At 39.3% G+C, this 144,179-nt stretch overlaps 2 protein-coding genes and 3 long non-coding RNA genes across 13 annotated transcripts in view; all 5 read right to left on the bottom strand.

Moving 5' to 3' along the window:
* Window positions 1-22,196, bottom strand: part of ptpn12 (protein tyrosine phosphatase non-receptor type 12) — a 48,240-nt gene extending 26,044 nt beyond the window's left edge. For 4 of the 7 annotated variants that reach the window (XM_062065740.1, XM_062065741.1, XM_062065738.1 and 1 more), the window contains exons 1-5: window positions 21,632-22,195; window positions 6,329-6,437; window positions 6,090-6,166; window positions 5,915-6,010; window positions 7-45 (exon numbers count right to left, since the gene is read on the bottom strand). In XM_062065740.1, coding sequence (XP_061921724.1) covers window positions 7-45; window positions 5,915-6,010; window positions 6,090-6,166; window positions 6,329-6,437; window positions 21,632-21,733 — 423 coding nt within the window. In that variant the 5' untranslated portion in view covers window positions 21,734-22,195. Of the gene's footprint in view, window positions 1-6; window positions 46-5,914; window positions 6,011-6,089; window positions 6,167-6,328; window positions 6,438-21,631 lie in introns of all 7 variants that reach the window. The other 3 variants (XR_009828058.1, XM_062065737.1, XM_062065742.1) reach the window with 2 other exon arrangements.
* Window positions 22,197-23,819: 1,623 nt separating this feature from the next.
* zgc:113263 (uncharacterized protein LOC503753 homolog) lies at window positions 23,820-37,833 on the bottom strand. 3 transcript variants are annotated; one of them, XM_062065734.1, is made up of 24 exons: window positions 37,513-37,833; window positions 35,689-35,891; window positions 35,509-35,613; window positions 35,351-35,446; window positions 35,173-35,283; window positions 34,979-35,102; window positions 34,543-34,915; window positions 34,345-34,412; window positions 34,034-34,277; window positions 33,496-33,671; window positions 33,212-33,434; window positions 32,996-33,135; window positions 31,574-31,665; window positions 31,345-31,502; window positions 28,343-28,488; window positions 28,035-28,272; window positions 27,861-27,967; window positions 27,564-27,795; window positions 25,650-25,786; window positions 25,333-25,582; window positions 25,150-25,259; window positions 24,820-25,081; window positions 24,643-24,746; window positions 23,820-24,405 (listed from the first exon to the last, which is right to left on the bottom strand). In XM_062065734.1, exons 1-24 carry the CDS (start codon window positions 37,550-37,552, stop codon window positions 24,398-24,400), a joined length of 3,747 nt encoding a protein of 1,248 aa, XP_061921718.1. In that variant the 5' UTR covers window positions 37,553-37,833; the 3' UTR covers window positions 23,820-24,397. The 3 variants fall into 3 exon arrangements, with proteins under 3 accessions (XP_061921718.1, XP_061921720.1, XP_061921719.1); XM_062065736.1 differs by having other exon boundaries at window positions 25,695-25,786; XM_062065735.1 differs by lacking the exon at window positions 37,513-37,833 and adding an exon at window positions 37,164-37,269.
* An 11,965-nt stretch (window positions 37,834-49,798) lies between these two features.
* Window positions 49,799-50,327, bottom strand: LOC133662814 (uncharacterized). The gene is made up of 2 exons (XR_009828170.1): window positions 50,159-50,327; window positions 49,799-50,057 (listed from the first exon to the last, which is right to left on the bottom strand). It is a non-coding gene; the product is annotated as an uncharacterized LOC133662814 (long non-coding RNA).
* A 16,641-nt stretch (window positions 50,328-66,968) lies between these two features.
* Window positions 66,969-126,050, bottom strand: LOC133662812 (uncharacterized). Its single transcript, XR_009828168.1, has 4 exons — window positions 126,000-126,050; window positions 96,405-96,460; window positions 71,520-71,592; window positions 66,969-67,397 (listed from the first exon to the last, which is right to left on the bottom strand). It is a non-coding gene; the product is annotated as an uncharacterized LOC133662812 (long non-coding RNA).
* An 88-nt stretch (window positions 126,051-126,138) lies between these two features.
* On the bottom strand, window positions 126,139-130,884 carry LOC133662813 (uncharacterized). The gene is made up of 3 exons (XR_009828169.1): window positions 130,802-130,884; window positions 127,638-127,695; window positions 126,139-126,183 (listed from the first exon to the last, which is right to left on the bottom strand). It is a non-coding gene; the product is annotated as an uncharacterized LOC133662813 (long non-coding RNA).
* Window positions 130,885-144,179: the final 13,295 nt, after the last annotated feature.

Below are 144,179 nucleotides of genomic sequence, written 5' to 3'. Positions count from 1 at the left end.
ACTCACCCTTCCCATTTCAAACTCTCGACAGGCCATCACAATAACCTGCAGAGACAGAAGCAAAGAAGGCTTACAGAGAAGTTGATGGATTTTTTGACACAGTTTGATGCTACAGCAGCAGGAATCACATCTGCAAGCTTTGCAGCGTCGCATGCTCGCCGAGCCTAATAACCACTCCCGCACGGCATGGGCTCATCTGCTCCAACCCATATACCTCCCTATTAAATATTTTTTCATGCATGATTAGGGTGGTGCCCATCAGATATTGATGCGATATTGGCAAAAAAACAAAACAAGTACCGCATTTTTCGGAGTATAAGTTGCTCCGGAGTATAAGTCGCACCGGCCGAAAATGCATAATAAAGAAGGGAAAAAACATATATAAGTCGCACTGGAGTATAAGTCGCATTTTTGGGGGAAATTTATTTAATAAAACCCTACACCAAGAATAGACATTTGAAGGGCAATTTAAAATAAATAAAGAATAGTGAACAACAGGCTGAATAATTGTACGTTATATGACGCATAAATAACCAACTGAGAACGTGCCTGGTATGTTAACGTAACATATTATGGTAAGGGTGTCCGCCCTGAGATCGGTAGGTTGGAGTTCAAATCCCAGCCGAGTCATACCAAAGACTATAAAAATGGGACCCATTACCTCCCTGCTTGGCACTCAGCATCAAGGGTTGGAATTGGGGGTTAAATCACCAAAATGATTCCCGGGCACGGCGCCGCTGCTGCCCACTGCTCCCCAAGGGGATGGGTCAAATGCAGAGGACAAATTTCACCACACCTAGTGTGTGTGTGACAATCATTGGTACTTTAACTTTAACTTAACTTTAAGAGTCATTCAAATAACTGTAACATATAGAACATGCTATACGTTTACCAAACAATCTGTCACTCCTAATCGCTAAATCCGATTAAATCTTATACGTCTAGTCTCTTACGTGAATGAGCTAAATAATATTATTTGATATTTTACGGTAATGTGTTAGTAATTTCACACATAAGTCGCTCCTGATTATAAGTCGGCCAAAATATGAAAAAAACTGCGACTTATAGTCCGAAAAATACGGTATGTGATATGCGCTTGCATGTAAAATATGACGTCAGATACAAGCAGACCTGCAGCGTGTTTTATTGTGCAAAACTCAACAGCCAGTTAATATCTAAATGTAAGTCAATAAGCATACAAGGTTGGTCTTTTCTTATATTTTAGTCAAGTCGTTTACAAAAGGTAAACATAATAGGCTAAAGGTTCCTAGGAGCTGGCAGCTACACAACAACTAAGCACACAATTGCACTCAAACTCAAAATCCGTAATAACAATTGAACAATATTGCAGTCTAACACAGCACATCAAATAATTATACAAACGTAGTTGCATATTACTAAACATACTTTCTAATGTACAAGGTCTCTTAGAGACCTTGTACATTAGAAAGTATCCAAAACAATTAACAGTCCATTTTATTTTAAAGACAGCATAAGTCTATTCCAAACGGTTAACAATAAATAGGTTAATGTGTAATTTCCAAGTTTTCTGTTCACTTGATCAAACCTTTTATAATATTCCACACTACAAAATAACGCATGATTAGTAGATGATCTGTCTGAGGCTGAATCCATTTTTGATTGACACAAAGTGAGCGAATCAGCGATTTTGAAATATAAACCGCTGCCAGAGCATTTTTCAACTTTAATTCCATTATTCCGCATTGATATGGAACATTTTACAATCATGTAAGTGACATTTTTCTTCCTAAAATCTAGCATCTTTATACCTCATCTGTTATTGGAGACTGTACTCATGTTTAGAGAGAAGCAGAAGATGAGCTTCCCCTACAAGAAAGACTAGCAGCCGCCACTGGTATACAGCCTGTTACATTATACAATAAGCAGCAACAATAGAAAAATAGAGCAAAACGATATAAGAAAAAAAGATGTATTAATATTAATTAGTAATAACATTTGTTTTTAAATGTATTCACCAGATTTTTTTTTGCCTTTTTAAAGAAAATGTATGCATCGTCATCAATTATGCAAATGTATATCCATCCATCCATTTTCTACCGCTTATTCCCTTCGGGGTCGCGGGGGGCGCTGGAGCCTATCTCAGCTACAATCGGCCTGGACAAGTCACCACCTCAATGACGTCATATTAAACAGACCCCAACTGCCACAATTATATTGGCAAGCAGGGGGAAACCCTTTATTTCCGTGTTTATTTGTTCACAACATTTTACACAGGACTGTTAGATCAACATACGCCAGTACAAAGTTGGATTAGTCTTTAATTGTTACATGGTTTGAGGAACAACAAGAGAAAGTAAGATCAAATATAATGTTCATATCATCGTGGAATGCATGCAATAACACCAACGTTTGTAAAGCTGTGTATTTTGATGCAGCATTGAGCGCCACACGAGGTGTATCTAATGTTGTCACCGCTGAATCTATACACTGTTTCTATCCATCCATTTTCTACCACTTGTGCCTCTCGTGTTGCAAGGGAGCTGGAGCCTATCCCAGCAGCACTCCGGTGAAAGCCAGGGTACACCCAGGACAAGTCGTCACCTCAACCCAGGGCCAACACAGCTAGATAGACAACCATTCACAGTCACATTCACACACTAGGGACAATTTAATGTTGCCAACAAGCCTATCCCCAGGTGCATGTCTTTAAAGGTATTTACTAAGTTTGTCAGAAAAAAATAGCGGTGATGTTGATCTGAAGATATATTTTTAAAAGTGAACATTATCAAAAGATAATTTGATACATTTGGAGAGAACAGGCATGGTGTCATTTGCAATCTAAAGGGAACACTTCCACACACCAACCTTTGCAGACATACGTACATAGTAGGTTGTAAATGTGACTAAGAAACAACATACACCAAAACATATTCAATATCTATTATAGGGACGGCGTGGCGAAGTTGGTAGAGTGGCTGTGCCAGCAATCGGAGTGTTGCTGGTTACTGGGGTTCAATTCCCACCTTCTACCTTCCTAGTCACGTCCGTTGTATCCTTGGGCAAGACACTTCACCCTTTGCCTCTGATGGCTGCTGGTTAACGCCTTGCATGGCAGCTCCCGCCATCAGTGTGCGAATGTGTGTGTGAATGGGTAAATGTGGAAATACTGTCAAAGCGCTTTGAGTACCTTGAAGGTAGAAAAGCGCTATACAAGTATAACCCATTTATCATTTATTTATCTAGAACAGTGGTCCCCAACCATCGGTCTGGGGACCGGTACCTGTCTGTGACGCATTTTCTCCGACTTAACTTTCGCCTGTCCCACTAGACCAGGGGTCGGCAACCTTTACCACTCAAAGAGCCATTTTGGCAAGTTTCACACATTAAAGAAAGTAATGGGAGCCACAAAAATGTTTTTAAAATTTAAAATGAAAAACACCGCATACAAAGCTTACATGCTTTGTGCTATGTTAACCAGGGGTCTCAGACACACGCACCGGCACGCACTTTAATGTGGGAATTGGATGTTAGTGCAGCCCGCGAGTTTTGGATGAATGTCGCTTGCGTCACACTTGCCGACCTTCTCATTTTTCCCGGGAGACTCCCGAATATCAGAGCGTGATGACACTGCATTTGGCGCCCTCTACAGTCTGCCCAATCAGTGTACCTGCTCGGCCACAAGTGGAATGCAGCTCTAGCTTGCTCACGTATGAGACAGCAAGGCTACTAACTCAGCAGCCACACATCTTACACTGACGGTACCAATACCCAGAATCCCATGCAGCCCTAACTCTTCCGCTCAACCAACCACGAAGAGGGGGGGGGGGGTTGATGTGTGGGGGGATTTGGTGGTAGCGGGGTGTATAATGTAGACCGGAAGAGTTAGGACTGCATGGGATTCTGGGTAATGGTTGTGTTGTGTTTATGTTGTGTTACAGTGGGATGTTCTCCAGAAATGTGTTTTTCATTCTTTTTTGGTGTGGGTTCACAGTGTGGCGCATATTTGTAACGTAACAATGTTGAAGTTGTTTGATACGGCTACTGTCAGTGTAAGCTGTGTGGCTGATGAGTAACTATGCTTTGCTGTCTCCTGTGTGAGCAAGTAATAACAACATACAACATGTGGCTGGCCTGGCATGCTGTAAGTAAATGCTATAGAGGACAATTACTGCAGTGCAATTAGGGCACGCCCTTTATATAGTAATTAGAGCAGGGGTGGGCAATTAATTTTTACCGGGGGCCGCATGAGCTACCCGAGCACTGCTGGAGGGCCACATCGACAATATTTCAATTAAATTTTGCTCAATATTATTTTTGATATATACCGTAAGATAAATAATAATAATAATAATAATAATGATAGTAATACTTCAACATAGTGTGTGTAACAGCATTCCATTACTAATATATATAAATTAACATTAATAATAAATGACAGTAAAATAAGCACACGTATGACTGAGGAGTCATAGTGTAACTTTGTGTGGTGTTTGAGTTGTCCGACTTTTTGTGTGGCCTTAAGCACCAGTGGTTTAGTGCTATGCGTGTTGGTGACAGATGACAAGTTGGTTTTGGCCTGGTTTGTACGGCAGAAAATGACTAGTTTTTCGAGATAGAATTGTTTTACTCGTGTTTTTGGTGTGGTTCTGTCCGAATATAAACAGTTTTGTTCAATAAAGTGATCGATATAATTCCTGTCCTCGAAGCATCTCGATAGACGTTACAATAATTGAACGGTGTTCAATTGAACGGTGTTGACGAACACCATTAGGGCCGCTTGTTGTCACTGTCACTCAAAGTTGCATTGCAAAATTCCATAGAATAAATATGTTTATTTTGTTTATAATTCAGATGGGATTTGATTTGGTGCGCGGCATATACTTGCTGCGCGCAGCAGACGCTTGAACAGTGCGCAATTGCGCAGGCACGCACCTTAGGTGAGGGGACGTTGCTTTGCAGTTCATGTGTTGTTGAAAACACGGCATTCCTCATCAACTTTTCTCTTTTTGGCGTCTCGGGTGTAAACCGTGCATCACTTGTCGCTGCATGTGCACCTTCACTCGCAGGTTACACACGGACACACGCCCATAAATAATACTTTTCAAAATAAAAGCAGCACAGTTGTATTGCGCGCAGGACATAGATGTTTTTTCAACTTTATTTTGTAATTGCAGTTGTTCACATTCACTCACAATCACGCATACGTCCACACGGAAGTAATACAAATAACGATTTTCAAAACAAAAGCAGCACCGTTGTATTGCACACTCGACATAGATACTTTTTTAAATTTATTTTGTAATTTATAATTGGCCTCACGCGGGCCGGACAGGGACGCACAAAGGGCCGGATGCGGCCCGCGGGCCGCAGAATGCCCAGGTCTGAATTAGAGTGTTAATAGGATTATTTTTCCCTGGGAGTAGTCTATGAGAGACACTGACATCCATAAGTCTCCTGGGAAAATCGAGGGGGTCGGCATGCATGTAGCTGAGCCGCATCAGAGTGGTCAAGGAGCCGCATGCGGCTCCGGAGCCGCGGGTTGCCGACCCCTGCACTAGACACACCAATAAGCTTGTCTATACTGTAGATGTACAATAATACTCCTCATAGGAAGTTGCCATTGGTTATATTTTTTATAACTTTGTGAAATGATACAATGCACATTACGTATAAAATAAAAATATGACTGATTGTAGCCAAAGGCTGATTTCCATCCGCATCTCATTGCAAAGAAAAAAGCCTAATGCTCCCACTAATTCAGCGTTATAGTGAGTTGTATTTTTCATGCACTTATTTTTGCTGTTTTTATCTGGCACAAAAGGAAAGCCGGTCCCTGAAAATAATGCCTACATTAGGAAGTGTGCTAAATGTAGATTCCACTCATCATATGATTGGCACTTATTTGTAGTACAGAAAAAAATGGTCTACTTACAGCTACATTGTACTCCCAGTTCATCCTCCAGAAGTCCACCACTGTGTTGGGCAGCGGGCCCTGAGTTGCAATGTAGGCCTCTGGGCCATCCATACCCTGGAAAAAAAGTTACATATCAAAAGAATGAAGGAAAATAAAGAAAAAAACTAAACATTGTTTTAGTGTTATGTCTTACCTTGATGAAATTGGCATTGATGTAATCTGTATCCTGATTGGTTGTTTTTAACGTCAGCTTCACCCGAGTGTGATCAACTACAGAGAAAAGAAGGAAAGGAGGCAGAATATTCACTGAATGTAAATATGGGAACTTAGATACAGATGAATAGTATGGTCATAGTAAATGTATCTCTGGTGGCCTCCATGAAACATTCATCTACAAAGAAATATTCTATTGCTACCACAGTTTTAACTTACACGGCAGTATGTCCTTATACCGGTTCTTCTTGACATTGTCCTCGCATTCTCCTACATTGGTCGGGTAGATCTTTTCCGTGCGGTACTTTGTGGATAGTCGCCGCAGACGCTGAAAAGAAGCATTGGAGGAGACAAAATTAGCTCTCTTTAGCAAATAAACATGAACATTCCTTCTATTTTTTCAACATTTTACTCCACACAGCTTATAATAATACACTGGACACACTGTGGGCTAATCTCCTTGCAGCTGACATTGAAGAAGACAAATTTAGGGACTGCAAAGTCTGAGAATGTCATCGGGGGCGTAGTTGTCTCATGTGAAAAATGGTCGACTGCAAAGCTTCAAAAAGAGAGGAAAAACTCACTGATGGCACTGAATAAATGCCCACGCTTGTGTGCAGTTTAGATTAAGGGGATGCAGCATATGGAATGGCCTTGTGTCTTTCAGAGCTACAGAAATCTGCTTCTGTGCACACAAGCACCATAGATACAACATCTAACTGGAGGAATACACATTCAAAACACATTTGTGCACTCAACTGGATCCAACTAAATAGCAGCTATAGTGGGATGGTGGTGGCAAAGAGGGAAAAAAAAGGTATATCCACCCACAGTTGTGAGGAAAAAATATTTGCTTCTACTGTATAAGGTTCTGCAGCTTGTCTTTATATTTGCGCCCTTCCACGCCAGGCTCATTAAAAGCCTGAATGAGAAGAAACTGTGTTGAATACAAATAAAACATGGACTCTCATCAAAGTGTGGGGCGCGCCCCACTGGTGGGGAATAGAGACATGACAGGTGGGGCGCGAGGAACGGGAGGAAATTTCACTTTACTTTTTTTTTTTTTTTTAAATTATATTCTTAGATTTTTTTTTTACTATGCTTTCATTTTCTATACACACTGTAAATCACTTTGTGATTCTGTCTGTGGAATCCGCTATATAAATAAATGTAAATTACTTCTTTTTCCTGTAGACTTTAAATTTCTAGGTAGGAGCGCAAGTTTGACAGAGATAGCAACAGTAACTAATGGGGGCGGGGCTAAGCGGAAGCTCTGTGAATGGCGAGTCACTGTGCGAGGATTTGCTGTTTTGCAAATACATAAAAAATAGAGCCACTGCTGATGAGCTGTTCGAGATAATGGACAGTTTCCTCAAAGAACACAACCTTAAATGGGAAAACTGTGTGGGCTTTTGCTCTGATGGCGCACAGACCATGGCAGGGTAAAGAAACGGGCTGCAGGCTCTAATTAAGAGGGTTGCGCCAAATGCGCATTGGACACACTGTGTGTCATTCACCGGGAAGCACTCGCGTCAAGCCAGCTCAGCCCCGAACTCAATGAGGTTTTAACAGTGGCAGTGTCAAGCCTGCAACCCCGATTTGAAAAGCTGTGCAGTGCAAAACAGGCTCATTGCAGCCACTAATGCTGGAGTACTGTAAAACTCATGTTCACTTGCAGGGGCGCCGAAAAGGGGGGGTAAAGGAGACGGATTCTAGGGGCCCATGATGGAGGGGGGCCCAGAGAGGCCCCTAATGATGATGAAATTATAATACAGAAAAAATAATGACACTAAGTTATTTACTAACATATAATCACACATGTTTTATTTTCCATGTCCTGGTAACAATACCTTTATTTGTTTTGGAAGTATCAACACCTGCAGGGCCCTCCCTCCCCCCCCTCTATTTACGTAAAATGGTTCAGTCCGACTGGATAAGCTGCAGGTAGAGCACCACGATTTGTCACAGACAGACAGCCCACAGCGGGCAAAGCGGAGGAGACAGCAGTATGCCTCAAAAATCAGGCAGCCAAAAAAGAAAGGAAAATAAAATAAGAGAGGAGAAGGAGTTGAAGGGTCGACGATATGTCACCCAATATTTCCCAAAAAAAAGTGGGTTTGTTAGTTGTGGTGGAAAGTTATGAATATTAACTTTGTCCCTGTCTGTGGTAATAAGCTAGCTCACTTTTCTCACCATGTTAGCTCAAGAAAACTCTGGATTTTTACATTTTACTGCTATATTAGTTAAATAATCAATCCAGTCAAACATTTATCAAGCTGTTCTTATTCAATAATAGTTGATCTCCCCTCTGTCAAAATGATGCCTCATTCTGAACAGAGTCAAGTGCACCAGCAGCAGCAGCAGCTGTCTGTCAGCCCTCAAGTCCCTCTGCCCCTGAATCAGCCCCAGTGCCCCCACATGAGGAAGGAGGTGAGCAGCTGTGTGTGTTGAAATAATAATAATAATAATATAATACAAAATATAATACATTTTACCACAGTCTCAAGAATCAGTGGTGCAGCAAATAAATGACTCAAAATTAATTCCATTGTATTCAGAATACCATTAAAATGCATAATTGTATGTAAAATAGCATCAAAAAATGTTGCCGCTGTGTTGGGGGCCCTGTAAAGATTCTTTTCATGGGGCCCAAAATCCCTAGCGGCGCCCCTGTTCACTCACCCTGTCTTGCCAAAATGCATAGCTCCTCCTATTTTTTTGCAAAGATTGCAAAGTGGCACTTTTATTTTATTTATTATTATGCATCAAGTTATTTGATTTATTATTGAACTTGAAGCAAGTTATAACACTTTTATTTTATTTATTATTGAACTTGATGCAAGTTATAACACTTTTATTTGATTTATTATTGAACTTGATGCAAGTTATAACAATTTTTTTGATTTATTATTGAACTTGATGCAAGTTATAACACTTTTGATTTATTATTGAACTTGATGCAAGTTATAACACTTTTGTTTTATTTATTATTGAACTTGATGCAAGTTATTTGATTTATTATTGAACTTGATGCAAGTTATAACACTTTTGTTTTATTTATTATTGAACTTGATGCAAGTTATTTGATTTATTATTGAACTTGATGCAAGTTATTTGATTTATTATTGAACCTGATGCAAGTTATACCACAGCTGCACAGTTATTTTATTTATTATTGAACTTGATGTTATTTTATGTTATTGAGTTTGAATGTATACAACTTGATGTTACTTGATGTTCAATAAATTTGAAAATGTTAAGCTTGGCATTAGCGTTCTGTTGGGGCGATGGGGGCAGGTGGGGCTTGAAAACTCCCCCTTGTCCAAAGTGGGGGATGACAAAAAAAGTTTGAGAACCACTGCCTTAGGTCATGCCACATAGCTCTATAAATTCCATAGACTTTTAGTTAGTAATTTATGAATTATGCTGGTAATAAACATAACAGTACAAACTCCATAGCTACTGTCTGTAGAGACCCGGTTTCTAATTACTCAGACTTCCTGTTATGTAAAACACACACATACTGACGCACGCATGCACGCGAGAAAAAAAATTAAGGAAGCCTGTAGGGCGGAAGAGGAAAAATAAAGCACAGGCCGTCTGTGCCTGCTGGACCTTCTTTACTGGGGGAGGCAGAAAGAGTCTCTTTGATTGCTAATGGCTTCTTTGATTCCTGGTTTCCACGTGCTCTTCTTGACACACTTCTGAGTGAAATGGGAGGGGCGGGGGTAACGTGGTACTAGCTGAAGATCTTGGATAACAGAAGAAGAAACTGGTGATGTATTTCCTGCAGCAAACCACAATAACTGAGCTTCCTGTCCACCCCCCCCCCCCCCACACACACACACACAGGGCGTTTCCCACACAATAATGATGCCGCCTTCACAGACCCCTGAGAGGGTGAGTCATTTGGTGTAAAATTAGTGGACGATGCCAGGGGGGTTAGTGTGCAGAGACTGCTGGACATAATAATAGCAATGAATACAATAATGCAGTAGGTAGAATGCTGGGAACTGGATAGACAGAAAGCGCCCACAGAAGTCTGGAGACAATTGTAGTAGTTGTAGTGCTCACAAATTGTCCCTGGCAAAGGTAAAAAGTGGAGAAGAGAGTAACTAGAAAGAGGTAGAATAAGAGTTGGGAATTAGAGCTGCAGCGTTAACCTACTTTCTGTCTCCTGGCTGAATAAGCATTGCTGTAGTTGCTTGGTACGCTGAATAATTCACACACACACAAACACACACTGTCTTCACTTTAGCAGTGAGCGCTGATTGGCAGAGCATGTGTTCTTCCTGCATATGCAGTGTGTGGAGTAAAGGGGGTTTGTGTGTGTGGTCAGGAAGTGGGTGTGTCTGATGGTCACCTTTCATGCACACACACATGCTAAAATAGGTCAGTGTGTACAATGCAGGCAAAGATGCCATCACCACATTGAAGCAATGAAGTGTTCTTGTAAGCAAGTTTGCACAGAAGCTTCACATCCCCAGTTATCTAATATAGGTCAGTGGAGCACGACTTCAGACAAACAAAAGGATGCAAAGGCCACAGAGTACTTTCCTTTAATTAGCTAGGGTTTCCTTCTCTTCCTCTGTCTCTCTCTGTCCATTCAAATGTTTAGTCAGAAGATAGCCTCTTTTGCAATACAAGTCAGCATATGAACGCAAAAGCAAGCCCTGAAGAACTCGTATTTGTTCATTAGAGACCTGCGTTAATTCGCCATGATATGGATGTACTCGTTGAATGGTTGCAGGCCACAATCAGTTGTACAGTAGGTGGAAAAACACATCATAGACCAGGTTACACAAAAACTGAACACCTATGCGGCAAATTATAACAAGCATATGTGGTGTGCCCTTTTTGGCTTTCTTAAGCCTTGTTGTCAGTTCAGTATGCATTTTATTTACAAAATATCCTAACGTACCATCTAACTTAAGTAACGCTTCAATGGGGTGACTGTCAGAGAGGTACACTTTAGTACACCTGTGAGGGTGCAGCTAAAATGTAAGCTATCGTGGGGCGGCGTGGCTCCGATGGTAGAGCGGCCGTCCAGCAAATTGAGGGTTCCTGGTTTAAATTCAGCTTCTACCATCCTAGTCACGGCAGCTGCGTCCTTGGGCAAGACACTTCACTAACACTTGTGTTTGAATATGAATGACTGTTTGGTGGTGGTCAGAGGTGCAGATTGGCAGTCAAGTTTCCATCAGCCTAACCCAGGGCAGCTGTGGCTACAAATGTAGCTTACCACCATCATAGTGGAGTAAATTAATGATTGTTAGAAAAACGCTTATATAAATTTTGTGATTCAATCGTTACTCGTACCTATCGCACAATCATAGTTTTTTAAATGAGTCTATACTTCGCTGCATTAAGCAACGTATTTAATGATTTCAAGCTAACTTTGTTGGATTCAACACAAAAGACAAATGCTGCTTCAAGGCGGGTTGTGTTTTTAAAAATCAGGGTTGATTTGTACTTCTGTGAATCAACAGAAGTGCATTACTCAAAGTCTTTGTTTTGGTATCGAGTACTGCGGGTCTGTAGATCTTTTGAGACTCTCACTTCTCTGCATGCATTTTTTAGCATTTCCAGGGGTACCAAAACATCCAGTTAATCTGTCATTTTAAATTACAGGTGCGCTTCGAGGGTTGATCTGGACACAAATTTCAGATCATGAATTACTTAATCCCAACCGTACTTAAAAGGCCTACTGAAATGAATTTTTTTTATTCAAACGGGGATAGCAGATCCATTCTATGTGTCATATTTGATCATTTCGCGATAGTGCCATATTTTTGCTGAAAGGATTTAGTACGGACATCGACGATAAAGTTCGCAACTTTTGGTCGCTGATAAAAAAAAGCCTTGCCTGTACCGGAAGTAGCGTGATGTCAAAGGTTGAAAGGCTCCTCACATTTCCCCATTGTTTTCAATGCAGCGAGAGCGATTCGGACCGAGAAAGCGACGATTACCCCATTAATTTGAGCGAGGATGAAAGATTCGTGGATGAGGAACGTGAGAGTACTATCTATTGTGGATCACGGATTTGTATTTTAAACCACCTCGGATACTATATCCTCTTGAAAATGAGAGTCGAGAACGCGAAATGGACATTCAGTGACTTTTATCTCCACAACAATACATCGGCGAAACACTTTAGCTACGGAGCTAACGTGATAGCATCGGGCTTAACTGCATATAGAAACAAAAGAAATAAGCCCCTGACTGGAAGGATAGACAGAAAATCAACAATACTATTAAACCATGGACCTGTAAATACACGGTTAATGCTTTCCAGCCTGGCGAAGGTTAACAATGCTGTTGCTAACGACGCCATTGAAGCTAACTTAGCAACGGGACCTCACAGAGCTATGCTAAAAACATTAGCTATCCACCTACGCCAGCCAGCCCTCATCTGATCATCAACACCCATGCTCACCTGCATTTCAGCGATCGACGGTGCGACAAAGGACTTCACCCGATCACCGATGCGGTCGGCGGCTAGCGTTGGATAGCGCGTCTGCTATCCACCTCAAAGTCCTCCTGTTTGTGTTGCTGCAGGCAGCCGCTAATACACCGATCCCACCTACAACTTTCTTCTTTGCAGTCTTCATTGTTCATTAAACAAATTGCAAAAGATTCACCAACACAGATGTCCAGAATACTGTGGAATTTTGAGATGAAAACAGAGCTTTTTGTATTGGATTCAATGGCGTCCGAATACTTCCGTTTCAACGATTGACGTCACGCGCATACGTCATCATACATAGACGTTTTCAACCGTAAGTTTAGCGGGAAATTTAAAATTGCACTTTATAAGTTAACCCGGCTGTATTAGTATGTGTTGCAATGTTAAGATTTCATCATTGATATATAAACTATCAGACTGCGTGGTCGGTAGTAGTGGGTTTCAGTAGGCCTTTAACTAAACTGAACCGTAACGCTTGGCGTAACGGTGGCTTTAGCAAGACACTTCTTATGTTGTCCTTTTACATCATAGACAACCTCTTTAAAATGACACTATAATAGACATAAATTACCTGCATATTTGAAGATTATGGTGTTGAGCTTAGCAAAAAGTGTGTTGTTTTATGCAAAGTCTTCATTCACCATGACCATGCTCTTCCTGGTCTGGTGGTGTACAGTACTTCTTCTGCAGGACAGACACTATGGGTTGCCATATAAATGTTGGCTAAGGCATTCCATTTAGGATCAAGTTTCAGAAATGATTTATCATATCTCAGTGATACTTTGCAAACAAGTGATGTTCGCCAGCAGTCTTCCCCTCTGAATCGGAGCAGGAAACAGATGTGGAAGAACGCCGCATAATCCCAGTCATCCTGGACAAGAGCTGCTGGTGGGTTGGTGTCGCTCGCTAAGATATTCACAGCCCATAAAGCACCAGCCTGCTGACCTCATAATCCTGGTCCTCCTCAACCTCTAACCGGCCACATCTGTCATCAGCCTGCATTGTGTCCCTGCACACAACATTTTACTCTTTTGATATTATTTTTTGTCATTCCATTTGTATCCCTCATGAAGTTAACATAACAATGCTTCAAGTGTGCATGGGTCACCTTAGTCACGCACAGACAAACATAATTTCCTGAGTGTGTGGTCCTGGTTAATGGCGTTGTTTGGCTTTGTCGCTTCTCGCTGAGTTTGTTACCTTTCATCATGTGAAGTTCACTGAGCGGAAACACTGGTTGGCTTCTCTTGTGAGAACAAGGCAGCTTCAGGGCAAAAGGCCTCTTTTTTCAATTAAGAGGAGGCGGCATCTTGACACTGGAGAAATTGTGAGGTGTTTTTACTGTAACATGAAGAAGGAATACACACATTTACAAGACTGGCAGAAGACGCCTGCTTGTTTCTCTTGTGGACATCTGGTAACACAATCTCTGATGTCTTTGAAAGACGGACCGACAGTGATGCGTTTATCTGTAGACCAAAGCTAATGCTCGACCATCCAGTTTTTTGAGTCAGGACAAGACAAAACAAACTGAAACACAGATTCTGCAGCTTCTCAAGATTTCTATGGATAAATGTTGGTCGTTTGGATGCGTGTGGCAGCATGCTGTGGACACTGGCTGCAGCTTTTGTGATGTGGACTAACAATGTTGCAGGCTAAGAGTTTCCTCCAGCTTGCCAATATAGTTCAGGTTAGGCCTGGATGACTATGGCAAAATTAATAATCACGATTATTTCGATTGATATATAATCACGATTAAAAACACGATTATTTATTCATTTGAAAACATGAGTGTTTATTGTATCACCAAAAGTCAACTTTAAACATAGCTAAAAAAACGGATATAAATTAGTAACAAATCAACCACAAGTAAAATAATAATAATAATAATAATAATAATAATAATAATAATAATACATTTAAATAACAATAACAATATAAAAACAATAACATTCTGACGCAGTTTTACATTTCTTTTCGTTTAACTAAATAAGCGTTTATCACTTGCAACTAGGGATGTCCGATAATATCGGACTGCCTATAATATCGGACTGCTGATATTATCGGCCGATAAATGCTTTAAAATGTAATATCGGAAATGATCGGTATCGGTTTCAAAATTATCGGTATCGGTTTCAAAAAGTAAAATGTATGACTTTTTAAAATGCAGATGTGTACACGGACGTAGGGAGAAGTACAGAGCGCCAATAAACCTTAAAGGCACTTCCTTTGCGTGCCGGCCCAGTCACATGATATCTACGGCTTTTCACACATACACACAAGAGAATGCAGGGCATACTTGGTCAACAGCCATACAGGTCACACTGAGGGTTGCCGTATAAACAACTTTAACACTGTTACAAATATGCGCCACACTGTGAACCCATACCAAACAAGAATGACAAACACATTTCGGGAGAACATCCGCACTGTAACACAACATAAACACAACAGAACAAATACCCAGAACCCCTTGCAGCACTAACTCTTCCGGGACGCTACAATATACACCCCCGCTACCCCACCCCCCCCCCAACCCCGCCCACCTCAACCTCCTCATGCTCTCTCAGTGAGAGCATTTCTCAAATTCCAAGCTGCTGTTTTGAGGCATGTTGAAAAAAATTATGCACTTTGTGACTTCAATAATAAATATGGCAGTGCCATTTTGGCATTTTTTTCCATAACTTGAGTTTATTTATTTTGGAAAACCTTGTTACATTGTTTAATGCATCCAGCGGGGCATCACAACAAAATTAGGCATAATAATGTGTTAATTCCACGACTGTATATATCGGTATCGGTTGATATCGGAATCGGTAATTAAGAGTTGGACAATATCGGAATATCGGATATTGGCAAAAAAGCCATTATCCGACATCTCTACTTGCAACTTAAAAAACCCCTGTGCATTTGTAATAAGAAACAGTTAAATTAATTCCCACATATATGAAATCCATGGAAATGTGTGCAAAACTGGAACATAAATGCCCTAAAATAAAAGGAGCTGGTCGGATCTCTGTGAGGTGGCTCGCTGCAGTCAGCCAAATTTTAGAACTGTCTGCATTACTTTATTTACAGTAAATAAATTGATTTTCAATTATTGAGATTTAGTAATTGATTTTATAATTATCCATGTCCGAATTGCGATGCATCTAAAATTCAATTATTTTCCCCCACCTGTAGTAGTGGGTGTATGGATTGTTCTTGCTAGCTTTAGCATCATAGCTTAGTTCAGGACGGGGCGGTTGAGTGTGTTGGGGAAAATAAGTGCTACCGTACACATTACTTTCCCAAACAAATGTTCATCCTCTTTGAAATGACAACATTACACTTACATTTATGTCAATTAACATGATATTTTGCTTTTAACAGCGTGGTGAGATCCCAAACTTCAAGTAGACGTAATTTTTTAAAATTAATTCACTCCTCCTCTGTTCCACCATCACGAGCTCCTGAATTTGCATTCATGTTGTGTGGCCCATTAATCGTTATTTTTCAATTATGGTATTTTCAAAAATGTTTTAATACATACACTTAATTAGTATTAATATGTAGTTCTCCTATATAATATAATTTCCTTTATATATATATATATATATACATACTTTTCTTTATATGTAATTTCTTTTTTGCTCTATTTTTGGGCACGGCATGGCACAGATTGTATAGCGGCTGTGCCAGCAACTTTGAGGGTTCCAGGTTCGAATCCAGCTACCACCATCCGAGTCACGCCCGTTGTGTGTTTGGGCAAGACATTTCACCCTTGCCCCTGATAGGTTGTGGTTAGCGCCTTGCACAGGAGCTTCCGCCATCAATGTGTGAATGGGTATCATTCCAGGTAGGGCTGGGCGATATGGCCTTTTTTTAATATCTCAATATTTTTAGGCCATATCGCGATACACGATATATATCTCGATATTTTGCCTTAGCCTTAAATGCATACTTGATACATATATATTATTCTATGTGTCTACATTAAAACATTCTTGTTCATACTGCATTAATATATGCTCATTTTAAACTTTCATGCAGAGAGGGAAATCACAACTAAGTAAATTGACCAACACTGTATTTATTAAACAGTTATTAAGCAGTGGCACAAACATTCATGTCATTTCCAAAACAGAAAGTGCAAAATTGTCAGTCATTTTAAAACAAGCTGTTAGTGCGCTTTTGTGCATGATGTCTCTAAGATGACAAATCAAAACAACACTAAATTAAAGTGCACTTTTTGTACAGAACGCCACTACAATAGTTTAAAACAAATAAAGTGCACTTTTGTACATGAAGTCACACAAGATATTTCAATAAGTGTCAAATAAAAATTAGCTGCTTAATAGGAAATCAAATTGTGTACGTCCTTCGCTATGTGGTAGGTTCCTGCGGACGTTATCTCTTTTGTTGTTGACTATTTTTTTCATACGGTGTTGATGTGGAAATGTTTGCCTCTGCATTCTGATGGTGTGGGCGTGTGGCACCGAACGGAGATTTTGACATGCGGAGTAAGCACTCTACATTCTCTAGCAGGTGACTTTTGAAATGATGCTACATATTAGCGGTAATGCTACTTTTTGTAGCAATCCTTTTTCCCCACACTTGACAAATTACGGTTGTCTGTTCGACATATTCCCACTTGAAGCCAAACCACCGCCAGACGATGGACCCCCTGCTGTTTTTCTTGGGAATTTATTCTTCCTTCATTTTGTTACCAGATTCGCACCTTCTTTCTCTCGTATTACCACTCACACCACAGCTAACTTTAGCCATGCTGCTACCTCTCTGCTGCGCGAGGGCGTATACGTATGTGACGTATGACGTGACAGTATGTGACGTATGTAAGAAGGTGCGCTCGCTGTCTGTGAGAAGGAGAGACTAGAAAGTGTGAGAAGAGCCTGCAGTGTAATGTCCGCAGCTAAAAGCAACTGCGTGAGAACGTATACACGAATATCACGATATAGTCATTTTCTATATCGCAGAGACAAACCCGCGATATATCGCGTATATCGATATATCGCCCAGCCCTAATTCCAGGTATAGTAAAGCGCTGTATAAATACAGACCATTTATATAAATACATACAATTTACCATATTTTTCAGTTGGTGCTGCTTATTGTAATGTACTGTGTTGAGAATTTTTCAAGAGACACCCTGGATGAAAATCAACGCTTCCAGTTCAACCTGATGGAGCTTGAGAAGTCCTGCAAAGAGGAATGGGCGAAACTGCCCAAAGATAGATGTGCCAAGCTTGTAGAATTGTATTCCAAAAGACTTGAGGCTGTAATTTCTGCCAACCCTCAACAAAGTATATTGAGCTACAGCTGTGAATACTTCAGGGATCCCAGCAAGGTAAAAAAAAGAAAAAATACAGTAACTGAAAAATATCAGCTGGTGTTCAAGGGGGCATCGACCTCCGAAGTTAAATAGATTTGACCATTTTTAAGATGCTTTGGAAAGCATTTTCTATATAGTAATTATGTAAAGATGTAAGAAAACTCACTAATGGGTTCTATAGATGTTATAGCCCCCTGGTTGACCCAATGTGCTGTTCAGGTAATCACTGATAAAGATAAGTATGTGACAATAAATTGAAAATGCTAAATACATTTTCAAAAAGTAATTTTTTATACAGATCGGGAAGGGCTGTTTTGGTCATGTATTTACGACCAGGCAAGGGGCAAAATCCCACATTCTTCACCACTGAGAGCGATTTATCATCCAACATTATGAATGCCATTAGTTTACCGCAAATGCGACCTCCACGTTGCGATTCTCTTGAAAACGTTTCTTTCCGCTGGAATGAATCTGTCAGGGTTAGTTGTTTTTGTCCCGCCTTGTTATATTTAGCTAAAATCCGCTAAATAGAGGACACCTGCTATCCCTGATACTTAAGTACCGGTACATTAGATTTAAAAAAAAATAAAAAATTTGCTAATTAAATTTTTTTTTTTTTCCACATAGTCATTATGGGTTATGTTGAATTTTGAGGACAAAAAATAATGTATTGTATTTTGGAATAAGCCCTGTGAATACTTTCCGGGTGTACTTATTTAGTTCTAATGGAGGGCAGAATGTACAAATGTCGAATCAAAACTTTCATCCATCCAGCCATCCATTTATGTTTGTTTATTGTGTGAATGAAGCAGAAACAAGTTACAACAATTCTGGACAAGCGGTAGAAAATGGATGGATGGATAATAACTATTGTCCAAATGTCACAAACCTGGAATATTACTTCAACCAAGAGTGAAAATGCTCGTAACTCAAAGTAACTGAGGTACCACTGTATTTCTTATGGAAAACATTGCTTCAGTCTTTGTACGAACAAAATCCGAAGTATCACTGTGCTAATTTATAGCTTAATATGCAGTGCCTCGAGAGACACCTCTGCACAAATTGCATGCATATATGATACACAATAGATTATATTTTTCCCTTCAGTCCAGGCTTTTGAACAAAGAACGTTGTCACTTAGCAGCTTTAATGTCTACTTCAGGCTATCTTTCCACCTCTATGTCGTTCTTGCCAGTAAAAAGAGTCACTAAGCCCTCTCTCTCTGAATATATCGGGTGCCGCCACAGCATTTAGCTCAAGCGAGGCAATGTGTTTCATCAAACAAAGCATATAATCTCCGACTCGATGACCTAGCAACGCACTGTAATTATGCGTATAAAACAGGGTCTATATATACATGCAACAATAGGCAGTTAAACTGGGTGTTAAAGCAGTGCTTTCTGGGCCTGGGTGAACGTTGAGGCCCCAAAAATATTGCTTGGGCTCAGAGGGAACAAGTTTCCTTGTCTACAAACTGCTGTCTGATAAATAATTGAAAGGAAGCACCACATGATGTTGCCAGATGAGCACAAAGTCAGCCAGAGGCCTCAGATTAATGAATATTTATTTAGCTTGCAAGCAAGTTAACAGGTTTAAACGGAAGCATTTCCTCCAAATAAAAGCAAATATGACACATGACATTCCATATTGACAAAAAATAATAATGGTCAATTTTACAAAGCGTGTCAGCAATGCTGCAGTTTAAACGGTAAGATACAATGTTATGAAATGGGCCCGAGAAAGAATGTTGCAAGCTCCAGCAAGCCTCCATGAAGTAAGAAAAGGAGTGTGTGCCTCTGAACACCTCATTCCCAATCAATATGTCGAAATTAAACAAACACAAATCACTTCACTGCACACAAGCTGTAGTAAGCACAATTTTAACCTGTAGTGATAACTTTTAAAACTGCTTTTAAATGCAGCGCTGTGTTTTGCGTTCATTACATTCCCTAGAGCAAAAAACCTGCATCACTAATTAGCAGAATCTATGTAATCAGAGCTATTACCATTTTCAATTTAATGACTGAAATAAAGAGAAGAGCCATTTTGCTGCGCTATTTCACAGCCCTGCCACATTTCTTGTTCTGATTTGTTTACATGCTATCCTTGAATCTCAGTAAAACTAAAATAATGCTATTCGGTAACAGCAAAAGAGAAAGTCAAACACAAATACAAATAGACGGAGTAGACATTGAAAGGGTGAAATAAATCACATTTTTGGGTGTAATTATAGATAATAGAATGAATTGTAATCTCATATAAAAATACACAAAAGGTGGCAAGAAATATTTCTATAATACATAAAGCAAAAGATGTTCTAGACCAAAAATCACAACATATTTTTTACTGTTACCATAACACATCTATTGTGTAGAAATATTAACAAATAATTAAAAAAGTAAACATCATTCATTAACTGCGTTTCAAAAGAGGTCAGTTAGAATAAAACATAACGTTGGATATCGGGAACATTCAAACCTTTTAATTAAAAATATAAAAATTCAATGATTTAGTGTGTTTGCAAACAGCTGAAATTAAGCACAAGACAAACTATAACCTACTAGCCAAGAATGTGCAACACCTCTTGTCAACAAAAGAGAAATATAAATTTTGAGAAAAATTTTACTTTAAAAAATGTCATGCATGGACAGTACTTAAAACCTTTAGCATATCAGTATGTGGAATTAAATTATGAAATGGATTATTAAGCAAATACATAAAAAATGCACTAATTTAATGCCGTTTAAGAAACTGTTCAAACATCAATTGTTTACGAAGTACGACGAAAAGTAGTTATGTTAAACGTCTTGAAGTTATTGAAAATAATATATTATTCATGTCACAATGTAAATCATAACTGACTTAACTAGTTATTACTGTAAGAAAACCGTTGTATTTAGAATTCATTGATGTAAACTGTGCTACAAATTGGGAACATGAAGTGTTAGTAATTACTATTAAGTGGAAAGGGGGTATGATTAAATAAGCTTCGCTTCTTCCTACTCATTTTCAGATGTGCTGTAAAGAGGAATTAAAATAAGTGAAATATGTGATACATCATGTTGAATTTGTGTACATGTTCAAAATAAACTTCAACCAACAACAATTCATTGTGGATACATTTTGATATATATTACGAACTGTTTACCCTATTAATAATAATACGTCTGTGCACCATAGTCTTAGCTTGTTTACTGGCAAAATTGAGAATGAAAAATTGTGGAGTTTAGCATATATCAAAAATAAACTAGAAAGCATCTTGTCGTGCATATGTGGACAGTATGCCTAGAAGCCTACGCTAAAGGACGACAACTAAAATAAAGCGATATAGATATGAGCAATTCCAGGTCTTAGACAGTACCAAGCTACTGGATATTTACTGGTTACTCCTATTTCTCATGATCAGGCATGGTGCTTAGAAGCTAGCTTGCAACAACAGGAAGTAAACAACTTTGCTAACGTACTATACTTAAATTAATCTAAATAATGTAATAGCTGCGTAATAGTGCAAAAGTGACGTTTGTCTAGGTATTTGAAAGAAAGTTAGGCCGCCTTGAAAAAAGCCCGCCTGTGAGAGAAAGAAGAATCGGGCAGCCAGGCCGCCCCTGCTTCACCTCCGGTGGGATTCAGCCGGCCAGGACCCGGGGCTAACAGTCCGGGTCCCAGGGAGACACCATGAAGGGTTAAAGAGCTACCAAGCTAACGGCGATCATGTTGGACCTACCATAAAGTCGCTGCCGAAGTTGTCCTCTCCCCTCTCGTCGTCCCCCTCCGTCATGGCTTTCACGCCCTGGATAAACTTTGTCAGGATGTCCGCTTGGGCCATCACGCTCCTTCTGGGAAGATGTCCCGCTAACCGTGAAAACAATGTCCTTAAAGTAGCAGGGAGGTGGGAAAAGGCAAAAAAGACAAAAGGAAGCAGGATGGGGGATAAATAAAAAAATAAATATGCTTCACGGATCCTCCCAAGGACTCATCGTCGGTTCATAAGCCTTCCTTTATTCTTTTTTTAATAATTCCTATTATTTATCGCTCCATCTTGTTTCTTCTCCTTTCTTCTGGCTTCTTTTCGCAAATGCTTATTAGTCCCAAGGGGGGAAGGCAGCGGTCAGTATGTAATCAAGTGTACAACGGTTGCGTATCGTAAAGTATGAAATTTTGGATTGAAACCAAATGAAAATAAAGGATTAAGAGGTAAAAAGAGAGATAAATTGAAGTACCCCTCCCTAGTCTGGCTCCGTGAGTCGGTGTCCACATTCTCTACTGCTGGAGAACATCCGGAATAACCTAAACCAACCCCCACGTTTGCCCACCTCGTCAAGGAGGATACTAGTTTGTGATTGGTGACTGTGAATAAATATTGGGCTCTCATTGGGTGAGAATAAAGTTACTCTTGGAGAGGGGGGACTATGATTGGGTAGTGTTTCAGTCTGTCATTTAGACGCGGCTTGTTACGTCATCACATTCATGTGCGATTACATGAACAGATAATTTAATGTTCCTTATGTTATGCTGCATTGTTTTGAAAATGAATCTATCCATCCTCTACATAGTTTTTTCCCTTTAGTTTACGGGCGAGCCCGGGTCTATCCCAGCGAGGTACACCCTGGCAGACGTTCTAACATCTATTCAAATATATTTGATATCGTGTCCTAATATGGGGAAGCATGGTTTGGAATAAGCAGTTAGTCACTTGGTAATTAGTCTTGAAAATTAAAGCAGAGTAGATCAAGAATACAGAGGGAGCAGGTTAATCTTATGTGATTTTTCAAATGAAGAAATAGCTCTGATAATCCAGTCAGGCAGCCATTACTGAATTGTAATGTGTAAGGATATTACATGAAGGCTAGTAGAATTAAATACCACAGATTGATGAGTCAATGTGTAATCTGGATTACAACAAGAGCAGAAATAGAATGAAAGTTACTGAGTGACATGCATGGAATAGAATTGCATTTTAATCTCTGCTTGCTTCCTCTCTACTGTATTTGACCTGTGACCTCCCAGTGGAGCAGAGGGGCCTCCAGACTTTCACAACTATGACAACGTCCTGCTGACACAGCTTCCAAATCGTCCTTCTTTTATTTTCTCCCTGTCACACACACTTTCTCCCTCTCTTCCAGGAATGTGGTCTTTAGGAGCAGCTGAGAGCAGGAATGCTGCTGATACAAGCCCATACACAACCCAGCGGGAGGGATCATCCTACACACGACACACACACACACACCTGAAACACAACCAAAAGTAACCCCAAAGTGTGATCACATTGAAACTGCACGTTCCGGGACGTTAACCGGCCTGTTGCTGTAACAATGCAGGCTGCAAATGTCTGGCCCCCAGGCACAACATGCCTTGTCTTTTAAGCGCCCAATTAAAAAGGTAGAGCCTGTGTTTTGATTGATTGATTGATTGAAACTTTTATTAGTAGATTGCACAGTACAGTACATATTCCGTACAATTGACCACTAAATGGTAACACCGAATAAGTTTTTCAACTTGTTTAAGTCGGGGTCCACGTTAATCAATGCGTGTAAAATGCATGTTATCTTATCATATAATGGCAAAATTGGGGCCATTTTCACATGCAATTACTATCATTATAGCGCTTCTATTTCCAGCTCTCTATTTATTTTCAAGTGGAGTAAACGTTATTGTCCACTGGCATCACCTAGGGGTCGACAGCTGTGATGCAGCTAATGACGTCATTAGGCATCATATCCTCAGGAGAAACAAGCATCCACTGCAGAGGACACTGGCACTTAGAAGGAATAAATGACAGAACATGACAAATATATTGGGTAAAATGAAGAAAATTGAGTAGATTTACTGTGTATTCCTGTGCAATATATGATAATATGATAATTGTGTATAATTAATGGCACAAACTGAGAAACGGTGAGTAAATGAGGCACTTTACCCCAAAGTGGTTTATTTATTACTATCCCAGTGTACAAAGTGTGAAATCCAACATGACAAATCACAGCAATAAAACCTGAATTAAACATGAATATGATAAAGACATGGATTGTACACATGAACATAATAAAAATAGACCTCAGGGAAAGTAGAGGGAAAAAGACAAAATAAATTAGCTAGAAAACTTTGGCCCACATACAGAAGTGTTTGAAATAAATAAAACGCTGCGTAAGACGTTCAAGAAGTCTTCAGCACTTCAAATTGTATACAACAAACTTTATACAATCAAGTACAAACTGGTAAATGGTGGATCTGAGCAGACCACACCAAAGTGAAATGAAGTAGAAAAAGGTGGGACATGTTTGTTGAAAAACAATATTTTCCAGAGGAAGACGGCGAGTGTCTGTGACTCACCATTGAGGACACACTCATATGTTCATGTGCCTTCTTCACTCAGAGAGGGCTGGACATGCCCAAATATGGCAACAGGAAGGAGCTGCCCAGCACAGACGTTTACTTCACAGTTTCTTCTTTTTCTTCCATAATTTGGCACCGCGATAAAGGACTTTTTTAACTATGACTCTGCATAACGGAGAGCAATTGTTAGACATCACACAATATTTGGAGGGTTTTAACAACTTATTATATTTTTTTGTTGGCAAAATAATTTGTTTTAAAAAATGCTTTCAACTGTGGACTAACATTTGCAGAAAATTCAAATGGTTATTTTACATAAATTATTTCTGACTGATTCTATATTTTATTGCATGTAAAACTAGCGTTAAGTGCGAATAAAAAGCAGATGGTTTAAGGTCTTACCTATGACATCAGCTGAATCATCGGGCTGTGGATCGGAGCCGACATACTTGGTGCCAAATATCTTCACCAGCTGGTCGAAAAACTTGCACTCCTGTTTGTCCCCTCTGGAAAGAAGACATGCTGTCAAAGCTGGTTGTCACAAGACAACATGACTTACTGAGTCTGCGCTGCACTCACGCTTTGCCGTCGAGGAACTGTCGGAATCTGTACTTGAGCTTTCTGATTCGGGTCTGGCACTGCTGGGGCGTGCGCTGATATCCTTGGCTGGTCAAGGTTTCAGAGATCTGCTCGAAGATGTGCTTGTTCTTGGTGCAGCTCTTCAGCGTGTTCTGCACGTCCTCGCTCCCCCACATGCTCAGGAGGATTTGCGTCTCGCCGTCGCTCCACGGGTGCCTGGAGTTGTCGGCCAGCCACTGGATGCCCGGGGCGAGCACCAGATCTGGACGGCGGGGAGAGGCATGGGGGTTATATCAGCTCCAGCAATGCTGAGTAAGATTAAAAGTTTACCTTGGATGGGTTCATACATGTCCTCATCAGGCTCGTCTGGGACTGAAGTGTCGGCTTTTAACTCCCTCCTGAAGATCTCTTCCATCTCTCTGAAGAATTTAAAGTCCATTCTGTGGGGAAATGCAACATAAAATACAATAGAACATTTTGGAAAAAGTAGCAGGTGGTTAAGGTGAAGCTAACTTTTCGTGAAGGAAGCCATATTTAAGGCGCTTGATGCGAGTGTAGCACTGCTCTGTGGTCCTTGTGTATCCACGATTGCCCATCTTCTCAGAGATGAACTCAAATACGTGGCGGTTCTTCAGGCATCCCCTCAACGTGAGCTGGACATTGTCCTCCCCCCAGATCTCCAGCAGGGTGCGGGTCTCATGGTCCGACCACGGCGTCTTCCTGCTCGGGTCGGGCAGCGGGTGGCTGGTGGAGGGCTGCTCATCTAACGAGAAGGATCAGGGCATCATTTGAGACACTTCGTAAAATAAATTTGAGGGGACTGGACCTACAGAGGACTGGGAAAGTGTCTTCGAGAGATTGCATGTGAACTTCACCAGAGGAAGCGTCCACATCGTTGGGCACACAGTTGTCCCCCAGCACCGACGCAATGAGGTTGAAGTAGCGGAAGGGTCCAGATCGCCCATCTCTAAGGAAAAATAATTGTAAAAAACTGTTGTTAGACCAACAGCAGACACCTTTAGGCCTGACTAGTTTGCTGGCTTAAGGGTGGGATGTAGAAATAATCAACTGGAACAAAAAGAGACAGAAGTTTGTTGGAGTTATTTGTGTATTTCAGGGCCAACTAGTTCTGACTTTAAACTGCTAGATGTCACAACTAAAAACAGTGTTTGTGTATTTGTAATAAGTGCAAATGTAATTAAAACAAACGTCCGAATAAGAAGTTAATATCCGTCTCTTACAAAGCACACAACAACATTCCCAGATAAGCCATGCCATTTAAAGGTCTACTGAAACCCACTACTACCGAAAACATAGTCTGATAGTTTATATATCAATGATGAAATCTTAACATTGCTACACATGCCAATACGGCTGGGTTAGATTTGTAAAGTGCAATTTTAAATTTCCCGCGAAATATTCTGCTGAAAACATCTCGGTATGATGACGTTTGCACGTGACGTCACGGATTGTGCGGACATATTGGGACACCATTGTGGCCAGCTATTAAGTCGTCTGTTTTCATCGCAAAATTCCACAGTATTCTGGGCATCTGTGTTGGTGAATCTTTTGCAATTTTTTTAATGAACAATGAAGACAGCAAAGAAGAAAGCTGTAGGTGGGAAGCAGTGTATTAGCGGCCGGCTAGACTCTTACCAGGAGGACTTTGAGTTGGATAGCAGACGCGCTACCGTGATTACCTGCTGCGGCTTCCAAACATTTGATCGCTTGCCCGTACGTGCGTGCCGCTATGTGCATGTCACGTATGTAACTTTGGGGAAATATATGTGCTGTATGAACTTTATGGAGGTGAACGGTACTTTGGGCTGTGGGATTGAGTGTGTTGTGCGGGTGTTTGAGTTGTATTGGTGGGTTATATGGACGGGAGGGGGGAGGTGTTTGTTATGCGGATTAATTTGTGGCACATTAAATATAAGCCTGGTTGTTTTGTGGCTAATAGAGTATATATATGTCCTGTGTTTATTTACTGTTTTAGTCATTCCCAGCTGAATATCAGGTCCCACCCGCCTCTCACAGCATCTTCCCTATCTGAATCGCTTCCACTGCCCTCTAATCCTTCACTCTCACTTTCCTCATCCACAAATCTTTCATCCTCGCTCAAATTAATGGGGTAATCGTCGCTTTCTCGGTCCGAATCGCTCTCGCTGCTGGTGGGAATGATTGTAAACAATGTGCAGATGTGAGGGGCTCCACAACCTGTGACGTCACGCTACTTCCGGTACAGGCAAGGCTTTTTTATCAGCGACCAAAAGTTGCGAACTTTATCGTCGATGTTCTCTACTAAATCCTTTCAGCAAAAATATGGCAATATCGCGAAATGATCAAGTATGACACATAGAATAGACCTGCTATCCCCGTTTAAATAAGAACATTTCATTTCAGTAGGCCTTTAAAGTCATGTTGTCATGATAGAACATTATTCCATCATAGCTAACTTCAGTCGATATCATTAGCTGACAACAAACATAACTAATGCATGTTTGTGGGCGTTTAGAACACTTGGCGCCCTCCAAGCAGCCGTGCAAAAGTTGCAAACATTCCCTTTAGGGGTCTGATGCACAAATGCATAAACAGGAAGAGACCAAAATTGATGGGAGTGAGGCTCCCCAACGTAAACAGAAAGATATCCTCCAACTTTGTTACCTTTGTTAGTTGGAGCTTTCTGTGACAGAATTGGAATGTGAGGAAGTTCAACGCCCTTCTCTTTAAAAACACTTGTGTACCTGCGGCTGTTGCAGTGCCGCTTGTAGGTCTTCTTCAGCGCTTTGATTCGGATCTGGCACTGCTCGGCGCTCCTCGTGTAGCCGACAGCGGCCAGCCTTTCTGCGATGTCTGCATATATATGCCCATTGCGAATGCAGGTCTTCAAGCTGTGCTGCACGTCGTCCGCAGCCCAAATATCCAGCAGGGCCTCGGTCTCCTGCTCGTTCCACTGAGTGTTCAGGTTGTCTGTTCCTGTGGCGATCAAACAGACAGCTGGTGAAAAGGCTACATAGCGTGCGAAGAGATGCATTTCGTACCTGCGTCCTGCTCGTCTTTTTCCTCGTAGTCATCAAGCGACACTACGTCCACCCCGAACACTTGCTGCAGCTGACTGTAGAACTTGTCTTCTACTCTTTGCCCATATCTAAAAGCAAGGACAAGCATGACTTTCTGCATCACACACTTAAAGGCCAACTTATGAACAAACTTACTTCTCGCCCTCATAACACTGAATAAAGTTGTTCTTCAGCAACTTGACTTTTTGGTGGCACTGCTCCGGTGTTTTGCTGTACCCAAGGTCGTGCATCCGCCCGGAAATTTCCGCATAAACGTGCCCGTTGGACACAAAGCCCCTTAGTGACCTCTGCACCTCCGCCTCCCCCCAGATGTCAATCAGCACTGACGTTTCCTCGTCCGACCAGCAGGCGGCCGCAGATCTGCTTTCTCCCTCTGACAGATCAGACACTTTGCATCTTTTTCTGAAAGCAAAGCGGTCATCTGCCAAGTTGAAAAAGTCTACCTGTTTCCATCACAGAGTCGCCATTGGAGTCTTCAGAAATCTCAATGGGGTCTGCGACCGTGGCGGAAGATGTGGACGGCCGCTTGTCCAAGATTTGTTCCATCAAATCAAAGAATTTGAAGTTGACTTGGTCACTACTGGAAGAGCTGCAGAGTACAAGAAAAGTACAGTAGAACTCACGTATGTCAGCAACACATCTTAACATCACATCAAGTCCTGGACCACTTATCTTATTGATATTACTACAAAACCTAAGCCGACGTCCACATTACTTTTGAACGTGTGTTGTGATGTTGTTAACTTCCTCCTTGTCGCTAGGCAGCATACTGTCTAGTGACACGTGCACATGGTGACTTCCTGTTCAGTGCAAAATAAAAGCAAGGCAGTTTTAACCTGGATTCTACAACCATTTATACATTTTCTAAGATTGTTTACCCCTGAAAGAAATAAAAGAAACATTTATTGTCATTGTAGTCCAGACGTACTGTATTAGAAATAAACGCAGCAGCTCTGTTAGATAAGACTAAAAAATACCGACTGTGCACAAATCTGCCTTTTGTTGGCGTTTACAAAACAGCAAGACTCCACACTTTAAACCAGCAAATGCCGTTGGGCAACTATTCTTCTTCTACTTCTGTACAAAGTAAATGTGCAAGTAACAGTTTTAATTCTGATATACATACATAAATATACTGTATATAAAATTCGGTGGTGGCTGCTGGTCTTTCAAGTAGGGGAAGCTGGTTTTCAGCTACTCTCTAAGGTTGAGTGCAGTCTCCAATAAAAATAAAAAGATATATAGAGATGCTAGATTTTACATAGAAAACGTCACTTACAGGATTGTAAATTTCTCTATATCAACATGGAACAACAGAATGAAACTTGAAAAATCTCTGGCAGTGGTTTATATTTCAAGATCTCAGAGTCGCTCTTTTTGCTGCCAATCAAAGAAAGAGGGAGTTAGCCTCTGACTAGGCTGACCATATTCTGAAATCCCAAAAAGAGGACAAATATATGCGTGCCAAGGCCGGGACTAGGTGAACATTTGCCAATGATACTCGAACTTGCTTTATAAATAATATACTTTTTTAAATAAAGCATTTTTTCTCCTCTGTTGACAGCAGTGTTGGCGCTAGGAATTTTCAAAATGGGGTCCCAGGGACCCCATCAAGTCATAAAAATGGGGTCCCACAGTACATTTTTGGGGTCCCACTTTTTTGTAAGCGTTTTGAAAACAAATGACAAATGTATGCATTATCCTGTTATATCTCACATTCTATATTGTGTTTTGGAAAAAGGTTGTCATAAACGTTACTGAATTCATTAAAAATGATAATACAAAAGAAAACAAATGTGTATACATATGTAAATGTATTCAGTTATAAACATTCATTCACTTTCTTCTTTCCTTCATGGATCTAAACTTTACCGCTGCTGGTAGTTTTTTCTATGTTTTTATTTAATAAGTTGTAGGTGTATTTATTTCAGTATAAAAGTGTAAAAAGTGTTTTGCTTGGGTCATGAAATGATGATAATGGTGTGCCAGGGCATACATACATTTTATATTTACCGTAACGCTTAAATCTCTGGAGTCTACATCAACTTTGGATCTATTCCTCATTTCAAAATGTTTTAGTTTTTTTTATGTTGTTTTTTTGTTTGTTTGTTTTCCGCCCTTTTTTGTCAAACAAAACTATGTTTTTTATGGCAAACACACAAAATATGCAAAATCTTCTACCAAAAATATTTTTCAAAGTGGAATATTTGATGTGAAGTAATCGGAACCTTTGATAGGTCAATAATTCATAATAACATTGATTTTGATTCAATATTATGTTTTGAGCAATGACCGTTTGAAAGAAAAAAAAAAGCTTTGTTTTATTAGTCAACATTGCAACTTTTTCTAAATTACATTTCACCTTTAAGCTTTTTTATTTCACTTTTGTTATGTTTTTGTTTATTTTAATAGTATTTTTAGAATGTGCCGTGGGCCTTTAAAACATTAGCTGTGGGCCACAAATGGTAAAAAATAAATAAAAAAACAAACAAAAAGTGCGTTAACGCCAACACTGGTTGACAGTATAACAAAATAAGTCACACTTATATTCTGTAACATTCACAGTTTTGGAAAAAAAAGTGCAGAGGTAGAAATATTCAAAATAACCTCTTGTATATAATCTAAACATAAATAATACCTCAAAACAAGTTAATTAAATTTAAACAAAAAACAGCAGACGAGCTCTCGCCCTGCACAGCTGTTTTGTGCTTTTTAGTGTCGATATGGGCTTGTAGACTTTGGCCCCTTTATTTGCCACAGATACATACGTTGCTGCTTTGCACACAGTGCATTCTGCTTCCCATGTGTCACGGCCAGGATGAAAACACAAATACTTTTCCCGCAAATCATCCGTGAAGTTGCATTTACGTATCGGCATTTCTTGTTCTCATGTCTGTCTCTCCACTCACTAGCTCTCTTGCTCTGTGTCTCCGCCCCTCCTCACGAATGTTGCTAGTGCGCACACCTTCGTTTTTTTTTTTTTAACCCCTTCTTAACTTAACCCTGGACGTACATTGAAAATACACGCAAACCTAATTCAAAATGCCGGACATTTGAGGCATTTAAGAAACCCCGCCCGGACACCCCGGACACCCCCGCAAAAGAGGACATGTCCGGGGAAAAGAGGACGTATGGTCAGCCTACCTCAGACAGTTCATTCAATCATCATGCGGAAGCTGATCGTCCGACTTTCCATATACTTCCAGAGACGCTCATCGTCCGATGGGCGGGACAAAGCCGAGCATTTATCTAATGACTGTCTAGACTGGCTAGAGTGGAACGACCTACTCTATGCTCCCCAATTGAAGTCAATGAATGCTCAGCTTCAACACTGATTAATGCACTGTGACGCTACCACAATCAATTATAGGAAATGAGCACAGTTTTGGCTTAAACTGCTAAGAATATATTGAACATACAGATGTCGAATACATTAAAAACCCACCTAATGCTTTCCCGGCACTGCCAATAGCTGGACTTTAGCCGCTTTATTCTGGTGTGGCACTGGTCGGCGGTGCGGGTGAAGCCATGCACTGCAAGTTTCTCCGATATTTCACTAAAAATGTGAACATTAGGCGGGTAGCCTCTCGTGTTCTGCAGGATCTTAATGGAAGACACATAAAAATAACTCAACCATAACTTGATTAAGTAGATAGGATAGCAACAAAATCTACCTGCGATTCTCCCCAAAGCTCCAGAAGAATGATGGTCTCTTTGTCGGACCACGGCACTTTCTTCCTGTCGTCTTGAAGGCTGACAAGAGACACTGAAGATAGAAAAGAGTAAAAATAAAGGGATGAAAGAAAAATATACTTTTGTCCACACCAATTCGCGTTTCTAAACCAATACTGTCCACACAAAAACTTTTACAGGCTTTCTGCCATGCGCAATTCGTCCAATCAAACGCCACAAAAAGCAGCCACAGCGGACTTAATGGCATGATAACAATCATAAATACAGTGATATATTAACACATATTACTTGTACAATCACGTGTTCATTAGCTTTCAAATCAGCCCACACTTTTTTAATCACTTGTGCGCATTATAAGGCACACACAACAGACGCCACACAAAATAAACACTATTACATAAATACACTAGTACCTCAAGATACATATTGAATTGGTTCTGTGACGCAGTTTATACTTTTAAAAACTTGTATTGTGAATCAGTGTTGCCCATTGATTTTAGATAACATCAATTTACCAGAATCTGTGCTTGGCCCCTAAAACATCAACATTTTTACATTTAACATGCTTTTTAAAAAAAAAAAAATTATAGATTAGAAATATTGTATAATACAATACAATAGAATATAGTACCAACAAATACAGTAATTTTATGTAGTAAATAAATAATGTACAGCTGCTTCTCTGTCAAACACTCAGCAGCTTCTCCACATTTTCATGGATAAATGTTTAGATATTGTTTTAAAATCTTTATCGACTCATTCTGCTTTACTGTGGTGCAGACTAGCAGTACTATGCGCCAACTGCTTCACCAAGTTCGCTCGTTACATGCGCTGTCATGTTTATGATGAGCTCTTCATTTAGTTCAATAAATATTATCAAGTTCTTCTTCTCAGCACTGTCTTTCTCTCACTTCCTTCTTTCCCATACTTGAAAAACAAAGTTATGTCCATCTTTAGCTTTAAGCTAGTGCTAGCTATAAGCTAATGCTAGTGAGTAAAACAGGATGTTTTGGTCGGATCTTAAAAGGCTCATTGGTATATTTTTACGCCAGCAGGTAGTGGGGAGGCTCGTAACACCAATTGTTGATCATAACAAAAAGCATGACAATTAACCAAGACACAGCTCGTACCCTGATAAAACTCGTAATTAAGGGAACTCGTATCCTGAGGTACTGCTGTAATTTCATAAGACTTAGAACATAAAATAATGTCACATTTCTTATAACACAAACCATATAGCTCTGTTTTACCCGACCACAAAGTGAACACTGAAACTGGAGTTTTTCATAAGCTGCATTTTAAGGCAAAAACGTACATTTGCGTGTGGACCAAAGGCCAAAAACACAGACAAAAATAAAAAAAATATGCTGGTTGGTGTGAACATAGCCTTTGTTTGTCCTTACCGACGTCCTGAATGGTGCACGAAGGAGAGAAGTTGTCGTCAGGCTCTGCTGGTGTATCATTCGTTGCCGGGTGTTCCTTCAATAAAAATCTGGCCAGTTGGTTATAAAACTTGCAGGGGACTTGCTCCAGACCCTTCATGCTGCAGAGAAGCGACCAAGAATTAATCAAGCTGGACGTAGCATCAGTTATTGACGTCTTTTCAGAAGTGCACATACTTGCTTTCGTAGCACTGCCTGAAATTAGATTTCAGCCTCTTGAGCCTGGTCTGACACTGTTCAGGGGTTCTGGAAAAGCCAAGGGCGGCCATTTTGTTGGAAAGGATGGGGAACATGTGCATGGTTCTGTTACTTCCTTTCAACTCCTGTTGGATCTTTTCTTGACCCCAAGTGTTGATGAGGGCCAGGGTCTCAGACTCCGTCCACGGCATGTTTCTAGTCCCTTGGAGAAAAAAAAGTGTAATCAATGCCCAAAAAATGTCAACAAAATGTTGGAAACGTACCCATTCCCTGACTGCTTTGCCCGACAAACTGCAAGTCCTCATCACCGTCTTGAGACTCTTCGTCATCTACAACCTCGTCCACATCATACGCCGTGTCTGGAGCAGTACAGGAAGTATTGGAGCCAAGTATCCGCTCCATTTGCTCTTGGAATTTATATTCCAATCCGGAACTGCTTCTGAGGAAAAGAAAATGACAGTAAACACGAACAAGGATTAGGAAAAAAAATAAAAAAGTTAAAGTACCACTGATGGTCACACACACGAGACGTGGTGAAATTACCCTCTGCATTTGACCCATCCCCTTGTTCCACCCCCTGGGAGGTGAGGGGAGCAGTGAGCAGCAGCGGTGGCCAAGCTCGGGAATCTGTTTGGTGATTTAACCCCCCAATTCCAACCCTTGATGCTGAGTGCCAAGCAGAGAGGTAATGGGTCCCATTTTTATAGTCTTTGGTATGACTCGCCTGGGGTTTGAACTCACGACCTACCAATCTCAGGGCGGACACTCTAACCACAAGGCCACTGAGCATGTAACACTCACCTATTTTGGCGAAAGCCCTTCTTGAGGCGTTTGATGCGCGTCTGACACTGCTCCACCGTTCTAATGAAGCCCCCCTCGGCCATCTTCTGGGCAATCTGGACGTAAATGTGGCGGTTCTTTAGGCAGCCCTTCAAGGCCTGTTGCACAGAGTCGCTGCCCCAAATGTCCAGCAGATAGAGGGTCTCCTCTTCCGACCAGGGAACCTTTGTGTCCACCACTGCTAGGACGGGACCCTCGCGAGAATCTAAAAGCAAAGCAGAAAAAGTCAACATGCAGCAAATCCCAGCAGAAATGTTGATTCTCGTACAAACCTGTGTAGTCTCCCCATATGGATATGAGAGGGGATTCACCAGAATTCTCATCATCCACTGAAGAATCTCTGCAAAGACAATGCATTGCTTGATTCACACTAAGAAATCTTAAACTAGCATTAAATTGTTGATTATGTTCTGTTTTAAAACCAGTGATGCTAGCATGCTAATGCGACTGGACCATGCAGTGCGTCTTACAAAAACGACGAGGCCTCCGGTGGCAGCTTAGGGTTCTCCACCACACCGCAGCCACTACCGCTCAGCTTCCTTTTCCTGAGCGCCCGCCCTCCTCTGAAGCTTTGGCTGAGCAGCTCGCCGGCTGCCGGCACGTCTGCCTCAGTATCGATGGACGCCGTAAGGTCGATGGTTTCCTCGCACGGCGCCCCGCTCGTCTTGTGAGAAAAGTTCCTCGCCTGAAGCGGGTTTTCCGTGTTGGTGGAGACGTGATGCTCCGAGGGTCTGGGGTCTCTGTGAGCGGGCAGGTAGGAGGTAACGTCGGTGGGGGCTTTGGTCCCGGGAGGCAGGGACATGGAGGTGAGGATGCAGTCGTCCATGGGTAATAATCTGGGATCTACAGGGCAGTGTAAAGATTCAAAACATGGAGCCTAAAAAAGTGCTTGTAAGGCATTTGTACCTTTCTCTTCAAAATGACCAAGGTTTCTGTGGTGTTCAAGTAGCGCCTTCATGTCCGCTGGTGGGAAAAATGTTTGTAAACAGTCACTGAGGAAGGACGGGGCGTCTCCGAGCAAAGCGGCCAACTGAAAAAAAGAGGACAAGACTCAGGAATAGTCGGTGAGATTTGATACAATCTCAGCACAAACAAGGCACCTGTGTGAAGTCCGGGACAGGAAGGAGCTCCTCCAGTCTGGATATGAACTCCCACACAAGCATCTCCAGTGCAGCATCATACTTTGGCCCAAAGTATGAAAGAAAGGTCTCCTAAAATTACGAAAAAAGAAACTTGAACTATTTTACAGGTTTGGATATTTCAGTTTTTTTGTCTTACCTCAAAAAAGTATTTCCTCTCTACTGGGTCCTCTAGTAATGAGTGAACCAGCTCCACAAAGTTGACCTCAGACTCCTCCACCAGGTCTATGGTACTCTAGTAAACATGATGTAGAATTAAAAAGTGGAGCTACGTGTATTTATTTACGCTTTTCTTACATGGTTATCCTTGGCTGTGCTGACAGGCGCTTTAATTCTATCCAGATGTGGCTGCATGGTCTGCATGTCCACCGGCTGCTCACCGCGACACAACTCCAGAACAAGCTGCAAAGAAAACAAAGGGTGTGTAAATGCCGCATTAGTGCATAAAGAACAGAGACATGGCTTATTAGCACTAACCCTGGCCCTGAGTCCCAGTATGAGCTGAGCCCTCTGACTGTAGCTCATCAGCTCAGGGACCAGCTCCGTCACCATGGTAACAAACTCCTCCAGCATGCCGTAGTGGTCCACGAGTCCCTGCTGCACGATGCGCCACATAGCTGCTGAGAGCAGCTGCAAGGGCGGGGCCAGGAGGCGGAGGTAATGCACTGGGAGGTCATTAGCTGGAGTGGGTGAGGCAGAAAACATCATTCATTTTGCGATCATTCACCATCTGAACATAAACATTGTATTTTTCTGAGATAATCTGAATAATTAATCAAATCCATTATTTCTTTAAAAATACATATGTAGTATTTGCCTGTAACATGCTAACTCCCCCAGTTATCTGCAGTTGGAAGTTGCCCATAAACAAGCACCTAATAAAATAAATTGTTGTCGATAATTACAGATAAGTTCTCTTTAGGACATTTAAAGCGATTTTTGTGACACAGCCACATGTCTTACTGTCAAAACGCGTAATTTTCTACGTTCACACTAATATTTTATAGGAATAGCCCAGCAAGAATGCTAACTCCCCCCAAAAGAGCCATTTAGCTGGAGTACATAAAAAACCATGAGGTGCCTGTAGACAAACTGATCAAAACAGCACCACATTGTGAAGTTAATTATCCATCCATCCATCCATTTTCTACCGCTTGTCCCTTTTGGGGTTGCGGAGGGTGCTGGAGCCTATTTCAGCCACATTCGGGCGGAAGGCGGGGTACACCCTGGACAAGTCGCCACCTCATCGCAGGGCCAACACAGATAGACAGACAACATTCACACTCACACACTAGTGCCCATTTAGTGTTGCCAATCAACCTATCCCCAGGTACATGTTTTTGGCGGTGGGAGGAAGCCGCAGTACACGGAGGGAACCCACGCAGTCGCAAGGAGAACATGCAAACTCCACACAGAAAGATCCCAAGTCCGGGATTGAACTAAGGACTACTCAGGACCTTCGTATTGTGAGGCATATGACCTAACCCCTGTGACACCGTGCTGCCAAGTTAATTATTGAATCCTTAAATTATTTGCCACATCAGTTGTATATACGATGCTTAAATTGATTGTTTGTGACACATTTAGGGGTCTCAAACAAAAATATGTAATTTTTGCATTATTATGTGGATTCTGGTTAAAATGTACATGCAAAAAAAGAGACATTGAGCTAAGTAGAATGATCATAAACCCGAAGTAGACCATAAACAAATGTCGAAAACAAGCAAAAATGCTCTTTCAGGAGAAGTTGGCATCTTTGAAACAAAATGTTAGTGAGCATATGATGCAAAAAAAATATTAGTATTTGATCCTAACTTCTCCTGAAAGAGCATTACAGCTACAGCACATTTAACACAGTTAGTTGCCCATAAACAAAAAAACAAACATTTATTGGAGCTAATTATGTCAGATTAGTCTTCTTCAATATGTTTAAGGTGCTTTTTTGTACAAACACGCCGGTGTCTTTCCATCCTTTAGCATCCTGCTCGCTATCCTGAGTGGTTGACAAACATATCCTCTTCACCAGCGGGCCTGCTTGCAATCGTTCACAGAACATTCATCAGATAATAAATGGGCAAAAAGACAAATATCAGCTGCAAATACTAAAGAAGAGGCGACGCTTATCAACGGCTGCACACTTCACATGCTAATTTGTGTTGTTCGCATCAGCAGACACTCGAGCGGGGACTTGAACGCATCACCGCCGTCTCCTGGTTACCCACAAGCGTCCCAAGATGTCAACACAAACGACAAATAAGCCACATTCGTGTGGATTTGTATTGTAAAATGAAAAACACGCACCTCTATTGCTGCCATTTTCAGCTCCTCGTTTTATTTCCATTTAGCAGCGGACTGACAAACCCAAGCAAAACCCTCACTCGGGTTGGGAGGACGTTGAGAGGACCACAAATATGGGACAATAATTATCAACCTCTGCCAGCTTGTGGTGGGAGATGAGATTAGCTTTGTTTAGGCCGGAAGCAGCATCGGGGTCTTGTTTTTGGCCTGTAATGGGAGGAGAAACGGAACAATGGTCGCTGGTCTCATCCGCCTCAGTCCAGATCACAAAACCGTTCCTGGTTCCTGGTTGGCTGACGAAGACCGGAACCAACCTGTTGTCCCGCTTTGTGACGCTAGGAGGCGACGTCGCTTTTCAAATTCATTTCCGGTTTGAGCTGACGTCACGCTGACCCCCAAGGCTAGAAGTCAACACAAAACATTCGGCATGGCATCTGTCGTTTCATCCTGGACAATATTCATGACACATTTGTGCTGTGTTTTAAAGCTGTGCTATTTGGATTTACACTGTATGAAAAACAATTAGAAAATGAATTTTACCTTTGCAACCTCATTATACTATTGGCTAAGTTTTATATTCATAAATGTAAGTTTCTCAATTCCCGACCAAAGAATTAGAACTTTCCTTTAAAACGCTCTCTACCTCTAACAACCAAAAAAGCTGTGAAAACTATGACGCTGTGCTCCAAATTTGGATTATTTACAGAACTTGAGTGAGCCTATGCCTGATATATATATATATATATATATATATATATATATATATATATATATATATATATATATATATATATATATATATATATATATATATATATATATATATATATCTATCCATTTTCTACCGCTTGTCCCTTTTTTTGGTGTCGCGGGGGTGCTGGAACGTATATATATATATATATATATATATATATATATATATATATATATATATATATATATATATATATATATATATATACATATATATTAGACTTAGACTTAGACTTCCTTTTTATTGTCATTCAAATTTGAACTTTACAAGTACAGATAAGAACGAAATTTCGTTACATAAGCTCATGGTAGTGCAGGATAAAAAGCTATAAGGTGCATATATAAATAAATAAATAGGTTACTGTACAGATAAATATAATGCACTTTTTCACATGCGTCCACGTTTATGGATGTATGTTATATTGTCTTTTTTATTCCAGTGAGTTAATCCATTTTGGGGGGAGTTGAGGGGATAATTTAATTATGATGCGTTCAAGAGTCTTATGGCCTGAGGGAAGAAGCTGTTACAGAACCTGGAGGTTTTATATATATATATATATATATATATATATATATATATATATATATATATATATATATATATACATATTGTATTCTATTTTAGTTGCTTTTTTGAGTTTACAACCCCCTGGCGTTGTTTTTTACTGTTTTTGTACTGTTTCTGTACATGTTTTGATCATTATTTTTTTTTTGCTTATATGTAAATGTTGGATATTATAAATAAAGGTTTATAAAAAAAGAAAAAAATAAATAAAAAAAGAAACACAAAACATTCAAGCTTATGTCATAGTTTGTTCCCGTTTTGTATTCAGTTTTCAAAAATAATACATATACATAAACGTTGTTTCTTGTTTTTTAAAACATGTTTGTTTATTCTGTGTAATTGGCCCTACCTAGTGTGTGAATGTGAGTGTGAATGTTGTCTGTCTATCTGTGTTGGCCCTGCGATGAAGTGGCGACTTGTCAGGGTGTACACCGCCTTCTGCCCGAATGCAGCTGAGATAGGCTCCAGCACCCCCCGTGACCTCGATAGGGACAAGCGGTAGAAAATGGATGGATGGATGGATGTAATCAAACGAAGAAAATAGTTATAGAATAGGGTTTACTTTATTTATCCCACAATGAGGAAATTATGTGGTTGCAATGCCGATACAAGAAATCCACAAAAATTAGGTAAAACACATGAAAACAAGAGGGAAACATCAAAGAACACAAACAACATAAAACATATTAAAAGATTCAACCAGCTGCCACTTCAGCAGCACCATTTCTACACACAGCTACAAAAGTACAACATAACAAAAAAGTAAGAATGAGCAATAAATAATACGTATTGCGCCATGCACACAGGACCATACATAAACGATAAAACAAAAAACACAAATTCAACACCTGCATACTGTACAACACAGTGGTCTCTGTGATGCCCCACACCATCGTTGATAAAGAACTTTATAAGCTCAAAAGAAAAATTATGGATCATGGTCTTGAAATCCATCCATCCATCCATTTTCTACCGCTTGTCCTTTCAGGGTCGCGGGGGTTCCTGGAGCCTATCTCAGGTGCATTCGGGCGGAAGGCGGGGCACACCCTGGACAAGTCGCCACCTCATCACAGGGCCAACACAGATAGACAGACAACATTCACACTCACATTCAGACACTAGGGCCAATTTAGTGTTGCCAATCAACTTATGGATATAATCAAGAATCATCCATCCATCCATTTTCTACCGCTTGTCCCTATACTGACATGTTTTCACACTTTTGTGATGCGCTTTAATTCTGTGTTTTATATACAGTATTTTGGTTTATTCTATATAATAGTATCAACAAAAGTAATGTGTCATGTCTAGTACAGTGTAGACTGACAATATAGTTAAACAAAAAACTTTATATTACCTCATACATTTAACGAGTGATACATTTTTTTATTTACACTAGGTAAGAATATAAACTGTGGTCTTTCTTTTTTGGACTATTTAAAAGTGCTAGTAGTGCATACTTTCAAACCAAATTGCGTTTGCGTGTTTCCTCCTTTCAATCACTAGAGGGCGACATTTACCCTTGTTGTGTTGCTCAATGCAACCAGAAATGAGCAATAAAACATTGACTTGAAGAAAACAAAAAAGTCATTACTATGAACAGCAATCGAGCATTTTTCCCTCCACTGACAGGTTGAAGGAAAATCACCTAATTATGAAATAAACACTCGCTGCTTTTTAATGATTAATGAATTAGTGATGATTACTATTATTTATGTTTGCACATGAGACAGCCTCAGGATTAATGTTTATTGTGTCCGTTAGTTACACAGGTGGTTGAAAGTCTAGCACCATGAGCTTCCCCTACTCCTCGGAGCGTAAGACACGTTTTAATCGCCAGCAAACTCGCCCATTAGCACATTTTCGCTGAGATGATAGGCCGGTTTTTTTTTTGCAGAAAAGCATCTTCACCTGAAGTTGGTAATAATGTAATGAAAGCGTCACCAGCAGGTGACAGTATAACATCAGCTGATAAATGCAGAGAGCGTTCTAAGGCAGGGATTCTTAAATTGTGGTAGTGGTAGGTGAGGTCTATCTAGTGGAACGCCAAATAATCACTTAATTAAATATTCAAACACAGTGTTACCCTTCAAACTGTGTGTCATGTTACAGTGGCCAAACATATTTATGTACTTGTTAAATAAAACATCTGCTTTGTTTTAATAAATATTTAGGCCTACTACTGTATTTTAATGTTGGTCATTATAGTAGTACTTTGGGGAGCAAAGTGTTTTCTGAGGTGCTACTTGTGGGAAAATGTTTGAGATACACTGATCTAATGCTTTGAATATTCTATGCCCGTAATTAAGGCTGATTGGATGCAGCCCATGCTTGTGGCACCTTCAAAATATAATTATCATTATCATCTTCATTATCGTTGATTAGCGGTGAGTACAAATACATTTGACCATTTAAAAAGTATTAGATACATGATTGTGGTATTGGAGCTGTTTGCTAGAGTCTCAGAATGTAAAACTAGTGTGGAGATTCTGCACTGGGTTTTTCTCTCTCTGAAGGAACGAAAACATGCTTTCATTTTGCCCTGAAGCATAACCGATGTCAGCTTATCAAGTTCCAAATGGATGTTGTTCTTTATTTTTCTTGAGTTGCTGCTCCTTCCTCGAAGTCAAATCTGGAAATGTAACTTTGTTCTTACTCACCAAATACACAATACATAGATTGGGAGTCATGTTTCTGTTGTTTAGTTCCTGTCCTTCAGTCCATAGAGAATGATTTTGGTAAATATTAAAACAAACTTAATTTATTTAGCACTTTTCATACACAGGCATGGGCAAACAAAGTGCTGTAGAAAGGATATAAAAAAGAAGAGAGGACAACAACAATCACCCCCCCCCCCCCCCCCATGACTGACAACACTAAATTGGCCGTACTTTGTGAATGTGAGGTCTGTCTCTGTGTAGGCCCTGCGTTGAGGTGGCGACTTGTCCAGGGTGTACCCCGCCTTCTGCCCGAGTGCAGCTGGAATAGGCTCCATCCCCCGTGACCTTGAGAGAGACAGGCAATAGAAAATGGATTAATTAAATATTTGGAGTGTTTCTTACCTTTCAATCAGTCAGTCAATCAATCAAAGTTTACTGATATAGCCCTTAATCACAGGCGTCTCAAAGGGCTGCACAAGCCACAACGACATCCTCGGCTCAGATCCCACATCAGGGCAAGAAAAAACTCAACCCAATAGGAACAACGAGAAACCTTGGGAGGACCCGCAGATGTGGGGACCCCCACTGAGTGACCGGTGCAAAGAATGCTGAGTGGATACGGTTAATAATCTGAGAGTCCAGTCCATAGTGAGGCCAGCACGGAATCCGCTTGCATTTAGACACGTCGGGGCGCAGGGACGTCACCGAATGATGCATAAGGAGTTGTCATCCCGGGTCCCGACTTCATGTGAGAGTCCAGTCTATTGGGAGGCCAGCAGGGGATCAACTTGAAAGGAGACAAGTCACTAGCGCAGAGACGTCAACAACTGATGCAAAGAGGAGTGGTCCATCCTTGGTCTCGACTTGGAACAGCTAACTGATCCGTGGTCACCTGATAACCTCTACACGCAGGAGAGGGGGGCAGAGCAGAAAAGAGAGACAGCAGATCAACTGGTCTAAAAAGGGGTCTATTTAAAAGCTAGAGTATATAAATGAGTTTTAAGATGGGACATAAATGCTTCTACTGAGATAGCATCTCTAACTGTTACCAGTGGGGCATTCAAGAGTACTGGAGTCCGAATAGAAAACGCTCTAAACCCCGCAGACTTTTTTTGGGCTCTGGCAATCACTAATATGCCGGAGTTCTTTGAACGCAGATAGATAACAGCCAGATGGAGATGTAGCGATGTGACAGACCTCATAGTAAATACTTCAAATTATTTATATTTATTACATAGGCTAGGGATAAGGTTAAGGTTTTCATTGGATATTAGTGTGAGCAATATATATATATATACATATATATATATATATGTATATATATATATATACAGTATATATATACATATATATGTACAGCCAGTCGCTATTAGCTTGTGCTCAGCTGGGAATAAGATAAAATAAACTTATGTAATTCCTGTATGAAATATAAATATGAACTATCACAGGCATCCCAAATAATAATAGTAAAAATGTACTTTAAATGAATGGGACTATGTAAAAGGTATCTGTGCTCGCAGCGGAAGTGGAAACTGACGTCAGATGCCACCTGGACCACCTGTTCAGCCAGATTGATTTACTGCTGCTTTCCTCATTTTCAACCTTTTTTTGTGGATTGACTACCACTAGCCTGTGGAGAACTGGGATAAACAGACAATTACCAGGAAGACTTGAGTTGGATGCACGGTACCAAATACGCCTAATTGTGTTGTGGCTAAAAGACATACGTATTTTGCCTGTCTGTTTTTTTTAATACGTTCCCAGCTAAATATCAAGTCCTACCCGTGACCCTTCAATTAGCGTTGTGGCAGCGACACCCGGAGAATATGGGTGCGTTTGTTACATGTGTATAAGTGAATATGTGCATGTGTTTAAGTTGTGAGAGTGTATGTGTGTAAATGTGTTTATGTGTGTATATGTATGTAACTGTGTATACATGCATGAGTGTAAATGTGTACGTGGAAATGTGTGTATACGTGTATGTCTGCGTATGTGGTATGTGTGGCAGCATGGATGTGGCCTCAGACTTGGCACCAGACACTGGACAGGTGGGTACACAACCAGCCAGAGTCCCTTAACTTATTCAATGTGTGTGTGTGTGTGTGTGTGTGTGTGTGTGTGTGTGTGTGTGTGTGTGTGTGTGTGTGTGTGTGTGTGTGTGTGTGTGTGTGTGTGTGTGTGTGTGATTAGTGGCAGGTGGCGAGGACCCTGTCAGAAGCTATGAGTCCATCTCATCTCATCACTGTCGGTCTGGTGGATTCCCCCAATGCTGCTGCTGTCACTCAGGTCGTCAACGCCTGCAGAAATCGATGCCAATCTTCCTTGTTGCTATTTTTAGCCCGAGTCAGCCTGTGGGGTCTTTGATAAAAATGGCTACCTTGTTTTATTTTTTTCTCCTTAGATGAGCAGATTCTCTTCTAGGCTTGTTCTCTGCTCTGTTGATGATTAGCAACAAGATGGAGCTCAACGTTTGCTGCTCTAAGGTTTCAAGACGAACGTCTATTTCCTGTCCTACAAGGTGTCTTATCATTGGTCTGGGACGTGATTCAATTTCAACTTTCATTTTTGTTTCCAGCAGCAACTCAAATGTCTCTACGCTGAGGTGAAGTCAGTCAGCTGCCCTTTTTGCCCCAGACTGTTGCGCATCATCAAGAGGTCACGGGACCCCTGATACACGCCGTTTGTCAAACAGCAAAAAGTAATTATTTGAGAAATTGTTATGTGGACTAAAGTGTGCCTTTCTGTGACTCTATTGCAACTCTAAGCTAAGTGGCCATTTGCAATGCAATATAGCAAGCACTGTTAATCAATTATCAGTTTAACTAAACCAGGGGTGTCCAAAATGCGGCCCAGGGGCCATTTGCGGCCCGTAGCTAATTGTTTACCGGCCCGCCACACATTCTGCAAAAATTGCAAAATTGATAGTATTGAAAAAATAAAAAACAACATTAAAAAAAGTGAAATGAGGTGAAATCTAACGAGAAAAAGTTGGAATGTTGACACAAAGCTGCCATGCAGGCTGTTTTTTATTCTTTTGTCTTTCTTTATTTTTCTTTTTTTTTGCCATTGCTCCAAAAAAAAAAAAAAAAAGACAAAAAATCTATGTTATAATGAATTATTGACCTATTCATGGCTCCAATTACTTCAAAAATGTCACTTTAAAATGTTTTGTGGAAAAAAATTGCATATATTGTGTGGTTGCCATATAAAAACATCAAAGTTTTCTTTGACAAAAGAGCAGAAAAACAGACAAAATAATAGTTCAAACGTAAAATCGACAGATACTGTATATGTTATGTACGTGAGGGTTGGAAGGAGACAAAACCACGAAGAGCTTAAGGTTACCAGGTTTATTGTAACCTTTGATGATTGTGTGGGATGTGTATGCTACTCTAAGTGTTGGTTGCAGGATTAAGTGTAGAATTAACCATGTAAATAATTCAAGAGGATGTTGTACATGCGTGATGGATGAAAAGTTTGTCTGACCAAGAGGGTAGGCACAAGGGAGATCCGGGGACAGGCAGGTGGTCGAAGGCAGGCGGCAAGCAACAATGTCCAAGTCCAAAACGAGTGATCGAGGATTGAGAAGCAACTGCAAGGAGAACAAGGGACATAAGTCAACAAGACAAAAAGGGGCAAAAGACAAAAGCAAGGCGAGGACAACGAGAGGGAAGCCAGAGACGTAATACAAGAGTTAACGACGTTCCGGCGTAGGTCCCAAGGAGTGACTGGTTCTTATGCTGTCCTCCTGATTACTGCCAGGTGTGCTGATGACTAACCGCCTGCAGCTGCGGCGAAGAGAGGGCGTGATGCAATCGGCGGGGGCGTGTTCTGACATGCTGCCAGACAGGGAGTGTGATCTTGCTGAGGGAAAATCTTGGGTTCGAATCCGCGCTGCAACAGTACCCCCCTCCTTAGGCGAGGCACCCGACGAGCGTCTGAGGGCCCCCGGGTTGGCACAGTAGAAGTCCTCCAGAAGAGAGGGGTCGGCAAGGTAGGAGGCCGGCACCCATGATCTGTCCTCCGGTCCGTATCCCTCCCAGTCGACCAGGTATACCAGCCCCCTACCCTGTCGACGGACCCAGAGGATCTTCCTTACCGTCCAAACCGGATCGCCGTCATCCAGGAACCTTCGGGGGGGCGGGGTAGGGGGAGATAGAACGCTCTCCACCACCGGCTTTATTTGAGAGACATGGACCACAGGATGTCGCTTGACCGAGGGTGGGAGAGCCAGTTTAACAGAAACTGGGTTGATTAAGGAAATGATGGGAAAAGGACCAACAAAACGGGGGGCAAATTTTTTAGACGGTACCTGGAGGCTGAGGTCCTTAGCGAGTAACATGACCTTTTGTCCAGGCTGATAAGAAGGGGCCGGGATACAGTGTCTGCTGGCACTGCGACACATCCTCTCTGATGCCTTAACAAGGGCCGTACGAGCGGCTCTCCACACCCTCTGACACCTTTTGATGTGGGCCCTGGTAGAAGGTACCCCAATCTCGAGTTCCTGCTGGGGAAACATAGGGGGTTGATAGCCCAAAGAACACTCAAAAGGGGACATACCGGTGGCAGAGCTCTTCATTGCGTTGGAGTACTCTACCCATGGGATGAACTTGCTCCAGGACGAGGGCTGACGTTGGGCAACGCAGCGAAGCATAGACTCCAGACTTTGAATGGCTCTTTTGGCCTGTCCATTGCTTTGGGGGTGATATCCTGAGGTGAGGCTGACCGAGGCCCCGATCCCCTTACAAAATGTTCTCCATACCTTAGAGGTGAACTGAGGGCCCCGGTCGGATACGATGTCCATAGGAATCCCATGTTGTTTTACGACGTGCAACGTGAGAAGATCCGCCGTCTCGGAGGAGGAAGTCAACTTGCGGAGGGGTATGAAGTGGGCTGCCTTAGAAAAACGGTCGACAATGGTGAGTATAGCGTTATTACCGCTCGAGACGGGAAAGCCAGTGACGAAGTCCAAAGCTATGTGTGACCATGGGCGAGCCGGAATCGACAGTGGGCGTAGTAGACCAGCCGGGGGTCGGTGTGACGGTTTACTGCGGGCACAAGTGGAACAGGCAGTGATGAACTCTCGAGTGTCAGCAGCCAAGGATGGCCACCAAAAACGTCTTCGGACAAAGGATAATGTACGTTGGAACTCAGGATGGCAGGAAAACAGACTAGAGTGGGCCCAATCCAAGACCTGGGACCGAAGTTCTCTGTGAACGAACAATTTGCCAGGCGGTCCGCCCCCAGGTCCAGGACGAGCCTGCAGAGCCTTCTTCACCTGGTCCTCAATTTTCCAGGTGACCATTCCCACAATACGAGCTGGTGGCAGAATGGTCTCAGGGATGGGCGGACAAGCGTTCTCAGCCATGTGCACTCTAGACAATGCGTCTGCCTTCTGGTTCTTGGATCCTGGTCGGTAAGACAAGACGTAGTCAAAGCGATAAAAAAACTGTTGCCACCTTGCCTGTCGATTGTTGATTCGTCGCGCTGACCGAATGGCGAGAAGGTTGCTATGGTCAGTCAAGATTTGGAACTGGTGCCTAGCTCCCTCTAACCAGTGTCTCCACTCCAATAAAGCCTCGTGGACAGCCAGCAGCTCCCTGTTACCAGCATCGTAGTTTAGTTCAGCCGGGGAAAGTCGCCTGGAGAAAAATGCACAGGGGTGAAGCAAATTATCAATCTTAGATCTCTGAGAAAGTATAGCTCCAATCCCTGAGTCAGAAGCATCCACCTCCACTAAGAATGGACAGTCCCAATCCGGATGGATGAGGACGGGGGCAGAGATAAAGCTGGTCTTGAGTCCTCTAAAAGCACTGTCGGCCTCAGGTGACCACAAAAAATTGACCTTAGATGAGGTGAGAGCGTTGAGGGGTGCTGCAATAAGACTGAAATTCCGAATGAATCTTCTATAAAATCCCGCGATGCCCAGAAATCTCCTAAGTTCTGTCTTGGATGTGGGTTGTGGCCAGGCTACCAAAGCCTTGACCTTCTCAGGGTCAGCCCTGACGTGCCCCTTCTCCACAATGAAGCCCAGAAAATCCACAGATGAGGCGTGAAAAAGGCATTTCTCCACCTTGACAAACAGTCTGTTCTCGAGAAGACGCTGAAGGACCAAACGGACATGCTGTTGATGCTCCTGCGGGTTGCGAGAAAAAAATAAGGATGTCGTCCAAGTAGACAACAACAAACTGGTCCAGCGTGTCACGAAGAATGTCATTGACCAGTGTCTGAAAAACAGCAGGAGCATTGGTAAGACCAAAAGGCATAACTCTGTACTCGTAGTGGCCAAGGTGAGTATTAAACGCTGTCTTCCATTCATCCCCCTCTTTAATCCGAACCAAGTGGTATGCGTTGCGAAGGTCGAGTTTAGTGAAGATGGTAGCTGGTGCCAGGGGTTCAAAAGATGCGTTTAGAAGTGGCAGTGGGTACTTGTTCTTGATGGTTATGTTGTTGAGGTGCCGGTAGTCAATGCAGGGTCGCAAGGACCCGTCCTTCTTAGTCACAAAGAAAAACCCCGCAGCCACAGGGGATTTAGAAGGGGTTATGATACCGGAAGCCAGAGATTCCGTGATGTAATTCTTCATGGCTTCTTTTTCGGGAAGAGACAGGTTGTACAGCCGACTAGACGGCAGGGATGCCCCAGGAAGCAGCTCGATAGCGCAGTCATATGGTCTATGCGGCGGGAGAGATAGAGCATGTTCCTTGCTGAATACTTCAGCGAGGTCATGATAGAACTCAGGAATGGTAGAGAGGTCGACCTGGTGATTAGTAGATTGAATAGTTCTGCTGGGGGCCGAGGCTGACTTCAAGCAGTTAGCGTGACAAAGGGTACTCCAAGCCATTATCTCTCCGGAGGTCCATGAAATGTGAGGATTATGTTGCTTCAACCATGCTCTTCCTAAGACAACTGGAGTGAAAGGGGCCTCCAAAACCCAGAAACGGATGGTTTCAGAATGGTTTCCGGATAAGGTGAGAAGCAGCGGTTCTGATCGGTGTCTGATAGTACCCAATGGACGTCCATCCAGAGCTTGAGCAGGAAGGTACTTGTTCAATGATACCAGAGGAATCTTGTTTTGTTGGGCAAAGCTGTAGTCCATAAGACTATCGTCCGCCCCGGAGTCCAAAAAAACTTTAACTCTAACTCTCTTGTCGTTCCAAGTTAAGGACGCGGAAAACAGGATGCCTGGGTTCTCTTGTCCCCGGGGGAGTGTCGAATGGCTCACCAGGATCCTCCTTGCTGGTGAGCCTGGTCTTTTAGTAGTGCCGGACAGTAGCGGACAATGTGTCCCGCACCCCCACAGTAAAGGCAGAGATGTTGCCTCATCCTTCTCTCCCTCTCCTCCGTCCCCAAACGGGTTCTTCCTACTTGCATGGGTTCGGTGGTTGAAACCGCAACAGGTAATGGGGTCGGTTGTCCTCCAAATGGCTGAAAGACGGGAGATGAGGTCATAGCCGGGGTTCTCCTAGCGACGCTCCGGGCTCTCTCGGTTGCTCGCTCCACAAGTCTCTGATCATACTGGAGTGCCAAGTCAATGAGGCCTCTGCAAGAGGTTGGTCTATCCCTCAGCAGACCGTCCTTGATTTCTTCGGCGAGTCCCTGACGAAAAGCACTTTGGAGGGCTTTGTCGTTCCAGCCACTGTCTGCCGCAATGGTCCGGAACTCAAGGGTGTAGGCTGCCACCGAGCGAGTTCCTTGCCGGATGGTGTGCAAGCATCCTGCGGCATCCCCCCATCCTTGGGGTGGTCGAAGACAGCCAAAAATTCGGACCGGAAGGCTGAGTAGTCGGTGCCGAGGCCCAGTGACTTGTTCAAAGCTACAGTAGCCCACTTGAGAGCAGGTCCGGCAAGCAACGAAAAAATAAATGCAATTTTGGCCCCATCGGTAGTGTAACGCGAGGGTTGGTGCAAAAAAATAAACTCACATTGCACCAAAAAACCCCTACAGAGCTCAAAATCACCCTCAAAAGGCTTAGGGCTAGCAATCTTGGGCTCTCGGCTAAAGGAAGCGCTACCGGAGCTAGTAGCTGGTGTAGCATGCTGTCCAGTTACCAAGTCTTGCACTGGGCTGGGGACTAGCTCGTCCAACTTAATATATAACTTGGTGAAAGCCTTCTCTAAATTGTCCTCTAATGCCTCAAAACGAGTCTGGTGCGTCTTCAGGACTGAGCACATTACCTCCAAGTCCGGATTTCGTGGGATCCGAGCCTGGGGAGCGAGGCTAGGCTGGGGGGTGTCGTCTGGTTCCGACATGGTTGGCCGGAACGTACTGTTATGTACGTGAGGGTTGGAAGGAGACGAAACCACAAAGAGCTTAAGGTTACCAGGTTTATTGTAACCTTTGATGATTGTGTGGGATGTGTATGCTACTCTAAGTGTTGGTTGCAGGATTAAGTGTAGAATTAACCATGTAAATAATTCAAGAGGATGTTGTACATGCGTGATGGATGAAAAGTTTGTCTGACCAAGAGGGTAGGCCCAAGGGAGATCCGGGGACAGGCAGGTGGTCGAAGGCAGGCGGCAAGCAACAATGTCCAAGTCCAAAACGAGTGATCGAGGATTGAGAGAGGCAACTGCAAGGAGAACAAGGGACATAAGTCAACAAGACAAAAAGGGGCAAAAGACAAAAGCAAGGCGAGGACAACGAGAGGGAAGCCAGAGACGTAATGCTTACTACAAGAGTTAACGACGTTCCGGCGTAGGTCCCAAGGAGTGACTGGTTCTTATGCTGTCCTCCTGATTACTGCCAGGTGTGCTGATGACTAACCGCCTGCAGCTGCGGCGAAGAGAGGGCGTGATGCAATCGGCGGGGGCGTGTCCTGACATGCTGCCAGACAGGGAGTGTGATCTTGCTGAGGGAACATCTTGGGTTCGAATCCGCGCTGCAACAGTATATCTGAAGTTGATCTCGTAACTTAAGTGTTGAAAGTAAAAATAATCTAATAAAAATGTATCACTTTATGAGTGGGGAACCTTTTGGATCCCAAACATATTTAGTGGGATTTTATTAAAATATCTTCACTGATTTCTCAAAAATATTAAATAATTAAAATCAATGGTGTCTTGCATTATTGATCTTGTAGAACTCTAATTTCTAAATACTGCATATTTCCAGTTTTACTATAAAAAACAAAGTTGTCTTTGACAGAAAAGGCATAAAACCTTTTTTTTTTTTTTTTTTTACTTTTTATCAACCAAGTTGATATAGAGATTTACTGTAAGCGTTAAATAAAAAAATAAATAATAATTTGACTTATTTTTAAGGTTTTAATGACTGAGACCCTTTATGGTCCCCGGGAGCCCTAAAGGTTTAAAAAAAAATCCATATATTTTGTTATGGTTTGAAAATGAAAAATATCAAAATGGCCCCCGCATGCTTAAATTTTTCCGTGTGCGGCCCTCAGTGGAAAAAGTTTGGACACCCCTGAACCGAACTATCAGAAATTGTGACCGTTGAATAATGTTATGGATCAACAATAGTCCATAATAAATGTTGTCACTGACAAATTCAGTCGTGGATAATAATAATTCCATCGCTTGTGTTTTTGTGGATGGAAACGGAAATGCAGAGTCAGCGCGACTGATGACTAGCCACAAACAAAAACAGAAAAAAAACACAACATGCGAAAACACGGAAACATTTTATTCTCAACATGTCAAATAATTTTGTCAATTTGCAAAGTGGATTTTTTCACATTAGTGCATCTGATGCTGAAGCTTTTGAAGCAAAATCATGTCGGACAGGACCAGAGTTAGCTTTTGAAAAAGGGACGAAGTTGTGCGAAAAACAGATTTCATTGTATTTCAATTAAAATCTGCCAGCTAAAGTTTGTTTGCAACCTACTCAGTGGCCTAGTGGTTAGAGTGTCCACCCTAAGATCGGTAGGTTGTGAGTTCAAACTTGGCCGAGTCATACCAAAGACTATAAAAATGGGACCCATTACCTCCCTGCTTGGCACTCAGCATCAAGGGTTGGAATTGGGGGTTAAATCCCTTCACCTCACAGGGGATAATCAAGGGGATGGGTCAAATGCAGAGGACAAATTTCCCCACACCTAATGTGTGTGTGACAATCATTGGTACTTTAACTTTAACCTTAAATACTTGTGTGCATCTTTCTAAACCAGTGGTTTTTAACCTTGTTGGAGGTACCGAACCCCACCAGTTTCATATGCGTATTCACCGAACCCTTCTTTAGTGAAAAATAAAATGTTTTTTTTTTTCAAATTCAAGACAAAGTTATATGTTTTTGGTAACACTTTAGTATGGGGAACATATTCTAAGTAACAACGACTTAATTTAGAGTTATTTGGTTAGGGTTAGGGTTATAATGAGGCCATGCCGAATAAGGCATTAATAAGTACTTAATAATGACTAGTTAAGAGCCAATATGGTACTAATTTGCATGTTAATAAGCAACTAATTAATGGTGAATATGTTCCCCATACTAAAGTGTTACCATGTTTTTATACTGGTGCACAAAATGAACCGTGCATGAACATCACCTTGTTCAAACAACAAAACCAACACAGTGCATAAACTCACAACAAATTACACACCTGCAAATCAGTGTGACTTCTGCTGTTGCCATATCCTTAATACGCCGATAGGGAGAAGTTTTTATTTACACGATGAGTCGGGTGTGTCTTGACCTCCGCCGAACCCCTGAGCCCGACTCACCGAACCCCTAGGGTTCGATCGAACCCAGGTTAAGAACCACTGTTCTAAACCCATCACCGTCGTCCCAAAATAAACATGACTTTTTTAGGAAGTTAGATAGCTTTTGTGTTTTATTAAACAAGATTAGATGATAGCAAACCAATCAGAGCGCTCTGTTCACTATCCTGGCAGTATTAGTAAATTGGATTAGAGGAGTGTAAAGGTTACTATGTTGGTGTTATTTCTGTCTATGTCTATGTCTAGATGGCTCTTATAATGTTAAAATATGTATTTAGAAGACTCGTAACAGTTTTTATGCTCCAACTAATACAATATTCAATTTATAATTAATAATTCCTACTTCCTGGAAATTAATTTACCATGGTTGCGCCAGGAACCAAATAAAGTAGTACCTCTTATGAGCACATTGTGTTTCACGACCAAGCTCGTGACTCAAAATACTTGTATCATAAAGCAGCCCCGCCCTTTGAAATAAATTCAAATCAATTTAATTCATGCTTGGCCTTCCCAGAACAGCACAATCTCAACATTTAACATGCTTTTTTTAAAAAGAAAAACAAACTTTTGGATAAGAAATATTGTTTGAGAAACAATACAATAGTAATACAAACATCTACAGTACAGTAGTTTTATGAACTGTTGTGTTTTGAATTTGTGTTTTGTTGTTTTTCTATTTTAAGTATGTTTTGCTTGAGTTTTTTGTTTTGTGTTGCTTGAGTTTTTTTTACATAAATTTTGTTGACTTTTGCCCTGCTTATCAGTTTTTCCCACATTGCTTGTGGATCATTTGGCAATTAGGCCTATTCCAATTTTAGAAACCACAATAATAAAAGCTGAAACAATTTACGGTTACAAGAACCAGGAAGGGAATGTCCCAAATCACAGCTTGAGAGCTGTATCAACCAATCATTTTGTTTATGTCCACTGGGTCTTTACTCCCTCGTTCATTTTTATCTAAATATTTTATCTAGTGCCAAATTATTCAATTAACTTTATAATTATGCTGCCAAGATTACAACGCCTGGTCTATTAATTAGACCTGACTGAATGAGCATGTATTGGACACATTGGTCTCCCTGGGCAGATTCTCACTCATCTGCGAGGACCTGACATTGGCCTGAAGCTAGTGGGCAGCCTAGGACGGAGTCAGCTCTCTTGGTCACTCTATTAGGTTTGTTCCTGTCTCTGAGCCTGCTGACCCCACCCAGTACACAATGGCATGGAACATCCATGGCACAGGATGTTTCGTTTTCTTATTTAGCTATGCATGGTGCAAGCGTATGTGGGCAATATGTTTGATTTATTACACATTTAAAATTTTTCATTGCGCTTTACTTTTGTTGCTGTACTTAAAAATGGCGCCGCTGATGCGGCAGCAGGTTTTTAGCAGCTGTGTGCCTAAAGGGACATGGATGTTTTGCGAGATCTCGCAAAAGGTTTTTTTCCTATGTCAGTGAACCGGAAGTAAAACAGACACAGCGTTGGAGGAGCGGGAGCATGTGGGAGCCTACCCATCATCTGTGCTCTGTTGTGGTACCATAATACGATTTGATGTATTTATATATTAGGCCAATACTAATACAAATCAATAAACTTCTCCCATGGATGATGGGTAGGCTCCTCCATCCCTTTGTCGGTTTCACTTCCGGTTCACCATCGCTGTGTCTGTTTTACTTCCGGTTCACTGACAAAGGAAAAAACCCTTTTGCGAGATCTCGCAAAAAGTATTGCGAGATCGCAAGACATTTTTTTCCCTCCATGTCCCTTTAGGGGCTCTGTATTTATGTCCTCCTTTGTGCTCTTTGATGTTTCCCGATTGTTTTTTGCGGACTTTTTGAATCTGCACTGCAACCACATGATTTCCCCATTGTGTGATAAATAAAGTTTAAAGTCTATCGTAGAATGTTGGCTGGAAGGATGTTGAAGCTGCACCACTGCCAAATGTTTGGTTTTGGAAAAAAAGTTGTTTAGATCTCTAGCTATAAGAAAATGCTAGCAATTTAGAGCGGTGGGATCTTACAGCTTTTCACTGTGATAATAACTACGCCAGCAACTCAGAGGCTCGCAACTTAAATTAGGGTCGCAATTTAAAGGCCTACTGAAAACCACTACTACCGACCACGCAGTCTGATAGTTTATATATCAATGATGAAATCTTAACATTGCAACACATGCCAGTACGGCCGGGTTAACTTATAAAGTGCAATTTTAAATTTCCCGCGAAACTTACGGTTGAAAACGTCTATGTATGATGACGTATGCGCGTGACGTCAATGGTTGAAACGGAAGTATTCGGACACCATTGTATCCAATACAAAAAGCTCTGTTTTCATCGCAAAATTCCACAGTACCGTAATTTCCGGACTATAAGCCACTACTTTTTCCCCTCGTTCTGGTCCCTGCGGCTTATACAACGGTGCGGCTTATATACGGCCTGTTCTTCTCCAAAACCGACGAAGAGGATTTCGGTGGTTTTAGTACACAGGAGGAAGACGATGACACAATGATTAAAGACTGACTTTTCATATACCGGTAGGCTGGTTATTTTGATAACGTACAGGCGAGCACTTTGTATTACTTTGCACCGTTGTATTATTTGTACTCTGCACGAATGCTGTTCGCCATGTCAAAGATGTGAAAGTTTGATTGAATGATTGAAAGATTTATTGTTAATAAATGGGACGCTTTGCGTTCCCAAACAGTCATCTCTGTCCCAACAATCCCCTCCGTGGTAGCAGGAACCCCTATATACTACGGTAATTACACATCAAAACCCTGCGGCTTATAGTCGGGTGCGGCTTATATATGGAGCAATCTGTATTTTCCCCTAAATTTAGCTGGTGCGGCTTATAGTCAGGTGCGGCTTATAGTCCGGACATTACGGTATTCTGGACATCTGTGTTGGTGAATCTTTTGCAATTTGTTTAATGAACAATGAAGACTGCAAAGAAGAAAGCTGTAGGTGGGATCGGTGTATTAGCGGCTGGCTGCAGCAACACAACCAGAAGGACTTTGACTTGGATAGCAGACGCGCTATCCGACGCTAGCCGCCGACCGCATCGATGATCGGGTGAAGTCCTTCGTCGCTCCGTCGATCGCTGGAACGCAGGTTAGCACGGGTGTTGATGAGCAGAGGAGGGCTGGCTGGCGTAGGTGGACAGCTAATGTTTTTAGCATAGCTCTGTGAGGTCCCGTAGCTAAGTTAGTTTCAATGGCGCCGTTAGCAACAGCATTGTTAAGCTTCGCCAGGCTGGAAAGCATTAACCGTGTAGTTACAGGTCCATGGTTTAATAGTATTGTTGATTTTCTGTCTATCCTTCCAGTCAGGGGTTTATTTATTTTGTTTCTATCTGCAGTTAAGCCCGATGCTATCACGTTAGCTCCGTAGCTAAAGTGCTTCGCCGATGTATTGTCGTGGAGATAAAAGTCACTGTGAATGTCCATTTCGCGTTCTCGACTCTCATTTTCAAGAGGATATAGTATCCGAGGTGGTTTAAAATACAAATCCGTGATCCACAATAGAAAAAGGAGAAAGTGTGGAATCCAATGAACCCTTGTACCTAAGTTACGGTCAAGTATGACACATAGAATGGATCTGCTATCCCCGTTTAAATAAAAAAAAAAATCATTTCAGTAGGCCTTTAAATCATAACAAAAAGCTGAGACACCTTACAACTCAAAATACTCATAAGATAAAGTACTCGTAAGTTGAGGTACTACCCTAACAGCGGTAAATGAGGGTTTACTACAGTCATCTTTAATAAGTTTATTATTAGTTAGTTTCTTCATGTGTGTGTTTTTGACTTTAAAATAATATTCAACATCACATTTAATTTCTTCTTTCTTTTTGTTTGACATAAGTAAAGTCAAACATTTCTTTGTAATTGGAGGTTTTTGTGGATAAATCAGCGATTAATGTTGTTTGTGCAGCTGAGAGGTAATCCAGACAAGTCATTAAAGAGCCTTAATTGCTGATGCTGCACTCTCATTAAGAGAGGATGCGGGAAGACGTGTTGTCGTGGCGATGGCCACTTTCTCAAATGAGATGTAGAAGGAATGTTTGCAATTCAGCAGAAATGTCTGCAGGTTACAGGCTTGGAGAATGTGTGTTTTCTTGCTTTATCACACTGACAGCTCTTTTTAATGACACACATTTTATACTATATTTGTAGATACAAATATTTACATTGTGCACGTGTGCCAGTGAGCGTGAATGATATTTTATGTCAAATATATCAATATTAGTCAGTCCCTTCGGGAATTTGTAGGCTTTTAAAAATTGTTGCAGCCTAAAATGTTTAAATTTTTCAGAAAGTTAAACACGAAGTTGCAATGCTTCGAGGCTTATTTTTTCCCAATTACATTGAATAAGCTTGTGATTTTATCAATTTATTATCAGTCCTATAAGTGTTCCTGTTTTAAGCATTTCTCTCTGGCATTTATCGACGGCGGACACTTTCCCTTCCCCTCTCCCTTATCTGTCCCGCTTGCTTCTTTCGGCTTGTCTGAACTTACTTGTGGCCTCTTTTTGCACTGCTCTCTAAAATCCAAACACTAGAATTGATCAACTTGCCTCTCAATGAAATTGACAAGATTTCGGGTTCGGGGGAACCTGCCTGTTCTGACCGAACGGTTGTGGCTGGACATGCAATGGACTCCTGGGAGAAGTGGAGTGCTGCATGCCTGCAGGACCCTTTCGGTCAAGGACGTTGAAGATATCTATCTATTTGGAATCATGGTAACTGGACACCTGCTGATTGGAGTAAGCGTTGCCCTGGTGTATAGAAAAATTTGAAAACGCTGGCAGCAGTTCAAAATACCCCAAAGCTGCCACAAATGATGCGGGCAGAGCTCTGGGCACTCAGACTTTTGTGATTTTGGACTCCATTGCAAACTGGACACCATCTTGGAGATGCCTTCTGCCCTGCACGGCAAAGTAAAATTAATTTGAGGACCAGAAATAGACAATTAGAGTGAAAAGTTAAAATTTGTTTCTGCTCGCTCAAGCACAAAACATTTTAATCTGCATTGTTTTCCATGGCTGCAAGCGGCGTGGCAAGGTTGTTGCTTCGAGATTCCCCAGAGGACAGTGCATCGAAGAAGAAACTCGTTCCTTGTCTCTCATGGACACACCCAGTTGTTTGTTGACTTGTTGTCTGTTGACTTGACGTTTGTGACAGCACCAAAGTCACGGAACAGACACTGCATGCTTATACACACATATGAATCCATGGAAAATATATGCCACACACACACGTACCCCATCCCCACATCCCATGCTTCAACCCCCTCCCAGGAGTTTAGTTTGGCACTTGCTTTTTTGTCCTCCTCTTCCCCCTTTGTTTACCATTGTCCCACCTATTATGTGGCGCTTGTTCTGTCACCTTGTACAATGTATGCCTGCTCTTGAACGGGTCTGGGCCAAAAATTTAATTTCGTTGTACTTTTTAATTGCAATGAAAATAAAGTGCTATACGATCCTATCCTATCCTTGTAGCCTTAACCTCATGATGACATAAACTGTAAAAGTGTTTGAACACTTTAAACCAGAAGTCTTCAACAGGAGATCCATGGAGGAACTGCAGGGGGTTGTGAAATTTTGGGTTGATTGGACTCTTTAAAAAGTAAACTGTTTATCCTCTAACATGTCTTTAAATACACACACACACATTATCAATACAACTTATTTAACACATAAATAATCAGTTATTAAAGTACATATTCACAGAAGATATTTCAAGCAGGATTTTCCACATGTCTTTCCAACCAGGAGACACCCCTTTCTTTGCTTTGTCAATCAATCAATCAATCAATCAATCAATCAATCAATCAATCAATGTTTATTTATATAGCCCTAAATCACAAGTGTCTCAAAGGGCTGCACAAGCCACAACGACATCCGCGGTACAGAGCCCACATAAGGGCAAGGAAAAACTCACAACCCCAATGGGACGTCGATGTCAATCGCAACGCTCGCTCAGGTTTGCAGTGTTTGGATCAGAAAAGTGGATGATTTTGGAACAGGGCAAAAAAGGGCAAGAAGAAGACAGTTCATTCTAAATTTTACTTCTACTTTTGTAAAAGACAATTTGTCGAAGATTTATAACAAGGGCAGGAAATATACTGCCCCTAAAATGAATGTCGTCATTTTAGGGGCATGGCCACTTGGCCTTTGGTGTCGTCAACATTTTGAGGGCACAAAGGCCAAGTGTCAGGGCAAGTAGGCCATCAAATAAAACAATGATTTTAAAACCACAGTCATAAATAATGTAGTTTAAGGATTAGGGATGATTACATTTTAATATGCATTACTTTCAATTAAATAAATGAAGCTGTTTATTTCACATAATAGTTTTTTCTTAATAAATAACGTCAATCAAAAAATAAATAACATGATGGGTGAAAGACAAACTATTCTCCCCTTTCCCCTCAGGCAGGAGACTACGGTCCATCCAGACCCACACCTCCCGCCACCTGAACAGTTTTTTCCCCTCGGCCATCAGACACATGAACAATAACAATATCTGATAGCTCAGTTACAGCTCATTTTATTACCTATTCTGTGTTATATGTGTTTTATGTTGCACGATTGCACCAAGAAAAATTCCTAGTTTGTGAACCCGTTCTCAAACAATGGCAATACAAACTATTCTGAACACAACAGCTCAAGTAAAGACAGTCCTCTGGCTTCTTCTGTCTTTGGGACCTACCGTAACCAATGCTGTCCCACGTGAACAGCATTAAACTACGGGTCGCTGTTCTACAGAGACAAACAGTATCGAATGCAGTATTAAACAATTATTCAGCTCTGGTTTAACCCGTTAACAACTGGAAAAGCATCTATTACTTTAGATTTAACCTGGCTAGAACAATGTAGATATACAGGCTCACAATGTCACTTGTGCCTCACTACAAAATATGCTATTTTTTAACATAAAATATTAAAGTTTTTGAAACGATCCATCCATCCATTTTCTACCGCTTGTCCCTTTTGGGGTCGCGGGGGGTGCTGGAGCCTATCTCAGCTGCATTCGGGTGGAAGGCGGGGTAGGCAAGGCAAGGCAAGGCAAGGCAACTTTATTTGTATAGCGCTTTTCATACACAAGGCAGACTCAAAGTGCTTCACAGACAACAAAGTGAAATGAAAGAAAATAAAAGCAAAATTAAAATGCAGACAATAAAAATAAAAACAGTGCAGACGTTAAAAGTTAAAAGATTAAAAGATTTAGCTGAAAGCTAAGGTGAACATAAAAGTCTTCAGTCTAGTTTTAAAAGTAGTGAGAGTTGGGGAGAGTCTGACATCTTCAGGAAGTTTATTCCAGCTATGTGTTGCATAGTGACTGAATGATGATCTCCCTTGATTTGAGTTTACTCTTGGAACCGCTAACAGATTGGTCTCAGAAGATCTTAGTGATCTAGAGGGCGTATATAGTGGGAGCATATCAGTGATATACTTGGGCCCTAGACCATGTAGTGATTTATATGTGAGCAGGAGGATTTTGAAATCTATTCTCTGATGTACAGGGAGCCAATGTAAGGATTTAAGAATTGGTGTAATGTGCTCACATTTTTTGGTCTTTGTTAGAACTCTAGCAGCAGCGTTCTGAACAAGCTGTAGCTGCCTGACAGTTTTTTTGGGAAGACCTGCAAGGAGACCATTACAATAGTCTAGCCTACTGGTAATAAAGGCATGTACAAGTTTTTCTAAGTCTTGAGCTGACATGAGCCCTCTAAGTCTTTTTACATTTTTGAGGTGATAGTAGGCCGATTTTGTTACTGATTTGATGTGACTGTCGAAATGTAAATCAGAATCTAAAATAACCCCAAGATTTCTGGCTTTATTTGAGGTTTTCAGGGACAGTGATTGAAGGTGTTGGGTGACTTTAAACCTTTCTTTTTTAGCACCAAAAACAATTATCTCAGTTTTATCTTCATTTAGTTGTAGGAAATTTTGGCACATCCAGTGTTTGACTTGCTCAATGCACTGGCACGGAAGATCTATGGGGCGATAGTCATTTGGTGATAGCGCTACATAGATTTGGGTGTCATCGGCATAGCAATGATGGTCAATGTAGATATACAGGCTCACAATGTCACTTGTGCCTCACTACAAAATATGCTATTTTTTAACATAAAATATTAAAGTTTTTGAAACGATCCATCCATCCATTTTCTACCGCTTGTCCCTTTTGGGGTCGCGGGGGGTGCTGGAGCCTATCTCAGCTGCATTCGGGTGGAAGGCGGGGTACACCCTGGACAAGTCGCTACCTCATCGCAGGTGTTTGAAACTAGCCAACAGTATATTCACAATAGGACCCATGCTCAAGTGTGCCTTTTGCCCACGATAACAACACTTCCAGTCATACATAAAAAAAATAACCTGCGCTTATGCTAAGTGTTCCTTTTACCCACAATAACGATAACATGTTGGGGCTTTATATTATTTTAGTTTAACGTTTTTCATTCACATTAAACTTGCGTGGTCGAGAGGGTTAGAGAAAACTGCAAAACCTGCCCACATTGTCATGTTGCATCGCTAAATATGAACAGTGTGTTACATATTATATGTTGAGAGTAGAGATGTCCGATAATGTTTTTTTTGTCGATATCCGATATTCCGATATTGTCCAACTCTTAATTCCGATATCAACTGATACCGATATATACAGTTGTGGAATTAACACATTATTATGCCTAATTTTGTTGTGATGCCCCGCTGGATGCATTAAACAATGTAACAAGGTTTTCCAAAATAAATCAACTCAAGTTATGGAAAAAAATGCCAACATGGCACTGCCATATTTATTATTGAAGTCACAAAGTGCATTATTTTTTTTAACATGCCTCAAAACAGCAGCTTGGAATTTGGGACATGCTCTCCCTGAGAGAGCATGAGGAGGTTGTGGTGGGCGGGGTAAATGGGGGCGGGATTGAGGTGGCGAGGGGGGGTGGGGGCAATCGGGGGGTGTATATTGTAGCGTCCCGGAAGAGTTAGTGCTGCAAGGGGTTCTGGGTATTTGTTCTGTTGTGTTTATGTTGTGTTACGGTGCGGATGTTCTCCCGAAATGTGTTTGTCATTCTTGTTTGGTGTGGGTTCACAGTGTGGCACATATTTGTAACAGTGTTAAAGTTGTTTATACGGCCACCCTCAGTGTGACCTGTATGGCTGTTGACCAAGTATGCCTTGCATTCACTTGTGTGTGTGAAAATCCGTAGATATTATGTGACTGGGCCGGCATGCAAAGGCAGTGCCTTTAAGGTTTATGGTGCTCTGTACTTCTCCCTACGTCCGTGTACCACTCCGTACAGCGGCGTTTTAAAAAGCCATACATTTTACTTTTTGAAACCGATACCGATAATTTCCGATATCACATTTTAAAGCATTTATCGGCTAGATAATATACTAGAGATGTCCTATAATATCGGCAGTCTAGATAATATACTAGAGATGTCCTATAATATCGGACTGCCGATATTATCGGACATCTCGAGTTGACAGTCTTTGGGAATCTCAACTCTATTTGAGAGTCTTCTTATGCTTTTACAAATGTATCAAACTTTTCTTACCTTAGCTTAAAGGCCTACTGAAATGATTTTTTAAAAATGTAAACGGGGACTAGAGTGCCGTGCAGGACGTATCTTTTTTCGCTCTGACCGTAATTTAGGTAAAAGGGCTCATTAGATTCCACACTTTCTCCTTTTTCTATTGTGGATCACGGATTTGTATTTTAAACCACCTCGGATACTATATCCTCTTGAAAATGAGAGTCGAGAACGCGAAATGGACATTCACAGTGACTTTTATCTCCACGACAATACATCGGTGAAGCACTTTAGCTACGGAGCTAACGTGATAGCATCGTGCTTAAATGCAGATAGAAACAAAATAAATAAGCCCCTGACTGGAAGGATAGACAGAAGATCAACAATACTACTATCAGGAGACACCGAACCAAACACTGGACCTGTAACCACATGGTTAATGCTGTGCCGCCTGTTGAAGCCTAGCAATGCTGTTGCTAACGACGCCATTGAAGCTAACTTAGCTACGGGACCTCGTCAGAGCTATGATAAAAACATTAGCGCTCCACCTACGCCAGCCCTCATCTGCTCATCAACACCCGTGCTCACCTGCGTTCCAGCGATCGACGGCGCGACGAAGGACTTCACCCGATCATCGATGCGGTTGGCGGCTAGCGTCGGATAGCGCGTCTGCTATCCAACTCAAAGTCCTCCTGGTTGTGTTGCTGCAGCCAGCCGCTAATACACCGATCCCACCTACAGCTTTCTTCTTTGCAGTCTCCATTGTTCATTAAGCAAATTGCAAAAGATTCACCAACACAGATGTCCAGAATACTGTGGAATTTTGTCATGAAAACAGAGCTGTTTGTATTGTGATACAATGTGTCCGAATACTTCCGTTTCAACCATCGACGTCACGCGCAAACGTCATCATACATAGACGTTTTCAACCGGAAGTTTCCCGGGAAATTTTAAATTGCACTTTATAAGTTAACCCGGCCGTATTGGCATGTGTTGCAATGTTAAGATTTCATCATTGATATATAAACTATCAGACTGCGTGGTCGGTAGTAGTGGGTTTCAGTAGGCCTTTAACTCATCCGACATCTTCATTTAGTGCACTGGCCTTTGACGAGCCAGCGATGTTTGCACATCCAGATTACAGGAGTGTGTTGAATTTAACTTCTTTTAAATTCCGCTATGGGTGAAATTCTTGGACCCGCGCAAGACGGACGAGAGCGAAAGCATTTGCCAAGAATGTTTTCATTAATCAATGATGCTTTAATTGTGTTGTATAGCACTGTACTGTCTTTGGGACTATTGCATTGCATACAAGGCAGAATTAAACCCAGCACTGGTAAAAGAAGCCGTAATGACATGAAAACCCCGCAGAGGAAAAGATATAGGTCCGTTGGGGCCTCACGGCCAATGTGGCCGTGGATGGCGCATATCATTTGTCGGGGGGCACACGGCCAAACAAAGGGGGCAACATGAGCAGGAAATTTCTGCCCTAGTAGGACGTCTTCGCTGCATCTCTACTTTGAAGACTTGTGCTTTTTAAAATGAGACTTCGTAATAATTGAAATCCTTCAGAAATGTTATATTTCTTACATATTTCCATATCCCGACTACACTTTATTTTCTAAAATGAAAAAAAAAAACATTTCAGTCGTGTCTCTGGGTTTTCACTCACTCCGGTCACCTCATTTATATTTTAATGTTATTTGTTTTCAAACTACTGTTTTGTTTAATGTGCTTATAGTGTCAAATGATAATAACATACATGTAATGTAGTTATGTTTCATGTATTTGATCGTTCTGTGCTAAAAACTCGGTCAATACACATTGAAAGTCGGAAAATATGTTTATCATCCAATTTATAGTAGAAAAAGTTACAACAAGCAAATAGCAACAATTCCGTGAATGATAAAATTGTTGTTTTATTATTTGTGTGTTTGTCTCACCTCATCTGTGTCATGATCCGTTGCCCGGGTCATGTTTTGTTTAGTTTGATATTTCCTTAGCTGTTCTGTTTCAGCACCCTTGTTTGTGTTCTTAGTTGCCACTTGTGCTGATTTTTGTCACCTGCCTCTGATTAGTGGTCGTCACTCACCTGCTCCTGGTCACTAATCAGAGAGCTATTTATTCCTGCCTCGCGCCACATTTTGCTGGCAGTCTTGTTCACAACAGGCGACACTTACGTTGGTGTTTAGTTTGATATGAGTTTAGCATTACTAGTTTCTTGCTCCGCTGTTGGCTAGTCTTATTAAGCTTTGCTGTAGCTTCCCATGCCATCGGCACGTTTTCCGTTTCTTATTTTTGCCTTGTTATTGAAATAAATAAAATTCTTACCTGCACACTGCTTCCTGACATCTTTCTGCATCTTGGGGAAACGACCATTGCAACACCATGCGACCCCGACGTGACAATCTGTGTCAATATTAGAGCGTCTTTATTACACATTTATTTTCTGTGCAGTTGCCAACATTTCAGGGATTATCGAATGACGGTCTGCGTGCCGACAAACACGAGTGTGTGTTTGCCTTTGGATCATTGGGAGGAGCACCAGCAGTCAGAGGAGAATCTTATCTTATCTTGTCTTATCTAATCTTATATGATCACTCAGAATTGTTCAAGTGGAATCTAAAACTGTTTTAATAAAGTTTGACTCTTCTTTGATTGTGAATTTCCTCACATTTCATCAGAAAGAGAAAGTCGAGCTTTGTTGGCTCACACTCTTCTTTTGACAGCAGATTTTCATGCAATATTCCACATGCTTCTTTCCTAAAATCCTACACTCCAAACCAAAAGCAAAAGGACAGCGTCTGAGTGACAAAAGAAAGAAGATATGCAGCAAGTTGATGTTTTATTAAACAGCAGCTGACATTACAATGAACACAAAAGAGCGTTATTCATTATTGTTTATGGTGTTATGCAAACACAAATCAAAGTGGAGTGATACTGCATATTATATTGAAGTATTAAAACTAGTGTACACCTGTAGTTCAATTCCCAAAATATTAATTTCACAGGGTTGTGACATTTGAAGTCTAAGTGAGAGTAAAAAAATACCTGCTGATGGCAACAATCAAACGTTTTGAATATTCTCCTAGAAATGTTAACATTCCCACCTTTAGATCGTCACCAACAAATTGACGACTAACTTTGGGCTCCTTCTGCTCTCGTATTCTGTCAGACCTCCTGAAAAGTAAATGAAGCGATAATGCAAGCGAAAAAGAAACTTCCACTGAATATTAGATCATAACAACGTGTGGCGCTGAATAAATCATTGAATCCAGTCGAGCATAGCTATTCAATGTCTCTTTGAATTATAACCGCATCTTGAATGTGCACACAACCGAAACTTGTCAAACACTGAAATATTCACCATTTTGTTTACCTTGTCAGCAAAAGCGCAATCGTTTGGATTCTAATTAGTTACTAATAAACTGGAGTAATAAACCATCTTTCAGCATCCTAATTACTCATATATTATTATAACATTATACATGTATTATTAAAGTGTCTGTTTATAACTTCCTCAAAATTACATTTTTGTAAAGCAAAACTACAACAAGAATGCCACAGACTAGCTTATGTTACTATTAGTGCTTTAAAGGCCTACTGAAATGAAATGTTCTTATTTAAACGGGGATAGCAGATCCATTCTATGTGTCATACTTGATAATTTCGCGATATTGCCATATTTTTGCTGAAAGGATTTAGTAGAGAACATCGACGATAAAGTTCGCAACTTTTGGTCGCTGATAAAAAAAGCCTTGCCTGTACCGGAAGTAGCGTGACGTCACAAATTGAAAGGCTCCTCACATTTCCCCATTGTTTACACCAGCAGCGAGAGCGATTCGGACCGAGAAAGCGATGATTACCCCATTAATTTGAGCGAGGATGAAAGATTCGTGGATGAGGAACGTGAGAGTGAAGGACTAGAGTGCAGTGCAGGACGTATCTTTTTTTCGCTCTGACTGTAACTTAGGTACAAGGGCTCATTGGATTCCACACTTTCTCCTTTTTCTATTGTGGATCACAGATTTGTATTTTAAACCAACTCGGATACTATATCCTTTTGAGAATGAGAGTCGAGAACGCGAAATGGACATTCACAGTGACTTTTATCTCCACGACAATACATCGGCGAAGCACTTTAGCTACGGAGCTAACGTGATAGCATCGTGCTTAAATGCAGATAGAAACAAAAGAAATAAGCCCCTGACTGGAAGGATAGACAGAAAATCAACAATACTACCAAACTCTGGACCTGTAACCACACGGTTAATGCTGTATCGCCTGGCGAAGCCTAGCAATGCTGTTGCTAACGACGCCATTGAAGCTAACTTAGCTACGGGACCTCGACAGAGCTATGCTAAAAACATTAGCTCTCCACCTACGCCAGCCCTCATCTGCTCATCACCACCCGTGCTCACCTGCGTTCCAGCGATCGACGGCGCGACGGAGGACTTCAGATTATCGGTGCGGTCGGCGGCTAGCGTCGGATAGCGCGTTTGCTATCCGACTCAAAGTCCTCCTGGTTGTGTTGCTGTAGCCAGCCGCTAATACAACGATCCCACCTACAGCTTTCTTCTTTGCAGTCTCCATTGTTAATTGAACAAATTGCAAAAGATTCACCAACACAGATGTCCAGAATACTGTGGAATTATGTGGTGACAACAGACGACTTAAGCTGGCCACCGTGCTATTCCAAAATGTCTGCTTCAACCCGTGACGTCACGCGCAAACGTCATCATACCGAGACGTTTTCAGCCGGATATTTCACGGGAAATTTAAAATTACACTTTATAAGTTAACCCGGCCGTATTGGCATGTGTTGCAATGTTAAGATTTCATCATTGATATATAAACTATCAGACTGCGTGGTCGGTAGTAGTGGGTTTCAGTAGGCCTTTAAAGCGAAACATGAATGTGAGGATGGCGCCGCTAGCATGAATGCTACATGGACAGCAAACAGAGGACAACAAACTATGCTGAATGAGTTTATCTGAGTTTACCACAGATAAATTAAAGAATGCCTTTTGGAAATGGACAGCCACCGTACATAGAACATTTAACATCTGTGAAGACCAAGTGCTACAAGATGTTGTTCATATCACCAACTAACATTGTACAAACTAGAGGTAGTTTGTACAAAAAAGAGGTCAGCGCTGTCAGCCGAAAAGGTAAATAAGCTTGTTTGTGTAACCGAGGTTTTGTAATTAGATGAAGCCCCACAGAAAAGACAGACACTAACAACGGAATCGAGAGACACATTCTTTATTGACAACTGTCACAGTTCTTATCAACACACTGACTTCTCGTCAAGGCACCTTCTCTCAAACACAAACATATGTAAAGTTGTTTATGGGTGTCTTTATTACATGATCTAATAATATACTGTACATCAAAACATCATGTACATGTGAACACATGTACTCACGTGCACAAGTACATGCGTACACACAGGGAGCGTATGAGGCGCCGTTGTATGAGTGTTTCAGTAGTGTGTGTGAGAGAAACATTTCAGTGCAGCACGGTGGCAGAGGGGTTAGTGCGTCTGCCTCACAATACGAAGGTCCTGAGTAGTCGTGAGTTCAATCCCGGCCTCGGGATCTTTCTGTGTGGAGTTTGCATGTTCTCCCCGTGACTGCGTGGGTTCCCTCCGGGTACTCCGGCTTCCTCCCACCTCCAAAGACATGCACCTGGGGATAGGTTGATTGGCAACACTAAAATTGGCCCTAGTGTGTGAATGTGAGTGTGAATATTGTTTGTCTATCTGTGTTGGCCCTGTGATGAGGTGGCGACTTGTCCAGGGTGTACCCCGCCTCCTGCCCGATTGTAGCTGAGATAGGCTCCAGCGCCCCCCGCGACCCCGAAGGGAATAAGCGGTAGAAAATGGATGGATGGATGTGAGAGCATTTCAGTAGTGTGTATAAGAGTGTTTCAGTAGTGTGTGTGAGAGAAAAACATTTCAGTTGTTTAAGTGAGAGCAGTTCAGTAGTGTGTATAAGAGTGTTTCAGTAGTGTTTAAGAGAGTGTTTCAGTAGTGCAGGGGTCACCAACGCGGTGCCCGCGGGCACCAGGTAGCCTGTAAGGACCAGATGAGTAGCCCGCTGGCCTGTTCTAAAAATAGCTCGAATAGCAGCACTTACCAGTGAGCTGCCTCTATTTTTTAAATGTTATTTATTTACTAGCAAGCTGGTCTCGCTTTGCCCGACATTTTTAATTCTAAGAGAGACAAAACTCAAATAGAATTTGAATATCCAAGAAAATATTTTAAAGACTTGGTCTTCACTTGTTTAAATTAATTCATTAATTTTTTTACTTTGCTTCTTATAACTTTCAGAAAGACAATTTTAGAGAAAAAATACAACCTTAAAAATTATTTTATGATTTTTAAACACATATACCTTTTTACCTTTTAAATTCCTTCCTCTTCTTTCCTGACAATTTAAATTAATGTTCAAGTAAAAACAATTTTTTTATTGTAAAGAATAATAAATACATTTTAATTTAATTCTTCATTTTAGCTTCTGTTTTTTCGACGAAGAATATCTGTGAAATATTTCTTCAAACTTATTATGATTAAAATTCAAAAAAATTATTCTGCCAAATCTAGAAAATCTGTAGAATCAAATTTAAATCTTATTTCAAAGTCTTTTGAATTTCTTTTAAAATTTTTGTTCTGGAAAATCTAGAAGAAATAATGATTTGTCTTTGTTAGAAACATAGCTTGGTCCAATTTGTTATATATTCTAACAAAGTGCAGATTGGATTTTAACCTATTTAAAACATGTCATCAAAATTCTAAAATTAAATTACTAATGATGTTCCATAAATTATTTTTTAATTTTTTCAAAAAGATTCGAATTAGCTAGTTTTTCTCTTCTTTTTTTGGTTGAATTTTGAATTTTAAAGAGTCGAAATTGAAGATAAACTATGTTTCAAAATGTAATTGTCATTTTTTTCGTGTTTTCTCCTCTTTTAAACCGTTCAATTAAGTGTAAATATCATTAATTATTAATAATAACATAGAGTTAAAGGTAAATTGAGCCAATTGGCTATTTCTGGCAATTTATTTAAGTGTGTATCAAACTGGTAGCCCTTCGCATTAATCAGAACCCAAAAAGTAGCTCTTGGTTTCAAAAAGGTTGGTGAGCCCTGCAGTAGTGTGTGTGAGAGAAAAACATTTCAGTTGTTTAAGTGAGAGCATTTCCGTAGTGTACGTGAGAGGTAATTCCGAATAATGTCCCTAACCGCCCCTCACAGGGGCACTTTCACAAAAACAGTCCAAGAGAAGCAACTAACAATTTTCAGTCATGTTGTTGTTATGGTAGAATATACATTCAATGACAGCTAATGTTATTTGTGTCTCCTGACGTATTTATCTACTGGCTGATTTGCTCTTGCTCGCTGCTTACTTGCTGCTGTCAAGCCACTTCTGTTAAAGTGTACGAAACATTTCTTGTTTTCTTGTTTCACTTCTTCACTTCCTGTTCAGTAAACAAATGTCGGCCTCCTCTTGCTCTTGGGGTCACGCTGAGAGCTCACCGCGTGTTTCGTGGCTTCTGCTCCTACATGAACGCGTCAAACATCACGTAGGAATAAAAAGCCATAAAACACAACAGCAACATTCTGACAGGAGTGAAAGCAGCTGATTGATTCTCGCCACTGCTCATTTGAATGAAGTCAAAAGTCTACCTAGCAACCAGATAAATAATTATATTTTTAGACGTTGCACATGAATAATATCAGAGACAAATTACAGTAGAGGCAGGAAGGTTTGTGCAGTCATGCTGCAGAAGAGTGAAAAAAGGAACGAAGATCTCTAAAGAGCACCACGACTAAGTTGAATATGGACCAAGCTACAAGTTGTCGTATGAATATGTATTTTGTTACTATACATCAATGACATTCATCACCAAAAATATCATATAATATCTCATTAAGCAGACATGCTTCATGCTAAAATCAACTTCACGCCGTAAAAAACGTTTCCTGCAATAAATATACTGTCATGCCTTTTTTTATGTCCAAGCAGAAGCAGAATAATATGCTAAATATGTATGATTACGGTTCTCTTGCTTTGCATGTTCATGATCTTATACAAGTTTTATAATGTCATGTAAGACGTGACTGGCGAGGTAACGACGTACAAGCCTGTGTTTTACCTTGTGAAAAAAAAAGAAAGCGCCTAATATTATTATTATTATTAGTATAGGTAATCTCAATCTGTTTTAGTGATCTGTTCCAAAACCCAATATTACGACAACTCAAGCAATTTTTACCATGAAAAATAATTTGAAAACCAATCAATGTGTTACAGGCACCAAAAATTATAAACACATTTTATAGAGAATAATTACAGTTTCACATGCAGAAAATAAGATGAATAACCGGTACATAAACATGTGAATTAAATAAATAAAGCAACAATTAACATAATTTTTACTTTTATTGAACATTCTTGTTGGCTATGAGTAAAGAGAGAGTAGGAGAGAGACATCATACTTTAATACCAGTTATTTCTGAAATTCAGAGTGTTTCTCAGCATCTTTATCAAAGTGTTTTCTTTGGTTGCATGGAGGATTATTTTGTACTAAAAACAGAGATTAATTCACCAAAGTGTGGTTGAACAATATTGCAGTCTAAAACATCACATTAGTCAGTATAAACAAGTATCAAATAACTATAGTTGCATATTATTTACACATACAAAGTTTACAAAGCAAAGACGTGTTAGAAAGAATCCAGCAACAAACGTGTCCGCATCATTCAATTTACTGCGTCATGAGCTTAACTTCAATAATTATTGTGGCCACTTGGTGTCGCCAAAAACAATTACCACTCCACTTCAACTTAAAGACAGCATATGTCCATTCCAGATGGTTAATAATACATAGGTTAGTGTTTTTCATATAACTACCATTGTTCTCTGTTTGAATAATTTCACCTGATCAAAATTCTTTTAACAATCCACATTACAAAATAATACAAGTATGTATGATTCCCGCTGATATCATATCGGGTCAATATTGTTATTAGGGTTGTACGGTATACAAATACTAATAAAGTACCGCAGTACTAATGAATTAAAAAAGGTACTATACTGCCTTTGAAAAGTACCTGTAATGACCAATGTATGACCCTGTAACTACTTGGTATTGAATCGATATGTACATTTGTAGAATCACCCAAAACCTATGTAAAGTATCCAAACAACAGAAGAATAAGTGATTATTACATTTTAACAGAAGTGTAGATATAACATACTAAAACAGCAAGTAAGCAGGTAACAGTAAATGAAGAAGTGGACAAATAATCCATCCATCCATCCATGTATTTTTTACCGCTTGTCATATTTTGAGTAAATAATCCATCCAAAACATTTGGAAATGACACAATATGTTACTGCATATGTCAGCAGCCAAATTAGGATCTTCTGTAATCCGTTTGCTTACTTACTACTAAAAGACAAGTTGTCTAGTATGTTCACTATGTTTTTTTTTGCAATAAGAAACATATGTGCAATGTATCAGAAGATTTTCTGTTAAAACAAAGCTATGATGTAATTTTTTGTGGTCCCCTTTATTTTAAATAGTATCAAAGTACCGGTACCAAAATATTGGTATCAGGACAACCCTAATCGGCTCAAAGCTCCAATATCGATATCGTACCAGAAGTGACAAAATTGTATCAGGAAACCCCTAACCGCGAGGGAATCATGCAAAAAGTAAGGTGGAAACTAAAAAGACTACGGCAGTATTTACGTTAAGGATATCTAACAATTAGTGACTTTTTGTTCAGGCGTGATCCATACATACCTTTATGGAGAAGTGTATAAATATGTATTTTCTGTGCAATTTCCTTGCCTCAGTCATCACCTTCTTGTGGATCCTGTGCCAAAACAAAACAAAAATCTTTAGACGTGTCAGAGTGACAAGTAGCGTACAGGAACAAACTATCTGAGTACAAAAGAGGCTTAAATCTTCCTGCAAAAAGCAGATACGAGCAAAAAATCGAACTATGCAATGGAATAGATCCCTATACTTCATCAAAAAAGATTTGTCGAGTGATAACAAGGATTACGTCGGTCGCGTTCCCAGACGTATCGCACTATTGTGCTCCAGGCATCATTCTACACGACAAAACAGATGGAAACTTGGAAAAGCTTCTTTGTGTGGCTGGGTCAAGGAGATTGGTATCAAGATTCTCCCGGGTAAATCACGCATCGTTTTTGCTCGTGTAAAGTTGCATTTCATGATTTAACTTCGCGTCCACTGCCATGTTTGTTGCTGTTGAACGCGCCGTTTATGAGTAGCGTGTTTTTCCCCATCTTTATCAAAATATAACTATAGATGTCAACATTGTGTATGTGCTGAAAGCTTCATTTATGATTGTGGCCTTTGGTAAAAGCTTAACTCTTTTAGGTTTTGCTCACATTAGCTTTCTTTTATTTAGGATTTGGTGCTTTTCGAAACCCTTGCAGCAAACATGTGTTTAAGAAATACGAATAATATTAAGATAATACTTAAACGAGAAATAACAAACGTTAAAAACATGTCAAACAAGTGATCACTGCAAAATCATGCATTCTTTGACTCTGCTCCCTTGGACTGGAGTGTGAGCTGCATGCTTTTTCTCGTCGTCCTTTCGTAAAATCTTGCACTCTTCCGCTCTTTTTGATTACCTCTCGAGGAACTCTGAAGAAACGTTTATCCTTTTTGTGATTTCAACTATTCGTACAGCCGAAAACAACACAGGCATAGGGCAGTTTTTCTTTGAGAAAGGCTAAATGGCGCCTAGTACCCATCGAGCACAGAGCTAGCTTGACCACCACACATATTTAATGGGCGGGATTTGAGGCGGACGTGACGTCAGTAACATCCAAGAAATTGATGTCAGTTTGGCATCCGAACTAACCCTCCTCAGATGCAAGTTGACTTTTGAGGCTAACATGTTACACATCTCCTTTGAACAAAGATGGCTCACAAAGCAATGTTGGATCCTGTAACTAATAATAATAATAATAATAATAATAATAATAATAACAATTACACATGAATAATAATTGATAATCATGTAAAATAGTCAGATGACAAATGTTAAAAGTCCTTTGAAAAAATGCTTAAAATGTAACAAAGTGAACTAATCGCGCATTTGACCTGAGCTCTTCTGCTTTTATGTTTTACTCTTTTAAATCTCAAATTATTTTTACTTTTATCCTATTCTTATCGTGTCTGTTTTGTTTTTTATTATATTACCATGTTTGTACTTCAGTGCTGTTAGTCTCCTGCGTTGGTGAGCCAAGGACAATTGTCCACCTCAGTTGACAATAAAGATGTATTCTATGTAATTATTTATTCTACTTTTTTTTGTTATCTATTGAAAATGTAAGCACTTGACGATATCGCACATTTACTTTACATTATGTTTTCGACATTGTTTTCCTCCGTTTGTGCATATGTCCAAAGTTGCGACCCAGGGTGGACCACTCATCTCTGCATCAGTTGGGGACGTCTCTGATTGATTGATTGATATTCGTATTTATATTCTTTTGTTGTACTTTCTGAGAAACAGCGTCCTCTGCAGCGGACATGATAATAATAACCTAAGTAATTCATGTTCCAATTGTGATCCAGGTAAGAATCCTTTTAGATGTGTTGTGATGCAAGCAGGCACACAAGTACACAGTGCAAGCAGGTACACAGTATATACAGGTACACAGTACAAGCAGGTACACAGTATATACAGGTACACAGTACAATCAGGTACACAGTACAAGCAGGTACACAGTATATACAGGTACACAGTACAAGCAGGTACACAGTATATACAGGTACACAGTACAAGCAGGTACACAGTACAAGCAGGTACACAGTATATACAGGTACACAGTACAAGCAGGTACACAGTATATACAGGTACACAGTACAAGCAGGTACACAGTATATACAGGTACACAGTACAAGCAGGTACACAGTAGATTGTGTATTTACAGTCCAGTCAGCAAGAAAGAGGCCAAGCAAGTGGAGAGCCTGTTGTTAGAAGACATGATCCATAATTAATAATTGATGATGTCCATGATTATACATGGACAATACTGATATATCACATGTTGCATTATTTAAATGTAAGAAGTGAAAGATGTGCAGGTGCTGCATCAGAGAACGATGATGATCCTTTCCACCCCGCAATGAACAAAATAGCTGTCATATATTTTGTAACGTGCATTAATTTAGATCTATATGTTGTGTATGTTATCTATGTATCTGCATTCAATTATACAAAATATATATTATTAATATACAATATGAAATGTTGCAATCATAATCAGCAAAGGCGTGGATTTTGTTTTCCTTGTTCAATATTTTAAGGAGGACCAAAGAGTCGCTTCTCTATTAACACATGTCAGCAAAGGAGTAATTAGGTTAGCTTTTCTCAAAACTTTTATGTGTCGGCTTTTAAAAAAAAATGCATTATGTCGTCTGTCACTCCGACTGCAGCCCGGTTTGACCTTTTATGGATGAGTTCTGATCTTGTCATTGATTGGACTTTAATCTGAGGGCTTAAGTGCTCATGAAAAGCTGTCAGGCGAGCACAAAGGTCACTTTGTTGCACTGGAGGGCTTCTGATGAAATTACAGATAAAAGAATGTGGTCCATATTCTTCTTTATTATTCATTGCCTTTCATCTATATATATTTGCTAAATATACATAGTATAAATCAGGCTACACAAAGTGCGGCACTGAGACACCAAATTTATTTCGAAACATTACAACAAATGTTTTAGGACCACAGAATAAACAAGATAGCAAAAAAAAGTTATCATAGCATGGCATACAATGACTAAAATAATAAATGAAAATACTGTTTTTTGAAGCGCTATGATAATTTTAGTTACTAAAACACACACACACCTGTCATGCTTTAACCAGCTTGGATGCACACATTTCACACTTGGAACCAAAGCCTGCAGATTGTGAGACGAGAGTGCTGGACAACAACCCAGAAGCTGTCAGCTTGTTGTCCAGCGCGACTCTCAAGGCACAGACGTGCACGTCTTTATGTTTCCATTCTCTGCCAGGGTTGTAAAAACAAAGTCAACATCACTCATGTGATTGACTTGCTGTTGTTCCTTTACCTTAGCTGTAAATGTTTACCAAGAAGGTGTGTTGTTATACGTCAGTGATCAGGTCAATAATATTGTCAGTGCAAAGAGAGTGAAGATCAGACTGTGAATGTTGTACTCACTGACTAATTCCACTTCAAAATAAAACTGACTGGACTTTAAATCAAACTTGTATTTATTTTGTACAAATAAATAACGTATGTTCAAATACAATATTTAAAAAATGTTCCTGGTTGACTTTTTTAAAGAAGAAGTTTTGTGCAAATAAATGACATGCGTTCAAGTAAATAATTAAAAACGTTCCTGGATTACATTGTGACAATAAAATTGCATTTGTGTAAAAATAATATAATAATAATATAATCTTTAGCTAATTTTAATAATGCAAGCGAGCAATCACCTGTGATTAATCATAATTAGTTCAAATTCCAAAAATGTGATTAATATATATATTTCGATATTGTCGATCATAACATTCTATTAGAACGTATCAAAACACGTATTGGTATGTCAGACTTAGCCTTTTCTTGGTTTACCTCCTATCTTACTGACAGGATGCAGTGCATCTCCCATAACAATGTGACCTCGGAGTATGTTAAGGTAATGTGCGGAGTTCCACAGGGTTCGGTTCTTGGCCCTGCACTCTTCAGCATCTAAATGCTGCCGCTTGGTAACATCATACGCAAATATGGCGTTAGCTTTCACTGTTATGCTGATGACACCCAACTCTACATGCCCCTAAAGCTGACCAACATGCCATATTGTAGTCACCTGGAGGCATGTCTCAATGAAATTAAACAATGGATGTCCAGCAACTTTTTGCATCTTAACGCTAAGAAAACAGAAATGTTGATTATCGGTTCTGCTCGACACCGGCACCTATTTAATAAACCACCTTAACATTTGACAAGAAAACAATTAAACAAAGCGACTCCGTAAAGAATCTGGGTATTATCTTCGACCCAACTCTCTCATTTGAATCACACACCAAATGCAGCTGAGATAGGCCCCAACATCCTCATGACCTTGAGAGGGACAAGCGGTAGAAAATTGATGAATGGATTAAGAGTGTTACACAAACAGCCTTCTTTCATCTCCGTAATATCGCTAAAATGTGTCCCATTTTGTCCACCACCGACGCTGAGATCATAATTCGTCTTGATTACTGTAACGTATTATTTTCAGGTCTCCCTATTTCTAGCATTAAAAGATTACAGTTGGTACAAAATGCGACTGCTAGACTTTTGACAAGAACAAGAAAGTTTGATCATGCACTGGCTTCCTGCGCACTTAAGATGTGACTTTAAGATATTACGACTTACGTATAAAATACTACACGGTCTAGCTCCATCTTATCTTGCTGATTGTATTGTACCATATGTCCCGGCAAGAAATCTGCGTTCAAAGAACTCTGGCTTATTAGTGATTCCCAGAGCCCAAAACAAGTCTGCGGGCTATAGAGCGTTTTCTATTCGGGCTCCAGTACTCTGGAATGCCCTCCCGGTAACAGTTAGAGATGCTACCTCAGTAGAAGCATTTAACTCCCATCTTTTATTTTATTTTGTTTGCTCTAGCCTTTAAATAGACCCCTTTTTAGACAAGTTGATCTGCTGTCTCTCTTTTCTGCTCTGCCCCCTCTCCTACCGTCCAATTTATTTTGAGGTGAAATTAGTCAGTGAGTGTTAGATATGTTGTGACAGTGAAAATAATGGTGCTGCTGTAATATTCTATTATATATTTATTATATGCACCACATTGCTTGATGTCCTTTAATGAGACGTTTTATGATCTCTCCTCAGTGACTGCTTGGACTCGGCTGAATTTGCCGCTCAAGGTCAAGAGAAAGGCAGCTCGAGCGGGTGAAAATCCCCCTCCCCGGCCCCCCAGGCCCCCTGCCCAGCAGACGCTAAACAAAAGCATTTATCTACATCCTTCCTTTAACCACACAAGGTCGACTATGCCTCCACAATTAGCATGCATGTGATGTGGCCAGCCTTGCCTGATGGGCTTCTGACGTGCTAGTCAGTGAGCCTCCAAAAGCGCTAAAGTAAAAAAGAACAAAAAACACCCCCAAAATTTGCAGGTGTTTATTTTTTTTACTTTTTTACCAATCTCATGGGTGGGATTAAAGACAGGAGGGTACATTTTTATGGAACATCTCTTGTTGATTACCAACACTTATTTTATGTTTACACTGCAGGTCTTTATTTGTTACTGATATGTGACATGTATGTAATGTTTTTATGTCAATATAAACTATTCTTATTTGTTGACATGTGTGACATATATAATGTTTTTCAGTCAATATAAACCAACACTAAATTGGCCCTGTGAATGTGAGTGTGAATGTTGTCTGTCTATCTGTGTTGGCCCTGTGATGAGGTGGCGACTTGTCCAGGGTGTACCCCGCCTTCCGCCCGATTGTAGTTGTGATAGGCTCCAGCGCCCCCCCGCGAATCGAAGGGAATAAGCGGTAGAAAATGGATGGATAAACTATATTATAATAATTTTGTCTTATGTGACATGTATGTAATGTTTATGTCAATATGAACTATTCATTTTTATTGTCACATGTGACATGTAAGTAAAATTTTTAATGTCAATATGAAATATTTTTATAATTTTGTCATATATTACATGTATGTAATGTTATGTCAATATTAACTATTCTTATTTGTTGTCACATGTAATATGTATGATTCGTATTGTTTCACTCACATGTGACATGTATATAATATTATTCTGTCAATATGAACTATTATTTTTGGTCACATGTGACATGTATATAATGTTTTTTTCTGTCAATATGAACTATTCATATTGTTTCACTCACATGTGACATGTATATAATATTATTCTGTCAATATGAACTATTATTATTATTTTACTCATATGTGACATGTATGTAATGTCTAATGTCAATATTAACTATTCTTATTTTTGTCATATTTGACATGTTTGTAATGTTTTTTCTGTCATTATTGTGACGATCTGTCACTTCATTTCTGTTTGTCTCCTTGGTTTTTGTATCACTTCCGGTCAGTGCTCTTATTTTGTTAAATTTCCTGTTCCGCGGAGCACTGTTTTCTCCTCACTTGCCGTTGATTGGCAGCCGGTCCACACCTGCTGCCAATCAGCATATGTCTATGTTTTCGCTGGAGCACTCCTCAGTGCTCGATGATAAACTCTTTATGTTTGGAACTGTTGTATGCAAGACTGCTACATTTCTCTGTTGATGATAATTAAAATCATCTTACCTGCTCATCCTCCTGCTGGTTCTTGCATCTTGGGGACACACAAACAGCAGCCATGCGAGTTCCTCACAATTATGATTTTTTTTTTTTTTTTTTTACACATATGTGACATGTATCTAATGTCTAATGTCAATATGAACTATTCTTATTTTGTCCCATATGTGACATGTATGTAATGTTTTATGTCAATATTAACTATTCTTATTTTTGTCATATGTGACATCTATGTAATGTTTTTATGTCAATACGAACTATTTTTTATTTGTCACATGTGATATGTATGTAATGTTTTATGCCATTATGAACTATTATTTTTGTCATGTGTGACATGAATGTATTGTTTTTCTGTCAATGTGAACAATTCTTATTTTTTTGCACATATGTGACATGTATGTAATGTTTTATATCAATATGAACTATTCTTATTTTTGTCATATCATGTGACATGTATGTAAGGTCTTATGTCAGTATGACCTATTCTTATTTTTGTCATATGTGACATGTATGTATTTTTTGTCAATATGAACTATTCTTATTTGTTGTCACATGTGACATGTATGTAATGTTTTTTGTAAATAGGAACCATTCTTATTTTTTTACACATATGTGACATGTATGTAATGTCTTATGTCAATATGAACTATTCTTAGTTGTTGTCACATGTGACATGTATGTAATGTTTTTGTCAATAGGAACCATTCTTATTTTTTTACACATATGTGACATGTATGTAATGTCTTATGTCAATATTAACTATTTTTTATTTTGTACCCATATGTGACGTGTATGTAATGCTTTTATGTCAATTTAAACTATTCCCTTTTTTTTTTACACAAATGTGACATGTGTGTAATGTCTTAAGTCAATACAAACTATTCTTATTTTTTACCCACATGTGATGTGTATTTGATGTTTTAATGTCAATAGGAACTATTCGTATGTTTTTGTCACATGTGACATGTATGTCATGTTTTTATATCAATATTAACTAGTCTTATTTTTGTCATATGTGACATGTATGTAATGTTTTTCTGTCAGTATGAACAATTCTTATTTTTTTACACATGTGACATGTATGTAATGTCAATATGAACTATTCTTATTTGTTGTCATATGTAACATGTATGTGATGTTTTCTTTGTCACAATGTTATGTCAATATGAACTATTCTTATTTTGCTGTCCCTATGTGACATATTAATAGTAATTGTTATATGAACCAGAATCAATCCCATGCTATACTTTTGTTCAACTAAATGACAGTCGTGTGCATGAACGGAGGCAGCAGCACAGCACTTCCGACACGTTCCCAGCGTACACGATCCAGGACGTAATTACAATTCTCTAAAGACATCATTTGGGAAAACAAATTAGCGTGATGTAAATATAATTTACACTTGACAGCAATAGAAATTTCACCTCGGAGCCGTCGTGCTTTGGGATGCACAGAAGTTACATGCATGATCACCGCTAACAAATCCAATTAAGCACGGATAATGTCAAATAAATCTCTTCTTCCGTTTTGTATGCTTTTCATTGATGATGAAATATTTCTCTACTGAGAAGCAGCGTCCTCTGCAGTGGACATTTGTTCTTTCTCTATTTCTTTTGTCAGCGCTACACACTTGGGGGAAAAACTTTCCAAAATAATTAATTGCTGTTTTGCTACAGCAGCATTGCAGAATTAAAACATATATTTTATTAAGTGGCATTGATTGCATTTTCTAAAATAATTGAATGTGACAACAGAGGAAAAAGTTGTGTTTGTGTGCGTGTACATACGCACACAAACACAATACACTTTATTTGTGCTCTGTCAAAATAATAACAACACAAACTCTATCAACATCACGTATCATTGCAGCAATTTTAGATATTAATGGCTGAGATAAGACGTAAATAAAAATATTTTGGGACGTAAAATAAATGTTTTAAGTATGTGATCGCTATAAACAAGTTTTATAAAAATACTTTTTTCTGTGTGCAGCATTTTGTGGCCGCTATAAACAAGTTTTGCAACAATACTTTTCTATGCCAAAGACATTTTTGTGGCTGCTATAGACAAGTTTTATAATAATACTTTTCTATGCGGAGGACATTTTTGTGGCCGTTATAAACCAATGTTATAACAATACTTTTCTATACGGAGGACATTTTTGTGGCTGCTATAAACAAGTTTTGAAACAATACTTTTCTCTGTGGGGGACATTTTTGTGGCTACTATAAACAAGTTTTATAATACGGTAATACTTTTCTCTGCTGGGGACATTTTTGTGGCCGCTATAAACACGTTTTATAACAATACTTTTTTACGCGGAAGACATTTTTGTGGCTGCTATAAACAAGTTTTGCAACAATGCTTTTCTATGCGGAGGACATTTTTCAGGCAGCTATAGATACGTTTAATAAAAATACATTTCTCTGGGGGGACATTTTTGTGACCGCTATAGACAGGTTTTGTAACAATGCTTTTCAATGTGGGGGACATTTTTGTGTTGGCTATAAACAGGTTATTATGACAATGCCTTTCTGCTCGAAACAAGTTTTATAACAATAACCTTTTTTGTGGGGGACATGTTTGTGGCGGCTAGAAACTGTTTTTTTTTCTATTAATCTTTATATGTCTTACTTGTATTACTTGCATGACTCCTACTATTTTACAAGTTGTATTATTTTTATTTTTCCAACGTTCTTCAGATGAGACATCTGCCTCAGGGGTTATCGGCCTTGCTTGTGGGGGCGCTTTTGTGTCAGCGTCCTGGTGGCCATGGTCTCATGACCTCCTGGTGCAGATGGATCCTGTGATTGTGTTTACTCACATGTCTCCTCTGTACTCAGCCATGCAATCATTTGTCCATATAGTTGCATATGTGTGTATGTTGTGTGTGTGTGTTTGTGTTTGGTATCTGTGTCTGTGCGTACGTATGTGATAATGGGGGATATGGGTCACCGGCAACAATCCCTCTAAGGTGCGCGCCTGCGCAATTGCGCACTGCTCACGCGTCCTCTGCGCACAGCAAATCAATGCCGCACAGAAAATCAAAAATCCCATCTGAACTCTAAACGAAATGAACACATTAAAATTGATTCTGTATGATTTTGCAATGCAACTCTGTGAGTGACAGGTGACAACAAGAGTGGCCCCAATGAATAAAACAATCCTTGTCAACACAGTTCAATTATCGTCTGTCGAGACACTTTACGGACAGGAATTCCATCAATCACTTTATTGAGCAAAAACCACACCAAAAACATGAGTAAAAAAACTTTTATCAAGAAAAACTGGTCATTTTCTGCCATACAAACCAGGCTTAAACCAACTTTGTCATCCGTCATATCAACAGAAGCCGCTCGCTCTGTCTCACCTGCACCAACACACGCACTCATGGCACTTAGCCAGTGCTGCGTTTATGGCCACACAAAAAGTCGGACAACCCCAACGCCACACATTGTGTAAATGCCAGGTTGTAACACTCTGACTCCTCAATCAGATGTGGGCTTATTTTACTGCCATTTATTAAGGATGTTAATCAAAGGATATTATTCATGAAATGTTGTCACTAGATTTCATAAATGCTAATAAAAAGATGTATTTTACAGACAGAAAGTTACAGGAACTAAATGTAATCTCTGAAAGGGGTAACATTTCTTTTAAAGGCAGGACCTGCAGCCAGACATACAATACTAGCACATAGGTCAGGAAAAACATGTTTTTTTGTTGTCATTGTCAGGGGGCAAAATCCCTTATATCAGAAAATAATTTTAATAAAACATTTAAATTGTTATGATGTCAGGTTTGGGACAGGTGTGACGCTGGTGTGGCCACAGTGTGCACGTTTGATGTTGCTCACATGTGCGCCACTGAATGCTCAGGGAGTTTGTGCGTTTGCTCACACACATGAAAAATTAGAGGGAACATTGGTCACCGGGTATTATTTTTAACTTTGTAAAGCACTTCGCGTTGCATTTGATTGATTGATCGATTGACAACAAAAACCGTTCCATGCAGGGGACATGTTTGTCGCCATTACAAACAGGTTGGACTGTAGCTAGAAAGCATACATGCCAAATGCAACCATTCTGGCAATAAACCCTTCTTTCTGTTTGTATGCAATAACTTAGACTGTGCTTTGTCATCTGCTCGTACGCTAAACCTAAAATGATCATGGATGTCGTAAAACATCCCTGAGGCGTAACAGCGTGACGCTGCGACATGCTTCACAAGGCTGCTAATGCCCCCTCTTTGTAATGGCAGCCGTGTAGCTCCGCTTGACGGGCTGCCAAAGGGGTGTTGTGTTATTGCGGAGCCAATCAGCCACAAAGTATTTGTGGCTCCTATTTCCTTGCTGCTAATGTGCGATCCTCCCCAATGCCACATCTAAATCGACTGTTAACGCCATGCGGAGAATCCCAAAGATGCATCGTCGACATCCCTGTTGCCGTGGTGATGTTTATCGGCACGGATGCGGTCGAATGGGTTATGATGCTTTTACTGCCACCCTTAAATCACCACAAGTGATGGTGCTGCCGATTAGGATGATGGTGCTGACGTGACCTTTGTAGGGTTGGAACTGCTTGCCTTAAATGCACTTTTAGAAGAAGGTGTGAGGATCTCAGTGTCTCTTTACTTCTTCTAAGTGGAGGCTGAGGTGCGAGGAGAGACATCTGTTCAAAAGAACAGTTATTGGCCAGAGTCTTAGAACGTTTTTGTGCTTGTAAGTTGACCTCAATAAAAAACACAAAGAAACCTATGAGCACGGTGTAGAAATGAGACACACTTTGCCCCCGTTATCGGCCAGCACAGATGTGCCTCAGCCTTCTCTGGGCGCTCCCGCTCGCCACATCCATCAAAGAAGTGCATCTTGGGAGACTGAGCGATTGGAGCGAGAGCCAGGCCCACCATCTGCCGTCATTTAGAATTAAATGACAGACCTCAAACCTCACGGGGGCTCAGCTCATTCCTCTGCCAACATCGCTACTGTGTCAGACCTTTGTGTGCTGGAGTGTGACTCCAAGAGAAGCCTGCAGTGGATTTGGTCTGCAAAGCACAGCCGTTTACTCCGAGGAGCCAGCAGGTGGAACCAGATGTCTTCTCGCTGATTACGGCAGAGTTGGACGATCTGCCTGAGGGTTTGGCTGGAAAGCAGCTCCGTGTCGACTTGACTTGATTGGAAGGAGATGGAAGTTTACGAGCTGTCTGCAGGCTGCATCCATCATCCTGCTGCTAATTGCTATTTTACTATACACTGTTTGCAAAAGCCACAACGTTGCAATTTAGCACTTCTCCCAAGGTGCATATTAGAGAAAATGAAGTAGTTAACTACATGAAATCAATAAAACAACTACGACACACGTGATGAACGAGCCACCAGACTCATAAAACAATATGAGCCTGATCTACTAAAGATCCAGGGCAGATCACACGCTGGGTGATCCATTTGGCATAAAGAAGCGCATACAAAATGTCAATGAATGAATGACACGGTGCTTCATGTGACATTTTATCACAAACTTATTTCTGGCCTCATATCTGCTCCATCACTGGGAAGAATATCGTGGCCAATTTCGCTAACTGTTAATGCTGCCCCCTGTGGCGCGCATTATTAGTGCTGGTCTGGTAAGGCAGTAGTACTGGCTTTGAATCCCCATCAGAGATGTCTTAAGAAGGTTGGCAAATTTATTTTTTAATTATGTCAGCAGGGCCGCTCACACTGGTGTATGAATGTGAATGAATGCTTGCTGCTGGTCGGAGAGGCGCAAATTGGCAGCCTGCACGTTTCCGGCATACTTGCCCAGGACAGATGTGGCTACAAAGCCATATGTTTATTATTATTACTATTATTATTATTATTAAATGTAGCTTACCACCAGCAATACCTTTATTATTATTATTATTATTATTATTATTATTATTGCTAAATGTATCTTACCACAATCGAAAGCTCTATATAAATCTAATCCATCAATTAATTAATCCATGTTAAATTTGTTATTTTGTACCCCCAAAAATAAATAATTTATTAATTTATTCTCCACTAATTTGTTTTAGGAGAAAACATGAATCAAATGAAATTCTGGTTTGAATAAAAAAAGTATAAAAATAGTTTCCCATAAATAAAAATGAGTGGCCATCAGAACACAATTCTGCTTAGGACCTTAATTTAGCCAGGGGCTAAATTCCTGCTAAGATTCCAAATAACAAATACTAAATAGTATGTACAAAGTATACAATTGTGTGTACCATTATTGGGCTATTGTGGGTAACAACTACGACTGTGTGTACGATTGCTAACAAGTACTAAATAGAGTGTACAAAATGTAGTATACAATTGTGGGTACTATAGGTGGGTGATGAGAACAAAATAGTGAATACAAAGTAGAAAATTGTGTGTACTAATATGTTGTGGGTAATCTACTAGGACTGTGGGCCTGTAGTTTGTGTGTGTTAAAACATGTGCAAACTTAATAAGAGATAATGGGAATAAAACAATTTAGCACACGTAGTTTGATTTATCAAGACTAAAACTGTTCTGTGATCGCTGTTTCGTACGTCTGCAAAGTGCGTGCAAACTCACACAGTTACAGACACAGCTGTGAGGAAGAAGTTGATCGCGCTGCAGCTCTTTTCTCCGTGTTAACATATATGAACTGTCAAAAATAAAAATATTAGACTTATCCTGTATTCAGCAAATATCATTTTATGATTTTATAGCTGCTGGATGATTTAAGGGGTTGACTAAAACTAATTACATTGATGTCTTTTGGTGACTGTTGGTAATAGTACACAATGTATTAGTTTGCACACGCTGTTTAGCACATAGTATTTAGATCGGGGTGCCCATTAGGTGGAACAGAGCGAAGGGTGTGTCAGTCAATCGCCGGCCAGGCATTAAAAAATAGTCCTAAAAATTTGCGATAATCAATCTTCACTATGAAGTCACGTTCGTCACTTGATTGACATTCACGGCACCCAAGGATCTTGTGAGATGACGCTGGTTGCTGCGAGCTCAGTATGAAGAAAATAAAACGACCGGCAGGAAGGCGAGAAACACTTTTTATTTCAACGGACTCTTGCGCAGTACCTGCTGTCAAAAGCCTGAAGACCGACTGCACAGTTCCTGTCTTCACAATAAAAGTGAAGTCTCAAAAAGCTAGCGCACACAAGCTAGCAAGCTACGGAGTTTGCCGTCAAGTGTATTTCTTGTAAAGGATACGAGTATGGAAGCAGGACAATTAAGAAGCCAAAAACCAACCACTTTCATGTGGAATCAGACCAGTGCTTCTCACATATTTTCTGTTACGCCCACCCTCGGGAGAAGAAAATATTTCCAGCTCCCCCATTCTCCACCGTGACTGTAAATAGTATGATTTGTCCATAAAATTGTAATAACTACACCTCTGCATAACATTGTAAGCTTATTAACATTTAAGGAAACAACACACCGGCCTTTCCTCGTCTCCTGCCATGGTTACAGTAAAGCCAAATGCTACATACGCTTCATCATATTCTGGTACGGCAAAAATAGTAGTGCTTGTTATAAATTGTACACAGAGGGCCTCCATGTATACCTCATCTGGGGTCACCCAAACAATTTTGTGGAATAGCCTTCATTTCTAAGAACAAGAATAGACTGTCGAAGTTCAGATGAAAGTTCTCTTTTTCTGGCCATTTTGAGCGTTTAATTGACCCCACAAATGTGATGCTCCAGAAACTCAATCTGCTCAAAGGAAGGTCAGTTTTGTAGCTTCTGTAACGAGCTAAACTGTTTTCAGATGTGTGAACATGATTGCACAAGGGTTTTCTAATCATCAATTAGCCTTCTGAGCCAATGAGCAAACACATTGTACCATTAGAACACTGGAGTGATAGTTGCTGGAAATGGGCCTCTATACACTTATGTAGATATTGCACCAAAAACCAGACATTTGCAGCTAGAATAGTCATTTACCACATTAGCAATGTATAGAGTGTATTTCTTTAAAGTTAAGACTAGTTTAAAGTTACCTTCATTGAAAAGTACAGTGCTTTTCCTTCAAAAATAAGAACATTTCAATGTGACCCCAAACTTTTGAACGGTAGTGTACATACATACTGTATATATATATATATATATATATATATATATATATATATATATATATATATATATATATATATATATATATATATATACATATATATATATATATATATATATATATATATATATATATATATATATATATATATATATATATATATATATATATATATATATATATACCGTAATTTCCCGACTATAAGCCGCAGGGTTTTGATGTGTAATTACCGTAGTACAGGGGTCACCAACGTGGTGCCCGCAGGCACCAGGTAGCCCGTAAGGACCAGATGAGTAGCCCGCTGGCCTGTTCTAAAAATAGCTCAAATAGCAGCACTTACCAGTGAGCTGCCTCTATTTTTTAAATTGTATTTATTTACTAGCAAACTGGTCTCGCTTTGCCCGACATTTTAATTCTAAGAGAGACAAAACTCAAATAAAATTTGAAAATCCAAGAAAATATTTTGAAGACTTGGTCTTCACTTGTTTAAATAATTTCATTAATTTTTTTTACTTTGCTTCTTATAACTTTCAGAAAGACAATTTTAGAGAAAAAAATACAACCTTAAAAATGATTTGAGGATTTTTAAACACATACCTTTTTACCTTTTAAATTCCTTCCTCTTCTTTCCTGACAATTTAAATCAATGTTCAAGTAAATTTATTTTTTTTATTGTAAAGAATAATAAATACATTTTAATTTAATTCTTCATTTTAGCTTCTGTTTTTTCGACGAAGAATATTTGTGAAATATTTCTTCAAACTTATTATGATTAGAATTCAAAAACATTATTCTGGCAAATCTAGAAAATCTGTAGAATCAAATGTAAATCTTATTTCAAAGTCTTTTGAATTTCTTTTAAAATTTTTGTTCTGGAAAATCTAGAAGAAATAATGATTTGTCTTTTTTAGAAATATAGCTTGGTCCAATTTGTTATTCTATTCTATTCAATTTATTTATTCTAACAAAGTGCAGATTGGATTTTAACCTATTTAAAACATGTCATCAAAATTCTAAAACTAATCTTAATCAGGAAAAATTTAAAGAGTATAAGTATAAGCTATGTTTCAAAATTTAATTGTCATTTTTTTCGTGTTTTCTCCTCTTTTAAACCGTTCAATTAAGTGTAAATATCATTAATTATTAATAATAACATAGAGTTAAAGCTAAATTGAGCAAATTGGCTATTTCTGGCAATTTATTTAAGTGTGTATCAAACTGGTAGCCCTTCGCATTAATCAGTACCCAAGAAGTAGCTCTTGGTTAAAAAAGGTTGGTGACCCCTGCCGTAGTATATAGGGGTTCCTGCTACCACGGAGGGGATTGTCGGGACAGAGATGACTGTTTGGGAACGCAAAGCGTCCCATTTATTAACTATAAATCCTTCAATCATTCAATCAAACTTTCACATCTTTGACATGGCGAACAGCATTTGTGCAGAGTACAAATAATACAACGGTGCAAAGTAATACAAAGTGCTCGCATGTACGTTATCAAAATAACGATTAAAGTCAGTCTTTAATCATTGTGTCATCGTCTTCCTCCTGCGTACTAAAACCACCGAAATCCTCTTCGTCGGTGTCGGAGAAGAACAGGCCGCATATAAGCCGCACCGTTGTATAAGCCGCAGGGACCAGAACGAGGGGAAAAAGTAGCGGCTTATAGTCCGGAAATTACGGTATATATATATATATATATATATATATATATATATATATATATATATATATATATATATATATATATATATATATATATATATATATATATATTAAGATGAGGTACATGGAGGCCCTCTGTGTACAATTTATAACAAGCACTACTTAGTTCTTACAAAGTATACACTTGTGTGTACTGTTAGTGGGTGTGTTGCAGGTAATCTACCAAGACTGTGTGTACAATTGATCGCAAGTACTAAATAGTGTGTAATATTAGTGAGAGATCTCCTAAGATTGTGTGTACATTTGTACTCACAAAATACTAAAGTGGTGCAAAAACGCTATATTTAAATGAGTATTTTGTGTGTACAACCTGCTGTCACCATGGAGACAATCATTTACTGCACATCCATTGCATCATATGCTCCAACCTGTGTTGTTTTGTGACATTGTAGAACATGGAACACACAAATATACTGTAATATGTTTTCGAAGCTATATAGAATTGTGATCTCGACAACAGAACTTATTTTCAGCACGTGTGCTCTAGGAGGTGCTACAGTGTTGTGATGGTGCATCTGGAATGATCGAGAGGGGAGAAAATGCAACTGGCAATAAGTTTTTTTCATAGGGATATGAAAAAAAAAAGAAAAGAAAAAGGGATATACCATAGAGGACATATTATTGAAATATCTATGTATTATTTTCTCCTATGAAAAAACAAACGCGATTAAAAAATAAAATGTCGGCAAACACCAAAATAAATCTATTGAAATAGTCTTAAGATATCTAGCAGTTATAAAATGATAAAACAAGATTGCTGAATAAACAATGTTAATAATAGTGACGTACAAAAATTTTGACACCCACAAGTTTTAATCATTTAAGAGACGCAATCCTCAGTGCATGAGTTTATAGATCATCTGTGTTTAACACACTCCGGAGATGTCGTTTCTTTAGGCAAGATGAGACTTAAGTACTACTTGAGCAAGTACTTGTACACGACTGGGCATGACGTTAAAGTGCATCCGGCAGTGGAGGCTCTTCTATGGGGGTCTTGGGGCACTAGGAGGTTAACCCCTTTACTACTGTTACCCCAGGTGGCCCTTGGCAAAGGCCTAGTACCTGACCGCTCCCTAGCCAGGGATACGGTGAAGACCTCAACGGCGGAGCAGGCGGAAGACGGTAGATTTAAGAACTACCACAACGGCTGCGATGGCGGAAGATGGCTGCAGCAGAAAAGGGTCCCCAGTCGTCTTGGACTCCATGCCACTGGACCCTGACCCGATTCTGTCAAGGATTGTGTGGTGACTGTCTGTGCACCAGTCTCCCCACGTTAAACAAAGTCACGCACAGGCATCCTCCATGAAGGGATACACCCCTACCAGGAGGATCGTCATACTCGTTTGAGTGACCGCCGATGACTTGTACACGACAGCTAATATGAGTCTGTCCGAAAACAGACTTTATTAATTTTTAATTTGGAAATGAGCCGTGGCGGTAAAGCCATCCTTCTCTTATCTGGGCGTAATTAAGCCGATAGTCAGCCGAAAGTCATGAGAATAAAGATATGAGGTATGAAGGCAGGTTATATTGGATTGCTATTTATAGACGAAAAGGTTTGCTTACATTTTATAGTAGACTCGCTTGTGTCAGCTTGTTGAATGTTTTTGTGAGAAGGTCAAAGGTCAGAGTCTTTCCATCCTTAAGGCTGGAATATACTCTCGCGTCATATAGTTTGCATCCCCTCTGACGGCGTCTTGTTTGATTCATAGTTGTTCCGTGGGGAAGTGTGCCAGACTTCTAATTCTCTTACACAACACTGAGGGACAGTGCCTCCAGAGGGGTAAACCGCAGCTGTCTTTGAATAGATATTTACTTTCTTGTGAAGAATGATGACAACCAAAACAACGACATCTCTGTCTACACTGGAACTAATCATTCAGAAACATCAGTTTACTTATAAACCAGAGGAAAATACCTTTGTGAAGATGGACTGTGCAAATTCTGAACAAGTTGCGGCAGAGGACACGGGATATATGGTATATGGTAAAGGGTAAATGGGTTACACTTGTATAGCGCTTTTCTACCTTCAAGGTACTCAATGCACTTTGACACTATTTCTACATTCACGCATTCATACACTGATGGCGGAAAAGGGGAACACAACTGACGTGGCTAGGATGGCAAAAGCTATAATCGAACCTGGAACCCTGAAGTTGCTGTCCACGCTTCCCCTCAACATACATGTACTGTATATATATATATATATATATATATATATATATATATATATATATATATATATATATATATATATACACACACATGTATATATATATATAAATACTGTATATATATATATATATATATATATATATATATATATATATATATATATATATATACAAAAAAACGATCTTGGTCTTGTCCAGCCACTCGGGCAAATCATATTGTTGATGTAGATGCCTACGTCTACTGTATAGATTTAATTTAGAAAAGAGAAACGTTGGATACTTCTCTTTTTGCCTTATTTGTATTTGACTTTAACTATTGTTTGACTATAATTTCATAAAACAAAATTAGTTTTTATTTTTAGTAATATAGAAAGTTATCAGAGCTGTCTATCTATTTTATGGAAACAATTAGTTAATCATAGAACTGGCACCCAATGTTATCGAAAATCGTTTTGAATCAAGAATCGATTCTGAATCAAATCGTTACCCCCAAGAATGGAATCGAATCATGTGGTGCCCAAAGATTCACAGCCTTAATATACATATATATTTATATACATACATATCTATATATTGTATATTGTCTATCTATATATTGTGTATATATATATATATATATATATATATATATATATATATATATATATATATATATATATATATATATATATATATATATATATATATATATATATATATAATGACAAGACTCCATCCTCCATGAGCAGCAGTTAGTCAGTGTTGCAAGGACTTTAAACATTTTAAATTGCCTGAAGGCCGACATGGGTCAACAGAAGTCACAATGAATAAAGGCCTTTGCGCCAGATAGATATGAATAGGAATTTTCTGCCATACCTGTGACACCTTCCTCTGTAAACATCCCAGGCCATGGCTGCAAATAAGCAGCAAAATTCTAATCCCTGCTTCTCCTCGGCCAGACGCCAGGAGAATAAAACGTTATTACACACAATCCTGTCTTTTCTCCGAGAATCCTTTGGGCTTTTATTTCATTCCATTATCCTCAGCATACCAAGACAGGGAATACGATGGCTTGTCGGGGTCGCAGAACAAAGAGGCAGCGTGTCGAGCAGAGGATTAAGTTAAGGGGATGTGGAATTAGAGGGAACATGAAGAATGAAAGTGAAACTACTTTATTATTCCCCTGTTCCTTTGGTAACAGCTTGAACTTTTGGTTTGCTAGTGTGTTTATTAGTTTGCATCACTAATTCATTGGTAATAGACTACTTCGTTAATTACTTATTTTCTTACGCTGAACAAAGTTACAGTGTTTACTTCCTGCAGTCTCAGTGCATTTGAAGAAGTATTGATTTTAAAGTACATCAAGTAAATTGATTTTAAAGTACATTGATTTTAAAGTACATCGATTTTAAAGTAACATTGAATACATTGAAGTATAATTAAAGACACTGACTTTAAAGTACATTAAGGGACTGATTTACTAAGGCAATGTCCACACGAAAACGGATACTTTATAAACGCATACTTTTGTCTGGGTTTCTGGCTCTTGTCCACATACAAATGCATACTTTTTGTCACGGCGCAAGCGCATGCCGCTGCGCATTCTTCAATGAGCCCCGCGGAGCGCACCTCGGGACACGCCCATGGCCGCTCATCTCCTGCACGCGTCACTCTGGTGACAGCAAGCAGCTGCAATCAATCAGCACTCAGCGCACCTGCCATTGATGAGCTTCCTGGGCTTCTTAAGCCAGTGCAGACCTGCGTTCCGGGCCAGAACGTAATCATCTGTCGGAGCGATCATCGTGCTCTATGCAACCTTGCTCTCTCTCTCTCTGTGTATTCTCCACCGTTGTGTTTAATTGGTCTCGTGTCTCCCTTGTCATCCTTCCTGCAGTCTGCCTTCGTTTCTATGTGACGAGCTGTGCGTCTCGTCTTCTTTGTACTTCCCCCGCATTCCTTCTGCTTCCCTGACTGCCTCTTGGATCTCGACCTCCCGCTTGGAGACGGACCTGTTGACGCTTCGCTATACCCCCCCGACTACCTGCCTGTCTCACGAACATTCGACCCTGGCTTTTTTCCTCAGGGACTTCTGCCTCTCGCTCAACACTCCCGGTAACACTCAACAATTAATTCCTACACATAGTCTTACACCATACACTCTTACATTTTTGTCACACTCCATTTCCTTGGCTTATTATCATTATTGTTTCATTATTATTATATATATATATATATATATATATATATATATATATATATATATATATATATATATATATATATATATATATATATATACTGTATGTATATATATATATATATATATATATATATATATATATATATATACTGTATGTATATATATATATATATATATATATATATATATATATATATATATATATATATGTATAAAATATATATATATAATAAATCATACAGCTTTATTATGCCCCTTGTTGTCTGTGCCGTCTACTCCCCCCGTACGTAACACTTTTGTCCTTAAAAACGCACACTTTTGCAAATGCTTTAAAAAACCCGAAAATAAATAAAGAATGTAAATTGTTGTATTTAGTAACCGATTAATTTTTAGATCAAACAGAGTAAAAGAGTAACGGAATCACTAAATTTTGAGGACGAAAAATGTGGAATCATGAAAAACAAACAAAAAAACATTCCAACACTCCATTAGTACTTTGTTGTTAAAGCTCGCAGTGTCTGAGGCATAGACTTAACGAGTGACAAACTGTACTCTTCAAAATCTTGCTCCGACTTTCTCTGATTGCTGTTTTCAGGTCAGCTGTGCAGGTTGGAGTCTTGTCATTGACCATTTTCTTCAATTTCCACCACAGATTTTTAATTGGATTACGATATTTGCAGGCCATGCCATTGACTTTACACATCTTTCTCCAAGTAATAATAGCAGCTGTTTGTATTTTAAATGGTTTTAATCTTCAAAGATTAACATACTTAAAAAGAGTTGACACATCATTACTGCACAATGCAGACTGAAATCTGCAACGTGCAGCTTGGCAACACTTCAGCACACTTCCTGTCATCCCTGACTGGAGTTAATGTTTGTAAGATAATAGCCCCCCGTTACCCCCTTCCTCCAAAACATCAAAACATCATTAGGCTACTGCATCTTCCTATCTCTCCTTTTGTTTCCGTGCAGCTCGACATTCTTGCATCATCTACTGTCCTGCTAACAACAGCTCTTTCTCTCCATCTTACCTGTCGGCTATCATCACTTGAGAACCCTTCCTCTTAATTCCATTCCTTTCATGTTAACAACAATCCCTGACACTAACAAGAATAATACACTTAGGTCTCTGCTGGGGAGTGTTTAACAATTTCATTTCATTAACAAGCTGCCACTACAATTCCACAAACGACATGTTGGATGGCTATAAAACTTAGTTTTAGCAATTCTTCAAAGCAGTTAGGAAATAATTCAGTTTGCTTAATTACTCGCTGCCGGCTTGTTGCACACAGTTAAAGCTGTAATATATTATAGACATAAGTAAGCCTGTCATAACCGCTTTGTTCACATTTATAAGCTTGAAAATAATTTAAAATAAACAGCCTGTGTCGCTGCTGCTGGACTCTGAAAAATGTTTTTGTGGCCCTAAACAAGATTTGGGCTGAGTCCCCATTTTGCTCTTTAAAATTACTAGCGTTTGATTTTGTAGGTTGCTAACCAGATTGAACCCTCCAAGGCTCCAAATTTAAAAAGCGGGATGTTCCGATTAACGGTATTAATGATAAACCGCGGTGAAATTCCCAACGGTCTGTATTACCGTTTCAAATTTGAATGATCGTAAAACAGTGATTGATTACCGCACTTTGAACAATTTAATTAACTTACGGTGATACTGCTCATTTCCTGGAGAAGCAGCTTTCGCGCTAATCGCTAATTAGCTTGATGCTATCATGAATACAATAGACATTGGCGTCTTCCGATAGAAGTATTTTTGTAGCAAAACAATTTGCAAAGCAAATCTCAATGTGTGTCAATCAGATCTGCGTGTCCGTGTTCTAATTTGAGTGTCCGTGTTTAGATTTGTGCACGTGTGTGTGTAAAAAGAATGGAGCGCGTCTGTGTTGTGACGTGTGTGTGTAAAAGTTTGTGTGGTTGTGTTTAACTCGTTGCAAAGCAGGAAACCTTGATTGGCTGGTTTTTTTTTCTACCTGACTTTTGCTACACTTCTGCTGTAAGTGTATCCAAATATGTCCGTCCTTTCCTTTGCCATGAATTGATTAACGTGGACCCCGACTTAAAAAAGTTGAAAAACTTATTCGGGCGTTACCATTTAGTGGTCAATTGTACGGAATATGTACTGTACTGTGCAATCTACTAGTAAAAGTTTCAATCAATCAATCAATCAAAAAGCCTACACTCACCACTAGTTGACGCCCAGCACCCAGTGATGTTAACAGGATGAAGTTAGCCTCATAGACATGTTACCGTTCCATTCCATTGGTGGGAAATACTGATAGTCAATACCAGACTAGGGTTGTACGGTATACCGGTTGTAGTATAGTATCGCGGTACTAATGAATCAAAAACGGTACTATACTCTGTTGAAAAGTACTGTAAGTAGTAGTAGTAGCCATATTAATTTTTTTAACGAGCATGACAGCACGTCGTCATGTCATAACATTGCTGGTTTTACGAGCAGAGGAGCATGTTCGGCAGCGCACACTCACGGAGTACTTACAGGCAGACACAGTGTGTAGACAGAAAAGGGAGAATGGATGCATTTTGGTCCAAAAACTAAAGGAAAAGGTGAAGCTATAACACTGAAAGGCCCTCAGGAAGAGGTGCTTTAAGACATGGCTAGCTAGTTAGCGGATAAAGTCCATCCGCAATCGTCAGTGTTTTAGCTACTTCTAAATCACTAATCTTTGCCTCCATGGCGACAAATAAAGTAAGTTTCTTACAAGCATCATCCCTGCAGGACAAGGAATAGCTAAACATGCTTCACTACACACCGTAGGAGGATAAGATAGCTCACCTGTGTTACAATGTAAACAAATGCCATGGGTGGATTTACGCCTGACATCCACTGTAATGATACCAAGTACAAGAGCGTATCTAGTCGATACCACTGTGATTACATCGATATTTTTTATCATCACAATTTTTTTTTTCTTTTTTAAAAAAACAATTCATATTATCTTCATGAACTCAGGAACTATGTCCATGGACACATGAGAACTTAAATTATGACTAATGTATGATCCTGTAACTACTTGGTATCGGATCGATACCTACATTTGTGGTATCATCCAAAACTAATGTAAAGTATCAAACAGAAGAATTTGTGATTATTACATTTTAACAGAAGTGTAGATAGAACATGTTGAAATGGAAAGTAAGCAGATATTAACAGTAAATGAACAAATGGATTAATAATCCATTTTTCCAGCTTGTCCTTCATAATGTTGACAAAATAGAATGATAAATGACACAATATTTTACTGCATATGTCAGCAGACTAATTAGGAGTCTTTGTTTGTTTACTTACTACTAAAACAAAAGTTGTCTAGTGTGTTTACTATTTTACTTAAGGACAAAATTGTTCTTTGATCGCAATAAGAAACATATGTTTAATGTACCCTAAGATTTTTTTGTTGAAATAAAACCAAAAATGCCTTTTTTTTTATGGTCCCCTTTAATTCGAAAAGTATCTAAATACATTTTGGTACCGGTACCGGTACCAAAATATTGGTATCGAGACAACCCTATTTTTACTGGAAATGTTATTACTGAATAGCTGTCACTACTGTAGTGTAAACTAACCACAAAAAGTACAATATTTGTGTGTATTTATTTAAATAAAACTTGTGTGGAAGATGTGAGTAAGTTTATTAGTACTTTTTGGGCACATACAATAAAGTTTTGGTGAGGACCAGAAAACCGCTGAAGTTTTTATCAAGGTCAGGATTGTTTTGTACCAACACCAAACATAAAAGTCCGGAACAATACTGAATTATTAATAATAACACAAAACAACAACTCCAAGTGTGATTTGCAAGTGACTGAACAATGACGATGAGAAAGCAAGGAGTAGCTTCATGAAATATTGACAGAGGTAACGATGAAGCTATTGGAGGAAGACAGCTGAGCGAGACAAAGAGTATTATATAAAAATATTATATTTTCTACCATCATTGGCAGACTATGAATGCAAAAAAGGGGAGAAAATGATATATCTATCACAGTGGCTAAAAAGTCCTTACAAGTAGGATCATGTGAAACCTGCCCATTAAATATTATATAATATTTTAAGTGACCATACAGTATTAGAAGTAAAGCTTATGAGTGTTACTACTACTCATTCCAATGTGATGAGCGGTGTATTACCTCATTTACCTCATGGAGGCTCTTCTGGCTGCAGGCTACTTCGCAGCATGGCTTGTCTGCAATAAAAAGAAGAAACATGGAGAAATCATATAATTTCAGACTATAAATGACAGCAGGGAAGCAAAAAAAAACCACATCATCCATTTCAAGGATCTTTTCCTGTCCTGCAATATGACTTTATGCCACTGAAGGCGATTGTGAGTAGTCATTAATTCACAAACTGCTTCCCTTCATGGCTCAGGTGGCTGAGTGGCTATCTTGTTACTTCAAGATTACTTGTTGGTCCCTTCAGAGACGCTCAACATGACTCTCAATTGCAACATGGGTCAGTTGAACTGAGACGTGCGTGGCGAGAAAGTCACATGCTTAAAAATACATCAAAGTGATTCATCAATTAAGTTTTCTTCTACTTAAAACAAGGATTTTTTTGTCGTAATATATGTACATCAAAATGACTTGTCAATTAAGCACATTCAACAATAACGAGATATATCTAATAAAGTTTACAAAAACAATTTGAAATGTGGACTTGTCAGACCACAGAACACTTTTCTCACTTGGCATCAGTCCATCTTAGATGAGCTCGGGCCCAGCAAAGCCGGCGGCGTTTCTGGGTGTTGGTGATGAATGGCTTTGGCTTTGCATAGTAGAGTTTTAACTTGCACTTACAGATGTGGCGACCAACTGTAGTTACTGACAGTGGTGTTCTGAAATGTTCCTGAGCCCATGTAGTGATATCCTTTACACACTGATGTCGCTTTTTCATGCAGTACCGCCCGTAATATCATCGCTTAAGTGCAGTGATTTCTCCAGATTCTCTGAACCTTTAAATTATTTTACGGAGCGTAGATGATGAAATCCGTAAATCCCTTGCTGGTTGAGAAATGTTGTTCTTAAACTGTTGGACAATTTGCTCACACATTTGTTCACAAAGTGGTGACTCTCGCCCCATCCTTGTTTGTGAATGACTGAGCATTTCATGGAAGCTGCTTTTATACCCAATCATGGCACCCACCGGTTCCCAATTAGCCTATTCACCTGTGGGATGTTCCAAATAAGTGTTTGATGAACATTCCTCAACTTTCTCAGTCTTTTTGCATTCGAACGTTAAGTATCTTGTCTTTTCAGTCTATTCAATTGAATATAGGTTGAAAAGGATTTGCAAATCATTGTATTTTGTTGTTATTTACGATTTACACAACGTGCCAACTTCACTGGTTTTGGGTTTTGTACATATCTATATATGTATATATTAGGGCTGTGAATCTTTGGGTGTCCCACGATTCGATTCAATATCGATTCTTGGGGTCACGATTCGATTCAAAATCAGTTTTCTTTTCAATTCAACACGATTCTCGATTCAAAAACGATTTTTTCCCGATTCAAAACGATTCTCTATTCATTCAATACATAGGATTTCAGCAGGATCTACCCCAGTCTGCTGACATGCAAGCAGAGTAGTAGATTTTTGTAAAAAGCTTTTATAATTGTAAAGGACAATGTTTTATCAACTGATTGCAATAATGTAAATTTGTTTTAACTATTAAATGAACCAAAAATATGACTTATTTTATCTTTGTGAAAATATTGGACACAGTGTGTTGTCAAGCTTATGAGATGAGACGCGATGCAAGTGTAAGCCACTGTGACACTATTGTTAATTTTTTTTTATTTTTTATAAATGTCTAATGATTATGTCAATGAGGGATTTTTAATCACTGCAATGTTGAAATTGTAACTAATATTGATACTGTTGTTGATATATTCATTTTTGTTTCACTACTTTTGGTTTGTTCTGTGTTGTGTTTGTGTCTCCTCTCAATTGCTCTGTTTATTGCAGTTCTGAGTGTTGCTGGGTCGGCTTTAGTTTTGGAATTGGATTGCATTGTTATGGTATTGCTGTGTATTATTTTGTTGGATTGATTAATTAAAAAAAAATTTTTTTTTTCAAATTAAAAAAATTAAAAAATATATTAAAAAATAGATTTTTTAAAAATGAGAATCGATTCTGAACGTGAGAATCGCGATTCGAATTCGAATCGATTTTTTCACACACACCTAGTATATATATATATATATATGTATATATATATATATATATATATATATATATATATATATATATATATATATATATATATATATATATATATATATATATATATTTATATATATATATATATATATATATATATATATATATATATATATATATATATATATATATATATATATATATATATATATATACTGTATATATTAGTGCTGTCAAATGTTTTTTGTTTTTTTATCAGATTAATCACATTTTGGATTAGCCATGATTAATCATAGACTATTACAAATTTGCATAAATGTAATTACTTATAAAAACACACCAATAAATGTTTCCCTTAAATGCACTAAGTAATTATATTTGCATATTTTTCTCTCTGTTTTCTGGGCGTTATGATTATCAGCCTATATACTGCACAGTGGTTCTCAAATGGGGGTACGCGTACCCCTGGGGGTACTTGAAGGTATGCAAAGGGGTACGTGAGATTTTTTTAAAATGTCTGTCAAAAAGAACTGTGAAAAGAAATGCAACAATGCAATATTCAGTGTTGACAGCTAGATTTTTTGTGGACATGTTCCATAAATATTGATGTTAAAGATTTATTTTTTTGTGAAGAAATGTTTAGAATTAAAATCATGAATCCAGATGGATCTCTATTATAATCCCCAAAGAGGGCACTTTAAGTTGATGATTACTTCTATGTGTAGAAATCTTTATTTATAATTGAATCACTTGTTTATTTTTCAACAAGTTTTTAATTATTTTTATATCTTTTTTTCCAAATAGTTCAAGAAAGACCACAACAAATGAGCAATATTTTGCACTGTTATACAATTTAATAAATCAGAAACTGATGACATAGTGCTGTATTTTACTTCTTTATCTCTTTTTTTCAACCAAAAATGCTTTGCTCTGATTAGGGGGTACTTGAATTAAAAAAATGTTCACATGGGGTACATCCCTGAAAAAAGGTTGAGAACCACTGCTGTAGCATATGTATCATATAGCAAGTAGCATCTAGCATGTAGCATATTGCAAATAGCATGTAGCAGAGCATCAGATTAAGACTTGAGGTGTTATCGTTGTTATCATTGCGGGACCATCTTAACATAAGTGCCTTCATTTTTATTCTTCATTCACTTGGTGTGAAAAAGTGAGAAAGAGATGCAAAGGGAAGTAAACCCCCTCCCCACCCGACGCCCTTACAACTTTTCTCTGGGGTCTTCTTATAAACCAACCATCTATCTCCATTATGCCCCCGAAATTGCTATTTGTCGCTTTGCGGCGAAGAAATAATCAATATGTCTTGTGGGGGCAGCCAGCGCATTAGACCAAGCAAATTGATGTCTCTCGCCCCAACGCTCCTCACTCTGCACACTGCAGCACAGCTAATGGGAAGACCAGTGTGTGTGTGCGTGTGTGTGGGTGCGTGCATGCGTGTGTGTGTGTGTGTCTCAACATGTGTGTGTGCGCAGTCCAGCGAGTGGTCAGACAATAGGTCATTTGTTAATGCAAAGTGAATGCCAGCGTTTACGTGTGTGTGTGCGTGTGTGTGCATGCCTGCGTGTTTGTGTGTGTGTGTGATGCCTCAGGCAATGTGTGTTGTTGTGTGTTGATGTGTGTTTTCGCCGCCTTATCTGTCCCAGCCATCCGGCTTTAGGTCTTTGGGCTGTCAGAGACAGATAGCCCTGTCACCGACCCAGCGTCCTCTTTTCCCGAGGGCCTTGAAAGCTTCACTTCCAGAAAATTCCGTCCTGATAAGTGCATTGCAGACGGACGTGAGCTGTCCAGTTGTCCATCTTTGCGCCCGGCATGGCTTTTTTCATGACATCACAGCTGGCGGAGAGTAAACACGCTGCTTTTCAGGCTCCTTGCCGTTCATTTAAAAGTCTTAACTACAACGATCGTTTTTTAAAGACTTAACAACTCGGCAACGTTTGGAATGTTCTAAAGGGAGGTATTACAATTGAAATGAATGTGAGCCAGTGAAATAAAATGTAACTAACTATGAGGTGGCGACTTGTCCGGGGTGTACTCCGCCTTCCGCCCGAATGCAGCTGAGATAGGCTCCAGCACCCCCCGCGACCCCTAAAGGGACAAGCGGTAGAAAATGGACCCATGGATAACTGCTGGCGGGTTATAGCTCAATATGGCTTCGAAAGGACCCCTTAGCTGTTCAGTCAGGTGCCTGAAGCAAAAGCAGTCCCTGCACTAAAACAACAATAATACGAAGGAATTTACCACAATTATTCAAGAACTAGCAAGCTACTGGGGCAGGTGTGACGGTTTTAGCTCTAAATATACAATAAGTAGATACGTCATCGAGCTGTAGGCGCCAAAGTAAGCGACGTGCTTATGTCGGCCATCGTGACGGGGGTCACTTTCTAATCAAGGCAATGCAATACAATGCGTTGTATATTAAAGTTGAATCAAAACTGTATTTTCCTGCGGTGCACTGCCTTGACAAAATACAAACATTTTGGTATTAATGCACAACATTTTATTTTTTGTAACCAACCGTACGCCGTATTTTGCAAGCATATGCAACACAATGTGCCCACATTCTCGCTGTCTTCAAGTTTGTTTGGTTTACAATAGAAAAAACCTGTTAGCACTTTGCCCCTACTAGCTTAGATTCAAAATAGCTAAAAGGGCCGCGTCATATCGGCTTATATTATGGTTTTAGCCATAGATATAATAGTTTTAGCCTGAGAAAACTACATCACATAAATACATTAAACAGTGTTGCAAAGTCCACTTATTATTGTTAGCGATTTTAGGCTTGTCTTTTTTTTTTTTTTTGTCCTGTCCAGCTTCTCAGGCAAATCATATTGTTGATGTATATGCCCATATCGGCTGTACAAATTTACTTTACAAAAGAGAAGTGTGGGATACTTCTCTTGTTGCCTTATTTGTATTTGACTTTATTAAATGTATTTATATAATCATTTGGTGCAGCCGGGGCCAGAGCAAGAGGGGATAGAAAGAGAAAAAAAGGAAGACAGAGGGGGAAATTGTGGGGACAAGAGGGGGATAAGACAGAGAGATAAAAACAACAACAGCAAACACAAAACAACAACAATATAGCAACATCAGCAAATAGGATTTGTACAAATATGATGGTAAAAGTGATAGCAAAGAAGCAGTTAGTGAAATAAATAAAAATACAGAAATGACAATGAACATTATTACAGTACAAATGGAGCAATACAAATACCAATAGAAATAGCGCTATTGATAATGAATAATACCAATAATTTACCTCTATTATCAACAATACAGTTGTTCAAATGCAACAATACATATATGTAATGATAACTACAGATACAAAAGAGAGCAGAAAAATGGAGGGGAAGAAAGAGAAGCCAGCTATATTAACCTTGTAGATTGTTATAGTAACAATAGGTTAAGCTTTGTCAGTGTGCCATGTGTTACCCAGTTTATCCTAGAGTAACAACGTTAATATATGTTTGATGAAACGTGATTATATGCATGAGTGTATGTGTGTATGTATGTGTACTTGTATATGTACAGTATATGTATTTGTATGTTTGTACAGTGAATGTATGTGTACAGTGTGTATATATGTTGATTGATTGATTGAGACTTTTATTAGTAGGTTGCACAGTGAAGTACATATTCCGTACAATTGACCACTAAATGGTAACACCCAAATAAGTTTTTCAACTTGTTTAAGTCGGGGTCCACTTAAATTGATTCATGATACAGATATATACTATCATTTATACTATCATCATAATACAGTCATCACACAAGATAATCACATTGAATTATTTACATTATTTACAATCAGGGGTGTGGAGGGAGGGGGGGGGGGATATGGACATCAAGTAGTGGACATAGAGAGAGAGAGAGAGAGAGAGATCAGAAGGCATAAGAAAAAGAAAAAGTATCTGCATTTGATTGTTTACATTTGATTATTAGCAATCCGGGGAGGGTGTTAGTTTAGGGTTGTAGCTGCCTGGAGGTGAACTTTTATTGCGGTTTTGAAGGAGGATAGAGATGCCCTTTCTTTTATACCTGTTGGGAGCGCATTCCACATTGATGTGGCATAGAAAGAGAATGAGTTAAGACCTTTGTTAGTTCGGAATCTGGGTTTAACGTGGTTAGTGGAGCTCCCCCTGGTGTTGTGGTTATGGCGGTCATTTACGTTAAGGAAGTAGTTTGACATGTACTTCGGTATCAGGGAGGTGTAGCGGATTTTATAGACTAGGCTCAGTGCATGTATGTTTGTACAGTGAATGTATATGTACAGTATGTGTATATGTATGTTTGTACAGTGAATTTATATGTACAGTATGTGTATATGTATGTTTGTACAGTGAATGTATATGTACATGTATAGTCTTTTTTTTAAAAAGTCGCTTGCAAATCTTGTGAGTCGAGGGTTGCCTTTTATTTGGGTTTGTTTTTTAACCTGCAGTTGTTTCTTTGGGCTTGCTTTTCTGTCTGTGTGGCAGTTAGTTATTTGCCAGAGTCTTAATGTTTCCATTTAGAAGTCTTAAAACGTTTTTTGATCTTAAAAAAATATTTAAGTCATGATGTCAAACCATGAATCCTAACAATGACTTCCAAATGTGTGCACACAAGACACTGACACTACTTGGACAAACTGACCTTTCATTTTAAATTGTTCTTCGCTGCAGATGAGTTAATTGCATCAAAATCTGAATATGATTACCGGTAGTAGAAATGATGGATTAATCTGCAATAAAGTGTTAGTTTTGACAGTCCTATTCTTTTGAAAAGACAACTTTCGTATTAAATCCTCACAAAACATGCATGACATGTCATGAAAAAGTTAGAGTCGCTACAGGATTCTTGATTATTATAATTATTAGTTATAATTTGTTCTATCTGCTTGCTGCAGCACTCATTGGAGCCGCATTGATCTTAATTAATAAATTAATAAATAGATCGAATCATTGACATCCACCACGACAGGTCACATTTCTGAAAGTGCTTTTTTTTCTGGTTCATTCAAGCACAACATTTTAATGACATTTGCAGGAAATGTCTCTGCATTGGACTTTTGTAAAATCACCGATTGAAAAAATATTTAGAATCTGCTATAAACCATGAGATGTTCAATAGGACATACAGGAAGTATAATTACATGAATGTCAATTTAGAGAAATTACTTTTGGGTTACAGGAAGATTGTGTTGCGTTTAACAAAAGTTTTGGCTTTAATACTAAAACTACTTCAAACACTAAAATTTTCAAGACCTGGATAAAGTAAAGCATTCTGGGAGATGATGTATTTGTTAAAAATTTCCATCATTTAAAATTTACAATTAGAAAATGCTTTCATTCTTAATTGTGTAAAAACATTTTCTGTCACAAAATAAGATATGAAGTTAATATTAATATTGTTTCTATGGAATATGTAACGCTACCTAATGTAAAGCATGATTCTGGAATGCACCAACATTAGCAACTAGACTTGATGGAACTCCAAATTCAATTTGAATTTCAATTCAATTCAAATTCATGGAATTAAATTGTGAAAATGTTCTTAATTCAAAAGAGTTGCTCACATTTCTATGAGTTTACTTGCAGACTGAGAAGGAGTGTCTTTTGTGGCCTTAGCAGGAAGAGTAAAAGGTGTACATAATGCGATTATGTTGCATCAAGTGTCCTAGTAAACGTAAAGAATGGAAGCAGCTTAATGGGATTCAAACATCATATATTTAAGGCTTTTTCCAACTGTGACAAGTCAAATGTGAAGAAAGATGGACACCCCTGGGGCCGCTTATCTTCACCTCGCAGACGTGTGACAGTGAGACGTGTGTCCAAGGTGAATGTCTTGGCTGTGTCCCCGGCACGGAACAGCTGGCAGATTAAGTGTGAAAGTTGGAACTTCTTGAAAAGCTGCTATCCAACAGTAAATGTCAATACTTCCATTTAGAGAACTTTTGTCACCATGGTTGACACGTCCAAACACACAAATGATTCAAAAGCAAACTAACTTGACGCGTTACAGCAGATGAATCATCATGGGTATTAATCAGATTCAAGATTGTAACACAATTAAGATATAATCAGAATTACAATCCGAAATCAGATTTATTGGCCTAAGTGTGTTGAACACATACTTAGGAAGGAATTTGACTTGGTAGACTGTGCTCTTTTTTTCAATGCCAGAAACAAAGAAAAAACAAAGCAACTACAAGAGAGATCTTGGTATAAAAACAAGATGGAAACATTAAAGAAAGGACTTAGAGGACATAAAAGACGTCAAAGGACCATAGCACTGAACAACCAGCTGCCACTTTAAAAGGTGCTATTTCTACATACAGCTACAAAAATAATACACAACCGTGCATAGACAACAAAACAAAGCAAAAACACAATTTCAACACCTACCTACACTGCGGTGGCCTCTGCAGTGCTCTACGCCATCGTCTGCTGGGAGCACAGCATGACCAGAGACAGGAACAGACCCAACAAAGCAACCAAGAGAGCCGACTCTGTCCTAGGCTGCCCACTAGCTCTCGCCCAATGTCCAACCTGCGCAGATGATCGAGAATCCGTCCAGGGAGACCGAAGTGTCCGATACAAGCTCATTCAGCCGGGGCTCCGTGACACTTGTCCATCCCGATGCTCAACGCTAGCTCCGCAGCCCTGTCTTTACCTCCGCTTCTCCTTCGGTCTCTCCACGCGGACTTCGGTGTGGCAGAGAGCCAGCAGCTGGTCTCCAGTACAGACATGGCCACGGGTCCCCAAGGCAGTTCCAGAAGTATACAAAAAAAGCACCAAAATGCCATGCCACAAAAGTGCCACCCCTTGTTGCGCAGTCCCAAAGGGGCCCAATCCAAACGACAATAACACATGAAAACTGGAGGAAAACATGGAGAACACAAAGGGGGAAACCCAAGCGAACAGAGCCCCTGCAAGCAGCGCCATCTTGAACGATGATGACTCAATATTATCCACGTTCGTTTTCCTCAAATAGTGACAAGCAAAAGTTGATCTTCTAGCCACTGACTGACAACAAGTCGAGATGGAAGACAGTAAACAGGGAAATAGATTTATAAGCATCCAAATATTAGGAGTTTTAGTTTCACTGTAGAATTACCATCTTGTATCTAGCACATTAATACCACAAAAGGAGTAACATGTCCATATTCAAATCATCACACAGCTGACAATTGAATGCTCTGTACTGAAAAATATGAACATTGTTACTTGCTTGGATTACTGCATTTTACATTTTCATGCTACATGTTGTTGATAAACTTTGTGGCTTTGTATGATTTCTGTGTTTGCCTCAGTGCTTTTTTGTGCATATGTAACGGAGGCCAGCCAGAGTGGCTGCGCCAGGTGTACGTCAGTTGGTAAACCTCACCCCGTGACAACTTCAAAGGATGTCCTAGACGCTGGGTTAGCAGCTCGGACTTTTAGCCGAGTTGCTAGTACACTTACCTCTCAAACGGGTGACGTGGGATAGCGCGTGGCCGTATGGGAAGGGAAGATCGGAAACACAACGCAGAGCCACTACACTTACACAACTTCCTCCACTGATATTAAGGTTACTAGGAGTGTTCCTATACATCTTGTCCATTTCCGATAACATACCAATATTAGAGCACTAAGTATTGCTGATACCGTTATTGATGCGATACGATATCAGCAGCAATCTTACATACTTTTATTATTTTGTATTGTGGAACATTACAAAATGTTTGAGCAAGGGAAATTTGTCAAACAGAGAACAATAGTAGGTATGAAAAACACTAACTTATTTATTATCAACCGCCTGGAATTAACTGATGCTGTCTTTAGGTTGAAGTGGAGTGGTCATTGTTTTTTGGGGGGGGGCAACACCTAGTGGCCACAATAGTTTGAGACCGCAATTTGTTCAATTAAGGACACTTATTACCAGTGTCTAGCTGGTGTGCTATTGCGTGCTTATCTGTTGTGTAGCTGCTAGCTCCTAGTAGCCTATAGCTTACCATGTTTAATTTTTGTAAGTGACTTTAGTGAAATAGAAGAAAATACCAACTTTATGTGCTTTTTGGAGGACATTTAGATGATAACTGTCTGTCCAATATGACATCACATGTTTTTTCCATGATATCGGCTCGATATGTGACATAATGGCAATAAAAACTATTCTGATTCTGATTCTGATTCTGATTCTGATCAATATCGGCTTAGAACACCCCCAATGGTTACACCATCTTTTTGTTTAGTTGTTAGCCAACAACTCTTCAAGCACTTTCCATAAAACTTGATTTACAGTAGAAGCCATTATTGCTCATGAATAATGCAAGATAAAATTCATGCATATGTAGAAAGTTGCTCTCTAAATTAGGAGTGTTTGGTCGCTCTAGTTCAGGATTGACTCTGTAATCATCTTGAAATAATGCTAAAAAATAATCTTTATGTGACTCTTGAATGCCTGCAAGCGATGCATATGCTGCTTACTGTAAAAACATCAACAAAAAATAATTGTGCCAAAGAATTGGGCGCAACATTACAACAATTCAGTTGTTTGAAGGCTGTAGAAAGCGCAGCAGTTAGAAAAGTGTGTAAGCGTAACAGCAACAACAACACAAACACGCCTCAGACTCCCATAGGTTCATCCTTTTCAGCCTAACGAGCTGCTAATTCATCCAAACGCTGGCATCCAGCAGCACACGGGTTCAACATCTGCAGTATTCTGCAGCCATCTTAAGGTCCCTCTGGGTGTTGGAACACAACAAGAATGTTTTAGAACACTGAGCTCCATTCCAACCAGCGAGAGGGTTTGAAGCAAATCTGGCCCAATGTATCAGACAGAAGGAACAAAGCAGGAATATTAGTAGGCTGCCTTTAATGCTCACAAGCACCAAGACCAAGTAAATCTGCTGCCAGTTTGTCAAAGTCACCAACCCGCCTGCAGGAACCCACAAGATGATTAATAGAAACATAAAAGAGAAGATAAAAGATGGCTTTTACAAGACGTGTCTGCTATGCTACTGACTGACAACCAATAAAGAATTGTCATGTATCATCATTTTAATGACGTATTACCTACTTCTTCAGTATGTTTACAAATGAAACTTTTCTAATAGAAATAATTTCCCAAAACTCCAATGAAAGAGCCATTTTTCATTTTTTAAATAATATAAATTCAATTAATCCATTCCAGACACCCAAAAATATGAACACAAACCACAATTGATAAAAATAGTTTTGCATGTGTAATGTGAAATACATATAAATAAATGCATAAGTGGACATTTTACCATGACTTGAATACTCTTGATGGCAAAGATGGAGATGAGCTGAGAATGACTTTTTAATGTGCTGAGTTTTTTCTTCATTTCAAAAGCGTTTTTCACCTTCTTTATCAAAGTGCCGGCCCTCAATTGTCATGCACAAGCGAAAAATGACAGGCTCGGTGGTCAGCACGCTTGGAGCAGTAGTAAAAAAAAAAAAGAGTACATGACACTCGGGGTGGGATTAACTAAAGGTTTGCGTGTACTAAAACACGTGCAAACTTGATGGCACACTACTAAACGTGTGCACAGTTGATTGAAGCAGAATAAGGCGTGCAATCCATTTTGCGTCTTTGTCTTCACTAATATGCAGAATATATGCCTATTAGCAAAACACCCACAATACTGAGAAGAAGATGCAAATATTTTATACAGCATGTGCAATGTGATTTATCAACACTCGTCACCATTTTGCTCACACTATTTTGCGTTTTATCTAGATTGATTGATTGATTGATTGAGACTTTTATTAGTAGGTTGCACAGTGAAGTACATATTCCGTACAATTGACCACTAAATGGTAACACCCGAATAGGTTTTTCAACTTGTTTAAGTCGGGGTCCACTTAAATTGATTCATGATACAGATATATACTATCATATATACTATCATCATAATACAGTCATCACACAAGATAATCACATTGAATTATTTACATTATTTACAATCAGGGGTGTGTGTGTGTGTGTGGGGGGGGGGGGGGGGGGTAGGATATGGACAGCAAGTAGTGGACATAGAGAGAGAAAGAGAGAGAGAGAGAGAGATCAGAAGGCATAAGAAAAAGTATCTGCATTTGATTGTTTACATTTGATTATTAGCAATCCGGGGAGGGTGTTAGTTTAGGGTTGTAGCTGCCTGGAGGTGAACTTTTATTGCGGTTTTGAAGGAGGATAGAGATGCCCTTTCTTTTATACCTGTTGGGAGCGCATTCCACATTGATGTGGCATAGAAAGAGAATGAGTTAAGACCTTTGTTAGATCGGAATCTGGGTTTAACGTGGTTAGTGGAGCTCCCCCTGGTGTTGTGGTTATGGCGGTCATTTACGTTAAGGAAGTAGTTTGACATGTACTTCGGTATCAGGGAGGTGTAGTGGATTTTATAGACAAGGCTCAGTGCAAGTTGTTTAACTCTGTCCTCCACCTTGAGCCAGCGCACTTTAGAGAAGTGGGTAGGAGTGAGGTGGGATCTGGGGTGGAGGTCTAGAAGTAACCTGACTAGCTTGTTCTGAGATGTTTGGAGTTTAGATTTGAGGGTTTTGGAGGTGCTAGAGTACCAGGAGGTGCATGCGTAATCGAAAAAGGGTTGAACGAGAGTTCCCGCCAGAATCCTCATGGTGCTTTTGTTGACCAGAGAGGAGATTCTGTAGAGAAATCTTGTTCGTTGGTTAACCTTTTTGATTACCTTGGTTGCCATTTTATCACAGAAAAGGTTAGCCTCTAGAATGGAACCTACGTAGGTGACCTCATCTTTCCTGGTGATAACAATGTCACCCACTTTTATGGTGAAGTCATTGACTTTCTTGAGGTTGATGTGGGACCCAAACAGGATAGATTCTGTTTTACCCAAGTGTATGGATAGCTTGTTGTCAGCGAGCCAGGTGCAAGTTCTACAGAGCTCAGCACTGAGGATTTTCTCCACCTGTGACTTGTCCTTGCCGGATACCAGCAGGGCAGAGTCATCCGCAAACAAAAACAATTCACAGTCGCATGCCGATGACATGTCGTTTATGTATATTAGGAACAGTAAAGGTCCCAATATACTGCCTTGGGGGACTCCACAGCTCACCGAGAAGGGGGGGGGGGGGGGGGGGGCACACGGTGCCGTTCACCTCTACCACCTGCTCCCTCCCCTCCAAGCACCTCTGAAAAGTAAGTGCAAACTGACACAGTTACACACACCTGCAAGATCGGTGCTCGCGTCGTGCACGAGGAACAGAGAATACGTGTGTGTGTGAGTCAACAAATGTGCATGGTCTGTAAGGAATGAAAAATACAGCAAAATCCTTTTATAATTTTACACCTGCATGCTGGGTGAGTTAAAAGGCTGAATAAAACAAATTCAATTGATGCGTTTTGGTGTTTCTTTTTAATAGCATTCGTTTGGAATATATTTCCTTTGTGAAGAAAACTCCTTCATGTATGCATTTTTTTGTGTCTTGAGAACAATAAGTGCAGCCTCTTTCTCACGAGCACAAAAAAGTGGGTTCCTTTGTAGATGCCACTCATGTTAACTTCGTAGTAAAAATGCTCACCTAGCTTGTACTCTATTGACAAGTGACTGATGACGATTTTACCCAGAGTACACTTTGAGAATATCGTTGATCCACTTGTAAATTTGCATGTCGCTAAGTGAAATGTGAGAGTGAAAATAAAATCAGTTGTACAGCACAACAGTTTATTCTTTTTTTTTTACACCTACAACACTAAAGTCAGTCTGGTACAGTTGTTAACAACCATGACTCATCCTGACAGGGGCAACCTATAAGTCTATCAGTCTGGTACAGTTGTTAACAACCATGACTCATCCTGACAGGGGCAGCCTATAAGCCCACATACGCCCGGTATTGTTATTGGTGGTGATTAAAATAAAACTTTATGCATGATATATTTTTCTCTGGACCCAAGCTGTGGTAGCCTGAAGCCGGGTGCCATTTCCCCCCACTGGGGGCCCGGGGGCGCACCAGCCCCCCAGAGCCCTGCCCCTGAACATGTACCATTCTTTGGTTGGGCAGCCCATTTTACACAGTGATACATACTAAGGTTGTACGGTATACCGGTATTAGTATAGTACCGCGATACTAATGAATCATATTCGGTACTATACCGCCTCTGAAAAGTACCGGTCCACCCCCCCGTCGTCGTCGTCACGTCCTGTCATGGCTGGTTTACGAGCAGGCGAGCATGTTCGGTAGCGCACAATCACAGAGTACTTACAAGCAGACAATGTGTGTAGCCAGAAAAGGGAGAATGGACGCATTTTGGCTTAAAAACTAAAGATAAAGGTGAACTTATAACACTGAAACGCCCACCGGAAGAGGTGCTTTAAGACATGGCTAGCTCGCTAGCAGTTAAAGTTCAGCTGCAGTCTGCAGTGTTTTAGCTACTTCTAAATCACTAATCCTCGCCTCAATGGCAACAATTTAAGTATGTTTCTTACAAGTATCATCCCTGCAGGACGAAGAATAGCTAAACATGCTTCACTACACACCGTAGCTCACCAGCGTCAAAATGTAAAAAAACTCCATGGGTGGATCTACACCTAACATCCACTGTAATGATACAAAGTACAGGATCGTATTTAGTCGATACTACTATAATTACGTCGATATTTTTTGGCCTCACAAAATCTTCTTTCATTTTTTTTTAATTCATATTATGTTTATAAACTCAGGAAATATGTCCCTGGACACATGAGGACTTTGAATATGACCAAAAAATGATCCTGTTATCGGATTGATACCCAAATGTGTGGTTAGGGATGATGTTCGAAACCGGTTCTCCCGGTTGTTCGATAAGAAAAGAACCGATTCCATGGACTCAAATCCCTTTTTTAGAACCGGTTCCCGTTATCGAGGCCACTATAGTAAAGAAAAAGAGTTGGTTCTTTATTCGAATCCCTGGGAACGAATCCCGTCCAACAGGAAATGCCCTGCGGAACGTCCCAGGAAATGCCCTGCGGCACGTCCCAGGAAATTATGTAGCTCAGTCATTAGGCGGCAGATACAGAAGCAGCAACAAGGTTTATTATATATATATAATTATTTGTATTCTATTTGAGTTACTTTGAATTTACAACCCCCTGGCGCTGTTTTGTACTGTTTTTGTACTGTTCTGTATTGTTTTTGTTTCTCGTCTGTTTGTAATTGAAATTTATAAATAAAGGTTTAAAAAAAAGAAGAAAAAAAAGAAGCAGCAACAACAATGGACCGGAAGAAACGCCTCAAGGCATGGCTTCATTTTACAAAAAAATACGACGAGGAAACGGCTATCTGCAATTATTGCCAGGCTTCACTCTCATGTAAGGGGGGAAGTTCAACAAGCATGATGAAACATGTTCAGGCTGCACATAACCTGAAGGTTAGAGAAAGGTGTCGTGGAGAAGCAGCGACAGAGATGACGAAGCACGCTCCTCTTCCTCTGCTTCAAACCTGCAGCGCCAGTTCCAGTGATAGTGTTGGTGAGTAACTAACTTTAACTGTTGCCGGTTAATTTCCATATCTGCTCACTCGTAGCCTTTAGGCTAAAATAACGTTACCTCTTATGTCAACCAGGACTGCAGTAATGTTAGCTAGACTAACGTTACCTAAGCATAGTCAGTGGCTAACGGTAACGTTAACGTTAGCCTTCTTGTATGTGTCTGATAACGTTAACGTTATCTTGTAGCCTACACCACTCCAGAGTTTGCAGGTCTGTCTAATAAACTAGTGCTTTCTTTCTTTCTTTAGTTTATTTCGTACATGAACACACTTACAGCATAACACATCACAGTTTCATATAATTTCACTTTACATCATGTCCGAAAAGGAGTAGGAAGAAGTAAAGCTTATTTAATCCTACCTCTTTTCCCACTTCAGCGTGTTTACAAATATATACATCATTTACTGACCTTTTTATAATAAAACAACATCTGTGAATTAGTATATACAACAGTTTTGTAATATGTAATTACCGTATTTCCTTGAACTGCCGCCGGGAATATAGTATTCGCCTGCCTAGAATTACAGCCGGGTCAAACTCGTTTTGCAAAATAATTAGCGCATGCTTGGCACTTCCGCCGGGTCAAATATGAGTCATTAAATGACTCCAGCCTCCTGGTGGTAGAGGGCGCTAGTGATCCTTCTTGCGACTACCAGTACTGCAGGAGAAGACAACAAGCAGCAAGCATGAGCAGCGATTGTTTACTTGCACTTTTACCATGGAGGATTACATATCTAAAATAAAACAGTTTTCTAAACTGGACTTTCAATCGAAGCAGGAGGTAATAATTAAAGGAATATCTCCAGAGACTTTTAAAACTGAAGAAAGATAAGAAAGACTGCCTTTGATCAGAAGCAGCTGCACATGGACTCATTTACAAGTAAAGGTAAGATCATAATAACGTTTTTTTTATTAAATGTGCTTTTCATGATAAGGTAAGCGCCGGAGTGAGAAGAGGTTTTAAAATAATTAGCGCATGCTTGCCCATTCCGCATGGTTTTGGTAACCGCAGGAGTGAGAAGAGGTTTTAAATTAATTAGCGCCCCTGCGGCTATTCAAGGAAATACGGTAATTAATTCAGTCATTATTAATATACTGAGATGAAGAATATCTTATTCTTAATAAGGTTGAAAGTATTTCTCATAATTCTTCTTTGTACTTTGTAAGCACTATTATTTTGAACAACCTCTTAAAGTGGATCATATCAGTACAATGTTTAACTTCATTAATTAATCCATTCTATCATTTAATTCCACATACTAATGCTAAAGACTTAATAACAGACACCCTAGTCTTCCCATTCAGCTAATTTCCCCCCTAATTCTATGCTGTGTCTGTCCCTCATTTTCCCTCCAGGACAAGGACGTGCAGTCATTCCTGGAGGAGGCCACACTGATGGACCCCAGAAGGATGTTCCAATAGCAGCAGAAGTGCACTTTTTGGAGAGCTGTATTATTTTCAGTTTTGGGCCCAAGGGACTGATTTTATTTAACACTATATTATTATTTATACACCTATAGTGATCACAGAGACAGGTTGTTTTTGTGTTACTGTTTATATTTGTTTTTCTAAAAAATCCCACTTAATATACTTTGGGTAACAACAGTCAATATTTATTTATTTCATTTTATTTTTTTAGGGGGGTAACAACAGTCAATATTTATTTTATTTTATTTTTTTCTTACAAAATAAAAGTGAGCTTTTGTTAAACCAAATATTGTGTTTTATTCCATATACAACAACCTATCTGGATTCGATAAGAGAATAGATAAGGAATCGGTTCGATAAGAGGATTCGATAATGGGCTCAAACTCGATAATTTCTTATCAAACATCATCCCTATGTGTGGTATCATCCAAAACTAATGTAAAGCATCCAAACAACAGAAGAATACATGATTATTACATTTTAGCATAAATATAGATATAACATGTTAAAAGAGAAAGTAAGCAGATATTAACAGTAAATGAACAAGTAGATTAATAATTCATTTTCTACCACTTGTCCTTAACAATTTTGACAAAATAATAGAATGGGAAATGACACAATATGTTACTGCATATATCAGCAGACAAGTTCTCTTGTATGTTCACCCTTTTATTTAAGGACAAACTTGCAATAAGAAACATGTTTATTGTACCCTAAGATTTTGTGTTATAATAAAGCCAATAATGCAATTTTTTGTGGTCCCCTTTATTTCGAAAAGTATCGAAAAGTACCGAAAAGTATCGAAATAATTTTGGTACCGGTACCAAAATATTGGTATCGGGACAACACTAATACATACGCAACACACTGTTGGCCGTACAATAATTGAGATGGCAGACAAAAAAACGGATCGAATTTTGTCTTCCAGTGTTCATTGTCTTCCAGTGTCTTCATGTGTTGTCCAGCTTGAGCACAGCGCTCCTCTTCATGCTCACATTTCTTTTGTCAATTAAACATTTTTTTTCCAATGCAAAATTCATGAGCACACTTTGCTTCATGGAAATACTAAACACATATTAATATATTTCCCCCCCAACATGTTTGTGTGAATATGAGCAGCACAATAAGCAGAAGAAGTAAGCATCAATAACCGCCAGGCTCTAGTTTTGGATTATTGGTTTAATAACTCCATCTACCAAAACATACGCAGACTGCACGAGAGCAAACAACTGAAGGGGTGTGAGGCGTTTGTGTGTGGAAATGTGTGCTCCAAATCCAATCGAGCATATTTTCCAACACGCGTGCAAATATTAACACTTCATCTGTCGGGAGACAATCTGTCTGCCACCATTTAGTTTTTTTTCTTGTTTTTTTCAGAAGCGCAAGTAAACAGAACTGAGCAGGCATTCAGCATTGAGCAATATTAGGATAATATACAGTGTGTGTTCTCACTGTTAAATGTCATTTAATTTAGAGTAATCTGATTACTTGAGCGCGTGGCAGCTGATTGTGTTTTAAGTTTTGTTTTGTTTACTTTCTTTGAACCCTTTTTAATTACAGATGAAAAGATTAGAATATAAGAGTGAACTATTTCCCGTTAGTAATAGTTTCAAAAAGATCCATGTTTTATAGATACACAATATTACAGAATGTGTAATTGTGTCATGCTCTTTGCTCTCAGCTGAGTGCTCTGTATTTAAACATTTTACAAGATTTTCCTCAAATCAAAAAATAGCTGAATATAAAAAATAACCAACATGACAACATTTTGTTTTGGAATATAGAAGATTCTAACGTTTAGAAAATTAACATGAGTCAAATGCATGCATTTGTCATCATTTGTAAAAATGTTTTAAAAAAAAGCCTTTTAAGTGGTAAACTGCACCGCAGTACATGCATTTGTATTACTTTCCTTGCTGTATATGCTTACTTCATAATTCACCATTAACATTAGCGATTAGCAGTCATGCTGTTAGCAAGTTAGCACTAGCAAGTTAAATCCAGGCTTCATGAACATGTAATAGAAATTTAGATGTGTTAGATTTTGGATACACTTAAGTGTATCTGCTATTATACTTGATAAAAACACATTTCTCAACATCCTGACTGTAGGATGCTAATATTTCTAATATCATTTCTGCTGGTATTATCACTGAAATATTATTATGATTTTGAGTTATGTTGACATGTAATTGTTGTTTAATATCAACATTAGTTGAATGCAATTGAAATTCCGTGATTTTGAAATCAATGTTTCAATATTAGCAGAGGGTACAAAACTGATAAATTCAACATTGATTGTTTTCTTCATCATTTGATATCTGGGTTTTTACCATGTGTTTCTTAATAAGTACTGACCAGGAGTTTTCTGCAAAAACAACCCATTTTTGAAAAAAAAAAAATATATAATAATTTGATATATAGATTTTCTTAACCAAAATGTGTTAAATATGTGGGGATGTGAATGCTGAATCTTTTTTTATTTTTTTTATTTACTGTATTTAAATCTATACATTCTGCATATGTTACCCAGCCTTCTGGGTAACATATGCAGGGGCGGCGTGGCGAAGTTGGTAGAGTGGCCGTGCCAGCAATCGGAGTGTTGCTGGTTACTGGGGTTCAATCCCCACCTTCTACCATCCTAGTCACGTCCGTTGTGTCCTTGGGCAAGACACTTCACCCTTGCTCCTGATGGCTGCTGGTTAGCGCCTTGCATGGCAGCTCCCGCCATCAGTGTGTGAATGTGTGTGTAAATGGGTGAATGTGGAAATACTGTCAAAGCGCTTTGAGTACCTTGAAGGTAGAAAAGCGCTATACAAGTATAACCCATTTATCATTTATCATTCTGTGTGATGATTTTTCATACAGGCCAGAGCACTTAACAATGGGATTAGCTAAGAGTTATTTTGCTAATTTTAACACAATAGTTATAAATTATGGATGAACCAAGAAATACGATGAATAAAATAGGATGATTTCAATATTTTACTGAAAACATGATTGTACATTGTCTTATATTCATGTCAATGCAGACTAGTATTAGAGCCTTTAATAATGTTTTTTATCTGTTGAGCTTCTTAAATTCTTCAAAAATAGATTTTTGCAATGAATATGTATATATATCTATATATATATATATATTTACACACACACACACACACACACACACACACACACACACACACACACACACACACACGCACACACACACACACACACACACACACACACACACACGTATATATATATATTATTAGCCAAATATACTGCATTTGAGTATATGTATATATACATACACATTTTATATATATATATATATATATATATATATATATATATATATATATATATATATATATATATATATATATATATATATATATATATATATATATATATATATATATATATAATGTCAATATCAATTCGCATACATGGCAACATCTCATATTTTTCCCTGTTGAATAGATGACTTTGCTTCAATCTCAAACGTCTATTAGATCAATAAATCATGTTAGTCGGGGGGGATGAGGGAGCTCAGGGTCATAAATCTCATTACCTGAGACCCCCCCCCACCCCCACACGCACACACCCTGTCCTCAATCTCGCCCATTATCAGCTGACCTTGACCGCCAACGCAGACACTTACACTCAATCAAGTGTGTGTGCGTGTGTGTGTGTGTGTGTGTGTGTGTGTGTGTGTGTGTGTGTGTGTGTGTGTGTGTGTGTGTGTGTGTGTGTGTGTGTGTGCCCATCATATCTGTGTTGTGACATCAATAAAAAATAACAATACAATGAAACTATCAGTGTATTTGTGCTTGGCATCGTCTTAGGTACCCAAACTTAACCGGTTTATTGAAATTAGCTGTTATTTGTTGGTTGAATTTACAAGAGCAAGGCTGGAAGTGAAGCACTGACAAGGAGCCATCACATAAATTGTGAATTATTGAAGGTTATTTTTATTTGTTTCACCTTTATTTCAGCGGGAAAGATTAATTATCACTGATGATTGCACTGATGATGCATCACAAGACTCTCTGTGCTTTGACAAAAAATATAGAAAACTCGTCTCTAGATCAAACTTGTTGCTAATAAATGACAGATTAAAATAAGATATGGTTGAATATATGTGATTCATCTCTTCTGTAAGGAGTGGTGGGTAACGCATATGGTACTTTTACCGCTAACGAGGACTGATTCACGTAAAATTAAAATGGTAACATATTTCGATACATTTGTTGCTTCACGTCCGGTTGCAGATGCAAACACTTATGGGCCTGTTGTACTAAAGATGTGTGTGTACTATAACACGTGCACACTTGATAGCACACGCAAAGCTGATCTAACAAACTTGTACGCACAGGATTGCGTCTCTTTAGTGAACAGAATAAGGAGCGCAATCCATTTAGCGTGTCTGTCTTCATGAATATGCAGAATATATGCCGATCTTCAGAACGCCCACAATACTGGGGGGAGAAAACACAAATATAGCTATTCTACACACTCAGTTTGATTTATCAAGACTAAAACTCGAGTTAGAGCCTGATTTACTTTGTGTTTAAATGTGTTTGTGTGTATTAAAACATGTGCAAATTTGTTAGCACACGCAAAGCTGATCTAATTGCCTGGTCTCTCAGGAAAAAAAATAAAATTAGACGTATCGTCTATTCAGCAAAATCCTTTCTAATTTTTTGTCTGCATGCTGAGTGAGTTGAGGGGCTGTTTAAAACTAATTCAATTTATGAGTTTTGGTGTCAGATGGTGATTTGTTTTAATGGCGTTAACTTTTTGATTTACAATATATATCATTAACATCTCTCCTATATGAAAAAAGTACTAGGAAGTATGCATTTTTTTGCCTCTCTCCCAAGAACGCATCTGCAGCGCGCGCAAAAAAAGGGGGTTTCATTGTGGATGCACCGGACAGCTGTGTGGCTTAGATGTTAGAGGTTTGAATCCAGCTCCCGCCATCTTAGTCACTGCTGTTATGTCCTTGACCAAGACACTTCACCCACCTTGCTCCCAGTGCCACCCACACTGTAGTAAAAGTGCTAAGAGTCATTAGAGAAAAAGCGCTATACAACTCTAATTCACTTCACTTCTAAAATGCCCATAAAAAGTGGTACATGTCTGCTACTTGTTAAATAGCAAAATTTCACAGGTAGCAAATGATCGAATGTCTCTGTGGTAAAAGCTGCGCAGTACATGCAAAAACCTCATTTATGTAAAGCGGTCTGCACCAGTTATGAATTGCACATACAATGTTAATAAATCACACGCAACACGCCCACTCATAGTACACATCATTTTGTAGATTGCACACACTGTTTAGCACGTGGTATTTGGATCTTAGTAAATCAGGCCCTTAGAGCGTTATTTTGTGTTTTTATTTCGCACGTCTAAAACGTATGTGCAACATGTATGGACTGTCAAAAATGTAAATATTAGTCATATTGTCTATTCAGCAACATCATTTTATAATTGTATAGCTGCCGGATGTCTTAAGGGCTGATTAAAAACAAATTCAATTGATGTGTGAGGTCATTTTTCATAAAGAGGATATATAATTAACATGCCTCCTGTATGAAAAAAAACTTCTTGCAATATGCATTGTCTTGCGTCTGGACTCTGGAGCACACACTAGCAGATAGTTCCAGCCTCTCCCATGAGCGCACCTTCAGCTTGTTAAAAAAAAAAAAAAAAAGGGTTCCATCGCCCACCTACTCCCTAGTGGTTTGCTCACACAGCTGTTAGTCAGACAGAACATTAATAAAATGTTACAAATAATTTCAATGAACTAAAAGTACTGATAAATGGCCTATAGCGGCACTCTGGAAGAAGCATAGTTATTTAGACAAGACCCTCGCTTCATTTGGTTTCCGCGACCGCAGAGGGCAATGTGTTCAGATTTTGCTACTTGGTTTTAAATCGTCATGACTCGCCCTATTTTACCTCTGATTGGCCCTGACCTTAGCCAATCGTGCCTCACCTTACGTTAACTAGCCAATGATCATGGATTTTCTCATACATAAACCAACCAATCATCATGTAGTTTTTCCGTATTTTATTTTGCAGTAGTGTGTAATAATTATAGGAGTGCGTAGTATTGTTTAGTAAAGGATAGTAGTGTGTGACAATTGTAGTGGTGTGTAGTATTGTTTGGTAAAGGATAGTTGTGTGTAGTAAGGTGTAGCAGTGACTATGTAGTTTTTACATCATAATCTACAAAAGTCTCCATTTGTTTTTAGAAAGAGTTGCTGGAGAATTGGCAACACTGTCTAGACTTGATCCATATAAGGCAATGTTTCTTAACCATAGGGCCACCTAGGGGGCTGCCAAAAATGTTTCTTAGCTGTGGTCTGTATGGGCTGCAGCGGCACGCAAATGTAATACACTTTTCCACCACTTGTTGAGTTGAGTTGAGTTTGAGTTTATTTCAAACATGCAAGCATACAACAAGATACATCACAATTTCCAGTTTCTCTTTTCAACATGTTCGAAAAGGAGTAGGAAGAAGCAGAGCTTATTTAATCCTACCCCTTTTCTTTACATACCAGTTGCTAAAACTTTTTGTTCACTTCCTGTTCACAATTTATTCACAATAAACTCCATAAGTAATCACAATAAAAATAAATAAATAAATAATAGTAAGAATATAATAATAATAATTGGTGAAGTAAGTCATATTTCATATGATGAGATAAGTAAGATTACTTTTAAGAATGAATGAATGGATGGATGAAATAAATTGAGAATGTTTGTCATGGTTCTTCTTCTTTGTACTTAGTAAACACTTTAAGTTTGAAGAGTTTCTTGAAGTGGATCATATTAGTACATTGTTTGATTGCTTTGCTTAATCCATTCCATAATTTAATTCCACATACTGATATACTGAAGGTCTTAAGTGTTGTACGTGCATACAAATGTTTTAAATTACGTTTTTCTCTAAGATTATATTTCTCCTCTTTTTTTGAGAAGAATTGTTGTATATTCTTGGGTAGCACTAGCAGGTTATAGTTTGCTTTGTGCATAATTTTAGCTGTTTGCAAATTCACTATGTCGTGGAATTTTTAGTATTTTTGATTCAATAAATAAAGGGTTTATATGTTCTCTATATCCAACATGATGTATTATTCTAACTGATCTTTTTTGTAGCACCGTTAATGAATGAATTGTACTTTTGTAATTATTCCCCCATATTTCTACACAGTAGCTCAGATATGGTAACACTAGCGAGCAGTAGAGAATATGAAGGGATTTTTGGTCTAGAACATGTTTTGCTTTATTCATTATTGACGTGTTTCTTGCAACTTTATGTTGTATATTTTTTACGTGAGATTTCCAGTTCATTTTATCATCAATCATTATACCTAGAAATTTGGTTTCATTTACTCTTTCAATTTCTAGTCCGTCTATTTGTATTTGTGTTTGACTTTCTCTTCTACTGTTACCAAATAGCATTATTTTAGTTTTACTAAGATTCAACGATAGTCTGTTTTTGTCAAACCATCTTTTTAATTTGTTAATTTTTTCTGTTATTATTTGTATTATCTCCTGTGTGTTCTCTCCTGAACAAAACGCTGTTGTATCATCCGCAAATAATACTAACTTTAAATCTTTTGTAACTTTACAAATGTCATTTATATAGAGATTGAATCATTTAGGTCCTAGTATTGATCCCTGAGGTACACCACAGGATATATTTAGCTTGTGGAGGTAATGACAATACTAAACAAACAGAAGAAGTCTGGAAGGAATATGTGTTAAATAAATAATAATATTTGTGATTAACAAATGCTTTCATATCACTTGACAAGGTTGCAAACTGTAAGTAGGTTAGATATATTTAATGAATATGATTAAAATTAAGTGTAAGATTATTAATTCAATATTAATATCTGAGTGGGCCCTGAAGTCAAAAAGGTTAAGAATAGGTTAAGGATCTGTTTTACATAACTGCAGATTCACAGCAGGACAAAAACAAAAAGTTTGAATAAGAGGCAGAAAGTTGCATGCTGAGAGAACACAGCAGTCAGCCGCATCAACACTACTCATATTTCTCTCAGCCACACCAACAAATTAACTTGGCAAAACATGGCCCAACAAAATAGATAAACAATAAGATGAATCCCTGCTGGGTGAAAAGCCTCTTTGTTGTGTAAATAAAAGCTCATGTGCTTGCCAAGTCAGACACACATAATGAATGTTCCACAACCAAACAATATTTCCAATATTTCTCTTGACATTTCTCATCAACTTCACCCTTTCATTATTTCTCCCTTATTTTCTTTGCACTTACCAGCTCACACTTCAAGATACATTTGTGTGCGCCACTAGAGCTTCATTCAGCATAATTTCATCTGTAGCCTGCAGTGTATGTATAAATGTATATGTACATGTACGTGTGTGCGTGTGTGTCTGTGTGTGTGTGTGTGTGTGTGTGTGTGTGTGTGTGTGTGTGTGTGTGTGTGTGAGTGTGTGTGTGTGTGTGTGTGTGTGTGTGTGTGTGTGTGTGTGTGTGTGTGTGTGTGTGTGTGTGTTATGCAATTGAAAGCATTTGACTGAAATTAAATGTTTTTTTTATCAAATTAAAAGAGGGCTAGCACAGACGAGGTGATAGTTTTGGTCTTCATTTCTGCATCTTAATGGATTTTCATGCCTAAAGCTCATCCAGTTGGCAAGCGAGAATGTTCAGTATTCTGATATATCTGGCTGCTTGCATAATAACTTATAAGACAAAACTCTTAGTTATCATGCAAGCCCAAAACTGTCACTGTTGTCCCTGCAGGACGACAGTTTAATCCAATAGGCAGAGGGCAAAAAGAAGATGGAAAGTAAATTCAGGATGAGCAGGTTGGTGACATCTTCTGTCATGTTGGATATGAGGTTCTGATCAGTACCAATGGGTGACGCTAACATGGAATTGGAAAAAGTCTTGTGTTGCTTGTTTTGTGCACAGCTGCTTTTTGGGGGGCGTTTTTGGAGGGTGGATGGTAATCTTGCAAGAGCAAATAGATATGAAGAATAAAAGCTTCTTCCATATTATGCTTCTAGTATCATAGCAGCAGCTTGCGACGGAGTGGTAGATGATTGCTGCATGTACCTGAAAGCTACAGTACATTGGTGAGAAAGTGATTAGTAAAACCACATAAAAAAACTTCCTCTGACTAAACCTGATTGTCAAATTGCTCATCCTGTTCCGCTGCAGCAGGAACACCTCAGGGTTTGTTTTTCCCGTACCTCCCCCTCATTAGTGTTTGGCCCCTGTAGGGCCCCAAAGCCCTGCAACCAACCGACAACCTCCAAAGTCCCCTTGGGTTCGGAGCCCAAAACACAAGAAATCATTGAAAGACAAACGTGAGCAGGCATTCCTAATGCCCGAATCTTCACACTTCAAAAGCACAATTATGCTAATGCAAGAAATCATTTGCCATTCCAACTCTGATTTAATGCGGCCTTTTAGTGGGGGAAGCTAATTAGAGGCTTTAATTAACATGTGCGACACAAACTGAAGAGAAATGCGAAGGAGCCTGTCCATCACGCCGGAGCGCGGTGAGAGAGAGAGAGGACAGGAAGTCTGAAAGCTATGCAAATGAGACACGGGAGCGCCGCGTGCATCACTGGCGCTGTACAACGCTGTGGGTAAATATCAGCGTGACCCGTAGACAGAGTGAAGTCATCTCATTAACTGACAGAAAGGCGTCCCCAGCACCGAGCCCACCAGGGTCATCGCTGATACGGTGCGAGGGTAGCTCAACTCATTAAGCGGCCATCAAAACATAGGATTGTAGCCTGTGATCCGTGATGCATGGTGTCCCTCAGGTAAATATCTACAGATTACCAGAAGGAAATAGATCTAATACAATTCTTCAGGTCACACTTTCCCTGAGATTGTGAAGGAGTTAGACAGCGATGACGGACGAGAGGGACAATCAATGTCTTTCTTCAGTGGAAAGTGATGGGAATGCACCTTTTGACGCGTTTGGTGTCCGAGTTCGAACCGGAGTCCACTAATTGAGAGGCAAGCGCGCTAGCCCAAGAACTAAAAGCCAGAGTTGTCAGCAACAACTCTTGAGGTGTCAGAGAGTGAGGTTTAAACACGTACTATCGCACAGTTACACTCATGCTTAGTCCCGGTCATGGCACCAATGTAACCCGCATGGTCCAGCTTCTATGTCCATAAAAACTTGGTCTGCACTATTGTTGTCCCGATACCAATATTTTGGTACCGGTACCAAAATTATTTTGATACTTTTTGGTACTTTTCTAAATAAAGGGAACCACAAAAAATTGCATTATTGGCTTTATTTCAACAAAAAATCTTAGGCTACATTAAACATATGTTTCTTATTGCAAGTTTGTCCTTAAATAAAATAGTGAACATACAAGACAACTTGTCTTTTATTAGTAAGTAAGCAAACAAAGGCTCTTAATTTAGTCTGCTGATGTATGCAGTAACTTATTGTGTCATTTTCCATTCTATTATTTTGTCAAAATTATTAAAGACAAGTGGTAGAAAATGAATCTACTTGTTCATCTACTGTTAATATCTGATTACTTTCTCTCTTAACATGTTCTATCTACACTTCTGTTAAAATGTAAAAATCACTCATTTTTCTGTTGTTAGATACTTTAAATTAGTTTTGGATGATACCACAAAATTGGGTATCAATCCGATACCAAGTAGTTACAGAATCATACATTGGTCATATTCAAAGTCCTCATGGGTCCAGGGACATATTTCCTGAGTTTATAAACATAATATAAATTTAAAAAACAAAAACAAAGAAGATGTTGTGATGCCAAAAAATATCGACATAATCATAGTAGTATCGATTAGATACGCTACTGTACCTGGTATCATTACAGTGGATGTTAGGTGTAGATCCACCAATAGCGTTTGTTTACATAGACCGGTACTTTTCAGAGGCGGTATAGTACCGAATATGATTAATTATTATCGCGGTATTATACTAATACTGGTATACCGTACAACCCTAGTCTGCACATAGAAAGACGAGAGAGCTAGCTCAAGAGCTAAAAGCCAGAGTTGTCAGCACAAACTCTCAAGTTGTCAGTGTGTGAGGTTTACACACGTACTATCGCACAGCCACACTTGCTGGCATCAGTTAGACTCTTGCTCAGTCTGGGTCACGGCACCACTGTAACCTGCATGGTCCAGCTTCTACGTCCTGGCCAGGGCTTGAAGCCAGGTTCGCAGATTGAGAGGCGAGAGCGCGAGACAAGTAGCTGGCATCCATTAGAACAGAGGTGTCAAACTCATTTTAGCTCAGTGGCCGCATGGAGGAAAATCTGTGCACACGCACGCCGGACCACTAAAATTATGGCATTAAAACTAAAAAACTTCAGATTGTTTTCTTTGTCTTACTTAGGCCGTAAATAGAACAAACACATTCTGAAAATGTTACAATAAAAATATAGAAAAAAATACCGCCAGCGGTAAAGTTTAGATCCATGAAGGAAAGAAGAAAGTGAATGAATGTTTATAACTGAATACATTTACATATGCATAAAAATGTGTTTTGTTCTGTATTATTTTTTTAATGAATTAAGTAACGTTTATGACAACCTTTTTCCAAAACACAATATAGAATGTGAGATACAACAGGATAATGCATACATTTATCATTTGTTTTCAAAACGATTACAAAAAATTGGGACTCTAAAAATGTACTGTTGGACCCCATTTTTATGACTTGATGGGATCCCTGGGACTCTGTTTTGAAAATTCCTAGCACCAACACTGATGGAGTATTGGTGTGTGCAAAACAGCAGCAGGCGGCTGTGGCCTGCGGGCCGATTTTAATACTAATCAAATATCATCCCGGGGGGCATAGATAATTCATTTGTGGGCCGGATCTGGCCCGCAGGCCTTGACTTTGACACGTAGGCATTAGGCTGACAAACAAATATTCTGTTTAATTTACTTTATTCACTTTTTGCGTCACAAGAACATGGACATCCAATTTAAACTATATTCTTTATAGTCTTATTCACTTTTTTAAATGCACAAAGTCATGCTAGCGTCTTTTTGAGGGTTTTATCAGGAAAGGAAAAGTATGAAATTTCCTAAATGAGGTGAATGGATTTAATTTGTTTTACCTGGATGTTAACTATTCTGAGGGGAATATTGACTTTTAGAGGGAAGAGTGCATTTGCTGGAGTTCCTTTGCTGAAGCAATTTCTTCAAACACCTTGACTTTTTGCATTTGTCAGCCAGCTCTTTGCTTCGGGATCAGTGCGGCAAAAGTGGAAGTGCAGATTTTTGCATGTTAGTAGCTCTTAGAAATGCATAGAAAAGCGGTCCACCTAAGTCCTGCATGTTGCTTTCTCTCTCGGAGTGTTACCTTTTGGTACAGCAGGCACATGAATCCCAAATGAATAATAAATGCATGTTTTCACAAACGTACAGATATTGAAGTGGGAAACCTTTAGATTTACGATGTCATGAATACAGAACTAGAGACGCTTGCCATAAAACCCAATAAATACCACAAAGGTCGTTTGTCTTGTCAAATATTGCCACCGCTCCATAATGGCTCATCTAAGCTACCATTTATCATTTTCTTTTGGTATTAAGAGGCGCCAATAAGAACTGTCGGGCCCACCTGTGCTTTCTGAGTCTTCTTCTCGGTTCGCAGTTCTTCATTGTGTTTCTTTGCGGCATCTTAACCTAACACAGGAAAACGTCAACATTATTTAAGCAGACACAAACTTTGACATGAGGTCCTGTTAACAATCAGCGTTACCTCACTGGTTCAGGTGAAGACTGCGCTGAAGCAACACTTCTTCCTGTGGTTGAAAGAAGTTGAAAGATGAGCACTCGTTATGTGAAATCCAATTTCCTTCATTTTCATATCTGTGTGAGAGGGCAATAAACTCAAGAGAATTCTCATTATGTGGGTACACAGTATTTTATAGAACACGCTCATCGGCAAATCAACGTAGTGTTGCTGCGGCTGGCGTCAGAAGGGCCTTTATGGTGAACTTGATTAAAAGAAAATTGCTTTCAAGCGCTCTCAGCAGGCTGGGAGGTTGAGTAGGAGAGCTCTTGCATCAAGTGCTGCTTGAGTTTCACCAACTGGGCTCAGGAAACAAGATGAAGACATGCTGTGAAAGTGAAAGTGCTTAAGGACAAAAAGAGTGCGGGCAGTGGCGACATGGTGACGCAACTTCAATTTATTTGCATTCTCTCAAGAAATAGAATGAACAATCTCTCAATTAATATATGTTGATATTCCTAATAATCATCAGTTCAAGTTCATGCTATATTTCTGTGCCGCACAAAGCTATCAGATCCAAGGCTTGTTTCATTTTCTGCTACTTGCAATTTATTCCCGCTCCAAATGGAAATGGCAGCAGCAGATCAACGGTCCCTGATTGTCTTTTAAAAGGACAGAGCGAGCGCCACTGAATAATTTCACTAGTTTTGCTTGTTTTGTCTTTTAGTGCTTGGAATGCCATTGAAAATCCATTACTGCGCCACTTTAACTTTTACGACTGCTCTTAAAAAATTATACCAGATTGAACTTGATTTAAATATGAAAACCCGCTGACATAACGCGCCAGCTACAGGAGCAAAGATAATGGACAGAAACTAACAGGTGCTTCTGGACGGTTAAGCTGCATAAAAACACAGATTTCTTGACATGTTGCTCAGAAATACCTGAAAACTGCCATTCTATGAAAGTGTGACGTCAAAGGATTATCCATATATGGTATGAATTTATTTTATACCATATACCTGGAAGTCTTTTTTTTTCTTTCTTTAAAACGGTCCGTAAAACATAATTTATGCATCATTACATGCTATGTAGACCACAAGTAAGTGTTTTAAATGTATTAAAAAACCCCATCATAGTATGAACCTTTTAAGAAAAGACACAAATATTTGGACACAATTAATTTCTTGTCAGAGTGTCTTTCAGCAATGTTTTAAAACGAGTTACTTGAATAATGTCATTTATTTGCACAAAACTTGGTAGCAGTTTTATCTTAAGTTCTTTCAGGCTGTATTTTGGAGAGAAATTTGCCAGAGAGCACACCAGTTGGAGTCTTTACTGAATATATGCATTGGTCTGATCACTGACACTGTAGCAGTTAAGGTATAAAAGAGCTTTTTCAGACAGAATTAATTGCATTATTAATCTAAGTGTGTTCATAAATCATAGTGCAATCATTTTACATATTAAATACATATTCACAGTATATACATACATATGTTAACAGTAAATATCAATACTCACCAGAGTGGTTTAGTCACTGGGGGGAGGGCTGCTGATGTGACGACACTGACCCCCACTGCTGAAAAAAATATAACAAAGAAAAGTAATTTTTGCATCTTTGGTTTAAGTGATATGGATGAATAGTTTTGTGGCGAGCTATGCTAAGAAGTGTTTTCCCAGCATGCATTGAGTGAAAGATGGCCAAACACTTCTCCTCCGGGTCCTGTTCTGGTGTGAAAGGATGTGGGACGCTGCTGACAGACGTGACATAAGACATGGAGACATGTAGCCCAAAGACAACACACTCCAGTGAGCGTGCTCAGACGGCCGAAACGCTTACTCTGACAAACTCATCCCACGCGACTGACGGATCGATAGCTGCCGTCACACGCCGGAGAACACGCAGCCGTCAAGGTCTGAAAATGGAAGCTAGGCTTGATTTACGAGCATGAATTAAGATGGAGGAACATTCACACAACAACTATGTTGTACTGATATTGTCCCCCTCTTGCTTTTATCCTGTACTCACCTTGTACCCATATTGTACTCATCGTGTATTCATCTTGTACCATCTTTTACTTATCCTGTACTCATCTTGTACCATCTTTTACTTATCCTGTACTCATCTTGTACCATCTTTTACTTATCCTGTACTAATCTTGTACGCAATCTGTACCCATCTTGTACTCGTCTTGCACTCATTTTGTAGTCATCTTGTTCTCATCCTGTTCTCAACTTGTACTCAGCTTATACTCATCTAGTACTCTTCTCGTTATCATCCTCTACTGAAATTGTACCCATCCTTTACTCATCTTGTTCTTATCTTGTACTGATATTGTACCCATCTTTTGCTCATCTTGTACTCCTCTTGCTCTTATCTTCTACTCATCTTGTACCCATATTGTACTCATTGTGTATTAATCTTGTACCATCTTGTACACGTTTTGTACTCATTTTGTAGTCATCTTGTAGTCATCTTGTTCTCATCCTGTACTCAACTTGTACTCATCTGGTACTCTTCTTGTACCAGCTTATATTTATTTTGTACTCATTCTGTATTTATCTTGTACCAACATTTTTTACCCATCTTGCACTCATTTAGTAGTCATCTTGTACCCATTTTGTACTAATCTTGTACCCATCCTGTACTCATCTTTTAGCCATCTTGTACTCATTTTGTACCCATCTTGTATTAATTTTGTACTCCTCTTGTACCCATTATTTACCCATCCTGTACTCATCTTCTACCCATCTCGTACTCAATTTGTGTCCATCTTTTACTCATCTTGTACTTGTTTGGTATTCATCTTGTACTCAACTTCTATCCATTTTTTACTCATCTTGCACTTGTGTTGTACTCATCTTGTCCTCATGTTGTACTTGTTTTGTAGCCATCTTGTACCCATCCTGTACTCATCTCATTCATAATGAAGATGATGATGGGGATAAAAAAAACCTTTGTGCACATTTGCTTCATTAGTCTGAAGGTTCAACCCATTTAACTTCCAGGGGAAGATAGACGATAATAATGCTTATTATTATGTAATGAAACGATCATAATCTCTGTGGGTTACTGAAGTGCCAACTGAAGTTGCAACAACGTCACAAAGAAGTAGTAATATTTGGATGACGTAGAACCCTTTAAGAACCCATCAGTGCTGCACGACCACATAACCCTTTGAAGTTGTTCCAAGATGGCGTCTCCCCAACACCACCCTGTAAATATTAATATTCATGTGTCTGCTGGGTACGTTTGTGCGATGACTGTCTCATTAGCCTTTGATTCCCTTGCTCGGCCTGTCAGAGTGCCGACAACACGCCGTCGTTTGAAGTGCAGAGAACAGCTGCTCGCATTGATCTCTGCACACTTTCTGTGGCGGTCCACTGATGCTGCCCACAGGCGGCCATGAAAAGATGCTTTTAGTCTGACACGTAGCCTCTACATGTCAGTCATCTACACTTCAAATCATCTCAACTATTTCACCCTCTCAAATGTACAAGAAACGCAATATTTTGACACTACACTACATTACATACCATATTACATACTACAGTACACACTACATTACATACCACATTACATACTACAGTACATACTACATTACATACCACATTACATACTACAGTACACACTACATTACATACCACAGTACACACTACATTACAAGCTACATTATATACTACATTACACATTACAGTACACACTACCATACACGCTACATAACATACCACATTACAAACTACACTAAATACTGCACTGCACACTACAATATATAATACATTACACACTACAGTGCACACTGCATTACGGACTACCTTACACACTACATTGCATACTACATTACAAACGACACTACACACAAATTTCACACTATTATACATGCTACATTACATACCATATTACACACTACATTATATACTACAGTACACACTACATTACATGCTACATTATAGGCTACATTACAGACTACATTACATACTACATTACACTACAGGACATACCACATTACAAACTACACTATATACTGCACTACACACTACTATACTACATTACACACTACAATGCACAATTGCATTACATACTACCTTACTGACTACATTACAAACAACACTACACACACATTTCACACTGTTATACATGCTACATTACATGCCATATTACACACTACATTATGTACCTTGTTACATATTACATTACACACTTCATCACATACTACATTATTCACTACATCACACACTACATTGCATACTACATTACATATTACATTGTTTTATGCAGTTAGTATGATAACAGTGTACTCAGACTAGTGCACTAATAATAATAATAAGGCGTTTCAAGTGGAGTTGGTACTTCCCTGGCAGCGTGTTAGCTGATGCTGCTGCTGATTAGGTCAAAGCAGCTTAATGGCGCTAATGAAGAGAGCGAGGACAAACAGGTATTCACATTTCACGTAGTTTTCTGGACTTCATGGTTGAAATGCATCAGATGGAATGTTGACAATAATGTCACAGCAAAGTTTTCTCTTGCTGCCAACAAAAGAATGTCATCAGTCTTCAAACCATTTTTAAAAAATATAATTTTGACCCCATTTTTGCTTAACACATGCAGCCAAAAAGTATAAAAAACAACATGCTGGGCTGATGCTAGAAAGTCTTATTAGATTAATGTAGGATGCTTTACGTACCTCAGACGTACCTAAGATGTACTTCAAATTCAGAGCTTGTCAGGTGGAGGCTGAAGAAGAAGATGCTCCTTCACCAACACCTCCTCGCCTCTGACACTCCCTCTGTTCCTGCCTCACTATCAGACCTCCCTCATCCTCCTCCCTCTTTTTTTGTCTTTTTTACTCCACCCCTTTTGTATCCCGCATCCCCCACCACCCGAGTCCTCAAACTCACCAGTGTTACTTTTCTTGCAAAACACTGAACTTTCATGAATCCATATCATTTCAAACAAGTGCTATGAATAAATATCATATTAATGTTATGGTGTGTCTTGGTCTTGACCCCAGGATGCAGAGCCAGGAGACGGCATACAGGTAAAAATATATTCAATAAACAAGACCAGTGCAAGATGGGGGTGCACAGAAAGGAAAAGACAGCATAGCGGTACAAAGCATGAGAAGACCAGGCTGGCATATAAGGCATCCTGATTGGCAAACAGGAACAGGTGTTTCCTGATTTCCATTAAGGGACAGGTGAGGAAACCAGTGCCCAGACTAGAGAATTGGTGACAAAAGGAGACAAACAGGAAGTGGAACTTAAAATAAAGAGCGCTGGAAAGGAAACGAACAAAAGTGCAAAGAAAAATTCACGTAAACCGGTTTGCTCCATAGGCCAACGTTGTGTAGTAATAGAGAGGATCCCATCTTTGGATTGATCAGGAGCCGATATTTGCCTTATTTTGACTGATGAATCTTTACTGCAGCTATGTCCTAATGTTGACATGCTAAAGGTTGTATTCATGTGAAAGATTCCTTCAAAAGCGAGATACAATTTAATTTCCATATTCCTTGTTACACAAACACGGGAGTTGCATGAATTCTAAGAGGGTGCGTGTCTTGCTAGAACACCTTTCTAAGATACTAATCCATAGCAGAAAATAAAGTAGGTTTATTAAAAGTACCTATATCACAGGAGGAATAAAGGACAAAGAATAGCTAATCATGCTACACACAGACACCGGGCAGGACGACACAGGAAGCTGATCACTAAACTTTCAATGTAAAGTAGGAGAGATCAATCCAGGTGTCGATACCTACTATGGTACCACTGTATAAACGATACCAAAGTGATTAGATCGATATTATTATTTTTTTTATTTTGTTAACAAAAAATATTTTTGGTGTTTCTTGTTATTGCTTACAAAGTAAAGGAGTACGTTTTTGGACACATGAAGACTTTGAGGGCAAAACCTAAATGATTTCAATAGGATCCAATACAATAGTATTTTTTGTTTTGATTACTTATTGTGCACTAGACACATTATTTTGTTAAAAAGAGATTTATGTAGCATTCAATACCACACAAGTAATATATCACCTGATTTACAATAATACTAGCATATTTTACATTTAATAAGATAACCTTTATTTAAAAATGTGTTATTGTGTTTACTTTAGTTACTCGCTCTAAAACATTTTCACTTATATGATCTATTACAGTGATTCTCAAACTGTGGTACATACACGTGCTCCATCTAGTGGTACACAAAAAAAAATCTATTAAATATTCAAACACAATGTTACTGTTCAAACTGTGCGTAATGTTACAGAGGGCCAAAATATCAAATACACTTGTTAAATAAAACATCTGCCTTGTTTTAATGAATATTTAGGCCTACTATGCTACTGTATTTGAATGTTGGTCATTATGGTGGTACTTGGGGAGTCAAGTGTTTTCTGAAGTGGTACTTTGTTGAGAACCACTGATCTGTTGTTAAAGTATCAGATCAGGACTTGAAACCGGATCTGATCTGAGACCAGCAATGTTGATCAGGACATATCTGATTTCCATTAGTACATTAGAGTAAATACAAATTGTATTTGTATTGTACTTGTATTTTTCTGTTTGTCATATTTTTAAAGAAATATACAATTATCAATTGTATATTTCTTTAAAAATATGACAAACAGAAAAATATGGTGTGAATAAATGATCAGTAATACTTATGGATAAGGGGTAAGAGTAAATTAGTTCTGTTTCTTTGTACTCCTTTTTGGACATGTTTAATTGTGTAAATGTAAACATGATGTTCCTTAATTAAAGAAAAACATGCACTTTTGGGGGAAATTTTGCCCATCATCCACAATCTTTATGTGAGACAAGAACACTCGTGTCTTTTTCTTTTATGTGCATTGTAAATAGTACAAAAAACAGTTTGCAAGAGGCAGCTAACAGTGTAGCTTAGGGATCCATCTATTCCGCCTATAAAGTCCTCTAAAAACATCCGGAAAACTCCAAAAAGGTTTTATTTACCAGCTATGACCTGCATATTAACCAAGCTACAGCGACATTGTTATTATAAGAGCTAACACCAAGGCCTTGATCACAGAGACACACTGCTCTTCTCACCACTAGCGAGGAATAACCTAGCTACTGAGCTGCTGCTCGTCTGCTAACACAGACCCGCAGACGTGAGCACATCACCCCTATATTAGCGTCCCTTCACTGGCTCCCTGTGCGTTACAGAATCCATTTTAAACTCCTTTTACTTGTTTTTAAATGTCTAAACAACCTCGCGCCAACATATCTCTCCGATCTCCTTCAGCCTTACTGCCCCACCCGATCCCTAAGATCAGCCGATCAGCTGCTACTGACGGTCCCGGACACAAGGCTGAAGCTTAGAGGTGACAGAGCTTTCGCTGCTGCTGCTCCCAAGCTCTGGAACGACCTACCTCTGAGTGTTAGACAAGCCTCCTCTCTTCCTGTTTTTAAATCTCTCTTAAAAACATACTTTTATTCCATGGCTTTTAACACTGAGTGATATCCATCCTGCAATGGCGCCCCATAATACACCTGCTGTGAACCTGTTTTTATGGGTTTTTTTGTTTTGTTTTATCGTGTTTTGTTTGTGTTGTGTTGTGTTTGCTCGGTTCTCGTATTATCTTTTAACCTGCCCATTGTACAGCACTTTGGCTACCCCTGTGGTAAATTTTAAATGTGCTTAATAAATAAAGTTGATTTGATTTGATTTGATTTGCTGCTGCTGCTGAATCGCTGCAGAGTTTATAAAAGTTCCTGCCAGACTACTTTAGTAGAAGGTTGTGGCCTTAAATCAAGAAGTAGATCAACTTTGAAATTCAACTTAGACCCAAAGACATTGATAAGAAGACAAGATGCATGTTTCATCGCAGCATTTTTTACCTGTGGTGGGAAGATTATGTTGAATTCATCAAGTAAACGGGGGAGCACATGTCTTGTGCTAAAAGATACAACCATCCCATCATTCGAAATCCCAGTGACAGCAGATAATGTATGTTAGTTTAATTATGTTCTTATTTTGTGTATCTTTTTTTAGCACTTAGCATTAGCGCTACATGATGCTTACTTTTTCATTATAGCTGCATCTGCTTAGCAACCAGCTTCTAAAACTTGTAGGTCATACTCTATACATTCAGGCTCAAAAATATAAGGTTTGTCCCAAAGTAGTTGTTGTTGTCATGAAGTCTGATTAGTGATGTTGTTGTTGTTGACAGAAGTAGCGTTTGTTGCGATGCGCTCTGTCAAATCAATGTGCCCAGGAAAAAAGTTGTGGTTATGCTTTTGAAATGAGCAAAAATACTGCATATATGCTTAATAAAGCTCTTTCTACATTGCACATACTTACAGCAGTGGCGATTGTTCTGAGTCTTCAAGGGAAGCTGAGCTTCCCCTAAAATGTCAAAAACATAAAAGGTCAATTATGTACTTGACTGTTTACATTTCATTGAGTAAATATTTGCTAGAATGCATAGAACTTTAGTAACTTGTCATTGATTGTGGTAGCGTCACAGTGCAATAAACAGTGTTGATGTTGAGCATTCATTGACTTCACAGAGTGGGTTGTTCCACTGCAGCCAAACTAGACAGTCATTGGATAAATATTGAGCTTTGTCCCGCCCATCGGACGGCAGGCATTTCTGGAAGTGTATGGAAAGTGGGTGATGCTGAGCTTCCGCATTACGATTGCAGGGCCGTTTTTTGCAGAGGGCAATGTAGGCGACCGCCCAGGACGCAATCTATGTGAGGGTATACACACAAACCCACCCAACCCACGCCCTGAAACAATTGAAACAAAACTTGCCAGTTTTCTAGACTACCTCCGCTCATTTCCATTAGTGGCCTTTTTCATATAGGTGGAACATTTGCTCCAAGGTAAGGGCGGTAATTTGCCCGCCCGTCTCTCTAAAATGAAGGCGTACTATTCCTCCTTTTCCAAAATTCGCCTCTGGTCAGGTCATTAACGTAACAACTACACCCTAATATAATATAATATCTTTTATCGGTTATTGGATACTGTATTTGTGTTTAGAGAGAGGCTGAAAATGAGCTTTCCTACTTGAAAGACCAGCAGCCGCCAATGGCTTACAGCATGACATAAAACCTTGTTAGAGGTTTTTTTAGACAGCTTTATGGCCGCAATAGATGAATCTGGTTAGCTACTATTTAGACGCCTTTTGCTAGCAGTTTTTTAACTATATGCAATGCACAGAAAAAAGACGTGTGTGTCCGTGTCTTAAATGTCCATATTTAAAAAGGAAGTCTAAGTCTAAGTCTAAATAAAAACATTTTACTCAACCTTAACAACACATATTTTTCAGTTTGATCTGAAAGCCAGATGACCGCTGGTGGATTTCACAACATAATCTCGCTCTCTCTCACACACCCTTTCTCTCTTACTATATATCTCTCTCTTCTCTCTTACTATATATATCTCTCTTCTCTTCTTTCTGTCTCTCCTCTCTTTCATTCTCTTTCACACTGTCTTCTGTCTCTTTCTCCATTCTCTCTCTTTTCTTACTCTCTTTTGCTCTCTCTTCTCTCTTTCTCACTCCTTTTTTCTCTCTGTTCACTCTTCTCACTCAAATCTCTTTCTCTTCTTTCTCTCTTCTAGGTCTGTCCCTCTCTCCCCCCTCCTCCTCTCCTTCTCTCTCCCTCTCCCTTTCTCTCTTACTCTATCTTTCTACCCCTGTTTCCATAGTGACACTTTCCCCGACTCCAGCTCCACATCATCAAGTGAACCAGGGTGGGGGTCGTTGGAGGCGAGAGCGGGGACCAGGAGTGGGGAGGAATGTCAAAAGATTAGTAAAAAAAAAAAAGTGCAGCAAATAATGAACAAAAGAGAATGTCAATGAAGAGGTTTTGTCTTTGTGGCTTGACACTGCTCTTGCCTCATGTTGGGTTCATATCAGGTGCTTTAAGGGCGCGGCATATGGCTAACATAATTACCATGCTCATCAAACAACAGGGTGGCCACTTGTGCAGAGATAAATCATAGGATGTGATCAATCTGAATATTAATGCTGGTACACTCAGCAGGTGAGAAACTGGAAAACATGAGTACATTTTGAAAAACATAATTTTGCCGCTTGTTTTACACACAAATACTATACAACTATTTTACAACCATACATGTTTTCATTGTTATACTTTAAAAACACACAAATACTATACAACTGCATTTTTTTATTGTGTTACTTTGAAAACACACAAATACGACACAACTATTTTACACTCATATATTTTTTTCATTGTTTTACTTTGAAAACACACAAATACCATACAAATATTTTGCACCCACACATTTTCATTTTATTTACTTTGAAAACATGCCATCACAGTACTATACAATTATAATACACCTACACATGTTTTCATTGTTTTACTTTGAAAATGCAAATACTGTACAACTATTTTAAACCGATACATTTTTCCTGGTTTTACTTTGAAAACACAAATACTATATAACTATATTACACTTATACGTGTTTTCATTGTTTTACTTTGAAAACAAAAATACTATGCAACTATTTTACACCCAGGGACAAGCGGTAGAAAATGGATAGATGGATGGATGTTTTCATTGTTTTGCTTTGAAAACACAAATACTATACAAATATTTTACACCAATGCATTTTTTCATTGTTTCACTTTGAAAACACACTCAAATATTTTACACTAATACATTTTCCATTGTTTTACTTTGAAAACACAAATACGTTATAACTATTTTACACCAAAACATTTTTCATTGTTTTTCTTTTTTTCAACGCCCGGAAAAGACAAGCAGTAGAAAATAGAAGGATAGATGTAGTACATTTTTTTCAAATTTTTTAATAAAAAAAAAAAAAGATTTAAAAATTGGTATGGTCAATCAGGGGCAATTAAAATTGAAAATTAATAGTAAAGGTGGGAATCTTCGGTCACCTCACGATCCGATTACGATTCAGGAGCTAAGCTGCCACTAAAAATCGATTATTGATGAATCTTTGATTTATACATATATTGATGCAGTTTTTCACTTCTTTTTTGTTTCACTAAATAAGCGCTTATCACTTGCAACTTTCAAAAATAGTGCATTAATAATAAGAAATTTCAATCACATTTATTAAATGAATGAAAATGTGCGCAAAACTGTACAATAAGTGCCCTATAATAAAGGAGCTGATCGGATCTCTCGGTGAGGTGGCTCACTGCAGTCAGCCAAATTTTAGAATTGTCCGCATTATTTTATTTACAATAAATAAATCGATCATTGATGTTTACTAATCGATTTATATAATGGTGCATCTAAAAATAGATAATTTTCCCCACCTTTAATGGTGTCCTGATACAACTGTTTTACTTCCAACATGATACCGATATTGGAGCTTGAGTATTTACGCAAGTGGAACATCAATTCTCAGACCTCTTATTGTATGAACGTTTTAAAATACAAACCACAAAATGAATACAAATATGCTTTAGTGGACAACTTTGCTTTAGTGAACGAATGTTTCATTAACCCTTTTTGTGTGCCCATCAGCACAGCCATGGAGGGCGGGCCCAACATTCTCCGTGCTCATTCATTCGGCAGAGCAGTGCTGCCGTTAGCCTGTGTGCTAATTGCTTTTTTGCGTGCTTTTTTAAAATGTTTTTACAGCATTTTACAATTTTTTTTGTAGTTTTGCTAGTTCTATGAGTCCAAAGAACAAGTGATGTGTGATTGGAAACATTTAGGAAGTATCCACAGCGTGGTCGACACTGCCCCCTCACCCTCACTTTTGCTGCAAGCCAAAAAAATTGTGCGTGTGTATAATAAATTGTTGTTGTTTTGCCTTTTTATCAAATAGAAAGTTGATCCATCACCCTCGTTTGATATACAGTACTATATAGCGCTTTATATTTTGTTGAAAGTGTACAAACTTTTACTAAAATATGGACTTTAGTTTAGACTGGGACCCATTACTCATATTTACATTGTTTCTTAGGGAGAAATTTGCTTCAATATATAAACTTTTTTATTTACGAATCCAGTTCAATAATCAATGATGTTGGTAAATTGAGATTCCACTGTAGTTTGTAGTGAGGAATGCTAGAAAAGGTTTGATCAAGTGAAATTAGTCAAACAGAAAACAATGGTAGGTATGAAAAACATTAACTTATGTATTATTAACAGTCTGGAATAAAATAAAATAAGGTGGTGTGGTAATTGTTTTTTTGGGGAAACTTAGTGGGCACAGTAACTAATGAAACTAAGCTCATGACACAGTAAGTTGAATGATGCGGACACGTATGTTACTGGAAACTTTCAGCCTTGGTGGATGGCTATTGGTAGCCATCCACAAGCTTCTGGCAAGCTTCTGGTTGAATTTTTGACCACTCCTCTTGACAAAATTGGTGCAGTTCAACTAAATTTGTTGGTTTTCTGACATGGACTTGTTATTTCAGCATTGTCCACACGTTTAAGTCAGAACTTTGAGAAGGCCATTCTAAAACCCTAATTCTAGCATGATTTAGCCATTCCTCTACCACTTTTGAAGTGTATTTGGGGTCATTGTCCTGTTGGAACACCCAACTGCGCCCATGACCCAACCTCCGGGATGATGATTTTAGGTTGTTCTGAAGAATTTGGAGGTAATCCTCCTTTTTCATTGTCCCATTTACTCTCTGTAAAGCACCAGTTCCATTGGCAGCAAAACAGGCCCAGAGCATAATACTACCACCACCATTCTTGACGGTAGGAATGGTGTTCCTGGGATTAAAGGCCTCACCTTTTCTCCTCCAAACATATTGCTGGGTATTGTGGCCAAACAGCTCAATTTTTGTTTCATTGGAAACTCAAGACAGCCATGACATTATGTTCTTTACAAGTGTATGTAAACTTTTGACCACGACTGTATAGGGCAGGGGTGTCAAACGTATGGCCCGAGGGCCGGATCAGGCCCGCGAACAGGTTTTATCCGGCCCGCGGGATGAGTTTGCTAAGTATAAAAATTACCCTGAAATTTTTGAATGAAGGAAACAGCTTTTCTAAATATGTCCACTAGATGTCACAATAGCAAATCTTTGTAGATGATGCTACATATGTAAAAAAATAAAAATAAATAAACCACATGATGTCAAGGAAAATGATCAAACTACATAAATAACATCCTGTAATTTGATTTTGATATCATTTTTTTTATCTTGATAGATTGAAAATTAACACCAATGAGTTGACTGATGAACATTATCACATAATGTATTCAGAAAATATACCGTATTTTTCGGAGTATAAGTCGCACCGGCCGAAAATGCACAATAAAGAAGGGAAAAAAAATATATAAGTCGCACTGGAGTATAAGTCGCATTTTTTGGAGAAATGTATTTGATAAAACCCAACACCAAGAATAGACATTTGAAAGGCAATTTAAAATAAAGAATAGTGAACAACAGGCTGAATAAGTGTACATTATATGAGGCATAAATAACCAACTGAGATCGTGCCTGGTATGTTAACGTAACATATTATGGTAAGAGTCATTCAAATAACTATAACATATAGAACATGCTATACGTTTACCAAACAATCTGTCACTCCTAATTGCTAAATCCCATGAAATCTTATACGTCTAGTCTCTTACGTGAATGAGCTAAATAATATTATTTGATATTTTACGCTAATATGTTAATTTCACACATAAGTCGCTCCTGAGTATAAGTCGCAACCCCCGCCAAACTATGAAAAAAAACTGTGACTTATAGTCCGAAAAATACGGTAAATAACATCCTGTAATTTGATTTAGACATCATTTTTTTATCTTGATAGGTTGAAAATTAACACCAATGAGTTGACTGATGAACATTATCACATAATTTATTCAGAAAATATAAATAACGACATATAACGATAGAATACTATTAACCGCAACATGTAAGTGTACAAAAAACCCCAACAACATTATGATTTGTACAATTTCAGAATGTGCTTGTTCTATTTTTAAACAAAGAAAACAATCTGAAGTTGTCTTTATTTTTAAGTTATTGTGCTGTGATTTTACCAGTCTGGCCCACTTGGGAGTAGATTTTCCTCCATGTGGCCCCCGATCTAAAATGAGTTTGACACCCCTGGTATAGGGATAGATTCCATTGCATTTGAGTTTTTGCTCGAATATGCTTTTAGTGTCAAGTTCTAAGCCCCTTGCATTCTTAGATAGTTCACACTCTGTTTGCTGCACAGTGGCCATGTTGGTTTGGTTGACCACCACTTCAAAAGTCACATGACTGAACACAACCTATTCAACTAAACTTTAAAATGTAGTTTTGCGGCCCTGCCTTTAAAAAAAACATCACTTTAAAAAAATAAAAAATAAAAACACTGTGATTGTCACAAAGTGTCTTTTATGGTTTATTACTTATTTGTCACAATGAGTTGGAAAATGAGAAGGGTTTACTTTTCAACACTTTAGGCTTCAGTTTAATGTGGGAATGAATAACCATGGGGCGCACATTTGGGAGACAAAACATTAGGGACGCAACGTATCATGGGTCTAATCGTGGTCTCCTACTAGTGGGATATGCCCTAAACACCTGCCCAGGGAGGCGTCCGCGTCTGTTCCCACCTCATCTGGTTCCTCTCGATGTGGAGGAGCGCGGCATTACTCTGAGCTCCTCCCGAATGACACAGCTTCTCACCCTATCGCTAAGGCAGAGCCCAGCCACCCGGTCATTTTGGCCGGTTTGTCATAACATTACTGATAACTTAGTTGAAAACAGAAAGCATGAACTTTTTCACACAGAAAATGATGGAAAGTCCATTGTTCTTGGCTTCAACGCCAACACGAGTGCAATCGAGTAGCTGAAAGGCGCCGACTAGTGGTGAGTATAAGGAAAGAAAAGGTGAAGCTGCAGACAAATCTTTGTACACGTTCGGATTGCAGCACGCACACACAGATCTTCCACGGCAGAAGTGTAGCAAAAGTCACGTGTAAATAGACAGCCTATGGAGGGTTCCTGCTTCAAACAGATCTGAATACAAACACACACATTTAATACACACGCAAACAAATCTGGATGCGCACACACAAATCTTCCACCGCCGAAGTGTAGCAAAAGTCAAGTGTAAATAGACAGCCTATGGAGGGTTCTTGCTTCACACAATTACGAATAGGGACACACACTTTTTTACACACGGAGATTGAAATACAGACAGACAGATTTTTTTTTACCCACAGACAAATCATAATACGTACACACAAATTGGAATAGGCACACAAGGACCTGATCACACACACACACAGATTGAGTCAGAAATGTACACATTACTACATGAACACGTGAATTGGATTACAGACACACAGATTGACATATACGCATTTGCAAATAATTTTGCTACAATATTACTTCCTTTCAAAAGCCACAACAAATACAAAAGCCACAAACAACTTTAGGACACAAATGATGGTCACAACGGAAGTGACAGTTGAGCAAGTTTCACTAACGGACCAAGTGGCTGAAGCGGAAGGTTGAAAACAGTGCAATGAACACTAGGGATGGGAATGGAAAACCGGTTCTTGTTGAGAACTGGCTCGCAGGGTTTTGATTCCTGGGAATCATGTGACCGTTTTGTTAAAGATTCCCTTATCGATACATGTGGGCCCGCATAACGTCACCACGCACGGCGCCAATCAGCAGCACAGACGTTAGAATTATTCATGAGAAAGGAAGACAACAGCGCAACTTGCAGTACTTGCAAAGTGGATATTCTATCAAATTGAGAAAATACTAGCAGAAACATTAGCAGACACAGCATGTGATAATGTTGAATGAATAAAGCGTTTTCGATCCCCTCCGAGACAGAAGTAAATCACCACCAGCAGCTGCGGCAAGGTCAGCACGTCCTCTAATCTTAATACTGCAGGTAAGTAACAAACTAACACTGCTTATTATGTCCCAGAATCCCAGAACACCTTGCAAATATGCTGAAAGAAAGAAGATTTATCATCAAAAATGCATCAATAATAACAAAAAGTACAGTATCGAATCTGTATTGTTTTCTTTGTAGTTAAAACTAACATATGCATGGATGGATAGATTCACTATACCTGAGTATAGGTATAAATACGCAGTAGATTACAATACATACATTATCACATTCACCCAATCACCAATTTACACACACAAATCAAGTTTGACTAGGTGGGGATTAAACCGGTAACCCTCCGTTTACTGCCTGTTTTTCTATAGAACGGCCATTCTACCCACTTAGCCATACAGAGACAAGTGACACCGGAAAACATTGCTTAAGGGAACTAAAAAAAATGTTGGTTTAACTTATTTTATCAGATTCTTGAGGTTTATAACTGCGCGTGACATCACATCACTGGGGCATGCGTGTTGGTTAAAACCTTGACTTATTTTCCAAAGTTAACCCAACTTATTCTAATGAGTTTCTAATGCCATTCCGTGCTTTTTTCTTGTTGAAGTTGTCCCAACTCTTCTTTCTTGGTTGTGACGGGCAATTTGTTCTGTCAGCTTGACAACAATAGTCCTTCTGACTCAAAGCCCAAATCACTTTTAACAGTGTTCCCCATTTAGTTCCTTCTTGAGAACCAAATTGACAATTTGGCAGAACCAATTCCAACATTCAGGTGTATTTTGGCCTCAGAACAAACAACTGAAAAAAAACACACCTAGGTCCAGGAACCATTCTTTTAAAAGCATAAACAAAGTTCTAGCCTGGGACACGGTACAAACATATGAAAAATAGGCTCTTCCTTTGAACAAAAACGACCGTATGTGCTGATTTCTGGCTCAGTCAATCTGTGTGTGATCATAGCTATTGCTGCATACACAAGCCTCCACTGGAGCTCTACTGTCCTTTTTCAAGGGACATCTTGTACAGTTACCCCCAGCTGCCCTTCGGAAATGAGCCTGGTCCATAGAACTGTGTCCACCTTGACTCATTCACTTCAACCAATGCACCAAGACGCAATACCTTCACACAAGTTTGGTGTACTTGAAGTATAGTTTGGTATTTCTTCCAAGTTGTGTGATATCTGTCTAGGGGAGGAATTTGTAAGAGAGAGCAGCAGACCTTCTCCCTCCTGCTGCTTCTCCACTGCTAGTGTAATGGCCAGTGAAGGGGAACTGTACTCACAACCCTCCTCCCAGCGTCCACCATTAGTCGGGCTCTGCAAAAAAGCTCTCATTGGTGGCGCTAGGGAGGCAGACTTCTTTTCCACGTGTCACCCACCTGCTCCAAAGTTTACGTATCATTCTAGCGACTATCTTCAAAGGTGGTGCAGCACTAACTTCTTCGAGTCAGATTTGCCTACGCACATCTATTGTTCTTCACCTTCTTCCTGACACGACTAATTATTTTTTATTTCCGCCTGCGTTCAGTGCTCGGAGACAGAGCAATGACAGGCTGACAATCGCCCCGTCTTTGCTCGAAACACGAGAAAGAAGCTCCTACTGACTTGTGATTTGTCAGATCTTTTCTTTTTATACAAGTTTTGGTGTTTTATCATTTGTTGTTATAGCCACAAATTTACCTGTCCTTTTTTTTTTACATGAAAAAAATGATGGGGTTTTTTAACAATTTGCTTGTCCTTGCTTTTATTTGGACAAAAGTTTAATCATTATTTTTTATTTTTGTAGCAGCCGAAGGAGCAGCATAGTTACAGTATAAATACATATTTAAAACTTAATTAGTCATCTTTGTTTTTAGTAAGCACATGCTGAAAATATCTCAAACTAAATTTAAAAGTTGATGGCTAAATTAGAGCCACTGAATTTGTGTACACCTTACAATCCGATTAGTCGACTAATCGTTAAGATAGACTAGTTAAAGTTAAAGTACCACTGATAGTCACACACGCACTAGTTGTGGTGAAATTACCCTCTGCATTTGACCCATCCCCTTGTTCCACCGCCTGGGAGGTGAGGGGAGCAGTGAGCAGCAGCGGTGGCCGCGCTCGGGAATCATTTTGGTGATTCAACCCCCTTGATGCGGAGTGCCAAGCAGGGAGGCAATGGGTCCCATTTTTATAGTCTTTGGTATTGCGGCCGGGGTTTGAACTCACGACCTACCGATCTCAGGGCGGGCACTCTAACCAC

This window comes from Entelurus aequoreus, linkage group LG12 (genome assembly GCF_033978785.1).
Source record: "Entelurus aequoreus isolate RoL-2023_Sb linkage group LG12, RoL_Eaeq_v1.1, whole genome shotgun sequence".
In the NCBI taxonomy this organism is placed as follows: Eukaryota; Metazoa; Chordata; class Actinopteri; order Syngnathiformes; family Syngnathidae; genus Entelurus; species Entelurus aequoreus.
Note: the sequence above shows the minus strand (reverse complement) of the source record. Positions and strands in the feature narration are given on the sequence as shown.

Bases quoted from the DNA above. Each gene is read 5' to 3' on its own strand.
- zgc:113263 (XM_062065734.1), bottom strand. From the start codon at position 37,552: ATGGAAATAAAACGAGGAGCTGAAAATGGCAGCAATAGAG. The intron at 34,278-34,344 runs GTTTGTACGAGA...CTTTGCTTTTAG, and splicing joins CATATGGGGAGACTACACAG to ATTCTCGCGAGGGTCCCGTC. The intron at 27,796-27,860 runs GTACGAAATGCA...TGATCGCCACAG, and splicing joins AAAAGACGAGCAGGACGCAG to GAACAGACAACCTGAACACT.